The 115,290-nt window shown below is 38.9% G+C and overlaps 4 long non-coding RNA genes across 4 annotated transcripts; 1 reads left to right on the forward strand and 3 right to left on the reverse strand.

Moving 5' to 3' along the window:
- Window positions 1-8,263: 8,263 nt before the first annotated feature.
- On the reverse strand, window positions 8,264-114,359 carry LOC122991856. The gene is made up of 3 exons (XR_006405932.1): window positions 114,326-114,359; window positions 113,224-113,229; window positions 8,264-8,374 (listed from the first exon to the last, which is right to left on the reverse strand). It is a non-coding gene; the product is annotated as an uncharacterized LOC122991856 (long non-coding RNA).
- On the forward strand, window positions 31,413-36,151 carry LOC122991902. The gene is made up of 3 exons (XR_006405935.1): window positions 31,413-31,766; window positions 31,860-31,947; window positions 35,509-36,151. It is a non-coding gene; the product is annotated as an uncharacterized LOC122991902 (long non-coding RNA).
- LOC122991952 lies at window positions 38,064-57,781 on the reverse strand. The gene is made up of 3 exons (XR_006405956.1): window positions 57,772-57,781; window positions 46,220-46,226; window positions 38,064-38,182 (listed from the first exon to the last, which is right to left on the reverse strand). It is a non-coding gene; the product is annotated as an uncharacterized LOC122991952 (long non-coding RNA).
- Window positions 95,890-96,981, reverse strand: LOC122991825. Its single transcript, XR_006405919.1, has 3 exons — window positions 96,893-96,981; window positions 96,265-96,352; window positions 95,890-96,179 (listed from the first exon to the last, which is right to left on the reverse strand). It is a non-coding gene; the product is annotated as an uncharacterized LOC122991825 (long non-coding RNA).
- Window positions 114,360-115,290: the final 931 nt, after the last annotated feature.

Consider the following 115,290-nt stretch of genomic DNA (forward strand, 5'->3'; position numbering starts at 1 on the left):
TCTTTTGGCTCACTTTCATTCCTTTCATCAACGTAAATTTCAGCCACAACTGGAAGCTGTTTTCAGTGGGAAAAAAACTAAAAAACGACTGTACACTACTTGCCCAGCACCAAACAGCAGACCGATGAAGTTAGCGACTTATTAGCTTGAGTTTCTTCTAAATTGGTTAGCTGTGCTTAATGTTTGAAAAGTCTAAAAGAAATGTTATGAGGTTTAAGGCATAATTTTGCTACTAATATTAACAATATTAAAAATTCCTCTAATGAGTAGTTGTGAATTACTCCTTCTAATGTTTACTAGTTATTGCTAAATGTAGCAATCTGTAAAGCAGCGTTTTTAATGAGAAATTGTGAAATTTTGCTTTAATGTTTTTGCTAAGAAAAAAAAATTAAAAGTAGTGTACTCAATTTTGGGAGCAGATGTAGTCCACAGGAAACCACATAATTTTACTTTCACTGAGAGAGGGATTTGTAGTTTGTAGTAATATAATGAGAGACTATGCAACTGTAAGTCTGCTTTTAAATGTAAAACAAGATCCAGTTTGAGGATCCACACCTGGCCTTGTGGTAATCATACACTGTAAATGAGAAAGCTTACAGTATATGAGAGGATTTAAGAATTTTAAAAATGTGAATTCACATTTTAATGTATTACATTCCAGTCTAACTGGAAGTTCAGCCATCACAGGACATCCTTTACAGTTCCTGCTCTGAGCTCTGAATATGTATTTTGTGACCTGAAAACAGGATATGCACACACACACAGACATGCCTTATCAACCTGTAAATAGCTCCAGACAGTACAAACAAGACCTTGATTTGTCTCTTTGTTTGAAACAGAGTGCTGTGCAATATTGATCATCCAGGTTTGCCAAAAAGGAGAGTCAAGACACCTTATACATATTTATCACCAAAACACCCCTTTTCAGCACCATTCTCGCCTGTCTCAAAGTGTTTTTCTTTCAGCCACACAGCCATAGATTGTTATGCATAGAGTGACACGACCTGCAGGCGTTGCTCAGATTCTTATCACCATGCTCTCATCTGATGGGAACGCATGCTCTGACAAAGGCTGGTCCTCCTAGATTCTGCTCATATCTGCTTTTTAACAATTCCATCAGTGCCGGATAAGCCAGCCGGCAATAAAGACGAAATGGCAAAACATAGAGGGATCTGGGCAGCATCTGCTCACAAGAATGACCGATAGCGCAGTGTTGTTTGAATCATCAAAAAGTGGTTGAAAAATGATGAGGCAGAGATAATACAAGCCATCCTAATATGGGCTCAGGTAAAGAAATGTCAGTGCAATAGCTCCATCAGGTCAAAAAACATGAATTGCTTTTTGATGTTTATTCCTTATGATTTTTTTTCATTCATTGATATTATCTATACAGTAGGTAACCATGATACTCTATAAATTAAAGATTAAGGTAGTTTAGGTTGTTATTGTATATGTACTCAATATGTATATGTACTGTTTTATGTTTTTAAACATCTTAGCCCTCTTCAATCTAAGGGCATATTAAAGTTGTAGCTCCACAATCAATCTTTGGAACAGATAAAGATTTAATCTGATTGGTTGGGTTAAAACTCAGTGGGAAAGGACAGAGGCTAAAGACCAGAGAAGTAAGCAAAGAGGTAAAAGAAGAAACAGGATATATAATAAGGCCTGTTTTAGCTTTGTGTAAAACTAAATTTACTATAATGCAAATGTACTTTATTAGGATAAAAAGGTTAGATGGTATCTTTACCACTCAAGATAAACTCAGAAATTGATATGGTGAACATGTTGTTTACACATTCAGATGATACAAAGCAACATCAGCATTCATTTTAAGTTGTGTTTCTGGCCACCTGATGAATTTGAGTCTTGTAATTCCTCTCCTTTTAGCTGTGGTCTGGAGATAGTGGGGAATTATCTGCCTCTTTAGCTGCCAAATGTTGCACTATGCTACCAGCTTGTCAGTCTGCTGTTTGGTGCTGAACAGTGAGTGTTCAGTGGGTTCATCAGATCTTTTTGATCAAAAATGGCTTCCTGCTGCAGCTTCAAAAGTGGTTGATGAGGGAAGCGAGAGTGAACCAAAAAATAAAGTTGCAGGCTGTGTTTGTCACTGTGTGTGACCTCTTTCACATTACATGTCACCATTTGATCCATTGTTAATATGAAAATATTGATCACAGCAGCTTTATTCACTGTTTGACAAGTCCCGGATTACCATTATGATTGCTTTACTTCAAATCAGCATATAATGTGATTTGTAGTAAACGGCAGCCAGTTTAGTGTTAAAAACCTAGTGATTATTTATGCTTAACTCCACATTTTACAACATGGAGACAATGATGCATAATACAGAATCATTAAAAAACCACTTATGTTAATATACAACCCAAACGCACAAAACACAATGCTTTTTATCAATATTAAAAGGAAACTGTTACATGAAACATATCTGCAAATGCAAAAGGTTCATACTGAACATGTGCGGAAAATGTTCACTGACAAGGTATTTCATTTGATTCCCTATGAGTATGAATAAAAACTCACTGGTGACTTAAGTAGGTACACCTATACAATCTAATGTAATCCAATACAACAGCTGTGCCATTTACTTTTACAAATCTTATATATTTTCAGTTTTTCTTGACACATTGAAAGGTGTTTCTATTATTTTGTCCACCCCATTTACATACATGAGGGGAGGCAAAATATTAGGAACACATTTCAATACAATGCACTTCAACTTCAATAATAAACATGAAGTAGAATTATCACCTTTCTGACAATGTCAACAACAACTCAATATGTATAAAAGTAGAATTGGCAGGGCTTTTGTGTTGGATTACATGAGAGTGTACAGGGATACCTAATAAAGTGGCCAGTGAGTGTACCTTCTCTTACTTGTGTTTGTCCAAATCCACTATTTTGTTACAGTCAACCATAAAAAAATCAGTTTTTGGTTTCTCTAGTTTTATTGATTGTTATGTCGCCACTGTAGCCAAACTTTGAGCCAAAAGCTTCTGTAATGACCTGCTGATGTAGCCAGCCCATGTTGGACAGTACATATGTGTAAGTGTGTTCTCCATGTGCATGTGCAGGCCTTAGAGTGTGCAGGTAGTGCATTATGGGTTATCCCGCTGCTGTCCAGCACTGAACAGTACTGCATTGTAGCTTTTGACTCCTCCGCCGGCAAACTCTTACTGTCGGGCTCCTCGATGCCCGACACACACGAGCCGCATCCTGAGTGACAGGCCGCTCCCTGCAGAGCCGGGGAGGGTAATTGTCATTCAGGATCATCTGGATAATAGGGAGGGTGGCAAATTCCGTGAGATGCCGCTCCCCGCCTTTTATCCCGCGCCACAAAGTTCCCCAAGACCCGTACCACATTTGCACAGAGAGAGATCGACACACAGTGAGAGAGAGAGACTACTTTGCATGCAGTGAGTTGGCAGTAGCATCCCTGAGGGAGACATTGTCGGTGAGGGGGAAACAGCTTTCTATGCATGAGGAGAAATCTCCTTCAGGTTTGTGTTGCAGCTACCGACCCCCCTTCATCCTCATCACCCTCCCTTCCCAGCTCCCACCACCACCTCCCTCCGAAACCCCCACACCCATGTCTGTAGGGATTTATGACCTGTCACCTCGGCAGCTCGTGGGGATGGGAGGGAGGAGAGGAGGAAGGAGGGTAAGGTAATGGCGGTGACGGTATAAGAAGGGCGGGGGGCTCTTCACGTCACTCTGGCGAGCACGATGTATCAATCTGTCGGGGGATTTTGTCCGTTCAACCGTACCGCAGCGAGAGGAATTAACAACAAAGAGAGAGAGTCGGGGAGAGGGGGGGGAAGGTTATTGTGATAGTTACCACACCTAAGCTGTCTCCCAAAACTCATCTTTTTTTTTTTTCACACAAGGAACTGACAGAAACACTCAGCCCCCATCAACATATCATTTGCTTTGCTGTCAAGTGGTATGTGGTATTTAAAGAAAGGCAAAAAAAAAGATAACACAAGTGGCAATCAAACAAAATACCTCGAGACAAGATTGTTTAAGAGCAGAGCGCAAAATGACGTCTGCATACAGCGCGCCGTATTCTATATTTCTCTGTGATCATTTGATAGAGGGCATTAACCTGTAGATTTCTGCCAGCTCCCATAAATTACTCAGCTGTACCTGTGCCCCTGAGGTAGATCATTAGTGTGCTTGATAGGTATAATAACGTAGCCCAGTGCATTGCCATTCCAGGGCCATATAGTCATGACTAAAGAGCTCTCTATGCAAAGAGAATTGAATTATGCCCTCTGTCATACAGTTACCGTGAATTTAATTGAGTTGAGAATCAATCATTTGTCAAAAGCTGCTGATGCATTATTGTCAACTCTTGCCAGGATGAAATTACACAGAGTTGTTGAACATAGGAGACACAACAGATTCATCTGAAGATTGAAAACCTGCCTTTCAAGAAATATCATTAAATCTCACCAAATATATATCAGGATTTAATCCTTATACATTCCTTAGGATTTACTCCAGGGAGCCTCTTTTATGCATATTCTGCAGCCCAGCTGTGCAGAAGAGTGTAATAACATAGTGCTGATTCTAGCTGGTGCAGGTAACACTTTAGCTATATGATTATTTTTGATCAGAACAATAAAAAAAAAATACAACAATATATTCAACACTGAATTAAATAATAAAGTACTGGGGCAAGACTTTATTTCAGCACCACATTTAATATGTATAAACACTGGTTTATAATACATCTTAATGTAGTTATAACAAAATATAATGACATTTTTAAGTGTGAAGTAATGTATTTATGAACAAAATTGTAATTATGTTATGAAGCATCCAACTGGTGTATAAACATGTCAAATGTTAAAAAGGATTTGGATTTAAAAGCACAGTATAACTGTAATAATAATTAACTATATATGAACAAATCCTAACTTTATGTTATAGAACATTTATTAACTGTTTATATACATGTACAAAAAAAGGTCCATTCTAGACCTTGGAAATACAGAGTTCTTAGACAAAAAAACATTAAAAAATAAATAGATGAATAAATTCTCAAGGTCCACTTACTAGATTTTATTTCTGAACTTTCAGCCACATCTTGTGGTCTTCATCAGTGGATGCAGTTAGCTTATTTGACGTGAAGATGTTTAGGGACAGGAGGAGGAAATCTGCTATTTCAGGACTTTATCCAACTTTATCCCTGTTTTATTTGTCCTATCATATAGTAACTTATTTTCTGTTGTAGCTACTCAACATTGGCTTAATGATTTCTTTTTTTTCATATGATATCAGCATAATATTATAGGGACAGTCAGTGTGTGCGTCCTTTCCAAGCTCTCCAGACAACGATGAAGAGATTTGTCTGCCACATCTCTGTCACAGGTGCTATTGCAGCCATCAAAGCTGAACTGTGTATATTCACATTAACATAAGGTCTAGTGAGAGGTTTTGACAGGGAAAAAACCTGTGAGTCACTCATTTGTAAGAGTAATTCTATTATATTTCCCAAAATTTAGGAAGTCTTTAATTGAGTGCAACAGTAATTATTTGAAGTTTTTTTTGCATCTCAGCATTAGCAAATAACAAGAAAACCAAAGTGTCTCAACTATTTCTTCAACCGGTAAATGTAAGATAGTGTAAATGCTGTAAGAAAAGATAAGATCGATAACAGATGAGGAGGTAGAAAGAGATATTTTTAAGGCAATAGAAGAGGAAGACATACTGTATGAGGGGAGATATGATACAGTCAGGGTGGAAGAGAACGTGAAGAATTTCTCGAAGAGATGGATTTTCAGCTCTATTCCAGGAGAGCAGGCGTTACCTCTGCTGTCCTGACTGGAGTGGGAAGGTCATGCCAGTGTTAAGAGAGCCAGGAGGGAGAGGAGTTGAAAGTAGAGCAATGACCAAGTAGCCGCAGGGAAGGGGGAGCTAAGCATGCAGTTGTAGCTGCAGAGAGTGCAGAGCTGTTGTGGAGGGCTGTGGCCTGGAGGTAGAGAGGGGAGTGGCTCCTTCAGCAGCCCTGTGCACCGGCAGCAGGGCTTCACGTTCGACACAAGCAGAGAAAGAAAGAGAGAGAGAGAGAGAGAGAGAGAGAGAGAGAGAGCAGAAGGAGGCTGACACAAGACAATTTTGTGAGGTTGAAGAAAACGTGGGCTGAACTATTTCGAACAAGCTAAAGGGGTGAGAGGACCTCAGCCAAAACCAATTTCTCATTCAGAGCAGCTTACAATGGGTTTTCTTACAGCTCAGGCTCATGCAATTTTGTGAAACACAGCTTTATAAGACTGGGTTGCTTTATAGCTGTGGAACTCTAAAACGCCATGCTTTGGACAAGAATGAAAGATTATGTTCCTACACTATGAATCATATCATGAGCCAGTTATGTTACGCTTAAGATTAGACAACTAAAGCAACTTGTCAAACAAACAAACAAACAAACAGAAAACAATGGCATCTGCTGTTTGTTCAAATTACCTTTTTCCAGCATGAAAAACAGTATACAGTTTGCTAATAGGACACCCTGTATATACATATACATACACACACACACACACACACACACGCACACACACACACACATATGTATGTATATATAGTACCAGTCAAAAGAAAGCTTGGACACACTTTCCCATTCCGGTTGTCCAAGCTTTTGAGTGGTACTGTATAAATCTGTCTTTTTTTCTGTTTTTTGCTTCTTGGTTAGGACATGCTGGATAGTGAGTAACCTCTTCAAGTCTCTAAAAACTACTCAAATAATACAACCTGAGAAAGAAATATCACTTTTTTGTGGAACTGCTTACATTATTATGCAACCTTTGACCAGGGATGTGAGTGCTTTGCTTTAAAGGGTAACAAACCAAAAATAACGTGAACCACTGGCTTAATAGAAAGTAAGAAACCTTTAACCCTTTATTAATTACTTTGTTAACATTTGTAATTGCAGATGACTTATGAAATTTTGCTCATGGCTTAATACAATGGTTCCCAATCTGTGGGTGGAGTCCCCACAAGGGGTTGCAAGATAAATGAGAAACTAGGTAGGAAATAAGACAACAAAATTCGGTCGTACTAATTATATTTTTCCTTTACTTGTGCTATCTCTTCAGGTCTTTAAAAAGTAATTAAAGTTTTGATGTGGATGTTAATTAATTATTGTTACATGTTTTATGGAACCATGTTGGACATAATTCTCACTTTAACATGTTATTCCTTGGATTGGTGTGTTTTATGTAGATCCATAAATAAGTCAGACCAAATAAAACAATCTGACATGGGTTCATCACTATTTGGTTGAACTGCTCACAGCTCATTGACAACCTGTAACGAGAGGTAATGAGTAGACACAAGCCAGAAATGGTGGGAGCCACTGGCTTAATACAAAGTAAGAAGCTGTGATCCTTTATTAATGACTTTATGATTATTTTAAATTGGTGACTTACTAACTTTCACTGACGGCTTAATACAATGATTTCTAACCTTGGGGTTAGGACTCTCCAAGGTGGAGCAAGACGAATGAACGGGGTCATGAGATAGAAGAAGTTTTTTACTCAAATGATGTTTATTTGTTCAGACTTTTCATATGATTTTTGATGTTGGCTAACTTTACCATCAGGCCTGTAAAAGCTATTCAAATGAAACAATCTGAGAGCGGAACATCACTATTTTGTTGAACCGCTCTCATCTCATATGCAACCTATGATGATATACACATATTGTATTCTGCTTTAAATGAGCACAAGCCAAACATGGAGACTGCTGTCATAAAAGGAAGTGGGAAATGTGTGACCCTTGATTAGTTACTTACTAACAAATATAACTGCTGACTGAAAGTGAGAAACCACAGGATATTACAACCTGTTCTTATTCCCAAGGCATTAAATAGAGCCGCTTTGTCACGCCCCTCAATGTCTGATACTGACACATAAGGCATCCTTTGTGGTGCAGACACACAGACTCTGGTTAGGATACATCTGGACGCATCGGACCACTAAACACGCAGGCTGGTGATGACGTGATGGGTGACGTACTGCGAAAGGGGCAGTGCTTGGTTTTGCCTTGTCCATTTTCCACATGGCGGGCAGGTCACAAACTTTCTCATATTACAGCTAAACAGTACACTAAAATATGTTTCTGAGAACTTTTGAGGCAAGAAACAGGCAATGCAGTAACAGAATCTTGATTCATATTTGATCAGCACTGCCTAGTTTGACAGTTTGATCTGTGATTCGTGAGCTGGGTGCATTGCGCTGGACGGACTCATTTGCATAAAGTTGAGGTTGAGGCATAATTATGCAAATTCGGATATGGCGATTGGTCCATCAACTCGCCGTGCCATACCCATCATGCACCATGCAGCCGGCTCTCCTGCTCTCCATAGAAAATGATAAGGATCCGACAACTTGACATCCATCAACAGATCCAGTGTGTCTGCACCTTAAGGGGTACCCAGTATGTTAAAATGCTGAGGGGCATAACAAAGCGGCACTATTTGACGCTCTGGGAATGTGAGCAGGCTGGTTATTAAGGGTACCTCTCTCTTTAACTTTAACCAATACAATAAGTTTTACATATTTTGACCAACCCTTTGGCTAAATCTGGGACATTTACATCACAGTGATGCACCATAATATATACTCTATCCCTGATAACTAAAAGAAAGAAAATCTAAAGAGTCATTTTTTTAAAAATTCACATGGGCTGTTTTGAATGGCACTGACAAATTACCAGTTTAGGTAATCTGGAATCTTGGATGTGTTGTAATACACAACGTGATTGTAGTCACTAACTTTCTAAAAGAACTAAAGGAATGGAATATGAATATGTAGACTATAGGTGCAGTATAACAAATGAGATAAATGTTAGTAGTCATGATGATATAATATTAATTTAATACCTGCTCTGTTCATCGGTCTTGTCTCTTTGTCACCCCCGCTCCCTCTCCCCCAGCTCTCATGCTGATACAGAAGCTATATCTGTAACCAGAGATACCCATAACTAAGAGCAAACTATTGATAGTTGACTTTGCTAGACTGGCTTAATGTCTCTCACTGCCTGACCTCTTCCACCCTGCAAAGCAATCTCCGTGTTTGTCTGAGGAGAGGCCATGAATATCTCCCACCTGCTTTAAGTCGAGCGCCATCGACACAGGGCTGAGCGAGGAGACATCTTATGCTCCAATGGCCAGTGTGGACAGAATGATGGAAGCCACTAAGAGAAGCGATCCTCTTTTCTCTGGCCTCAGTGTCTGGCTGGCAGCCGGTCATTCATCTGTGACTTTGTAATATACAATTGGATTCCCCTTGCCTGCCATAACATCCTTTTGCAGATTAGACTCTGGATGACCCGCCAAGGAGGCAGGTTCGAACATATTGACTCCTATGCATATGCAACAGCCCCCTCTCAGCGGGCTTGCCAGAGCAGAGAAAGAGTGCAGTCGGGGTGGTGCTGGTGGTGCTGGTGGTGTGGGGTGTTGCTGCAGGGACCATTGACGCAGAAGGACATGCAGCATGCTCTTCTTTTCAACAGTGACTCACTTGAGAAAACCTCATCCATTCCCTTCAGAGATAATGCATGCATCTTTGTAGACTGGGCCTGTGAGCACACAGATACAAGAGGTCCAGCAGTGCAGCAGAGATGGATTTTTCCCGCTTTATGAAACAATGCTCTACATACATGACAGTAAAAGGAGCGATCCTTCAAGTCACAGAGTCTTTGTAGCCAAAAGGCCTCCCACTGACTGATATGACTGCCCATGTTTCATGTATGAAAATACTCCAGCCACTGATGGCTGATGGCTCTCCTCGCATATTCCCACACTGAACTGCTGTGCAGTGTCAGTAGCGTTTTTCAGTAGATCCATCAAATCACATCTGAATATTCTGATTTACTTCAATGTGGTTATTGTTGTACAAAGGCACACAATATCTTATTATCAGCTCCTGTGCTTTCTCCAGTGTCTCACCTCCCTCATTTTAACACAAGCACCCCACTCTGTCAACATTAAGGAGAGCTTCATAAAGGTAGTGATGTTTAACACAAAGTTTTTATGTTTGTTTTAATTTCTTAATTATAGTTCGGAAGCAGTTTATTTTAAAAAAAGAAAAAAAAAAAAAGAAGAGAAAAAGAGCTAATTTCAGAGGCTGGATGTCCCCGCCTTCTTTTACTGTGCCTCTGACTTATTGTTGAAACTGCCTTCGACTCTGTTTAGCTATTTTTATTCTTTCTTTTTCTTATTCTTTCATCCAATTTCCTCTCAGACACAAAGCGCATCTTTGTAAAAGAATAGGAAGAAGAATGACAAGTCCTGGATTGCTTGAAAAGTGTGTCAGCGTGTGTCATTTGGAAACATCATCTGAATATTGAGCAGGCGGACTGCTTTTGATGAGCAACCCCTCCCCCCCAAAAAAGCTGTCACATCCTACATTTTATTATAGTCAATCAGGAGTGGTTTTACTAGGGATGCACTGATCTGACTTTTTCAGTCCAATACCAATACTGCTACCTGGGCTTTGGGTTTACTGAGAACTGACAACAAAGCAAACAAAATGTAAATACATAGATATAAATTTACTGAATTATTTTCATTAAAATTGTCCCCAATACCCAATCCAGCTATTTGAGTCAATATCGGACCGATATCTGTGTTCCAATGACTCTGCCATCCAAAGAATTTATCTCATCATTAGATGGTTCAACATCTGAACTGTATATCACTGTGAAAAAGACCTAAAAGTTGAAGACTGAGAGCCAAAAAAGCTTGATCAGGGTGACTGTGTGAGGCAAAGAGAGGTCCAGTGTTGACACAGAGCCCTTGTGGGACTGACCTCAGTGGAAGAAGTGACACAGAGCTGGAGCAGAAAAAGAATGGTCCAGGTGTGACCTCTGACATCCAGGGAAGTTATAACTAGAACACTGAGCTCAGCCGTGACACTTTATCTTAATTTAAACCCATGTTGTCTTAGCTTCTATGGCCCGGACACTGAATCTCTGTATGAAGGTGGAAGAGCTTTTTTCAGAACTTAACTTTGCTGCTTTATAGAAACAATAGAAACAAGGTTACTGGACTCAGGAGCAGGATTTTAAGTGATCTTGAAACAGAAAGCTGAGCTAAAATCTGGGAGCACAGTCTTTTATTATGGATGAAATGCTTGATATTGATTGACAGAATTAAATATTTATCACTGCTGTTGTCATGGGAAGACTTGGTAGCTCTAGTTTTTTTCTCTTTGCTTTTCTTTTTACATAAATAGAGTTATTACATATTTGTGTTTTGGTTGAAAAACAAATCTCTAACTTCATTGTCTGTGGTGCATTATGGTGCCTGGACTGAATGTACAGGGTGGACACAAAAACACAGCTCTTTTTTAACATTGACTAAAATTGAATGGTTCACACTAAATATTTTCAAGTTGAAACATAATTCATTCATCAAACTAAATTAGCGCAAACTATTTTTTCATTTTTTTGTGTGTTTTTTTCAAGCTTTGGCCTGCACATCAAGAACAGTTTGAAGTTCCGTGTTCTGACTGAAGGCATTTTCACATTACTATACCACGACAGCCTACAACAGTCCACTACAAGACCTCACAGTGAGAATCACCAATCATGCACACAACCTCATTTGCAGTCTAATGACATTTACTCTTACTAATTAATTGTATAACAACAATGGAATGGTGGGAGCAGTTGAAACATAGTAGAACACAATGTAAAACTCAATAACAGCACTGAGAAAGCAGGGACATATACCGTAGCATTAGACTGGCATTCATGATTATTACCCCAGTGCATGCTGGGAGGCTTACCTGCACCTAAACTAGTCATTTTAAGAAATTTTCATTTTTGTCCTCAGCCACCAGCTTAATCTAATTCAAATTAGAAATAACACTTTTATCAAAACAATTTAAGTCTTAGACTACAATAATATACAAGATAAATCATTTTAGACAGTTGGAAATACAAAATGTACAGTGAATGAATAGCAGCATTTTTACACTTTTTTCAGTGTACAATCTAATCTGATCCCATCACACATACACGGCAGTGGGGCTGCAGTTAATTACAGAGTTGTTTGTATGATCCCCTGTGTGTCTTCAAGCAAGACACTGAACCCCTGGCCTGCACCTTGAATGGCAGCTCTGCCGTGTTTGTGCGGGAAAGGGTGAACGAGGCATTGTGAAGCTCAGGTGCACACAGTGTATGCTATTTAACTACCGTCTACTTACATAATAAAATGAACATGTTCCAGTATTATGCAACCCAGTATGACACCACTAAGACAGTACACAGGTAGCATTGAGTGCTGAGTTTATTATAGCTCACATACTGTACAACTCCCTTTTAAACTCATTTGTAGCAATAACAGTGATCCAACAGGGCTGATATTATCTACAGGACCTCACACTCATAAAGAACTCCAACCCCATGTCTGCGCTTCATTATTTTGCTAAATTTCACTCTTCTCAAAGACTCACTATCCATGAGTTGGTCTCCATGCTCTATGGTTCATGTCAGGAGAGAGTTGGAAATAACATAATACAGAAATAAAATCCAAATAAAGGTCCTTGCATATAAAACTGATTATACCGTCACATTCCTTCACTCGCTACAGGCCTTGCATGTGCTCCAGCAGTGCTATGACCCTGAACAGGGTTAAGCAGCTATATAAAATGGATGAATGGAATGAGTTACTAAGAATGTGATTCATGCAAGAGAAACATTTTCAAATGACTGATATCTTTGCTGAAAAACAAAGTATGTCATTTTTTAACTTTAAAAACTAGAGGCAGATTTGCACCACATCACTGTCACTGATGACCTCCACAATTATGATTAATTACTGTATTACTAAACAGCTAAAACTAGTCAAAAATGGGATGACATCAAGATGACATTATGGTGAGAAAAAAAGATAACAGCAGTATTGCTTTCTTTAATTGTGTCCTTCCTGCAGGGACTTGTTTTGCTCTGCTTCTCTTAGTTTTTAATTTTATTTTTTTATTTCTTTTTTACAGAATGGAAAATTGTTAACAATAAATGTAAATGTAATAAACTCTTAATGCTTTTGTGACAATAGCATGCAGCTATTTAGTGCTTTGATTTTTACGAAAGCAGTGAATTAATTCCTCCCTCTGTGATCCTTCACAGTGTCAGAGGATTTCTCTGGTGTTTTTCATCAGACAAATGCTTAAGCTATATCCTTGGAGAAATAACTTCATTCACTTCAATTTCCTTTAATTAGTCACAAACATACAGTAATTCTGCTGTTTTCTAACATCTTGGACGAGTGGGGGAAAAAAATCCTTTCATGTTTGCAAATGATAGAAACTGCCAAAGATTAAGTGAAAATTCTATGCAGTTTTAGAGCCAAACTCAGCAGAGTAAAGGCCTCATATTTGGTTGTGTCGTTGTTCTGTATCACAGTTGCTGCATGTAAACTATCAAGAGATTTATGTGCATACAAGATACAAGTTGATGACATATTTATCAGTGGATGCTTCCAGGTATAGCCTACTTTTGATCTAAATAAATATGCGAAAACCCACTTGCAATGCAAAGACCAGAACATTTAACTCTGTTGTTCCCTGCCAACATTCAAACAGAGTGAAATCCCAGGCTGATTAAAATCAAATGAAAACAGGGAAGACATTGCCCAAAGCTTACTAGATGTTAAATCACAATATTCTCTCTGATTCTTACCGCGAGTCTACTCAGCTGGAAAATAAAAATAAAATGTTGAACTGTACCTCATAACGCATTCAAATGAGATGCAATCAAAGCCCTACAGTGAGTTAGAGATGTTTGCTTGTAGCTGCTGCTTTAGCTTTTCTTTAAATTTGATATATGCACTTCTGCCTAACAAACAAATGCCAATGCAGTGTTGTGATCACAATATTTATTGTACTACATTGCTTATTAACTGTCAGAAATTGCTAAAAAAAAAAAAAAAAAAAAAAAAAAAAAAAAAAAACATTTAAAAATCCAATAAATGACAATGAGCCTAACTGGATGTCAGCAAACAACTATTTGCTATGTAAAGATATAGTGGAGTAATGGCGACCTGAGCAGAGAATGAAATCACACTCCCTCTGTGTTGTTATCTGAGCTTCTCTGTTCTTTGTTTTGGTAGCCGCACCAGCTGAGCACGCATGTTAGTGCATGTAAGTCCCTCCATGTCCGCCATGTCCATTTCTAAGATGGTAGCCACATCACAAACTTTCTCAAAACAAAGCTAAAAAGTACACTAAAATATTCTTCTGTAAATATTTGAGGCAAGAAATAGGCAATGCACTAACAGAGTCTTGAACCATATTTAATCAGCCCTACCTAGTCTGATAGTTTGATCTGAGTTTCATGAGTTCTCGGCTTTCTTTCTTTTTTTTTCAACTTAATTGAGTAAACAACACACGTTTGCTTTGGTCTGACATGTTGGTGCTATAGTGCGGCATCTACTGGCTGAATGTTGTGTATTGCAACTTTAAATCTATGGAATTATATTTTTGGATATAAATTTTATTTTTTAAGAAATTACCAGGCAAAGAATAATCAAATTTTAGCAAATAAAATTCTAATTTTTTTCCTCATTAAATTTACTTGCATGTCTTCTATTATCTGCATTAGCTCACACTGATAACCTCTTTTAGTCAAGTTTACTCATTTGAGATTCCAGTGTGTCACAATTCCAACCAATTGGGAAAAAATAAGGTTGGTAATTTCTGGTTGGACATTTTTATCTCCAATCGGATTGCTAGTAGAATTTTCAGTTACTAGGTGAGAAGGTAAGAAGGCACACAACAGCCACACATAAGTACTCTATACTTTACTCTTTTGCCAGATAAACAGAGGCCAACTAAGTTGGCTAACTTGTTGACTTGTTGATAGCTGAATTGCATCATTAATGTACATAGTTCCTTTTCAAACAACAAAGTCTCACGTCAAAATGTGTAATAGCTACGTTGGTCTACAGCGCAAAACACAATAGTTTCACAATAAAGGCTCTAAAATTGTAAAATTGTATTGCCTACGTCTTTTTGGCCTATTCTATTCTATTGGCCTGCATCCACGTCATGTGGTCTGCTCAAACAAACAAAATGGCTGCCATTCCCTTTATTCACAGTGGAAAATGTAATATTTTAAGATACTTTCAGTATTAAAATGCGTTTTGATAACATTTCTAGCAAGAAATGTGCATTTTATTTTCATTATCTTTGTTCAGTGAATGTTTGTTACTTATTATGGAGATTTTTTCAGGCTTTCTGTCATTGCTATAGTGATCGCTATGGACACTGCCATTGCTGAAACCATGTAGTTGCATGTTCTGTAGTTATCTTAGCTGTTATGTTATTTGTGTTATTTTGTGTAACTGTTTGATAATGTTCCTTCAATAAAAAATGTAGATTTCAGAACGCCCGAGGGATGAATTGAACTTTAATATCCAGCATTTGAAGCTTTGTGATTGGCTTAGCGGAGGACCCACCAGGAAGTATTTTCTTCCCTGTCACCGTGTTAGGGTTTTTAATGATATCTTTAACATTTCTCAATACAAAAACACAAAAGTGTCCTTGATAACTCAACACTAGGATAGGATAAGATAGGTTAATGTTAAGGCTGTTTGTTTTAATTATTTTTCCTTTATTCTGAGAAATAATGTTTTTTTGTCAGTTTTTGATAGTAGAAAGCTATGGAGGAGCATTGAATTGTGGGTAACTTGGCATGTTTGATTATTGTTTTGGGATGTCTGCCATCAGTGGGCTTCATTTCATTTCAAATTGCTGCTGGTTCTCTGCAATCCAAATTTACGCCACTTTCTCTGTTAAGAAAAGGCATTTTATAGCCTGTGATTGTAAAATGTGACTTTGCTCATTTAATTTCATCTTTTCAAGAATATGTGGCAGAGGATATTTAATATGAAATCATCTTTCTTAAAACACAGAGTCTTCCTCAATTAATATTGAGCCATGTCATCCAATAAAGCACTCGACGATTTGTGTGATTGTGTGTGTGTGTGTGTGTGTGTGTGTGTTGAGTGTGTGTGCATGTGCATCAATGCCACATTGAAGACGAGTTTATCAAACTGGACTTTACATTTTATATCCCCCATTTAATCCCTGCACTTGTCACTTTCATATATTTAATCAAACTGGACTTTAGATTGTGCATTGCTTTCAACCTCCACTGTTACATAACTTTATTATTCATGCATATGTCACATTTAATTGTTGCTCTTGTCACCTTCATATATTTCATACACTTCATTTCTTTGTCCATAGCACAGTCCATATTTCTTCGTACAGTCAATATTTCATTTCAAGTTTTATGTCCCATTTCAAAACTATTAATGTTCCATTCTGTAAATAGATTTTAAAATTTCAGTTTAATTTTAATATTACTTTGTTTATTTCATACCATTATTATTAATACCTTACTTTTTTCTACTTTTATTCTTCTGTGTTATGTTTTTGGGGGGAGTTAATGCCAAGACACATTCTTTGTATGCTTGCATTGGCTAATAAAACAGATTCTGATTGAATATGCTACTGTATGTCATGTGACATAAAATCCAAAAACCAAGAATCATAAAGACACAAAAAATCTCCAGGGTTGTGTAAATAGTGGCCTATGCATGCGTCAGTATTTGACGACCTGGGAATGAGAACAAGTTGGTCTTTTTAGCCCTAATCCTAACCTTAACCCTAATCCCAACCCAAGCGCTTCAGGTCCTCCTCCAAGCCTGTAGTAATGCCCTAGCTTGTCAGCAGTATTATAATGTCTGCAGGTGACTCATTGTGGTCACTATTTCTTCTAAAAAAGAAATAAACAAACAAACGAAACCCTTAATTTTATATTCAACATGCTCTTTTAAAATCTAGGCCTGGGATGGCTTTCACCTTCAAGGTCTCAACATGGAGAGTAACATATATCAGTATGAAGATTCTACATGGCTTCTGCTTTGAAATACTGACCTTTGAATCTTGACCTTGGTGCATGTTTGAAGGCTTATAATTCAGCAACAAAAGGGGCTACAAACATGGGACCAACTGTTATAGAGAGCTCTTGACCTCAGCTATCGTGTGAGTATAGTCAACAACTGAGGGTGCTGTCAAATATGGGTAAAATATGGTTAAAATTACTTTTCACCATTTACAATTAGATATTTAAAACCTGATTACACAAATGTGTAATCCCCCTAAACCAATTCTAGGAAAAACACTATTTTTTTTTTTTTTTTTTTAAAACTACAGTTCCCTAGAGCCATGCCATGCAGCTTAATACAAATCAGTACCACAGTTGTAGTTCTTCCGGTTTGCAGAGTAGGGTTGTAAATAGGATTATAAGATGAAGTAGTAATTAAACTGCATCTAGATGACCTATGTTAAGAAAAAGTAAAGATGTTGGTTTATTACAGATATTTTAGCTAGTATTCTAGAGCCACATCACGCATGTATTAAACTGCCTCCTGAATCCTCCTGCAATTAGAACTGGTCTCAGAGTTCAAACATACTCTGAAAAGTCTATGTTAACTGTGGGGGAAACTGATGTGGTGGCAGGAACAGCACTGTATCTAGCAATTAATCTATCTATGTATCTAGTAACATTAAACTATTGTATTGTTGAGTTATCACTTTCATGTTTTTGTGTTGAGAAATGTTAAAGATATCATTAATTGAAAACTTGACACACTGACAGTGAGGAAAATACTTCCAGGTAAGTCCTCCGATCAGCCAATCACAAAGCTTCAGATTCTGGATTTTAAATTCAATTCATCCCTGGGGCAACACTCTAAAATCTACATTTTTTATTGAAAGAACATCATCAAACAGTTACATAAAATAACACAAATAACATAACAGCTCAGATAACTACAGAACACAAAGACAATGTTCCAAACAGCATGCAACTATGTGGTTTCAGTCATAGCAGCTTCCATAGCAACCACTATAGCCACAATAGAAAGCCTGAAAAAATCTTCGTAATAAATTTATAAAAAACTAAACATCATATACATTCACTGAACGAAGATTATGAAAATGAAATGCACATTTCTTGCTAGAAATATTATCAAAACACATTTTAATGCTGGAACTATCTTATAATATCGCTTTTTCCACTGAGAATAAAAGGAATGGCAGCCATTTTGGGTTTTTTTTCGCAGACAGAAACTTGACAGTCACATGATGTGGACGCATGCCAATAGAAAAGAATAGGCCAAAAAAAATAGGCATCTCACAATTTTAGAGCCGTTATTGTGAAACTAATATGTTTTGCACTGTGGACCAACATAGCTATTATACATTTTGATGTGAGACCAGGTTGTTTAACATGAGCTTTAACTGTGCCTGTAAATTTAAACAAATACAAATCTAAGATCTAATTTTGTTGGACAGAGTGTGCTACATCTTAATTCAAAAGCATGCTATGGTTGCTAAGGTGGTTAATAGTGATTAGTAAGTTAGCTAGCTATTAAATTCAGGTCTTTTTCTGTGCCAACAGCATGAATTCCCAGTAAATGTTAAATTAACTGTGTAAAGGTATGATGAACAAAACATTGACTTTTTTGAAGCTTGCAGTTTTGTCCATGTGATGCTTTGTGTGCCTCTGACAAGTACAAACACACTCCGTAAAAAGAGAAAAAAAGAACATGATACACCCCTGATGCCGTACTTAAAATGAAATACACTCCCTTGTTCATGGGTGCATAAAATTTTATTGTCCAACTGATCTTCGAGACACAGTGAGAGCTCTGCTTGACTTGCTGCATCTTGTCCGGGCCAGTGGGTAGTGACTGATATCCACCCACCCCCTCCCATCTGACTTGACCACAGCCAAGCCGCTGCCTGGGCCCCTCACGCTGCAAACAGCCCACTGTCAGCCCAGGCCAAATGGGTCTAATTCTAGGTGACACATTTAGCGCATGATTTAGCTCGCAGACCTACAGCTGTGTCCCCGACACTCAAGACAAGACCGTTGGGGCGTCTCATGAGCATAATTAACCCCTTCATTATGGAAATAAGCAAAAACATTATGAATAATTGTGGTGTGCTGGATTGGCGAGCTGGATAAAAGCAGATGTGGCAGCGTGCTTGGCTGACTTTGGGCTGTCCATTTCAGCAGAGCCAGAAATGACATCATTCAGTGGTCAGGGACCTTGAAACAGTCAGCAAAATGAGATGTAATGGTTCAAGGGGAAGGAAACACATTCACACACTTAGGAAACTGCTCACACCAACATTCCTCTATTTGGCTCGTCTCATCAGTCTCTATTCACCATTGAGTTGTAAGTTTGAAAAAGAAATAAAATGATACTTACAATCCGGGGCGGGAGCTTTCACCCCTTTAGCACAAAAGGTTTATATTATTATATTTAAGATATATTCTGAAAGCCACACACCCTAAAGAAATAGAAACCTAGTTAACATATAGATTCATTTGAAAAGAGACATTATATACACCTTCATGTTCACTTGAAAAGCTGACTGCTGTTGGCACCTTGGATTTTATGCAGCAGAAAATTCCAGTCTCTAGTGCATCAAAGTGTAATGTTCAAAAGGCACTTACATAGATGTCTGATTTAGATGTAAGCTGTAGTCCAAAGACCACTCATTGGTTAATTCACTCACAGTTTGTGATATGGGTCTTTCTTGCTGAATTGGCATTAAGTTTACTATTTACTATTTTAGAACTATTGTAACTTCTTGCCCTCAAGCAGCTTCTACAACAATCAAGCCTCTTAAGATGATAAATAATCATGCAATTATAATTTTGGAGAGGGGGCCAATAAGATTCACCACTGCCATATTCTTAAAAAACTAAATTTGTAAATAAATACATTTGCTAACATTAAGCTCTCCCATAAATACCACAATAACCAGGCTCCTAAGGTGCTCAGTGACCTGGTGCCTCTCAGGGTTTTCAAGCTGAGAAAGGTTTAATGTGCCTTATTTTAAATCCTCCTTCTGACAGACGTCTTTCTTTATCGTCGACGTCTTTACCCCCCACAGGGATCAGTCATGTAATCGTGAATGATCCGGTGATTGTCATTAGGTTTTAAGGTAATTTAATTGTATCATTGTGTTTTGTACTGTTTGCAATATACTTGTCCCAGTAAAAATGAACATGAAAATTAATTAACAAAATGCTTTGCACATATTACTGTAAACACCAAAGGCACCCTGTGTGTTGCTCTGTAATAACAGTGAATATCATAGGGAGGAAATCAATGGATGATGTATAACATGCTTAGCAAATTCAACCAACAATCAATAGCCACACACACAAAAATCTGACCATGTGCAACATGCCTCTCAGCTTCAATTGTGTTGTTGCCATGAGAGAGAGGGAAGGCCTGCATCTGAGGCCAGGCAGTACTCATCCATAATGTACTGAGTGTGATGCATTTTGAGAGTGTAGTGTGTTTCCTTACTGACCCAACAATGTCGAGTCAGTCTGCAGTGAAATCATTTCTCACATAAAAGTCTTTAAATGAAATACTTCAACAAATATTTTAACTTACAGTTTGGTCACTGTATCTTCCTCTTCTTCTTTCTAAAGGAAAAAAAGTCACTTTTGTTTACCTCTGATCCTGCCTGTACTTCATTCATTATGCAAATGATGAACAAATTTGATATTCATCATACTGAGCACAGTGTCAATGACATTTATGAATGGGAAGACACAGCTGGGAAGTAGCCCTTCAGCATATGTGTGTATATGTGTGCGTGTGTGTGAGCGTGTGCATTGTGTATGACATGAGTGTACTTAATCGGGAGCATGGGTGTGTGTGTGTGTGTGTAGGGGCGGTTTGAATTCAATAAGGCAGATGGGCCTTTTTAGAGTATTATCTTTATTGCCAAAGAAAGGGCCAATCTGTTTCTCCCTTTTGCCAACAATACACATCAATATGTACAGCACATATCCTTTTTACTTCACTGTCTTATTTTATTTTTCCTTTTGCTTCCATTGGTTACAGCCGTTGATGAAAACAGAATGCACCTGAACCCTTTTCACAGCCAGAAAATGAACTGGAGAAACACAACAGGGGTATATTGCAGGTTTCAAGACAGAGGGGAAAGCGTGAACCTTTAGTACGAGGCTTTTACTGCAGGGATTACTCTGTTCGGCTTGACAGCAAGAGCAAGTCACGGAGCAGACAGCCGGGGCCTCGGTGGAGATAGGAGAGAACAGAGATGATCCACCTGTACCGTGGCTCTCCTCTGAGGGCTGGCTAAGTCAGAGCTGTGTGGTTTCTAAATGACACCAGCACCTCGGCTTTAAATACCACTAAGCATATTCCTCCTGTTCAGCCTGGCAGTTGAGCTCATAGGACTCGGTTTTACAATCCTATATTATAATCGGCAATCATTCCTTGAGTGGGGCTAGGGGTAAACGCTTCACTGGGGTCATCAGGTGGGCAGAGAGGATTCACACCTGTAAAACTGAGAGCATGAAATATTACATTGAGAGCAGGGATGACATTTAAGTAGAATTTCTTCTCTGTAGATAGGGATAATGTGGGAATGAAATCAAGTTTAGTACCAGATGTAGATGTCATGTAATAAAGGTTCCTGTAGCATCAATAGATGGATGTGATTTAGACAGAAATAAGTAAATAACACTAGAGAAGTGCAGGAAAATATACCAGTAAAGCAACATTTGCTGACATCTAGACAGACTGCCGTTTTATTTTTCCTGGTGTGGTTCAATCCAGAATAATGTACCCAAGGGGAAACGTACCCAAAACATGTGGATGTATAATTAAATTAAGGATTGGTCTAAATATCTATATCCATTTTCTATACCTGTTAATCCTATGAAGGCCGTAGGGACAAATATATCATAAATCATAAATGTAAGTTTTTTGTTGTCAGTCCTTCACAATCAAAGACAGGGTTTGTCTTTATAGTTTCCCCATTTGGGACTCTCGTTCTGCTATTATACAATCTATTATCTATTGTTCTATTGTAAAAGAGGCAGAGATGTCAATTTTTTCAGTGATTCTAATAGGTCTGGTGTTGTGCTCATTTGACGGTTACTTCCCCAGTTAGAAACAATACAGTCTTGTCAATCAGAGCTTTGTTGAAGAGATTAAGAATGATGATGTCAACTGCACCAGAGCCAGAATCCATACCAAACAAGCATAGATGAGATCAAAAGAGCTACAATGCTGCCCTACAGTAAGTCGATTTATTGAAATAACAACTCTTAATACACATATTTCTTGAATCTGCATGACAGTGTTGACATTTTGGGAAATACTTGTATTTGCTTTTTTGCCAAGAGTTTGATGAGAATATTGATACCACTCTCATACCAAGCTATAGCAGGAAGCAGTTTAGCTTGGCATAAAGACTGGAAATGAGGGGGGAAACAGCTAGCCTGGCTCTGTCCAAAGGTAACAAAATCAGCCTAAACCAGCACTGCACACATCTGCATAAAAACCAAAGTGCAAAAATGAAAAGTTGTCAATTTATGGAGGGTTAGGCCCCAAATAGATGCCGCTTTATAGGAACCTAGGGCGGTTATTTGTAATTGTTTTTAAAGACAGTGAAGCTTTTTGCTCTCTGCTCTTGTGTTACTTAGTGCCTCTCGTTTTTTCCACTCTATGTGACTCATGTTAAAAAAACCTCAGAGCAGAAAAGCTCCAAACGTCATTTCCTTTTTTTCCCATTTCTCCCATTTCCAATTGAGACCTTCTGTGGTGATGACAACAACAAGTGGACACAAAAATCATGGAGGATAAACTCGTGGCGGTCGCTGGATACCCAGAGCAAGCTGCTCTTTTTTAAAATTCTAGGCTTCAACAAACGTGTTTTGCAACCTGTAAAAAGTGCTCTGTCTGATCGGGGTCTTACTGTACATGCCAGATTATTTCTTGGCCCAGTGCAGTGACTTCCTAAAGTCTTGTTGTCACCGTGAGGTTGCCAGCTCAACACTCCTTCCTCCTTTGCTTCCAATGGACAAGAGTCTTAGTTCCTACCGTCCCTAGAGATCTTTGTCACTCTAATGTAGAAATATGTTTTTTAGGGGCATTTGCTAAAACAACTAATGCTATCATTCTTGGGAAGACTAGCTGTTTCCCCTCATTTACGGTCTTTGTGCTAAGCCAAGCTAACTGGTTGCTTGCGGTAGCCTGATATGTAGTTGATAGACATGACAGTGGAATCAGTTTTCTTATAAGTGTCATCAAGAAAGCAAATAAGCACATTTCTATTGCTGTAGTTTAACTGCTACTGCTTCTATCTCGCATGAAAATGATGGGGGGATGGACACATCAATTGCAACTGATATAATAACCACTACCAAACAGAAATTGAAATACGAAATGTATGCAATCACACACAAAAAATGAAGTGAAAACAAAATGAGAATTCAGTCTGATTATCAGGCTGTAATTGAAATGTTCAGAAGCCACAACCACCAATCACTTACAAGAGAAGGCTCAGGTGGAGGGAATGTGTGCACCAAGAAATTAAATTAAGTAAAATACAACATTTTTTACGAAATAACTCCTGCACTGAACATGAGGAGATTTGATTGAGGTTCCTTTAAACACAGGTCACATTTGTCTCGTTGAAATGGAAGTGATTTTACACCCTGTAATCAAAACTGGAGCTAAAAACACAAGATGTGACCATGTCATTTGTTGCATGATGGCACATAGAATTAACATGTGGTGCATATGTGCATGTTTGTAAGTAAACACAAGCATGCATGTGAGTGCATGTGTGATAATGTCAGTGTACATGAGTATGTGGGTGTGTATAATGTTTGTGTGTGTGAGTGCATGGTGTGAACATGTGTATGTGTTAGTATGCGTATGTGCGAGCATGTGTGCATATTTGTGGGTTTGTCTGTGTGTGTTTGTTGCACAGCTGAAATGTTCCCAAGCAGAAAATGAGCAAGTTATGAATATTCATTAACACATTTTACTGCATATCATCATCAGGACTCGCTGCCAGTGACTCAGGCCAAATAAAACCTGTGACTGACCCTGAGACAAGCTGGAGCTAAGGTCAAGTCAAATCACATTTATTTTTAGAGCGCTACGTTGGTCTCAGAGCTGTTTGCAGAACAACAAAGGAAACAGAAGATACAACTGGTGACATTCTGCACAACAAATGTGTGAGTCTGCTCTGCTTTAGGAAGTAGGTTAGTGTTCTCTTGAAGTGCTGATGTTTTGGGTATTAATAAGGTAGGTAGGTATTCAAGCTATATGAGCACGGTTAATCCAACCTATTAGATTTAGAATTGGCACAATTAAATATACAGCTCCACATATGTGTATAAATCAAGTAATATATATATATATATCAAAAACAGTTTGAGCAAAAATTGTATATGACATAGTGGGAAATAATTGTTTGCCAGTCCATGCAGAGGTTTGTGGATTTTGACATTTTATGGAAGAATCAAGGTCATATCTGCAAAATGTTTATCTCACACTTCAATCACAAAGAAAAATGAAGAGGTTATGGCTTCTTGAATACTGCGGTAATAAAACAAAGTTTAAATCAGAGCGTTCCAACAGACTCGCAGCAGCCTCGCATTTATACAATACAGAAGCAAGAAAAAAAAAAAAAAAGGTAAGCCTCGTAAATGCCTCACAGTCACTTAGAGCTGGATATTTCATACAGCTATGAAATGTCAGTTATGTTAGTAGTAGATGATAATGGATGATGACAAAATGGTAGTTGTGCAGGAGCAGCCATTATTACCAAAGCAATAAAATTATGTTTCTTAAACTGCTACTTAACCATTAGTGCTTACAACATGCAACATCATTCAACAATTCTTTCATTGGTCTTTCTGCAAAACCTAAAGAGTTTATTTTCCATATTCTTAGATAGCTCAGCTCTACTACGGCACATGCTATCAGAACTTTGTGAGCATACAAAAAACTGTAGCTCCCATATCAATTTACTAGCAGCACAGGTACTTATGTCAGTGAAACTTAGTTATTCATCAAGACCATCTCCTGATGTCTTTTTTTCCAACTTTTCGGCTTTATTTAGCTTTATTTTTAGCTTTATTATTTATTGACTTACGTTATTGGACTTCTTTTTTTTTTCTGAATTACCGTCCAACATGCTGTTGAGAAAAGCGATGTTCCAAGGCTGGATTTTTATTTATTTATGTTACTACAAATGTCAGTGGGATTTTGAATCAGGTTTTTTTTTACTTCCCAATTTCACTTTGGCTCACTATATTTGCTTACAACTGCATTATTATGTGTTATCAACTGTTATAAACAATTTATTAATTGATTACAGGTGGCTTGTAAATGCTAAATAAGGGCATTGCCTGTGAGGGCAAAATGAACTGATCAAAGAACCACAAATAAGCAAGATCCAGGATGGCATTGGATTTTTAAAATGGATTTTCATAACTGAACAGTCCTTTAGATAGTAGTACGTTTATGCCTGGCCTTGGAATGCAGAGACAGTAGGAAATAATCTCACTACATGGTTGATTTATTAGCTGCTCTGGACCTCTTAGTTAGATTGACTCCACAAACAGAAAAAAACATACAGGAAGTATCATAACAGAGGATCAGATAATAACTGTTAAGGTTAATTTATGTTAAATTATTATTTTGATTAATTTTTACACACACACACACACACACACACACACACACACACAAACCTTCATAACCATATTTTCCCTTTTCCCTGATAGAGGAGGAGCTGTAGGAAAATCAATTCAAGCTATTTTCTCAAGAAAGAAGGAAAGAGACAGACAAATAAGTAAACAAAAGAGAAAAGAAGAGCAGCATTTACTTGTATGGTGTTGACAGCAGGGGTAGGGGTGTAAATACAAGAGGGCACTGCTACCTGCTACTGCCTCTAATAAATACCATTGTTTGTCTCCCTTTTACACAATTAACAGATGTTTTGATCTGGGTGTTTTTACTTTCATCCGCCGTCAGTAATGAGACGCGAACTCCTGATACACTCTCCATCTCTGAACTCCAGAGACCACTTCTGACAGAGAAAAAGAGAAACATCACACCAACCACACACGGGGAAAGAGAGAGAGAGAGAGAGACAGAGAGAGAGTTGAAAAGTGACAGAGAGAGAAAGGAAAAATAAATAGATAACATAGAGATGATAGGGCACCTCAACAGGGGGTAAAACCTTGGTTCTATATAAAACAAGACAGCTCTGTCATCTCTCCTCTGTAGTGCGCTGCTGTAGATGATGTTATTATTAATACACGAAAACATGGCAACCTATTGGTATCAGTGCTATAATGTGTTTAATATGTTTTGGAGTGTGGCGTGTGAGTGCAGGGGATGTACAGATTGTGGTTAGTTTCACTGTCAGGCTGAATGTTGGAGGGCTGAAAACAGGATGTTTTCTAAATGGAAAAACATTTTCATACGTCTGTGTGGAAAACAGAACTTAAAATACTGTAAGCCTTTATTTGTTTGTTTCCTTACAAAAAAGCACATCTGAATTGATCACATGTGAAATGGGTTCCAAAATTTTTACATGTGATTAATTCGCACACAGTAAAGACACATGGTTTTCAGACATAAAATATATTGTATATGATATGTGAAATATATAAAACGCATTTGTCAGACATGTGAAACATAACATATTTCATGTGTGAATTTATATTCATGAATTTATATATTTATTGTGTTTACTTATATTACATACATTAACATGTATTTTATATAATAGCACAATGAAAGACTGTCAATTTAGACATTATGACTTTGCATAGATTTATTTTATTCATATACTGTATATTACATCTGTTGACATTTATATTACATATAGGCACATGTTAGGCTTACAGTGAAATATCTATATGTGAAATATCTAAAAATCACATAATTGAATGTATAGGCATCTGTGATTTATATGTAAAATAGCATTTTAGATATAAAATAGATTATAAATTTATTACATATATTTGAATAATATCCTCATAAAAAAATTACAGTATTTGTCTTAAATTCAGGCCGGCAAAAATGACCTATAGTTAAGTTTATGCCATATAGCTGCCATAATAATGCACTCCAGCTTTTCAAAACCGTTACAAATCACTGTTACAAAAACAATGATGTGTTATGGTGTGACAACGCTATGGTTAAGGTCTGGTTAGGGTTAGGAAAAGATTATGATTGGGGTTCAAATGATCACTTGAAACATGGTTTATACTTCCTTAAAGTTACGGAACCTTTGTTGTCATAGCAACAGTAAACACCACAATGTTACATTTTTTAAAAAGATGTCCCGGCTCACAGTTGGCAACATGACACTCATGGTGGGAAATGGGAAGAGAACAGTGTTCTCCTGCAGCACTGGCCACATGGTCCACCCACCCAGCCTCCATCCTCCTAACAAGGCAAAATCATGTTATCAGGTCGCCTTATATTGAGCACATCTGAACTACGTCACTTCCCCAGATCATAATTACTACAGCTGTTAGATGGCATAAACATAACTAGCTAATCAAATGGCTTATTTAGCTTTAGGAGTACAATAATTGTCTCAACCTATCAAGTAAAGGTACACTTAAATCACTCAAAAATTCAAAGTGAACAAACTTGGATATCCATGTTTTCATGTTTAATATTTGTAATGTTAAGCACATTTCACATGTGGTAAATTTACACATAAAATGTTAATAATGTGGGATATATACTTATGAAATACATGAAAATCACATGTAAAAATGTAAGGCATCACATGTGAATCACATATCACATGATTAATTCTCATATAGGTGCACATCGTGTTTGGATTGTTCAAATGTTAAAAACTTCACATTATACAAGTACGTGCTTTTCAGACATTTAACATGAGATATCATGTGACATTATAAATGTAACATATAAATGTTACATTTTTTTGTTCACTAAGTTGAGGGAAAGTAGACTCTGAAAGAAATACAAACCTTTGCATACAAATTTGTATTTTGAAAAGGTACATATGCCTGTTTGGATAACCACCATTGTAAACCTTTAGGAAATTAATATACATTGTAAAATCTGAAAAGAAAATGCTGTGATGTTTAGTAATACTATTCCATTTATATCCAAATTACAGCAGCAATTTGACAATACAACAACAAATGAACGATCCTAATGTGGCATAATACGTAAAATTAAGCTCCACATCAACAAAAATTGTTTTTAAACAACCTTCCCTCTCATGAAAATCACTAGCAATGATATAATTACTTACCTAATATGTGAGAGGAAATGTTTGCATTATCTAAAATGTTCTGTTGCCAATGAGGGAAAACGAGTCATTTCAAATGTATGGAGTCATTAAATGACATATTAGATGTGCCTTGATTTGTTACACACGTGCCATGCCTATGTCTAATGACAATAAAATTGAATTGAATTAAACTGAATAGATACTTTCCTTTTCAAATATCCTGTTTACACAAATGCAAAGGCTTCATCCATCACACACTAACAAGCAGAAAATAACACAAAGGAGAGAATGATAAATCAGCACTGTGTTAATATGTGTGGTGCTTATTCATCAGTGGGAGAACCCCAATTATCCGAAGCTTACACAAGACCTTACTCATTTTTGCCCATTACAATGGTCAGAGCATGGCAGTATCTGTGCAAGAGTTTGTAAGTGGGTTTTTTATTGGTTATTTTTACTTGTTTTAGAGGTGAAAATGTGTGTGTCCAGGTTGGGGGCACGAGTTAGATGACTGGCACTGACTGGAGGGTCCAGCTCTTAGGGCTGCTGGTGTCCCATCTCCAATGGCACTATTCTACACTGACAAAGTGCAGCCCTGCACTCTGACCTCACACACACACTCACGCACACCATGCTAACACCTCTCAACTACTAAATCTCCATTAGCTTGTGAAGGTTTTTCAATATCCCTTTACTTTCAAATTTTGATCACATTGCAGCTGCTTTACAAATTTTGCACAAACAGAACAGAACAGAACTTTACTCATTTTGAAACACACATCTTACGTTTCAAACAAACCTTAATAGATTTCCTGGAATGAATATGTATAATTGTTAATTGTTAAAGGCATAGGTGATAGGGAAACTATTTGTACATACCATTAGGTTTTTAAAGACCTGTTACTTAAGTATCTCAGATTGAGCTACAAATGAAATCATATTGCCTGTAAAAAAAAAATTAGAACATAGCATTGAAAATGAACTACTTCTTGATGCTAAGAAATGTCTTTGTCAAAACTTTTGTCTTTCAATGTGGCCAATTATAATATGATGTATGTGTATATAAGGATTTTTTGCTAAATAGACAATTGACTGTGAGCTGCACTACGTGTGTGATTAACGTGGCCCTCCTGCATTTTGTTCAAGCTTTTTATGTTTTTCTGTTTTCTGTGTGTGTTTTGATCGCTCCCTGAGTTGGAATACATTCTATCGAACTGGTGGATTTTGGATTAACTAAAGTAAAGTAATGCTTATCTTCTCTACTTGGATTTACAGATTTTTGATTATTCACCATAAAGTGATTCCTACCTTCTCTACTGGGATTTGTGGATTTTTGGATTATCCAACATACAGTGTTTCCTACCTGCTGTACTGGGATCTTGAGGGGCAGGTGTGGCTCAGGAGGTGGGGCGGGTCATCCACTAATTGGAAGATCGGTGGTTCAATCCCCCGCTCCCCGAGTCCACATGTCGAAGTGTCCAAGACACTGAACCCCAACCCTGTGCCATCGCTGTGTGAGCGTGAATGATTAGAATCCTCCTGATGAGCAGGCACCTTTCATGACCGCCAGTGTGTGTGAATGTGGCATGTAGTGTAAAAGCGCTTTGAGTGGTCAGGATACTATAAAGACGCTATATAAATGTAGTCCATCTACCATTTACCACTCCTCCAGCCTGCCAACTCAGGTGTGCCACAAAGCCCTATCCGGCTTCCCTGCGCTCTCTATCAGCGCTGAACCCACAGCTGTGCTGTCACTGATGGACTTTAGTGACTGGGGTTTTTCTTCAACTGGAGCGCCCCTTATGTTTGCTGTAACTATAACTGTGGCTGTTACCAATGCTGCCTCAGCCCAACTGCTTTACTTATGATGTCCTACACTGCCACACAGCTATGGAGTTTCCGCAGCTTCTTAATTACGCCTGACAAGGGGTTGTTAACCTGCTGCCAAGAGTTCTGGATTTTAAGAAACAGACCTCGTTACATCAATAGAGGCTTGCGCTGTGGTTTCAGTGTGGAATATATAAGCAAAACAAACTTGGGCATCATCGATGGAAACAACGCAAGACTACCCTATACCTGGTAAGATGCAAAATATGGAGTGGATCATAGTGTAATGAGGAGTTTGCAGAGACTTCCATCCTCAGCTCTGTCTGCTGCCACCATGGAACTATTTAATACGCAGTCTCTCACCAATAAATTCCTCCTCATACATGACCACATCTTAGACATGGGACTTGACTTTGACTTTTCATGTGCCTCACTGACACGTGGCATAAACCAGGGGTCTACTCTATGCTTAATGAGGCCTGCCCTCCTGGTTACAGTTACATGGAGAACGCCCACAGCTCTGGCTGTGGTGGTGGTTTAGCAGTCATACACCAGGCTGAACTGAAACTGTCTCCCTGCCAATGCCTGATCTTTCTTCTATTGAATGCCTTGCAGCCCTAAGTTGCAGGCTGTAGTGTGTGTGTTTATGGTATCCCAAATGGTTCTGATAATCCATGGTTTCTGGATGTGGAATGATTTAACTGTATTGACTGTACTGATGTCATCGGCGATGTTGATGGTGGTGTTTTGGAATGTGCTCTAGACTGCGTCACATAGTGCAGACTGTATAGTAGGGCAGCCTCTTATTGGCCTGACCATTTCCTGGGGGCATAGTCGTAATTTGTTTACATAGTTTGAGCTCTGTAATATGGCTGCATGGCCACTCTTCCCAAATGCAGATAGTGATTCCGCTCTGTAACCATTTTTGAATGGCATGTAGATCACTCAAGATCGAGAGCGTTTATTCCCCTTGTGGCACAGTCAGTCGGTTGATGGAAGTCAGGCATAACCTTCTTAAGGTTAGCCTGATTGAAGTCTCCAGGATTACCGGTCTATGAGCAGTTGAAGTCTTTGCAAAGATCCAACAGGGAACCCTCTGTACTCACTAGTGGTGGGACATAGACCACGGTGATAATGGCCAATGTAAATTCCCTTGGTAGAAAGTGTGGTCTGCATCTGATTGACAGTAACTCCAGATCAGGTGAGCAGGAACGGGATAGCATTTTAATATTCCTACTGTCACACCACTACTTATTCACCACAAAGCACACGCCTCTTCCTTTTTTCTTGCCAGAGTTCTCTGTTTTGTCAGATCGTTATACAGAAAAAGAGTCACCTGGTTGGATGGTGCTGTCTGGTATTCCAGGATTTAGCTAAATTATGGGGAAACAAAGGACATTACAGTTCCTGATATCCTGCTGGAAGCTGATGCAGGGACAGAGGTCATCCAGTTTATTATCAAATGCCTGTACATTGGCTAGCACGATCTTTGGCAGAGAAGATCCACGTGGCCAAGATCACAGCTGATGTTTAATCCCTCCACATTCATCTGGGTGTTTCCTCCAATGTTGAGATGGATATAGAGGTAGACGCAGAGATGGTCTTGCTTGTCTATGTGGTTGGGATCATAGCTGATGTTTATCCCTTCCACCTTTTCCTGTTTTCCTGATGTTTACTGCAATGTTTACATTTGAAAACCTCAACCGGTCATGTAGCACAGTCAGCAGAAGGAGAGTCTACAAAGTGGTGAGTAGGCTTGCAGGTGGTGTTACCGGTGTTGCAAAGTGTTCGAGCATACGCCGATTACACTTTTTGCACACTGCCCCCGTTTTTTTATAGAATAGTCTGTCCTCTGCTTTGATTCATGTGCAATGGCACCTTCTGTTGGATTTCTCTATGTAGGTGTGTTGCACACAGGAAACAGGAAGTAGGTAGTAGTCTCCCAACCTTTTGTTTTTTTGTTTGTCAGCCATGCACCAACACCAGAAGCACTTGTTTTCAATCCTGGCTTGTTACGCTAAAGAAAGCTAGTGCTACTGCACTAGTTGGGTCCAAGTATACTGTTTGTTTATTTTGCCCTATATGCTTCACTGTATCAAAAGATTTGTTTATTTCTACCTAAATTTATTTGTTTATAGCACCGCTTGTAAGCATAGTAGGTTAGGTCTGTATATGGTGGTTCTGTAAAAAACAGTAATTTGTGTATTTTCTTTTTCTTTATAGTTTCACTCTTTTTCAATGACAAGAATGCGATGGCGACATGAAAGTCATTAAACTCAAGAGCTAAGATGCTAACTTCCTGACTTGCATGTCGTAATTGAATGGAGTTTGGCTGGCTGTCAATTAGGAATGTGCAGAGAGCCCAGTACTTGTATTTGTATCTATATTTGTTGAGGCAGCCAAATAATTTATATTTGTATTTGTATTCGAATAAAAGTGGAAATAGGCATAAAAATGCAAGTCTCCCAGATCATAGACGAATGCGCCAACTACTGAGCTATCATGCAGACAGACCTCTACTTATTTATACACTTGTAACACGGAGACAGCACAGCGTGTAGAGAAGAACTTCAAAGGCGATTATTGCTTTGCACTTTTCATTTATTGCCTATTTTTTACAACTTAACTTTGTGGAAAGGAGAAGAGGAACAACAGGTTATGGAGAGTCCCTTGGGAGTACTTTGCATGTGTCAGTAGCTCAGCTTTATCTCTGGGGAACACCCCCAACTTGGGACTGATGTCCAAATAAGGAAATGTGCATCATGCAGCAGGTGGATGTGACTTCCCTTGTTGAGACCTCTTGATAGACTTAACAGCAGAGCACAGGAGAGAGACTGAAATAGCGATGTAACTGACCTGTGTGCTGGTACTTCACATGTTTTTTTTCCCTTCCAAAAAAACAAAAACAAGTAGGCCAACTACAAAGTTATTACCATATACCAATAGCAACAGACAAAGGCCCAACAGAAGTGAACTGCCACTACCACAACACAAAATGGATACCATGTGGTTGATGTGATTGTGATTGATGTTAGGAGCCAGCAACACACAAAGTGACTTGATGAACTGGGAGGCCACTGCCACTACACTAAGATATCCTGATCTGTGGAGTGACTGTATCCCACAAACAAAAAGGTTACAACTACTAAGCAGCTACAATTAAATACACAAAAGCAGTAACACCCAAAAAGACCAAACTAAAGTGGACTGTAACAACCACAATACAAAGTGGTCATGTAGTCAACATGTAGTCAACAACTACACACAAGTGTTGCCAACTTACCCCTAAGCAGCAACCAACGAATGATCCAACAAATGTGGAGTGAAGTTACAGCACAAAGGTCACAAACCACACTTGACCACCAGTACGAGGTAGCACAGCAGACATATTTCTCCACAACAACCATCCCACATGCCTACACCTGTGTCCAGAATGAGTTACAATGGGACATCACAGCAGTTGAGCACTTTTCCCTCACAGACATGTGGTCCAGCATGAAAATGACACTATCACTGACGTTACATTTCATTTACACTGAATGGACCCTGGTACCCAAATGCCCGCAAATAAGCTTTTTGCCAGAGGACCACACTGCCGCTAACTTGGCCAATGCCTTGCAGGAGGCTCTGCAAGAATGGGGATTAGAAGAGGGTAAAGTGTCCTGTCTCATGACTGACAGTAGAAGTGTCACACAATAGTGTGAGGTTCTGTTTTTTACCAGTAATAAAAACTGTTTCTACTGTTAAGAAATACACCACCACAGGTACACTTTAAATAATTTAATAAAAACTAATAAAATACCATGGTAAAATACTAGGTAAAACGATACAAAAGTAAAAAAGAACACAGTTAATATCTGTCCTTTAAAATGAGATGCAGGAGTCCACTACCACTAATGGAAATATAGTTCAGAAAGGGGAGATGTGAACTTAAGTTCCTGGGGCAGCATAGGAGAAGAGGGTTCCTATGGTAGTTGTCATAATGGCCACTCTGTTTCTGGTCCCGCTGTCCTTCCTCCTCGTCGGCGTTGCTGCGGTCACTGCGGAGAAGAAGCAAGCACCTTCAGTTGTGGGTTCACACCAACAACAGCTCACACACACACACACAGGATTAGCTTGCTTGGTTCACGTTCCTTTACTTACCGTATAGTGATCGTTGAACCAAGTCTCTCCCCATCCCGTCTGGCTCGTCCACGGCCGTCGATGCGGTACTTTGTCTCAGGCTCTAGCTCTGTCGTCCCGTATTCCGTCCACAGAATTTTCCAGTCACACACCTCAACTCTACCATCCAAACTCCGTCTCCTGGTTCAAACTCCCTGCTGCTCTAGGTCCACTCGTGCCGCACTCCTCCTCCCTGTCCTTGATGCACTTAAAAGCACACAGTCCTGTGTCCACCAATCCGGCGCTGTGTGGGGGATGTGGTCCAGTTAGACAGAGCTGTTTCTTATCACTCTCTGATTCTCAGTCCCAAACATGCAATATATATAAAAAAACAGGAAATCCATAAAACCATGCAAAATATAAAAGTCAAACCATGCAATACAGAAATCCAAATATAGTAAATAATAAATATAAAAATATGTATAAATATGTTGATAAAACCCAAACTAAAAGTAAAAACATGAAATTACTGAGATCAAGTGAAAAAGAAAGCTTAAAAGAAAAGGACCCACTCTGACAGAAGCAACATAAAAGAGGCTGTTTGTAACTTGGTCTGGCCCTGTTTGAGCTACTTTGGGCATAACCTGAATCTTGCTGTGTTCAACACTGTCAACAAGACAGAGAGAGTGTGCACACAGACGGCAGCGGCATGTTCTGTCACAGCTGGAGAAGGAGATGGGAGCTGCAGAAAGCCCAGTCGAGCTTGGCCTCCCAGAGCACTTGCTGGTGGCAGTAAGTTTATTATTAGGTAATAGCCAGTAGTTTGGGGACAAAACGGGGAAATGTTAATAAAATAAAATAAAATAAAATAGAATAAAATTAAATAAATAATAATTATAAACAGTAAATGTTAATAAAACCAAATGGAATAAAATTGTGATGATAACAGATAAAAGAATTAGCCTACATAAAACCCATAAAATTATAAAACACAACATAAAAGCCAGACTAAATAAATGGGTTTTTGGTTTATGTTTAAAAATATCAACGTATTCAGCAGCTCCTCTGGAAGGCTGTTCCAGCTGCTTGGAGAATAATGGCTGAAAAAGCAGCATTACCAAATGTATTGGTTCTGCTTTGTGGAACAGCTAAAGAGAAGAACTTTAGATGACTTTGGTATGTTTTTGTTGTTGTTGTTGTTGTTGTTGTTGTTTGACACATTTAAGTGATATAAAATAATTGACAAAATCAATCCTAAAAAAGGAAATGCGGGTCTGATGCCTTTAGCGTTGACGTATGAATATGGTATTTACAATTGTACCACCACACCATAAGTATTTTTTTTAAATTAAGGTTGCTAAAATTGTGTATTTACTTCACCCAACAGGACTGTAGAACTTGCTGAGGCTCCAAGCAGAAAATGATCAAGAGGATGCTAGAGCAGAGGCAGGCCATCAATCGAGTTCAGATGACTGCACACTGGGGGCAGAGGGCACATTGGCACATTGGCAGAGGGAACATTGGCCCCATCGGATGAATACAGGCAACTCACAGTCGACCTGAATCATATCGACTTTGGATGAGAAGGCAAGGCAACATTCATGGTCCCGCATTACCAGGGTGACTACGACCTGAATGTTGAGGAAACCAAGAGGATGTTAAAGAAAGAATCCTCAGGCAGGCAGCACACCCAGTGAGAGATGAGGAAGATGAAGAGGAGGAGGGAGCCGCCACTGAGCCACAGCCAAAAAGAACTAACTAACTATAGTATGTTTATTAAAAAGAAAAGCAAACACTGCCACAGACACACCAAGGTAGTCATGGAGATTGACACCTATGCTCAAGAGTCCACCATCAATGTGGAGGAGGATCCTATCATCTGGTGGAAAGCGAATCAAATGAGGCTTTCCCTGCTGGCAAAGGTGTCCTAAAAATACTTTTGCGTGTGTGCAACAAGCTGTACATCTGAAAGGGTGTACATTATGGCGAGAAAGTGAAAATGTTGGTTTTCCTGGTAAAGAACATGTAAAGCACTGTCACCAATTTTAATTTAAATTTTTTATTTTTTATTTTGAAAAGACTGTTGACTTTTGCCATTTATCGTAAGCATTACACCACAGTGTGGAAGGCTTTGTTGTTGTTTTTTTTATTTGTTTCTTATTTATTTGGTTCCACAGTCTTTACTAATTTCACTTTTTTACTATGTATATTATTTAAAACTGTAATTTATTTGTGTTATTTTATATTACAGCAGTATGGGATGGGTATATGCAGGCAAAGCTATCATCTGTCTTATTCGTTTTGTTAATAAAAGTTCTATTTCTATGTTTAATATAAGAAAGTTTGTAACTGCACTGTTTTATTGTTGTGTTTTTCATTAAAATATAATAATGAACCAACCTTCTAAGCATTCATGTTCAAAAAGTAGGGGGAAGATCTAAATGTCTAACATTAAAGATCAAAGTAAGTGCTCTACACGTATCAGTGTTTTATTGCAACCGCAAAATGTTCAGTATATTTACTTGTGGGCGGCTGTGGCTCAAGAGGTAGAGCGGGTTGTCCACTAATGGTGGTTTGATCTCTGGCTCCTCCAGTCCACATGTCGAAGTGTCCTCGGGCAAGATACTGAACCCCAAATTGCTCCCGAAGGCTGTGCCATCGGTGTGTGTGTATGTGTGTGTGTGTGTGTGTGTGTGTGTGAATGATTAGAACTCCTCCTGATGAGCTGGTTGGCACCTTGCATGGCAGCCTCTGCCATCAGTGTATGAGTATGTGTGTGAATGGGTGAATGTGGCATATAATGTAAAGCACTTTGAGTAGTAGACTACAAAAGCACTATCTAAATGCAGTCCATTTGCATTTACCCTTTAAATGTCCATGTTGACACAAACAGAAGGGAAACTTCAATTCTTGTAAAATGTCGTGGGTAACCAATAACACCAATGTTGTCACAAGTTTATTAACTGGTGGGAAAATTTCCTCACTGTGGCATCCCTAGTGGTGAGTTGACCATTTCTCTATCCTGATGAATGACTTATAGTCATACATTGTCCAATATTATTCACGAAAAGTACAACTAATACAACTAATATTAAACATTAATATTAAAAATAAATGTAAATAGCATAACTTTAGCAAAGCTAGCAGACAATTGACTGGACAGGTCAATGTTTTCATATAATACCAGGGAAGTCACATGTCCCCTGCACTTTTTCAGAAAGCAGTATTGGAGCCCTCCACTTTTTACAGTCTGACAACTATTATATATTATATATTAAAAAAAAAAAAATAGGAGAAATTGCACACACTTAAAAAAAAAAAGTTGGGGGAAAAAGCGATTTGACAAGCTAAATATTTAAGATGGTTGTAAAACAGCATGACTTTTCTATTAACTTATGCAAGTTGAAAGCGAGTCAACCTTAAACCGCAGTATCCATCAACAATGTATGAAAGGCAGAGTCTCTCTCACTACTAGTATACTTTAACGTTTGACTCACACACCACAGGCTCAATAGGATAACTTGACTCTGCTTTCATATCAGAGATCAGATGAGGTGGAGGTTTCTATGGAAGACAGGGAGGGTGAGGCAGGGAGAAGCAGCACTCAGTTGCAGGTAGGTTATATGTTACAGTAGTCCCATATATATATGTAGAAATGCAGGAGATGGGATCCAAATCACAATTTTTTTCCTTCTCATGCCAAAGTTACACCCTTGTATCATACAACAAACCTCCACTTGCCCCCTCAGCTGTGCCAGCAGCTTGCTCCTCCAGGCCCGCAGTAGCAAGCTCCGCACCATGAGGGACCGAGCCTTCTGCTCTGCAGCACCAGGCTTGTGGAACAGCCTTCCTAACCATCTGAGGGCAGCATAGATCTTAGACTCTTTTAAAAAAAAGTCTTAAAAACATTTCTATTCAGGAAAGCTTTTTCATCTTAACTCCTATTACTATTTTCTTTATGTTGTGTGTTCTATGTCATTAATACTGTAGCACTTTGAGTTTCACTATGAACAAAAAGTGTGGTACAAACTAAATGTATTATCATTATTATAAATATTATACTGTGTTAGACATAGGCTCCTGTAACTGCCTAATGACTGGTAATTACCTAACACAAATTAGTCAGCACAGTAATAACACATCACAGTGACTCTGTGTGGTCATTGCAACTTGTGTGGCCACTGTGATACAAATATATAATCTTCACCATCAGCTGCTTTAGACACATATTCACGTTCAAAGTTATTGTCATCAAAACCATTCAATAAAGAAAGTGCTGCTCTGCAGTGAACATGACATACCGACGCCGCGCTATCATCTTACTGTGACAGTAAGCTAACGTAAAGAAACGTAAGCCTGAAGTCAGCAGTAATTTATAATATCAGTGACACAACAGGGACTTACATTACCTGTTATCACCTGCTACCTGCATACAAGGACAAAAAAGAGAACTCTTATATACCTTGGATCTCTAGACCATAAAACTTTTTGGAGAAAACTTTAGAAAAACAATCATTTTTGACAAGTTTGACATTTTGACACCAAAAGAGGAATAGCATGGAATTGAGAGCTAAACTGAAGAAACTGAATGAATTTCACAGGAGACCCCTTTAAGATTAGTTTTTTTTATACCACTGAGAGTTAACTTGGATGTGATACATGAATAATCAATGTACGATAAAAACATAATACACTAGACTATTTAAAGCACAATTTGGATGCCTACAGAGGAACCTTCTTGAGTAAATATGATAAATAGCTATTTTAAAATACATCTATGTAGTATTAGTACTTTGATTTGCCTTACATCTTTTTTTTTTTTTGGCCTTTGTCATGTTTTTCTCTGCATCACGGCTCAATGAGATGAATTTGTCTTGCAAATGTTTGTTTATGAAAAATAGTAGCAGCTATAATGAGTAGTTATCTGATGTATATGAACAACAAAAGAGCATTCATGTGACTTTTCCATTCATTCCCCCGTTGTACCGTAAACTTTGTATTGTGTTGTTTACTGATACTGTTCTTCCCACATAATGAAATTCAAGAATAATGGATGATCGATCCCAACCAGTCGTATTCAAAGGGAAGGAAGAAAACCATTGAGAGACTGATGAGTTCACACATTTTCAAGAGATCTTAACATCTTATATTTCAGTGCAAGTTTTGCCAGCAGACTGGATCCTGTATCAGTGTGCTCTATTTGGAACCCAGTTAAAAGCTGCTTGAGATCTCGTTTTGTAAAAAGAGCCAATTGATTGAAATGGGATGACACTTGGATGTTGGATGTAAATCTGTCTTCACACAAGGTTAAAAGTCTCTGCTGATCCAAGGGACAAAGTAAGAGGATGTGCTGCTGTAACAGCAAAGTATAGACAAACCACGTAATCATATGAATGTTTTCAGTATGAACCTTATATCATCTCATACAACAAAATCAGAACTGTTTAAAATGCTCAAGGTATGGTTTTTCTCTGAGCCTCAGCCAGTATGGCACTGTGATTGATGATGCATCATGCTTTGACATCCCTCATAGAAACAGCTAATAAAACTGCCTAAACCCTTTTGCAGCATGTATGCTATGCATTTGAATTGGCAGCAACTGTAAGCTCCACTGATGACATGTCTTAACTACTTACAGCTTTTCCTTCAGTTTCTTTAATTGAGTAAATAATGTGAGTAGAGCACACAGGTTCATGCCAGAGTATCTTTCATGTATGGTTTCTTTGACAGTTTCAATCATAAATACACGTTCACCTCCTGCTTTTTTACATGAATGTTTGCAAGGCACTGCGAGCTGCTGGTATTGCATACTGTAGCAGCAGTTGCCCAGTGTGTTAACGGCTGAAGCAAAATGAAGGTGACTGGTAATGGTTATTGTTTTTTCCCTCTCTGCCCTTTAATCTCCTTTTAGAGAGCTTCATTAGGCGCCAAGAGCAAACGGCTTGTAGATAAAACTTGATCTGTGAGCCTGGGACACTCAGGACAAACCAATCTTCATTCACCTGCTGGCCCAAATGGCATGAGTGCCATTCCAATATTCTGTCACATGAGTATGCTGCCACAGATCTTAAGGTTTCTATTCTGTTTTATCTTGATGCATGTTTTCTTTAACATGTTGTAACAAGGCAGGATTAGACATTCACCACGATATATTAATTATTACAGAATGTAATGTTAAAAATACATAATTGAAACAGAAAACAAGAATAGGAGTCTACAACCACACTAGTAGCTCTGCTACGCTGTACCAGTGGTGCTGTCAACATCAGCTTGCTAACATGCTATCAATTATACTAAAAATCACATGCTAACAATGCTAACATGCTGATGTTTAGCAGGTATAATGTTAACAATATTCTCCATCTTAGTTTAGCATGTTAGCATGCTAAAATTTGCTAATTACCTCTAAACACAGGGTACAGGTGAGGATGGTGGGAATGTCATTAGTTTTACAGGAATCTGGTCATAAACCAGACTACTGTTTTGGACACACTGAAATTATGACCTGCTCCTGGAAATGGACCAAAAGTTAAGAGATCACCAAAGTTATTACAACTCCTGCAGGGGACATGAATGTTTGTATCAAATTTCATGGCAATCCATCCATAATTTGCTGAGGTATTTGACTCAAATCCACAAATGTGAACCTCATAGTGGCACAAACTCAGAGGATCACCAAATTCATCATCTGGGAATAATGAATGTCTGTGCAAAAGTCTGTGCCAATCCATCAAGTAAATGTTGAGATATGTCTGTACACAAGTTCATGGAAATCAGTTGTTGAGACATTTCAGTCTCGACCAAAGTGGTGAACCAACTGACAGACAGACACCGCAATCCACACAGCCATGCTGCTAGCATGGCTAAAAACAAGCTATAAATTAATACGCCATTGCATTGCCAACGAGACCCAAACCAAAAGCTGGGCGGGAAGTCGAGCTGGCTACTTTAAATCCAATCTCCTCTTGTATCAAAGCCAGCAATGGCACACTGAATGTAAATGAAACATGCCAATCTCCCCATCCCTACTTTAAATCCACCATCCGCAGCACTGGAAGGAAGGTAGAAAGCACTTTGGCTGTGATTTGTTTTATGTGAGGCACCAGGGAAGTGTGGAAATGTTCAGTTGTTATTAGGAAGGACACGGAGGAGGAGGAGGAGGAAGAGGAGGCGGTTCTGGCTATGGGAATGGCGTGAGCATATCAGGTTGAGCAGATTGTGTGGTCTGAGTGGCTATTAAAAGTGACAGGATGGAGGCCTTGGAGTTGGTGAGCCGCCTGATTACACCTCTCCTCCCCAGTCCCCCTATTGACTGTGGTTAGGATGTAGCTTTCCATTTCCTGCCGAAATAAATTAAAAGTCAGAAGTAATTTGCCTGATGGGGGAGATGCAGGTGTTTTCTCTATCATTTCTTTCTTTCTTTTTTTTTTTTTGTGCTTCAAAGTTTCTGAATAAAAAATCTCCTAGCCTGGAAATCAATTGAACCCTTGGCTCTTTGATAAGGAAAGGGCTTATTTTCAGCCTGTGACAGTTTTGTGGCAGGGAAGCAAAAAAGGTAGGGATTTGATTAAAGGGGAGATAGTGAGAGATTGAGGTCTTGTTCTTGCCATAGGAAAGATCAAGGCGCGTAATCACGTCTGCTACAATGCTGGCTCTACCGCCATGCTCCTGCTCCCTCATTGTCTCTCTCTCACATACACACACACGCACATGCACACGCGCACACACACGCACAACCACACGCACATGCTGACATTCCCTCATGTGCGCTTTGTAGTGACATCTGATAAGTAAGGAATGAAGGAGGGGGAAATGCTTTATTTTCCTGCTCAGTTCTGTTCTGTCCAAGATCCCAGCTGAACACGCTCAGATCTTGGTTTGTTAGGCTTTAACCGACATTCTCTTGAGCTGTCAGACAAGCAGCGGACATACAGCACCTACACAACCTTTCCAGCAATATCCTGTTGCTGTTCACAAAACTTGCTTTTACAACCCTCTAAAGCATGCAGCGCCACCCACGCAGCGAGAATTTGGGTAGTTTTGGATAGATGCCTTGAGAGCGCCAAAGTAAGGGCAGGGTGTGAATACTCCCAAAGCTGTTAAACTGGTGAACTGCAAAGCTTTCAACAGCTAGCTGGATGACAGTGACGGGTGTATGTGGGTAGACTACTGCCATCGGGATAAATATTGCATGATGCTACGCAGGGGTAAACAATGACAAACAATATTGCAGGATGAGTGCTGGGAAAATGTATCAAAAGGAAATTTCAAGAGTTGCAGCACATTTGGACTGAAATGAGTGTAATTACCTGACAATCACAATCCTAAAACAGGTCATCCCTTTGAAAGCGTCCTTGTGCCACTTTGACCACACAAGCCCATCCACAAAGGCTCAAAAGCATTGCTTTGGCACTTGTTACTCATGCTCATGCTGTCGAGAGCAAGGTGAACCCCTTGAACATCAAACAGGCTTTCATGTTTCTTTTATTTTAAATGGCAGTGTTTGTACAACACCAGGAATCCGAAACCTTCCCCTCTTCTGGGGGAGCCTCCGTATCACCTGACCTCCCCCCCCCCCGCCCACCCTTGACACGCTGCTCTGGGACACCAAACCCCTCTTCCCGTGAGCCAGAGATGGGGCGCACGGAGGCGTCTGGTGTGGGCGGAGGAGAGAGAAGGAGAGACGCACAGAGATAGAGAGGGTCGAGGCATGCAGGTTCCCTCTCACTCTTTGAGTGGCACAAATGAAATTCACATCAGGTGCAGTGCGATCAAAACGCAGATGACTCAGTGTCGGGCCGTGTTTAGACGCTTGGCTTTACGACTTCAAATGGCACACAGCCGCAGATCACACCAACCTCCCTTGCACTCCCACATCCCCCCTTCAGAAATACACACACACACACTCATGCACAAACACAGATAAAGACACGCACAAACACACACACACACAGATCTCTCTGGTGAGCCCATCTGGGAGTGAAAAGAGGCCTCGCTTGAAGTGCTTCCCAGTCGAGGTGACTACATAAATAGATGGAGGAGGAGGAGGAGGGGGTCTTCAGAAGATGGAGGAGAGAATGCGTTTGGGCACTTTCACCTTCGTTAATTTTAGATGTTGTTTATTTCCCTCCTTTAAGCTTTCCCAGAAGAGAGCTTATTGCCTCAGTACATATTTCCATTTTTCACCAGTGGCTGAGCTGCTGCTGGATAATTTCATTTGACTATGATTCTGGATGCCATGATCTGAGTTTGCTCACTTGGAAAACAGCAAAAAAGGTTCTCTGTGTTTAGACACTCACATACAAACATGCCCACGTTCACCAACACAGAGATATCCAGATACTTTTTTTTGACAAAAAAATAAGAAAAGATGACCATGCAATAACATTTTGAGATATAACCACAAACTTTGCAAATGTGCTGTAGACACCATGACTTAGATCATGTGACATGAGGGCAAATTTGACATGTCCCTTTTTTTAACAAGAAATTAAGACAAATAATATTTAGAATAGTTATATTAATGATAATGACGATTTTTATTTTTATAGTAGTGTGTACACTGCACATAAGAATCTGTTAAACATCCTTCATGTGAAATCAAAAAATTGGAAAGACATTTAATAATTGGTATACCAAATGAAAAAAAAAAAAGTTAAATGTAATGATTCAGAAAGGTTTATTTCTTAACAGATTATTTGGTTTAGTTTGTTCAAAACACATCAAAGAGCCACAATATTGGTTAACATGTTAGGACTGTATTTTACTTTGAGTCAATCCTACCATCCTGCTGTCATAGAAGCACACTGGAGCACTAAATGTGTATTAATCCGCAGCTGACAATAGTCTCTATACACCATTTTCTCCTGTTTGAGTAATGTTTGCTGAGAACGTGAAAATATATATTTGTGACCTGTACTGTTTGTTTATGAGGACCACAGGTCTAAGCATAGAGAGGGTTGTTGCCTGTACAGATTGAGATTTTAGCCTAAAGAAATAAAATTGAGTAGATATACCTGTCAACTAAAAATGAGCAAATCCATAGTTTTGATCCATAAAAACAAAAAGCTGCCTCTTTTTTTTTTGCTGCGCAAGAAAGACAGTTAGGAAACTGTGGCATTTTGGATGGGATAAGATTTTTGTCATGGTGAAATAAGAAATACTTTCTGAAAAGTAAGACTTACCTCACAGTGAGAAAACTTGTTATTTCCTTGACTTGGGAATTGAACCAAGTTTGTTGGAGTTGAAGGAAAATCTTGTTTCTGCTTGTGTCTCATTCACCTAATGCTGTCCAGATGGGTGAAGCTGATTTCTCTGACGTTTTTGTGCAGGGATTGAAAATTAGCATTTTAAATCATGCTCATTTCACCAAATTTCACGACACCAGAGCCAGAGAGAAGAAGAGGAGAGACAGAGGAATGAGGGGAGAGAGAGAGAGACAGACAGGAAGGTGAGACAGACAGGGAGGAGATAGAGAGAGAGTGAAGGAGCAGTGTGCCAGAGGGAGTCTATCTCCTCTTCAGCAGGAGCTGTCAGCCAGTGCCGTCAGAGTGGCTATAAACAAAAAGTGTTTTCTCCCTTAACAAGCTCAACAGGACCTTCAGTGGGGAGACGACACAGAAATGCTTACTCTCCAGGGGTGACAGCCACTGTCTGCCATCAATCAGTCAGACTCACTGCGCTACCCGCAGACAATGCCTCAACAAGGGCACAGCTCAGATTCATCACAGAGGGGAAAAAAACTAAACAACAGGCATGATGAAATATACACATTAGCACTGCAAGTCATTTAATTTTAATGTGCGACGTGATAGGGTAGATTATGCAGAGAAAAATGCGATGACAACGTCTGAAAATAAGTGTCATGTATCGTAAAGAGTATTTTTCTCATGTATGGCTTTGGAATTACAAATGTCGATGGAAGCAAGCCACAGTCAGTGGGCACACGCCCGGGCTCACTTGCAATACTGTATGCAGGCACCTACACACAGACTCACTTAGACATTATATCCTTTGAAGCGCTGTCAGTGTTTCGAAACTATGCTCTCTGTCACAGAAATCATTTGAAACACTTCTTTCAGAATGTCACAGCCCTGTTTGGGCTTTGATCAAAGCCAACAATGTCAATTTTGGGAGGAACTGCTGTGTAGTAATGCATGATGAAACTGTCAGAAAGTTGTTTCAGCTCGCTCCCCTGTGCATCTTAAAATAATCATTTGGTTGCTGCCTCCACATATGTCGCTGTTTTTTATTTTATTTTGCAAGGATTTCCTTGATGGTTTACAGGCATTAGCTGACAGAAAACAAAATGGGTTACATTTGTATGATAAAATATCCTATATTACTGCAGGTAATTTACACGTGTAACTGCTGTTTGCTTCCTCTGATAAATGCTTGATCTGATGATTGTCAAAATGCTTTCCACTCTCACAGAAAACTCAGCATCCTGGTGAGATGTCAGGTGATCGTGTACTATATGGTAAACTTTACAAGCAATGAACAAACTGCCACGAGCCTGTATGAGCATGAACAAGGCCCAATGAAACTCAATCGTGTGGTTTGTATATTATACTAGAAAAAAATTTATTTGAATCTGTCGTTGTGATACATTTATTTCTAATGTGGGTGAAATAGTTTTCAGTCAGTAAGTAAATGTAGGTATGTACACTTAAAAAAAAATTAAATTGCAATTTTGCTTCCTGTCTTGCCTGATTTTCTTTGCATAATTGCCAGATTATTAGTATCAATGGTATCATTATGTTCTTGAACCCTGTCTCCTTCAAATTATGTTTAAATGCAGTTATTATTGCTTAAACTCAGCACCAATTAAGAAGACTGAAAATTGGTTGTACAACTTCTTCTCATTTTAAAATGCTGCTGTTTATTGGAGATTTCAGCAAAGTTTAATTTCAGGGTTCCAGGGTTCATTTATACGTATACAAGAAAACCTGTCTCTTAGTAGTTAGGCTTACTGTATATACTACATGTTTTGAGAGAAACATAATACCACCTGAATTAAGTTTCTTCACAGTACCAGTCAAAAGTTTGGAAACACCTTCACATTCATTTGAATGAGAAAGTGTGTCCAAACTTTTGACTGGTAGGCTACTGTATATATACGGTATATATTTTTAAAATATTAATTCTAATAATTTATTCTTTAAACATAAATAGACAGAAAAATAAGGAATCATAAAAATGAAAGATAAACATCCAACCCACAAAGTACACTCCAACCCACATACATGCATCATCCCCTTAACTTCACCCACACCAACCCACCCATCCAACTCCTCCTCCAAAGACCAGTGGTACACTAAAACTAAATATGAACGATTAATACAGAGAACTCATACCAGAAAGAGATCAACTAACACAGATACACAAAATGAGAGAAAAAGAAAGGGAAAAAAGAACATTGAAACAAAGTGATTTTACGCAAAACCACCCACCTACTCCTCATGACTTGCATGCTGTACAAAAATGTAGAAGTTAATCATAGTCCTGGCAGAAATTACAGCTCCCTCAAAACCCAATTGACAAAACAAATTAGTCGTGAATAAATGTAATTTCTAGGAGATGAGGTTGATGTAAGATACTGTATGTTCTTGAGCTTTAAATGAACTGCAGTGCCAGCTGATCACGCTGCCTTTATTTCAAGATAAGACTCCACTATTATCCGATATAACTTAATCCAAGGTTAACAAATCAGCTATGAAGAAACATGTTGTATGAAAATAAACAGAATCATTTTAGCCAGTAAACATCATCTCAACATGTATTAGTTAACCAGAGTACAAGGCAATGAACATTTATAATACCAAACACTGAATCAAAACTTTAGTGCTTTCTTTCTTTGTTCAACCTTTTAACCTACACTATCTTGTCCTTATCTGTTTCTTGTCATTTCAAATCAGGGCAGCAGTTTTGCAAGGTAGCAGTTTTGCTCTCAGTTCTGCTTGTGTCACCTTTCTGTCTCACTATATGAAGACTATGTAGGTGACGATGTGCCACCAAAGACAGAGCACAGGGAGGAAGAAATGTTCTAGCTGCTTTTTACAATAAAAGAGAAGGGAGAGGAGACAGAGCTAAGGCTAAGGGTTAAATCATATTATGGAGCTACTCACTCCGATTCATCTGTGAATGGCCTTGGTGACTTGGAAAAAAATGATGCAGAAGGATTGCACCTTATATTTGGCATCACACCAGTCGAATCCCATCACAATCAAAACATCTCTTTCTTGGGGAAAACACACACCTGCAAACCTCACTGCAGAGAGGAACAAGGATAACTGGGAATGAACAGGGCTTCTAATTTGCATTGGCAAACTAATAGTTTGTGCTTAATGTCAGGCCAGTATACACACTGAAGCAGATCCAAAGACTAAAGCTAGATTGTTCTAGATTGATCTAGATTCTTGTCGTTTTAAAGAGGAGCAACCTTTCATGGATATCTCGTGACTAAATCTTCTCAAATGGATTGTCTTCTACTTGTACAATGTATGCCATCAGTATCTCTTAGGGAGCCTGTACTCCCAAGCAAAATAACGCAATAGGTCATAATGTCAGTTGCCAAGAACAACCTATAGTTACGTTGTAGTGACAGACACCATATAGCAGCTGTAGTAATTATGAGCCAGAGAAGTGGCGCAGTTCAGATGACGTCTATATAAGGTTCCATGTTCAGAGGTGGGGGGTGGGTGGCTGGTTAGATCATGACTTGCAAAAAGTGGATTTAGTAGACTTCACTGCAGGATACCTCTGTTCGCTTCTTATTTCCAATCGCAAGCCGGGTAAGTTTGCCATGATGGTCAAGGTTGCTTAATTTAAGGAAGTAGTAACTTTAACCCACACCATGTTTCAAGTGATCATTTTAACCCAAACTATAATCTTTTCTTAACCCTAACCAAGTAGTTTTTGTTCCAAAACCTAACCAGACTTTAATCACAGCGTTGTCACACCATAAACCATAATTATTTTTTAACAGTGATAACGGTTTTGGAAAGTACAAATGATATTATCCTGCTGATTAGTGCTGATAGAGGCGCCTATTTAGAAAATGCTCTTATGGGTCGTTCTGGAGTGCATGGTCAAATGACCTATTTGGTAATTTAATTTGGAGGACTTGTGAAATCTAGAGGATTACAACACAGCGTTTGGATGACAGAGAGTTTGGCTGCAGTGCATCTCGACTAGTGAGGAAAGCTCCTGAAGGGTCGATCAAAACTCATTTTCCCTTCCCTACCGTAGCTCGACTTTGTGGTAAAAGTTTACTTTTTATTAAAATATGTTGTTTCTTTATGTTTCTTATTGTGTCTGCTACTACTCTATCTTCTACAAGATTTAATATAAAAGATAGAATGTGAGAGTGATCTGTTTGCAGCCTTATCTAGAAAAAATTCTCCTCACATCTTGCTTGGCAGAGGATTGCCCATCCCAGTCCATAGATCTGATTGCTGAATGTGGCCTGCGTTAGATTCCAATGAGTTTCTGTACATGGAAAATAATCCTTGGAGCAGCTGACGAGGCAGTATATCTAAACACAGGACAGCACCATGAGCCAACATAACTTAACAACACATTAATCTCTTCACTAATGCAGTCAATAGCATATAAAGCGAGCTACAAAAGCAAAATTAATGAGAGGTAATCGGCAAAGCGCTCCAGTGAAATCCTGAGCAGTCAGCAGGACCAGTCGTGCCAACTCATTTCTCAGCTGTGTCTCTTGCTCTCATACTCGCACAGGGATATGCCCTTGGGTGAAGAGGTGCTCAGATTCCACAGATGTCATCCACAAATGCCATATTTCAAACGGCCGGGGAAGTGATCTTCAGCCTCACTTAAAATACAATTCCCATTGTGGTACTAACAGTGAGAACACAAATATGAGCCCCAAGTCTCTAAAGAAGGACTAGTCGTGTGGAAGTGTACATTGCAGGTCCAGGAGATTCACTGCAGATTTATAAAATACAACTACCACTGATATTATAATAACTCTTTTACCGTATCTGGACAGATTTGAGATAATAACTGCAACACTTCAGTAAAGCCAGCTGGGTCTTTTTTAAGTGACAGTTCATTTTGTCCTAAATATGTTTCTCCAGTCCTGCAGACCAGCAACAAAGTCCTACAAACATATAACTAGAGCCGCCAACATTCCAATACCCCCTAGAAACGCAGAGGCCGGGTCATTTTTACCCCATTTTTACACCCTGCCGCAACAGTTTCAGCAATCGCAAATATGTCATTTCTTGAAGCAGTTAAGTTGTTCTTTTTCCTCTATTTATTTAAATAATAAGTCTTGAAAAAATAACCATTTAAAATTCAGTTTATGGGGTTTACTAATTGTACAATTGCTTTATCCTATTTCTTTACAGATTGAAAAGGGGAAATACATTTTAAAATTCATCAATAAACTATAAGCTACAACAAACACAACAAAATAATTAACACATTTAAATAATTTCATTATTTTAGAAGAAGAATATTAAGTAAAAGTTAAAATAATTTTGGATAATGTGTTGTTTTAATTATGCTACTGGGAATAAAGAAATGGAGCACTCGCTATTTTTTTATTTTGCAATTGCTCTATTTTATTACAGATCAAAAAGGTCAAATACATTTTAAAATTCATCAATATACTGCAGGCTACAAAAAACAAAAAACAAAATAATTAACACATTTAAATAATTGAATTATTGTAGAAGAAGAAAATGAATTTAGGATAATAATATTTTGTTTTAATACTGGGAATAAAGAAACTGAGTGCTCTCTTTCTCTTTCTGTCAAATGACGGGTCACTGACCTCTCCCCTATCTGATTCTACCTTACTCATGTCCTGGAGCCTTGCCAGAACTTGGGCATTTATCTCTCTTCTGCTCTGGTTTGTTTTTCGAAATCCAAATCCAATTCAATCTATCTATCAATATCTCTATCTATCTATCTATCTATCTATCTATCTATCTAATCTAGCTTGTGATATGGCAGCCTGCTGATCAAAAGACGTCTAAACAATGGGCGTTGCTAAGCAACTGGACATGCCGTAAATGCTGAGCACGGCATCGTACAGTGGTTTCTATGAGGGGTAGAAATGACCCCTCTGCAGCTCAAGGTATTTGATCTTTTTTTTTTTTTTTTCTTTTTACCCCCCCCCCCCCCCCACCCATAATTCACCAGATGATTAATTAATTAGTATAATTATATATAATAATATATAAAATAACCCATTTTAGGAAAAGTCAAGAACTAAGAGATGTAGGGGTTTTATTTGAACAGAGTTACATGCATTTGAAAACAAGGTGGGTATATATGACCCCTCGGCGGTTCTAGTTTAAAGGTGCAGTGTGTAGAATTCAGTGGCATCAAGCGGAACGGACTTGGCAGAAATGGAATATGATATTCATGAATATGTTTTAATTAGTGTAGTAGAGGGTTTGAAATGCTGAGGTTAGGAACTGTTATGCACACTTACTGTCGGTGCAATAAAACATTGCATGATCTCAGTTTATCTTCAGCAGCCAACTTGTGATGACCACCCATAAATGGGGGCTTTGTATGGTAATGGTCTGACTATCTCAGCATAGTCAGTAATATTTACTATGTATAATATTTACTTAAGTTAGATCAAGCTTTTTACAACTGGGTATTAATTGAAAGCATCACTGGATAATATCATGACCACAGCAACATTGAAAGCTTTTTGCTGTTATATGCCGCAAAAGAGTTGGACTTTCAACTTTAATAACATAAAAAATGTGTTTGACACAGCTGCGTGTTTAGTGGCCAGAGACCAACCATTATTCTGAATATGTGGAGCATGAATCAGTAACTCCCTCAATAACTACTTATCATTGTGCCCTTGAGCAAGGCACTTGAAGCATGCCCTCAGATACATTTACAGTACATGCCATTACTCTGTGTTCAGTGTGTATTCAAGGAGTGATTTTAAAATGTTGTACATGAAGTGTTGTAATCGACACGACAACACTGATAAGAGCTGCACCCTTTAAACACACCTGTCTGATGGCTGTGTTCTGCCAGCTGAAAGCTGGAATTCTCATTGAACTTTGGTACTAAATACTGATTCCACAGAAATAAACCCTTAATAAGCAGCTACACAGCTGCAGATGATTTGAAAGACAGGATGTCTGACAACCCAGTCTGGCACCCTCACCTCTTACATGAAGTCTGCTTAAAAAAAAGTATTTTCGATAGTGGTTTTATTCTAATTATATCAGTCTATCATTACAGACACAATGGCACCAAACTATGACAAAACTATTGAGCATCAGCTAAAGTAACATTCTGACATAGTGGGGAGTGTTCCCAGAATGTGAAAGGCAACACCTCGCACTCCTTATTTGGAAGTTCCTGGCTCCGAACAGAAAAGATGGAACAACCATAAGCAGCAAACTGGCTTCAAACTGGCTGCAGTGCAAATCTGTGGGTGACGTCACACAGCACTACATCCAGCTTTATATACGGTCTATGCCTCAAACCACATAGATGTGGAAGGTGTTGCCAACAATTAAGGTGATTTTAATAAATCACATTTCTATGTCTTGTATAGAGCAATACTGATCTGCCTACTGGCTGAATATGTCTGGGTAAGCACAGTACAATCAAGCCATGTAAAACTGGGGTTGTGTTTCCAGTTTTGCATAATTCCAAACTATACCTAGGAGAATCCCCCAGTTTTCAAATTTTGTTATCCAATAATAACAGAAATAAGAAAACTCTTCATCATGTTGTTTCTGGGGCTAGCAGTATAAAGATATGAGAATGAAAAGAAAATAGAAAGCAAATCTGGAAAGCTCATGTCTTTGAGGGTTAAAATAGTATAGATTTTTTTTTTTTTTTTTTTTTTTTGCTGCTGTTATTAATAATCCAGTGCTAATTTGGCAGAAATCTGTGACTTTGTCCTGTTTTGTTTATGTATTATGTGGATAATATCAAGCAAGTGTATGTGTATATATATGTGTGTGTGTGTGTGTGTGTGTGTGTGTGTGCCGCTAGAGAAGGAAGAGGTTTTCTTTTTCTCTTCATCAGAATGAATTTACATCATGTGCCCAACAGCAAACATACGTCAGAGCAAGCCCATAGTGCAAACATTATGTTTACATTGAGGATAGAATAAGCCACTGTAATAATGCATGCTAACTGTGATATATGCCCCAATTAAGCATTCTAGAAATTTACATAACAGAAAAAAACAACAACTTCAATTAGCACATGAGCAATGACTGCTGGCATTTGATTGCAGGAGGGAAATACACGGGACAATAAACATAATTTACAAGATGTTTAATTTTGTGTTTGGAAAATTGAATCCACCGGCAGTGAGAAATATGTCACATGTTTGTGGGAAGACGCTGTGGTTGTGATTGATTGGAGGGAACTAATGTGTGTTTCTTTGTGCTGTACCAGCAATATACATAACCTAACCTTTAACTCTTACGTGGCAAACACCAACAGGAACAAAGTCCATGGCTGTAGGAGGAAGGAAAAGGCACACACGAAGAGTTCCACTGTGTAATTTTGTTGCTGTTCAACCTAATCAATTCTACCTCTGTCGTATGCAGATCCCCATGGAAATATAGAGATTCATCATCTTTTATACTCCACGGTTCACCGTCCCTGAGTACGAGGAAATAATTTCAATTTCTCCTCTTGATGAGCTTCTACTCATGGGCAATTATCTCAACACAATAGATGGTACCTTGGTGAACAATTCGGCTGCTGCTGTCCACAATATGAGAGAGGCAGACAGGGAGAGAAAGAAAAAAAGAAAGAAAGAAAGGAAGAAAGGGAGCTTATGAACCTCCCACCACCATCAGAACCAGACAGTCCGGGGTGAGAGAGCTCCAGCTCTGACTAATTTGTGCTTTGCAAAACATGACAGCATGTGAATTATAATGACAACACATAACTTCTGTTGACTGGGTTAGATCAGTTCTGATGACTAGATCGTAATAATGATACATAGGAGACAGAAGGGGAGACAGTTCAATAAACAGACAGCTTATGTCAACCAAATACAACCGTGCTTTTGTATGTTTGATTTAACTCCAGTTCAGAGACCAATGATCCAGGAGTTACAAAGACATCTTTGTAAAAAAAAAGAAAAGAAAAGAAAAGAATAATAATAATGAAGAAACATGAATTGAAATATACCTTTTCAGTACTAATTATTGTAGATAGTCACTGTACTCTTATGTGGATGTGACTTACTAGATTCAAATTAATAATTTGTAACATATGTATATATTCTGATATCAAGGTTTTTTGATATAAAAGCAACTGGCATTGAATACATTTCCATACTCAACATCCGAGATGCTTCATCAGGGCGGCTGAAAGGTATGGATTCCCTGAGGTCTGGAAAATCCATTTTTTAGAGACATGCTTATGTGAGAGTCATTAGAGTCTTGGAACAAGGTGTGAATTGGTGTCAAGCTACATGGGTTGAAAATGTTCTGACAGTACTGTGGGTAGTAAGGATGTGCCCGAATACAAATACGTTATTCCGCAAAGCACAAATAGTGGGTTGTTTTTTTTACCAATATTTGTTTCATACAAATATTTTAAAAATTATTTGTTTTCAGGAAGAAAAAAAAAAAAAACATGTCAAATACCAGTGCACAGGTCGACTACATTGCTATCTCAGTCTCTGTCCTCTGCTCCGCTGTTACATCTATCAGCAGGTCTCAACGAGGGGAGTCACATCCACCTGGTACATGACACACATTTCCTAATTTGGACATCACTCCTGGAGTTGGGGGTGTTCCCCAGAGATAAAGCTGAGCTACTGACACAAGTGAAGCGCTCCATAACCAGTTGTTCCCCTTCTCCTTTCCACAAAGTTAGGTTGTTAAAAATAGGCAATAAATGAAAAGTGCAAAGCAATAATCGCCTCTGAAGTTCTTCCCTACACGTTACATGGTGTGCTGTCTCTGTGTTATGGGTGTATAAATAGGTAGAGGTCTGTCTGCAGTGAGGTGATGAGTAAAGTTTTTGCTCAATAGCCAGCGCAGTCATCTATGATCTGGGACACTCCAGGTCGAGACCTGAAGTGAGGACCTCCTTCGTAAGGTAGTTTATTCATGAACACTTATTGTAACGCTTTAATTTTCTAAAGTCACATATCTAAGTCAGTGGAGGGACAGTGATGTGTTAGACCTCATAAGTATTTGGGGTGACATCTCTTTACTAGCAAAACTTGAGGGGTCATATCGTAATCGGTCTGTGTGGAGAGGCGCTGACAGATGTAGATAAAAGTAGCTCTTGACATCCTGAAATTTTGGATGGAATCTGTTTCTGTGAAGCCATTCACATCACAATCCCACCACTCCTGGCTGCGACTCCACATCCATACACACCTCCGTGCAGAAGTAGCAGCCATAGCACCACAAAAACCCATAATTAACAATTAGTACAGAACACTGCATTCGGCTAGAGCTGCTGGTCAGTCCTCAGTTCTACTGCTGCTAGATCTGTCTGCTGCTTTTGATACAGTTAACCACCAAATCTTCCTCCCCACACTCACTGAGATTGGCATCTCAGGATCCGCCGTTCGCTGGTTTGTGTCCAGTTAATTATGTGTCGGCACATCCTCATGAATGAACTTCATGTTGCTGTCCACTGAGATGATTTATCAGTCAAGGTTAGAATTTTTAAATGTTGATGTATACTCAGGTGTCATCTACATAGCACAACTAATAGCTTGGAGCTTGGAACACAAGCTAGGTGTTACATAGGGACATTAGAACAAGCAATGATACATTTATATCAAGCTAGAATGTGAGTCAACCTATGAGATGAGTGGAGATTTTCAAATGATCATTCAGAATCTCAATAAGCATTTGTTCACAAGGCTAATAGTTGTCAACATTAGTTAACATTCCATCAAAATTCTAAATGAAATTGAATTTTTTTTTATAAAAATGGAACAATGGAAATGATTACAGTCAGACTCAATGCTGTTTTGGAGTAATTACACTATTTCTGGTACATTGCATCTTAAGTTGCTCCAATTTGCTGCTAGAAATTACAAAATTGAGTAATACACATTCATGCACAGATGCACAGACAGTTTTTCTAAAGCTTAAAAAAAGCTCAAAGCAACACAGACTGCACTGACTTTTACTAGGATTGTTTAATTTCTCTGTGAACATAAACTCCTGCCATCAGATTAATTCAAAGCATTTTATAATCACATAAAAATGATGATTAATGAGGCCTGGGATTGACACTAGCACTGCCTGGGTTCTTATAATGTAAATAACTCTGTTTAAATAAAAGCTACAAGCCTTTCAGCCCAAGACTTTTCCTAAATATGTGTTTTTGGATGTTTTTTGAAGCCTATAAGGTACTAAAATAAAACACACAAGATATTTATACCTCTGACCGGCACTGCCGTCATATAGACAGCAATGGCCATATTATACATTATTACCATATAACGTAATTTTTTACATTTTGCAGGTTTCTTTTTGCAGGTCTATGATTTTTTTTCATTGGTTATTGTTTTTATTTAATATTCAATTTTTTATATGCAAGATCTATCTGGAGAGAGAGAAAAGTCACCACTTTAGGCACAAGATTTACATACTAGTCTAACACTTGTAAAGCAAACGATCAGAAGATGTAGAGAGGAAGAACAAGACAAAGATATACTGTTCAAGAGGCTTTTGCAGTGTTTAAGGAACTAAGCAAGGGGGAGTCTGAAGGTGGAGAAGTTTCAGACTTTAATAATGTGGGCTGGGGTGAGGAGGAGAGGTCAGACTCTGAGCCTAAAAGCCCACACCAAAAGACCAAAGCGTTTGTGCCAACTGACCCATCTGTTGATGTGTCCACTCCAGGTAGGCATGGCTATTTATTTTTTTAATATGCTTTTATTTATTTATTTATTTTTATTAATTTTCATTTAATTTTATTTATCACTTTGTGTGAACAAAGCACCTGTCTGTGCTAATGTTATAGCACAGCCAGGTGGCATCGGCTCCATGCCAAGCTTGACAGACTATATTTTGTGAATGCATAATAATGTAGGCTACAAGTTATATATTAGTGTAGTTGTATTTGAGCATTGTAAAGCAAATTGGTCCATTTGGATGGGAGACATGCAGCAGTAGTAAATAAATCGAACACACAGGAAACACAGGGAAAAAAAACCCAAAACATTTTAAATTGGCATGGGACTTTGAAAAGGTTGCAGATCCTGCTCTGTGCTCTGTGATATTTTGTTTATTTCCCATAATTTCTGGTAACTTCATCAAACAAATGCATTATTGATGTGCTTGTGAACATGAACAATGAAATCACATATGACTGTTGCGGCGCCTGTAGGTGTGCTAGAATGCTGGCGGTGCTAGTGTTAATGCTGATGACACATAATGGCTTTAAATTAGATACATAGGCTACATGTTGTCAAGTGTGTAAAATTCATACAATATGCATCATAAGCATGGTTAGATGAAGGCATTTGAGGTGAATGGAACTGTGCAGAAATAAAATACTAATGCACAGTCAAAGACAGGGTTACAACTTCTCAGCAGTGTGTACATCTTCCTCAGGTCGGGCATGAGTGATTTTCAAAGTATGAAACCCCAGCAACTGGCCAAAGAACAGTTGAACCCCCCCACACACACACACACAGATATATTATGGTAATTTTATGCTATGGGGCATTGAAAATCTTACTAATTGCCTCTTGAGTATGTGTGCTGTATAATAATTAAAGACTATACAGCTGCTGTGTAACATTTTATGTTATTAAGTGTATTTCTGAGTGTGCTACTTCACTACAGTACAGCTGTCATAGATCTGATAGATCAAGCACCATAGTATAAGCTCCAGAAGCACAGACAAAGCATTATTTTATACTCGTCTGATTTTTCATGACTTCCTGACTGACTGTCTCGCATGTCCAGACTCCAGGTGTGATTCTATAAAAGTAGCATTTTTGATTTACAGGGCCATTACTGACCAATCCGGAGACACTGGTTTGGTGTCAAAAGAGCATATCATTATTCTGTTGTATGACAAAGCAGTTTGCCAAAGGGGACTGTAATTACATCGTTGTCTGCTTTTCAGTTGACTCCCGGCAAGGGAATTATTGGTAATCATCCATGTAATGCGGTGCCACTCAGTTTTTGACAGCTGAGTGAAACCACAGCACTGTGGTTTTGTCCTTTTAGATGTAAAATCAGAGCTAAAAACCCATCTGTTCCCTAGGCCCAGCAGGTTGTTCCTTATGTGTGCTTCCTCACTAGAATCCATAGTGCTGGAAAGACAAAAAGACTTCAGTTTATACATACAAATTTTTACCATATCAGCTAGAAGATGTTGGCAAAAATAAAAAATAAAAAGTACTGTTATGAGCTTTTAAAGAATATGACACAGTTACTCCAGGTTTCCTTGGAAGTGTGTCATTATGCCTCATGAAACACACATACCGTAACACACAAGCACAAAACAACAATAACCTCCATCTCCAAAAGGACATCATTATTATTTAAAGCATCCATCTCTGCTCTTAAACCCCTTCACCTTTTTCATGCTGGAGATGCCCTGTCCACATGAGTGGCCTGCTGTCTTTGTGCTGCCATTTAATAAGCATTCTTCAACCTCAAGGGACTGGGCCTTCTACTGACTCTTGCAATGCTAGACAGGAACGCTGTGACACCAAAAACCAGACCTCTTATCTGTCGCCTCCTCTGCCTGCAATTGTCAGCAAAAAAAGGAAAAAAAAAAAAAGACAAACAAACTATACTGAAGCTTCCATCTCCAAACCGGTAGTGCTGTCAGCTCCTATTTAGAATTTGTGTTTATTCCCGCGCTCAGGCTTTTTATTTATTTAACAGAAAAATATGCGTTGGGGTGTTGACTCGCAGGAAGACATGTCAAGACACACAGTGAAACCAGCAGTGTCAGGGCAGTTAACACTTCAGTAGACAGCGCTGTTGGTAAGAGTGCTCACACAGTGATTGTGTTGTGCGTCAATGTCAACACCAAATACACCATGCTTTTTAAAGCCATGAAGTCCATATCTTGCATGTATTTGAAATCTAAACTGATAGAAGCAACTGTGGCATGCCATTAAGGAAGAAGCATCAGTTTCACAGTGTAACCAAAGTCAACTATAACAGCTCCAGTAATCCCTCTGTTTATTTCTCGGAACTAGAGGCTTTCAGATAGCAAACAGTCAAAAAAAGGGCGTTTTAGCAGTGCGAAGTTTGACTTTCAGTGGATCAAGCCTTCAGCAGAGGAGAGAGAGAGTCAGATTAATAAATAAGAATGCATAAAAGGTGAGCAGTGCTAGCGGGTCTCCCTTGGATATTGCTGAGGAGTCTGCACACCTGCACAGACTGTCAAGCACCAGTAGGCTTTAGTGATTTGGTTTAAGGTAAATTTAGCACAGGCCACTGGGGATTTTACATCCAATTCTCTTTTTTCATAATACAATAGATGTTAGAGTGGAGAGGAAAGCCAAATAAATCATCTACAGGTGGCCAGTTGGGTCCTCGGTCACTGACTTTGTCAAATGAAATAGTTAGGATTCAAAAGTTGCTCACCTCCACATAGCATAACTAAAATAAGTCATTTTGATGTATTAAAGGAAACTTCTACAATGTGAGACAGGTGGCCACTACCAATAATATTGGTGGGTCATGATATAGGTCTATGAAAGATGATTGTAAAAGATATTATAGCTCAAACTGGGCATTTTACACACTTTTTTGTGAGGGTTATTTCCTTTGAATTACTGTGATTAAATTCTACAGTACATGGCTGTAGTGCCAGCGAAATATGACATCAGGGGAAAACATAACCCTATGAGCAGCAATATTGGAGCATTCTGCAAATCCTGGAGTATGTTCAATGCCAACGTTCAACTACTTGATAACTAAAGTATAATTAAGGTTAGGGAAAGCATGCAGTTATTATTATTATCTTTTTTTGAACAGTTTGCATTTGTATAGAATTACACATTGAAGAACATTACAAAACACAAACAATACACACGTATTGTAGAATACAACAACACATCATTTTGAATATACAGATATTGTACCATCTAATTAAAGGTATACTATGCAGGGTTTTACTAAAAAACAATGTATACACTCCAAAAGTAATCCCTCTCAATCATCACTTATGAACCACTAGAAGTGTGGAGGTGTATTTATCTACAGAGACGGTGCACTCTGTCTGTATTTTCTTGTTTTCTTATTATTTTACTGTTTTTGGGATGTCTCTGGGTGTCAACCTTTGGGCAGTGGGTGTGTAGCCTCCAGCCAATAACAGCACACAGGGTGTGAGGTCAGGACTTGCTATGTTTTTACTTGATTCGGTGCTTCCCGTGCTTCTCCGTCTTCCTCCTCTGCTGTATGCAGAGTGCTGCTTCTCACCAGCACCACTTGCTCTCTTTATTCACTCTCTAGCTTGCTCAACCACCGCTCTCTCTCTCTCGCTTGCTTGTTGGGCCAGGGAGGAGGGGCCCACTTTGAATGCTGTGTGTTTACAAACGGCAACCAATAATTCCTGCATAGTATATCTTTAAACATAATTTTAAAACTTTTCCTGTGTTAGTGATAATAGGGTCAACCAGACCTGTAGGGAGAACCAAGTTTCAAAATCCCCTCAGGTTTAGACTCAAGAAAGGCAAAAAATACATGGCTAGGGTAAGGACCTCACATTATTGATTGTATTGCCATTAAAGGCAACCTCATAATGTGGGAAGGAAATTCCTTACTTGATTACTACACTTCATTCTGAGACCATAATTAGTCTTGCGTAAAATATCTGCTATTCTTTCCATACAAATAATGTTTAAAAATTATCTAATGAAAAGCAGTTAGGTTTACAAACCTTCCAATTCAACAAAATTAAGAACGCAGTAATAGAAAATAAACTATGGTCTAGTCAGGTATTAGTCAGGGTTAGGCAACTGCAAACCCTGGTTAAGGTTTTGGAAAGACTGTGGTTACGCTTAATAATAATTTTGTAAAATAATCTCAACTCTTGTTGTTTTCAGGTTAATAATACACATTTTACACATTCATCCACCACCCTGACCTCCACTTCCTATCTTTCTGCCATGCTACATGAAAGGCACACTACTTCCTGTAATGGCACTGATGTGCGGGAATGGGAAGTAAATCATGAGGTGCAGAAGTGTATGACTTTGTGTAATTCCTAGAGATACTGGCTGAAAAAACAACAACCAAAAGGTCTGCAAGGTCCTCATTTGTTGATATTTTATTTGTCATACAGTTTTTCATTAATTCGGGCCAGGATTAATAGTAATGTAATATAGTGAAGGAAAATGAGAATCACCTCAAATCATGCCCTCAGTAACAAACACTTTAAAAAAGTAAGTGGTGAATCTATTCAGCACTATTCTATTCAAGTGTAAATACACCCAGCCTGTGCCAACAGGACACAAGGACACTGAGGTCTGTGCTGCTGCAACTCCCTCATTCAGAGCTGATGAGAACATTCACAGTTTGCTGGAAGGGTCTCCAAACTCATCCATTTAGGCAGCTGCCAGTGAAGAGACGATTTAATATCCCAGACGCAGGGACTCAATTCACAGTGCAGGCCTTGACTCGCTGCTTATATCTGATACTTTTGAATGACTCTTCATATCACATTGTGACTTTGGGTTTTGACTGATTTGAAGTGGCTCCACAACTGTCAAGCTGGCTTCTGCTTACTTTATTGTTGTGCTTTATCATCATCAGTGCTTATGTTGATTTAGTCAAACTAAAACAATTATGGCAGCCATCTCCTAGTCATTGTCAGTCTGGGCCATTTTCACATTTTTTTTCCCTTAAAAATTAATTGCTTTAAATCAAAATCTAATCTTGACTGAATGTGATTGTCCAAATGTCAATGTCAGAATGTGACCCACAAACAAGGACGCACGTCCTTTTAATAATTAGCACACAAGACAGAATTAGCTCTATAGTAAAGCAAATAATAGTAAATTGATGTCTTTGAAAAATGTGGTAATACATGGAGTTTCCAGGTCAGTTTCCTGGGTGGAATTATGATTTTGTTTTTGAGTCTGGAATTATCTAATGAAATGGCCACTTTGACTCCCTGGAAAACTGTGAATTTAACTCAATTTACCAATTTCTCCTTTCTGCCTTCTTCCTTTCAAGAAGACTTGCTCTCCATAATTGGCAGATCACTGCTTTACATTCAGTGTGAAAGAACAACACATTGAGGAAGAAATGATACCCCTTCTTGAGATCTTGAAGTTTTCTGTGACAGAAAAAAAAGCAAATTGTGAGCTGTTTTAATGTTTATACTTCTTTCCACACTTATCTTACTTATAATTAGAACAATTTCAACTTAACTGTTGAAGATGGTGTTTATTCAGTTCAAATATGATATATTTATTTGACCAGTGGTAAGACTGATGTGGCCCCCAAGTACTAGAGCGGGAGAGAGAGGGGTGTGGGGAATGTGGGGGGTGTTTCTGGCAGTGGGCAGCTGGAGGCACGTATACTCGTTAGCCCTGCTCGCTCTCCCTTTCAAATGGGGCCTTAATGATTTATAGATGTTTGCTTTAAAAAGTCATTGGCATTAATCCCATGGCTCATTAACCATTTAATTAAAATTAAATTCTGTGTTAGGACTAAAGCAGATTGAGAGTATTTCCTCCTGGTGGGAGGCTGTTGAATCACCTCATTTTCGGAAATGCTTCATGCAAGGGGGATGTGTAGCAACACACAGCTGACATGTAGGAACAACTGCTGGCAAAGTCAAAACCAGGACTGACCGCTGATTGATCACAGCTCAGATTCAGGTTACGACCAGAGTATATTTTCTGAAGCTTTTCATTTCACCACAATATGCCTGACATGATTTTGATATGGCTCCTGAGCTGAAATAAGAGTTACTAAAATTCATAAAACACAGCCACACTAAATAGTTTTTGAAAGGCTGAGGTGAGGAGTCAGATTGGCAAGAAGTGTTGTCTGTTTATCCTCATCAGCGGCAAGTGCAAATAAGCTTCAAGTGGACAGCAGGTGAGTCATGACCTGGATGTAAAGTAGTGTCTTTTTCACCTGGTTGGAATTAGTTGTATAAACATGAGTGTGAACTGTGACACCACACACATGACAATCCTGGCTCATATTTTCATTTTCTAGCTGACTCCCTGTGCAGATTCCCAGTGTTTCTGAAGGCAACTGCAGAGCAGCACTGAGCAAGACTGTTATATAACAATACACCTGTCTCATCAGTCTAAATCACAGTGGGGTTGCATCTTCAGTAGCTGAGATGTTATATCTGCCCAAAATAATTTTGCTGACAGTGTGGTCGCAAGTAGAAATGTTCTCAGTTTATATGAAGTGAGAAATTTAACAGACATAAAGTGCACAGACCTAAAGTATATTTGTGGCCATTTCTTGTACAAGAAGAAGGAAATGGAGTATGAAGTTCACTTACAAACTTATAGCAGTAGGCTCACATACTGAGGAATACTGTCGACAAGAAGATCGACACCACTCTCATGTACACTAAACATGAGTCTACTGCTGGCAGCTGCTTAGCTTGGCTTAGCATAAAGACCAGAAATGGAGACACAAAACAGCTAGTCTGTCTCTGTCCTAAGGTAACCAAATCTGCCTCTAAAGTTCACTTATTATAGCATTATATCTTCTGTACTTCCTGAAGTCTTGTCATCAATTTGAGATTTCCAGGAAACCAGTTGAAACTCCAGGAAGTTACTGTGCCTACCCAACACACAAACCAGCACATAACCCACAAACTGTTGCTGTTACTTTGAGTTTTGTACAGATAAAAAAAAATACACAGGAAAGTGGTATTTGTCTTCTCATCTAACTCCCAGTAAGATAGTGAATACACATATTTCCCAAAATGTCAAACTATTCCTTTAAAATCTTGACAATAATTAAGTATGTATTATGTAATAAATGTTGTCATGAAAAGTACATAGTTGGCTGAGGCTTTAAGGTGATTGCCATCAACAAACTTGTAGCTTTTAAAATCTGTGTAAAACACGGTATCATAATTTTCTGTATAATTTGACCTCTAAGAGAGTATTCGCTTAAAAACATCACCCTTTGACATATCACTGTCTTAGTCATCTCTTTCAGTGTCTCCTGCTACCAACAGTAACACAGCAACAAGTCATATTGGAGAGCTTTACTGCAATGGTGATACAGTATAATTAAGAGGCAACACTCCATCACTGGCCCTAGAATCTGTGTAGTACCTTAAATTGCTTTCTAAATGGGTCTATGTTACCCAATATGTGGTTTTCTCTGCGTGTTTCAACAAAGTGAGATGAACTTGGTGGGAGGATGGAAGTAAAAAAGCGAAGATTGATCGCTGTGCTCATTGGAGTAATTCAACCCCAGTCATTTTCCTCTGCAGGTTTTTATAGCATTTAAAATAGCAACACGGTAATAACCCCCCCCCACCACCACCACACACACACACACACACACACACACACACACGCCTGCACACAGAATTACACACACACAAGCACTTTGCAGGACACGATGTGGTCTAAAAGTGCTGGGAAATGAAAGAGGGTCGAAGGGATTCATTTATGTCTCCAGAAATACTCCTTTGAAAGTGTATTTGTTTGCCACCTATGTAAGCTGAGATACGATGGTCCATTTTGGTTATCTGATCATCTCTTCCACATATCTATTCATTTAGAAGTCAGACATTTTCCAGGCATTTTGAAAACCAATGTGCACTGTATGTTGCATTCAGCTGTGTACGATATACGCTGAGCTTCTTACTGCCTGAGCAGCTAAGCCTATAACTCTTATCACTGGTAACCAATTGAGATATTGTCCAGGGCACAGGGTGATTTACAGGCTTACTCATTCAAACTATAAAATGAGCCAAACACGGTGTAGCAAGCAGTAGCAATAGTACACTGCTTAGATGACTTTTTGACCATTTTGCTCACTTTCTTGTATTATTTTGGTCATTTGTGTAAAGTCTATTGAGTAAAATATGTATTAAAAGTATTTCTCAGTGTTATGTCCTGGTCAACACTGTCATCCAAGGTGTGAGACAGCCATTGCCAGCCACTGAAATGTAAAACTAATTGTTGAGAAACTACAGCACAGAAAAGAAGAGTTTCAATTCCTAACTGTGAACTCTCTGTTGTAAAATGTGAAGACCATCGAGAAATAATCAATCTATTTGAATTTCTAGTACAGAATTGAACATATATAGAACATAGATGAGTGATAAAATTATCGAGAAAGGATCAGCTCATCAAAATTACAAAATACAAGGAAAAACAACAACAAAAAAACATATATTTAGAGGTAAGTGAGAATCCTTTGCATTGCCCTGCACATTTGTACTGGAGCAGATACAAATGTTTATGTATTGTTTGTGCACAATGACATATTTACAGTTTTACATATATTTATAATTAGAATTTATAATTTAGACATCTTTTTGCACAGGAAACAAACAAAAGACTAGAATATTTGGTATCTAGCCATGCAAAAAGTTTTGGTTTAATTTGATCAGGTTTTGATTTGTCTCTGCTTCCACACTGTTTGTGTTGTTCACAGCACTGAAAATTTCAACAGCAACATCTCTTTCCAGGAACAGTGACTGTGTTACTCTGGATAATACACAGAACACCTTGACAACAGTTTTCATAGGAGCTATTTGATCAGTAGAACATAATTCCAATGAACACGATTCAAGACGCCACCTGTAGATTATCCAGAGTGACTGAGACACTGTTTCTGGATAGGACCAAATTTCCATTATCATCCATTATATTTGGATGGAAGCAGAAGGAGACAGACATCTTAAAGCCTGGGTAAATAAACCAAAACTATTTGAATGGCTACAGAAGATACCACGAGAGGTATGTGAGAAAAATTTGGGTGATTTGGGTGAATTAACCCTTGAAGGTAGCAACAGCAACAATATGAAGCACTGCCAGCTAGAGTAAGACATGCATTCTTATTTTCATTCCTCGTTAGACCAATGCTGTGCTATTTGCGAGTTCTAAATATTTGCCTTTGTTTGACATGCAGGTAAAACTCCTGAATAATGTAGATGAGAAACACATTAGCATAAGGAAATGACTAACGTGACCGCAGGTTAGTGCTGTTGGTGCAGGTGTGTGTGTGTGTGTGTGTGATGTAACACTTTGCCTCGATGGATGTTGATGTATGCAAACACAGCTCGGCGTGTAAACCCTTGAAAATGGCCGACTCATCCCGTTGTTTGAGCAGACAATAACAGAGCTGCCGGTGGGTTATGACTTTTCCCACTAATGTCTTTGCTAAAGTCTGGCTAGCGGCCAGCGGGAAGAAGCAAACTGGCAGACGGCACCACATCAATATCCCAACTAGCCACCAGAGCCCGACTCAAACGATCGGGGAGTTTAAAGGTAGCAGCTGGTGAGTTGATATGGGGCTTCCTGCGTTCTGCCGAGGGGCTTTAGATTCATTTAAATGATAGAGATTACTTTAAAGCGCTACACACATTAATTGATGCTGAGAAATAGTCGCATATTATGTCCAGCGTGCACACACACAAAGAAATGTCTCAAGGACATTTTGTTCCACAACTCTATCAAAAGAAAGTAAAGGTATGAAAGCAGATCCTCATATGCTCTGGTAGTTTGTTATTCTTTCAAAGATAGGTATATTCTTTTCTGAATTATACATTTTTGGAGTGTCTGAGGGACCTTTTTTTGACAGTGTGCTTTTGATAAAAAGTATCAATACAGTGCATAACCGCCCTCCCATTTATATTGAGCATGGTAAAACTCCCCTATCCCCCACCTCTCTCTTTTCACTGTCTGTCTCTCACAGGCTTCATTGTAATTCTTCCCCCCGCTTGGTTTCCATCTTCCCTCACTTAGTGGCCCAAGAGGTGCTGCTAGTTCCCTGAGGAGCCTGCTGGCTCGCGGTCAGAGGCCGTTTGAGCTGCCAAGTCAACTGAGGCCGACGGTCCCCCTACTGTGTGTTCCTGCATGGAGGCTGCTGGGATGCTGGCGCAGGCCCATTGATTTACTGCCTTTGGCTAGAATGCTCTCCAAGGAGCTCCTATTCTGGCTGGGATATCATTTATTTGGGACACATTTGGCAATGCCGGCATCTTGGCCCTCTTTGAAATGCACCGTCCAGAGACGAAAAAAAATGAACGGTATCAAAGACATGTCAACCATGATGCTTTTTTCATGAAGGATGGGAGGAAGGGACGGCACACTAAAGCAATTGTGTCCCCACACAGCACAGCACCCTGTTCAGAACAGACAAGGCACAACAAAGCTTGACATCAATAAAACTGTTTCAGTCGAGAATGCATGTTTAACGCGCGTGTCAACGTCATCCAATAGAGTTATGCCTGACATTTCATAATTTCTCGGCCGCTGCTATATGGACAAGTATTTTTATTTTGCCTCTGATCAGACAGATTTCAAAAGCATCACATTGTGTCTGTCAAAAGTAAGTGGTAGGACGTAGCTCTGTGACAGTGCAATGTTTGTTACTTCACACTTTGTCTACTGGGCACTGAGAGACAGCCTAGGCACTCTGAGATGTCTTTCTGTTCCACTGTTTTCTAGGTGAAATTTCTATGTTGATACTTATAGGCAGGGGAAAAGTGAAAGCTGTAGTTGAGTGGCAGCATTTTGTTTTGCATTTGTCTCCAAACAGATGCATAGCTGTCATTCAAGGTCCCATTGAAGATTGCTATCAAATGTAATCGCTTCAAAGCTTATTCCCATGGATGCCCGCTTACAGATACAGCTTTTTCAGGTGTCTGTCAAAAGGATGTTGCAGAGGGGCATGCAGCAAAAGCTTCAAATATATGAATTTAAATATAGAAGGGGCACAGACATTATGATTCACATCAGGCACTCCTAAAGCAACACAATACATTTGGTTTCATTGTGTTTTCAGCAGCACTGCTCTATCATTAAAGACTATTGCAATGGTTTATAAAGACAGAGATGAATGGACACTGTCTATCAATTTTCAGCTAAATCATAATTACTGCTGCTTGTAAAAACATATAAATGTTGATATTTTGGAAATCATGTTAATTATGAGCTTTGCTTGACACAATAAATCAAATAATCTATTCAGATATGATTTGAAGCAAATCAAGGCAACATAAAAGCAACAGTTGTTTGTATACCTTCCTTGATCAAGCAATTGTTCTCTTTTTTTTTCCCCAACTCTCATCAGAGCTGCTTGGCTGTGCGGTTTAAATTTTGTTCAGCAAATTGTCTCTGAAAAATCAATTAGATCTGACCCTGGTGTCCACCTCTGTAATATTTGGAATCAATCAGCTCATGGCTTAGTATGGATTTGCAATAGTACACCCTTCAGTCCTCTTAAGAGCAATCACGGTCTTTCAGTCACACCGTGTCATCACCTCGGGCAACAAACATGCAGGCTTGGAGATGTTGCCATTTAAAAACCATCACATTGTTCTTTCATTGAACTGCTGCAGGAAAGGAAAATTGTTTTAAGAGCATGGGCAGCATATAAAACCATGTTGACACAAATGTGAGATGTGAAATAGCTGATAACTGAGGAAAATTACTTTTTTTTTTACTGTATGACAGAAAAGAAATGACAGTGAAGTGCACTAACTGTAAGTGGAGGCAATCACCTTAGTGCTCTTCAAATTAATTTCCTCTGCTGATATTATGACTGATATATTTCAACCCAGTCTCACATCAAAATGTGTAATAGCTACATTGGTCCACAGCGCAAAACGTATGTCAATAACGGCTCTAAAATTGTGAGGTTTTACTTTTTTTTTTGTTTGTTTTTTTATTTTTTTGGAACATTCTTTTCTATTGGCCTTATTTCATTTTATATTTCCAAGAACAGGTGGTTGAGGACATTTAATATGAAATCATCTTTCTTAAAACATAGAGTCTTCCTCGGTTATTATTGAGCCACGTCATCCAGTAAAGCATTCCTACGATGTGTGTACGTGTGAATCAATGCCACATTGAAGACGGGTTTATCAAACTGGACTTTACATTTTATGTCCCTCATTTAATCCCTGCACTTGTCACTTTCATATATTTCATCAAACTGGATTTAACATTGTGCTTTGCATTCAACCTCCACTGGTACATAATTTAATTATTTATGCACATGTCACATTTAATTGTTGCTCTTGTCACCTTCATATATTTCATTTCTTTGTCCATAGCACAGTCCATATTTCTTCGTACAGTCAATATTCCATTTCAATTTTTATGTCCCATTTCAAAACTATGACTGTTCTATTCTGTTAATAGATTTTAAAATTTCAATTTAATTTTAATATTACTTTGATTATTTCATTACTATTATTATTATTACCCTACTTTTGTCTATTTTTATTTTTCTGTGTTGTCATGTCATGTGACATAAAATCCCAAAACCAAGAATCATAAAGATACAAAAAATCTCTAGGGTTGTGTAAATAGTGGCCTATGCATGCATTGGAATTAGATGACCTGGGAATGAGAACAGGTTGGTCCAAGCACTTCAGGCCTTCCTCCAAGCCTGTAGTAATGACCTAGATTGTCAGCAGTATTGTAATCTCTTGTAATATTATATTGTTTGGATTTATAGTGTAGTGTAATTTGCTCTTTGTGTATACAACACTTATACTGTTATGCCTCTGGTGATTTGGCCAAGTTCCCTGTACAAAGGGTGTGCTTTGATTTGGCTCTCAATAGTTGCACTCATAACTTAATTAGGAACCTAGCCCTATCAACTTATCCTAACCCTAATCATTTGGAGGTATGCCTAACCCTAATATTACTGGTAGGCACATATTCTGGAGATTTAGCCCAGTGGATAATTTTACACAATGGTCTGTCTCTAACCCTAACCTGCTGTCTTACATGCCTAAAGGTTAACTATAGCCAGAATAGATGAAAATCTAATTTACCTCTGAAATAGTGTTTTAACTTTAATCAAGGAATTTTAGTTTCACTTTCCTGTATTATGAGATTTTATGTCTTTAGTTTGTATATATTTTCTTAGATCCTCTCAATATGATAGTGTGCTGACATTGAGAAGATAACTTGAGCCAGAGCCTTCAAGATGCTTATTGGTATTTGTTGTCCCCTAACACTAATATTTTTTGAAAAACTACAATTCCCTAGAGCCGCACCATGCAGCTTGATACAAATCAGCACCACAGTTGTAGTTCTTCTGGTTTGCAAAGTAGGGTTGGAAAGAGGGTCATAAAAACCTACTGTACATATCAAATATCTAGTACAGCCGAACTAGTAATTACACTGCATCTAGATGATCTGTGTTAAGAAAAAGTAAAGATGTTGGTTTATTTCAGATATAAATTTATTTCTCAGAATGGAAGGAGAAATAATTAAGACTGATGGCCTTAACATTAATCTATCATATTGTTGAGTTATCAAGGACACTTTCATGTTTTTGTGTTGTGAAATGTTAAAGATATCATTAAAAGAAACTTAACATGGTGACAAGGACGAAAATACTTCCAGGCAGGTCCTCTGATCAGCCAATCACAAAGCTTCAAATTCTAGATTTCAAATTCAATTCATTCCTAGGGCAACACTCTAAAATCTACATTTTTTATTGAAAATCATCATCAAACAGTTACATAAAATAACACAAATATCATAACAGCTCAGATAACTACAGAGACAACAATATGACAATGATTCAAACAACATGCAACTACATGGTTTCTGCGATAGCAGCATCCATAGCAACCACCATAGCAACGACAGAAAGCCTGAGCAATAACTGACAACCTAAACATCATATACATTTACTGAATGAAGATTCTGCAAATAAAATGCACTGCTGAAACTATCTTAAAATGCTTTTTCCACTGAGAATAAAAGGAATGTCAGCCTTTTTTTTTTTTTTTTTTTTTTTTCTGACAGAAACTTGACAGTCATGTGACATGGACGCAGGCTAATAGAAAAGAATAGGCCAGAAATGAAGACAAGAGCTGAAACTGGCTGTGATTACCCACAATTGCCTAAATGATGATGCACTACACTCAGCTGTATAAACAGATGAGCAGCATATTTTCTATATAGATTGAGCTCACTAATATATGTTCTACTCTGCATCACACACTTAACATCTTTAGCAGAAAAAGCATGATGTATTCGGCTGTGAAATCTAAGCAAATGCAATAAAACCAGGTTTACTATTGATCCTGTGTTTGAAGTGTTTACCTCTCGTTCCTGTTGGCATCAAACACATGTGATGTAAGTAGCACAAAAGAGATTGCCTGAGACACTGTATTTTAATGATATCAAACCTTGAGAAACTATACATTGTTTGAAAGCACAGAGCATTAAGACGTTAAGATCCCAAAATCACGGCAACAACAGCAGCCTATTTTGGGACAGGAGTGCATGCAAAAATTGTTTGTTTTGCCAAACTTTCCTGCTGTATACCTTGAATTCTTAGACTTTTTACTAATGTAAGACAGATTGACCTACAAATTAAAATAACACTGCTTGTAAACTATTCAGAACACAATATAAGCAAATTCATTTGCCCCAAACTCTTTTGATGTTTTGTTTTGTTTTTTTTTATGCCAAAAAAATGTTATTTTCAAAATGTACTGACATCTAGTCTATTCTAATCTATGTGCTATGTTACACATATACTACTATAACTGCAGAATGCTAGCATTGTTAGTGTTTATTCATGCTGTAATTGGGCTTCTAAATGATTTGACTGATCACTTGTTACAAAAATAATAATTCTCATCATCAGCCACTTCAGGCACATCTTCATTCTCAAAGTTACTTTCATCAAAATCCTCCAGTATCAGAAAGTGCTGCTATGCGGTGAACCTGACACACTGATGCTGCACCATCATGTTACTGTGACAGTGCACCAATATAAAGAAACTTCCCCATCTTTGTGTCTACATTCATTCATACTATCAGTGATGTAAAATGATGCCAAACAGTAAAACATAACATAACCTGCAATTACTTTCTTCCTGCACACATTAAAAAACACACACTCTTAAATACATAACAATAAATAAATGACAATGAGTAAATCATATAACTTAAAATACAATAGATCAGTATTTATAATATGCATGTGCGCATCACTGTACTGTAGTGTGTGTGTCTATATGTATGTTGTGTCATATAGATGTAATATAAATGTACTATATGCTCATAATATATGATAGATGTAAAATATCATCAAATAAATGCAATAGAAAATGTATATTTATGCATGTATGTGCAATTTAAAATTTTATATTTTTGGATTCTGTCAAAAGGTTCAATAAACACCTCAATTTAAAAAATATATATATAATTTTCTGACCATTATTTCATGGGTCAGGCTTTATAGAGATGAACTATTTACATCACTTAATTTTTTAAAATTGTGACACCAGATTTTTTTTTTTAAATAGCCAGATAATTATTTAATAGTTCACTACAGAATAAAAATGAATTAGATAGGGTGAAATATAGTCCCAGGTCTCCAAAGGCCTGAGGTACGCATTTAAGGATTAAAATTTCACCAAACAGGTGAAACAAAAAGAAACAACTAAATTTTATTCACAATTAAACTAATTTGGATTTTTTGATGATAAACTCAAGAGAGATACCTTTCAGAAGAGACCAGGATCATGGCTCTAATAAAAATGGGCTCAAGAACAGCAACCAGAGTTTAAACACCTGAATGACACATAGTGGACGTTTTAGTTTTTAAAATAGGGCTTTTTTAGGTTAGAGCCTTGATTTGGGGTCACACTGAACGCTAAGATACAATAGCATGTCCCCTCAAACTGATGAAGGGGACATGCATATGTATAAGTCAATAGGGTAGATCCTAGGGGTTGACTATAGTAAACAAGTCATTCCCAGCTAACGGCTACTCTTCCCCTCCAGAGGACACAGGCAGCTGTGGCAGATACTAAGGCATCCATGCCAAGACGCCTCATGCTCTAGTCAAAGATGACATGTCGATTCTCCACACCACATATCATTGTCACATAATGTGTCCCTGCTGGTGACAGGCTGATGACCACAGTTACCCTGCAACCCTTCAGTTAGCTCAGCTCAGCCAACTGGGCTGCTCTGGAGGCCGCAGTGGAAATAACACTGGACAGTGAGGTGTGTGCGTTTAAAGCGGGCTCACTGCTGCTACTCTGTTTTGACATATGCTGCTGTTGATTTAGGGTGATAACTTACTCTCTCAACTCACAAGCTCAGTTTCATAGGTTACCCACCTGCTCCACTACCTGCTACACGTGAGAAAAAAAAAGTCTGTTGTTTGTGTGCTTTTGCATAAGTCTGCTGCATTACAAAATATGTGCTTTCTATTTATTCAGTTTGCTCGTATAACACAGGGCTCTATGCTATATCTATCCATCAAAGACTGCAAAACAGAAAACCACTCCAAAAGCAGATGACGAGCCAGAGGGGGGTCACACATAAATTAGATTGTGAGATATATTAGATTCCTTCTGATAAACAAACAGCAATCTTGGAAGGCAAAACTGTATCTGCCCACAGAAGTTTGTCAAGTTCTTGGCAACTTGAGCACTGAACTTTGGCTCGATCCCAGGTGTGGAATGGATTATTGCCTGGTTTGAGGTCAGATATGATGCCTTATTAGCTCATGAAAGAGCAGGACAGAGTGCCAGTCCATTGTTCTCCATACTGAGATGAAAGGCTAGCTGGTTAATGAACATCTGCCAGCCGGCATAAGGACCCCAGCAGACACACAAAACCTTGAATTGACCATTGCTGAGAGCAGCTGCTCTGATCAGAAAGATTCTGATGTAAATTCAGACTGAGGGTCCACCACGGAGAAGCTGTAATAGCCAAGGACTAAGATTAGGAAGAAGGCATGCGGCACTCCTCTTATGTGTGTCTGAAATGCCAAAGTTCATCAAGCTAACCTCTATCAGGCTGCAAAGCAGAGTTCACGTGTCCACCGAAATCAGGATAATAAAAAAAGGATGGTGTAGATTTCAAAGATATACATTCACTGTCACCTTTTCAGGAAATGAGAGTTTGTTTGTGACTCCTCTGAATTTGTACAACGTCCAATGCAACATCTGGGGCTTGTTTTCATAGAGTCATATGCTGTTTTTTTTTAAAGAGAACAGAGCCATATGTAAAATTCAGCTAAAATTGGGTGTATGAGGTTTCTTCAGAATGTCACATGTATTGGTCTTTGTCAGACAAAATAAATGTACAGTATATGCAGTATATGAAAATAATGGTTAGATTCAAATATTGTATAATACATGAAGTCAGTCCATGTTGAATTCTTTTTCATATTTATTTTCCCATGACAAAAGCATGAATATTGAATGTTTCTCAAAATTGCCTGTAGATGCTTATTCACAATTTAAAAGTGCCAAACACTTAAAGCGCTCCAACACTTGGGTTCAAATCATATTAATTTCTCTACAGAATTAAATATTCTTGAGGAAATAAGCAACAATTACATTTAAAGTTTGTACAAAACAAACAAACAAAAAAAAAACATCTATAGTTGTTATACATTATGAGTTTAACTAAAGGACCCAGCTAATCTGCATCATCAGGACGGAGTGGGTGTGGTTTCGTCAGATTTGATTGACAGTTGCCTGGTAGCATGAGCAAACAAGCCACCAGTTGCTGTCAGATTTTGATTTGAATATTGATGAGCCCTGATCGCAGCAGGGAATGACTTCCTATCCCACTTCAAGCCAGTGAGAATCACAAATACAAAAATCTTTCATGTGAAATAACCAAAAATGTTCTAACTTTGACAGAAAATGTAGGACCCCAATGGTCAGAGTAAGAGGATGATTGAGAAAAATAGGATTCAGGTTCTTTAAACATGTTTTTTCCTGCTTGCAATGTTTACCCCAAAAATAATATTATTTAACGGCAAAACCTGAAAAACTCTTTTCTGTCATGTTAAGTCCAACTGGTTAGGGACATCATTAAGTTATCCTCCACATGACTCTGAATTCATTTACATAATGCAATAACTCTAAGCCCTAAAGTGCAATTGCATTGCTCATACCACCATGCACTAGGAAATGATTCCTCTAACTACAGTGTCAGAACGCATCACGAAACATATCAGAGTAGGATCTGAATGTGGCAAAGGCTACAGTGCAGTGTTAATTAGGTTACTGATACTTTCCACTGCACAATTACTCTGTCAGAGTGGCTCATCTTTCATTTTCTCTGGTCACCTCCTTCCCTCTTTGAGGTTTACACCGGGAAATTTCTTCTGCTGACCATACTCCTGCTGCAGTAAGGTAACAAGCAAGGTAAAAGACTATTGAAGACCCTCTGATCAACACCCCCCGTATGACCAAAGAGAAAAATGAGAACATAGTAATTGTGCACTGTTTGTCCAAATTTAAAGAGATATTTGAGCACGTTTCGCAGTGGCAGAGGAAAAAGAAGACAGATGGCGGCTTCAGGGGCAGCTCATAGAAGCTGGTTTAAACACTGCAAGAGAGCGTCAGAGTTGTTGCTTCTTGGACATATGTAAATAGAGGTGGGAGATAGAGGAGGACTTTGAGGTAATTGTTTAGAGACCTCTGCTCTCCTTTGATGGGGGGCTGGTGTATTTTGGGAGAAACCTGAGGGATTAAAGAAACCCCAGGCAGAAGCTCTGGGTCACACTGCCTGAAAAACATCCAGGCCTGAAGCGAAAACATTCAAATCAAGGTGGTGCAGTACTTGAGTGTGTGTACTTGTGAACATGTAGGCAGGTGTGTGCATGTGCCTGCATATATGTAAGTGTATCCCTATGAGGCAGTGCATGAGGCAGGGTAATTGGTATTAGCAGTGAGGCAGCTTGCCTCAGACAGTGGGGTTATCACCTGCACTCTGAGCTAATCTCCCTGTGTTTCAGGAAGAGCTCTCTCCAGCCTCGCCAAAGCACTGCGGACCAGAGCACACTACTAGTCCATTAACTAAAGCCAACTCTGCCCAGCCAGAACTCGCCCATGAGAGGGACCCAGCCTGTTACATGAAAGAAGAGAGTAACTGCATAAATATATGGTGTACTTCAGTACTCTAGGGTACTGTATTATTCATGCATGTGTAGGGTTTTACATTTACTTACTATTGTTTTTACATGCAGAGTAACCTTCTTATTGGCCATACACTTTATGGTAAATTAGCCTGCTGGTCAAGAGAGCTCAGTCGCTCTCACTGAAGTTTTAAATCTTTCAAAACTGGTCACAAGTATATAGTTTGACTTAAGGGGCTAAATAATTTCCTAAAACAACTGGGAACTGTAGTTTTTACCATACTTTACTCAAAAAGGAGTAAATAAGTATATTTGTTTGGGACTATTTTCAACCCTGAATTAATAGGCTACACATTTGGCGCACCAGTGAGTATTTACAGTAGCAGGACAGTGTATGTGGGTTTGACACTAAATAAACTACAGTGTGTGTGTTCATAGTAATGAAGGAACATGACACACAGTGCAACGTGGTTCATTGTACTGTTTTTAATCAGTTTTGGACAACAATAGAGCTCTATTGCACAGAGGAATAAGATATACACGGGCAAGATTTTGTTGGTTCATTGTTGGTTTTAGTCTTTTCATGAGATTTGTTGACACTAAGAAAAATATAGAATGCTGTCAGCGTGAGCCTTTAATGTGCTCTAAGATAAACCATGCACAGGACAAACAGTACCACAACCAAGACACAAGAGGATAAAATGTTAAAGGTAATTTGGCTAAAACAGCCAATTTCTGGAATGTCGGTGTTGTCTTATTCAGGTTAAGCTGTTTACATGACTCTTTGATACCTTGTGATTAATGGTCCCTATTGACATGACTAAACCAGCTGACAAAATATTCTTATCCACAGCTAGAACCATCTGCCCGCAAGTATTAAACGTTACACCCACCAGCTTCCCACACTCTCTGAGTGAGCAGGAGAAGGTTATATCTAATACATGGAAAAGAAAGGATGATCCCTGTAGTAATGTGCAGCGTTTTTTTCTTGGCATCAAAATGCACCCAAGACACCATGTAAGTCTGAATTTGTGCAGACAATGAAAATCAGAAGTCAAAGCATTAAGATGCTTCCATGCCAAAGCAGCTAGTCAAAGTCAAAATAAATATAAGTAAAATGGAGTTAAGTGTAAACTTGAAAAGACAATCAGGTTCCTTATAATTGTTCAATGAGTACGGGTGTATCCAGTCCTTACACAGTGCTGGGTATTGTTCACTTCAGTTCATGGCTCAGTGATATAAAATTTGGAATTTCCAACTATGCAATATGAACACATGTCCTTGTAAATAAAACTGCAGATTTGGTCAGTTTGGCTTTGTGTTGTTAGCTGCTAATGCTAATGTTACGTAACTTTAGCAACGCAGTGTCACAACAGCACGTTGTATGATAGTGTCCCACCTTTTACAGACTGCAAACATAATGGACATAGTAGAGTCTCTTTAAGTGTGGATAAGAGGTTTCTGACAGCTGTATCAATTTTACCACAGAATTTGGTTTGCATCTATACTTGTGTATCAACATAGGAAACGACTGGATAAAGCAGTATGAACACCATCAAAATTATACCCCACAAGCTGCCGTCCCCTTTTCCATTTTACAATACCAGGCAGTGGAATAATGGACACAACATTTTACTGCACTCCTCTTGCTAGCTTAGCTAACCCTCCTTTTCATTTCTTCCCCTCTTTTTCAAAGCTGAAAAGTATTGGAGCTAGAACAGCCAGGTTCTGATACAGCACTTATCCAGTGAGTTAATCTAAAATACTAGAGAATGTGTTGTTAGTTTCATCCGTAAGACACTGTAATGGTATGCACACAATGGTACAAATCAGTTTGTTTTTTTTGTTATTGATAGCAACCCTATGAGAACATGGCAATACATACAATTATACATTATGTTACCCCTTTTTTTGTTTGACTTTGTTTGACCAGTTAAAAATATGCACATAAAGGCACCCAAAGCAAGGTTATTTCAGACATGTGAGTGTGTTCAAACTTACCTACAGTACCATGGTTGTAATTCTATGAGTGTATGTGCACAGATGCAGCTATAACACAGGCATGCTGCACCATGACAAGGGCTGGCTATGGGACTGTGGTACAAAGAAAAGCTCAGCTGCTTTTTTTTTTTTTTTTGTTGAAGAGGAATTGTTTTTGAAAATAAGTCAGAGACGGTGGAAGAATGTGGCGGTATGTTTCTTAATAAAAACTAGCTTTATTTTACAATTTTACCATTGTTTTGAAACATTTGAAAAACTGAGGGACAAAAGTGCAGCACTAATGCCTGGTAGAGGCTGGATCAATACGCGATAGAGAACTTTTATGACTGTTACCTCTTTGTGTGTGTTTTTGTGTAGGTGTGTGTGTGTGTGTGTGTGAAGAGTATGTGCAGGTGTACAGGCATGCGTGTACGCCATAAGTAATAAAGGCACCGTGGCTGTGTTGCAGCCAGCCTGAATGTGTGACAGCTACTCTCAGACCACAGGGGAGGAGAGGACGGCTGCTCAGAGCTTGAAATATTGAGCTCTGGTACAGGCGTGTAAGCAGCTCGCCTCCAGTTCTTCTAGTCATGACCCCTCTCTCAGCCCAAGGCAATTACAATGGATGAGAATCAGGAGCTCGGGAGCACAAAAAGCCTCCTGCAGAAACAACACAATAAAGAGTAATTTCCAATTCCACCTCTACCCACATGTATTGAAAACATATGAATGTATTCTCTTTGCACTATCTACTTATTAAACACAACAGTGGAGAGGAGGCAACGGCAGTAATAAGAATGCACAGGGTTTTGCTGCGCTTGAGTGAGCAACGCTACTGTGCCATGGATAAATAACAGAGAAGAGGAAGATGACAGGACTGTGCTGTACCTGGAGCAGCCGAGCCGGAGCCAGAGGGCTACAGGAGCAGCATTGTATTGCAGTGTAACAGTAGAAGGAACCACCTCTCTGTTACCCGGCTTCACTCACCTGCTTTGATCACCAACTGGAGTGTCATTCATCACCTACAGCACTGCTGAGGGCTGATGATGATGATGTGTGTGTGTGTGTGTGCGTGCTATTTCTGAATACCAGTATTCTCTCTATTTCGTTTCAACTTTATTTATTTCTGAAGTCCACAGAGAATGTCAGAGGAGAAAAAAAGCCCAAAGAAAGAGTGAAAGAGGGACACAGACAGACAGATAGACAGACAGACAGAAAAAGGGAGATTTAATTTGAAGAAGGTTTTCATTTGGGGAAGATTGAGAATCTAATTTTGCCACCGAATCAATATTCTGATCCCTTGACCAATTATCATATGACATTGACAAACATGAATTCCTTCCCTTTTATTTGATTTCTGAGAAAATATTAGCATAGAAAATGCATTCAGGAATTATGAATTCCTTTTAGTTGACTTGAGAGCTGTGAGTCACACAATAGAGGGTGTGAATTGTACAATCGAGGAAGTTTACACCTGCCCATTTGCATTTCACCGCTGCTAATAACAGATGACTAAATTCTGCTTAAACACTGCCAGTGACCTGTTAATGATGTTGCCTCCAGCGCCGCTTCTAACTTCTGTAAGATACTTGTTGCTGTGGGTTTGATGTGAGAACGGACATAAACCCAAGCTGCTATTGTTAACTTAATGAAATGCCTGTTGAAGCTCAAATCTCCCCAGTAACCAGAAACCTGAAGACAACAAAGTGAAGTTATTTTTTTCTGGTACATGGAAAGTAACTCCATAAGAGATTAGAAATGCAGCTCATTAGCATGTCTTCATATTCGCTACAGCCTTTTGGCTAGATAAACAAATAAATACATTATCAAATAGCATGATATTTCATTTAATTTCTCCGCAGATGATACTCAGTTGTACTTGTCCTGCAAACCATCTGAATCATCGAAGTTATCTTCCCTGCATAATTACCTAGCTGTGGTTAAGGATTGGATGGCAGTAAATTTACTTCAGCTTAACTCCTCTAAAACAGAAATCCTTATTATAGGCCCTGAGCACACTCATGGTCATGTTCTGCCTGCTCTTGGCTCTCTAGCTCAGCATGCAGTATCCACTGTTAAAAACCTTGGAGTTATTTTAGACCAGAGCCTCACTCTTGAGTCCCATGTTAAAAGGTGAGCTCAGGTGGGGTTTTTCCACTTGAGAAATATCTCTAGAATTAGATCTTTTATTTCTTTTAATGATCTCCAAAGAACTATTCATGCTTTTATCACTTCTTGTCTGGATTATTGTAATGTAGTGTTTACATACCTTAGCCAAAACATGGTTGCACAGCTTCAGGGTGTCCAAAATGCAGCCGCCAGACATTTAACCAAATCATGAAGGCATGATCATATCTCCCCTATTATAGCTTCCCTTCACTGGCTGCCTCTCCATTTTAGAATTGATTTTAAAATTTTACTCTTGACTTTTAAGGCCCTGAACGGTATGGCACCGAGCTACCTGGCTGAGCTTCTAAATCATTACTCAGCAGCCCGTAGCTTGAGATTCTCTGATAAGGCCCTGTTAGCTATTGCCCAGTCAAGGCTGAAGACCAAGGGTGACAGGACTGTTGCTGTCAGGGCTCCAATACCTTGGAACAGCTTACCTGAGAAACTTAGACTAGAAAATTCACTGCCTTCTTTTAAACTGTCTCTCAAAACTTACTACTACTGTATGGCTTTTGCTTGATTATTTTACCTGTTACTTAATTTATCTGTTAATTTTATGTTACTTTTATCCATTATTTTATCATTACTTTTAACTGTTTCATGTTATATGTATTTGATTATTTTCCTGCTTTCTTTTAATTTTCCTTATTTGTGAAGAACTTTGTAACAGTTGTTTTGAAAAGTGCTATATAAATAAAGATATTATTAAAGTTATTATAAATCACTGACATTTTCAAATACACAACATCTATAATAGTAATTTATAATTAGTAATTAGTAGTAGTATAGTAATTAATTGCTATATATGGTTTGTAGGGTAAAAACTGGTGAGTCTGGCATGATACAAGGCTCATTTTGTCTTTGAGTGTGCAAGCTGCAGGATAGTTCAGCAGTGAGACCACCCAGCCCACCCTCAGCTAAGCAGCCACGGGGGAGCTCAAGAGGTAGAAGAAAGCATAATCTCAGAAGCAAGGTGGGAGTCTTCAGCTCAGCGAGGAAGCACTTGTTGGTTGCAGGCAGGATCCTTCACATCCTAGTCTCTATAATTTCAGATGCTTCCTCACTGGGCAGCCCCCAAAAATTGGTCTTTGATATTTCCCTGTGATAAGTGGTTGAGTTTTTCCTTTGAATCGCGGCAAGAAATATGGTTACTCTCTTAATACTACAGTAAGCTTGGGAGCGGCAGCCGCATCCACATTTAATGCTAGATCAAGCCAAATGTATTCATGGCTTATCAGCTGACAAGCTGGGTATATATTTCAAAATGTATGACAACATAATAATATAAAGCCATGTGACATCCTTAAAGCTTATTTGCTTTTTTGCTGAGAGGTAGATGAGAGGATTGATACCACTGTTTGTCAAAATTAATATGAAGTTGAAACCAGGAGATGGTGAGCTTAGCTTAGCATAAAGACAACCTGGCTCAGTGTGAAAGTAAAGAAAAATCTGTCTACCAGCACCTGTAAAGCTCCCTAATTAACACATTACATCTTGTCTGTTTAATCCATACAAACAACACAATGTTAAAATGACAATTAGTGGTTTTACAAGGGATGGTGTGTGGGACTATTTCTTGGCCGGGGCCAGAGAACTCACTGCTCCCAGCCAAGAAAGATAACCACCTCTGGCTCCAGCTTCATACTTAATTAAACAAACAAATATGAAAATGGTATCTGGTAATCTTCTCATATAGCTCTTTGCAAAACAGAAATTAAGCATATACTTCCTAAATTTGAAACTATTCCATCAAATCCACTTTGAAATTTGATACAAAAATAAAAAAACAACCTTCTAATGCCCTTATTTTATTGCCTCATGATCATCAGATATAGACTTTTCTTTGCTGTCTGTACATCCATACAGGCCTACATCATGTCACAGCATTCACTCTGGTGTGGCAGTGTGAAGTAGTGCCACAAAGCCTCTCTTTCCACATCTTAATGAGCTGTAAATATATTTTCAATATACTTGTAAAACATACATTGCAAATTTGAGTAATGAAAAACTCTTCTTAATCAATTCACGCTTGCTTTATTTACTCATATATACTGTATATATTAATACATGTACCTATTTGCTGTGGGTAAAAACAAACAAGAAATGCAAAAAAATGAAACAATGTCAAACTGAGTCAAAGTTTTTCTCCTATAAACTGTTTCAGAACATATATAGCATCACTACCATGCAAAATGACTGCATTTCAGAGTAGTCTACCCATTCTGAAAATAACAGTAAATGTCATATCACTAAATAAAGGCAGTGAAAACTGAGAAAAACAGCCCCAGGTTCAAAGAGTTTACTTGCACAATAGCAACTACTATCTATCATTATACAATTATATTGTTAATCTAATTATAATTTAACAGAGTTCCATATTTGTTGTAAATCCATTGTGCATTAGGTTGACACTTCCTCTGTGACAGTAGCAGCTGAACAAAAATCGTCCCCGGTAATTAAATTAACAGGGGAGCTTTTTGTTTTATTTTGGCCCAGTATCCTGACTCTATAGAGTGCCTTTGAAATGAAGGCAGGCACCACGTCAATAGATTTTAAAATAATCACTCTGACAAAATATGCAAAGACATACAATGTCATATTTCAGCAGCGAGAGGAGAGGATAAGCAACTCTCAGACAACAGTATTAGAGCGTCAGTTGAGACGAAGGGAATAGAGAAAAATGCCATACCCTCAGGTACATTGTTGCTTTGTTGCTCATTAAACTTGCATTGTTTGAAGTGTTTAGCTGCTGAGCTTGTTGACACAGAGGTGCCACGCGATGCATATGAGGCAAACAAGTTCCACTGCCAACCAGGAGCTGAGAGCCTATACTGGCGCAGTAATGAGCCTGGAGAAAATGTAAAGCAGGGGAAGATGAAACAGACTGTGTGATCCATCAGCTGTTCAACCTCGTGGCTTTCTAACAGCTCCTCTGAGCTGCAATGAAAAAGCTGATTGACAAGTGGAGCGGGTTGGACGGGGGCAGAACAGTAGCTGAGAGACAAGATGGGGTATCAGGTGGGGGAGAGCTCTGGGATTTTCACAAAAGCACATGTCTGAAATATTCAATTTAGTACTGATCAACAGTTGCCTTTTTCAAGCTCAGATTGAATTATCCTATATGGCAATGCCATTATGTTGGGGATTATTACATGCTCTCCAGGAGATTTGGTTTATTCATCTCGCCTATTGTTGACGATGACTGGAGCACTCCCCAGAGAGCAGCCCAGAGAATTGATTTCTGACAATCCATGATTCACCTCCTCGAGTCCCCCCTCTTCTCTGATACTTCTGCAAATCAACTTAAAGGCAGAGCCTGACAGCTCCTCACATCGCACTCCATATAAACAGCCATTATTTCTTCAGAAAGCTCTTTTTGTCTTGTACGGGGGCTTCAAAGCCAGCACATCCCTGTTAAGATGAGCCACGGTTTAGAAGGCACACAGTGGGACTTTGAAGCTGGGAAGACGTACACGACATGGAAGAAGGGATGAGGCGGGAGAGGCAGGTAACTTTCTCTAAAGCCAGATTAGTTATAGCTTTCACTGTTCAGCATCCCGGATGACAGTGTTAGAGCAGGAAAACGACCCCTAACTGTCAAGGTCACACAGTCAGGAGTTTGGGTTAATTAAAATGTATACATAATGATGTTTAGTTACCTTTCATTTTACTGACATTAATGTAATTTCCTTACTGGCAAACCCCACCATCTGCTTCTCCAAGCAGGTTATTTGCTTTGTTGCTGAGAGTTAAATGATTACAATGCCATTCTTACGTGTTCATTCATATGAAGCTGAAGCCGTGAGACAGTAAACGTAGCTCTTAAGCTGAAACTATTAGCTTAAAGGTAGAGTCAGTCATTCTGGGAAAAATTGTTTTTGATATTTGAACTAAACACCCAAAGAAATACACCCCTCCCTTCATGCACCTTCAGAAGCTCCGCCCCCCAAATTCATGGATGCGCATCCAGAGCGATGCATCAGCTGGATAGTGACCTCTGTTCTTCTCACATATTATCACAAGCGGAAAATTTTACCTATGTAAAATTCAATAAATATCTTTTAAAAATAAAGGGGGAAAAAAATTGTTTCATGTGAACATAAAAAAGTCCTGCCACACTCTCCACCTCTCTGCAACCTCCCCACTTCTTAATCGACCTGCGTTCAGCGTCTCGTCCACAGAAGCAGCCATCAGTCAGCTGAGAGGACAGTGGCTGGACAGACTGCCTTCACCAGGCTGACTGACAGCAGAAATTTCCTGAACCAAAATATGTGTCGACTCCACTGGAGGAAATCAACAGTGTTTGTATTTATTGATTAACTGGTAGTTTATAAGTTCAAAACACAGATACAGCGGGATATTTGTGTGATTTAAACAGCTGCCTGCTCAGATTGTGCTTCAATTAACACAACAGAAACAGACTTGGAGCATAAAAAAATGTGGGGGGTCTGACTGATACTGTATCGGATTCAGTGTGGATTAATACATTTAATAAAATGGAAGCATATCTACTCCATGAGAAAATACTTTCTGTGTGAATTGACCACAACCTCTCTCTCTCTCCAGTTTGCCAGCCCTCCCTCACCATTGAGTGGATGCTGGATAAGGGAGACTGTCATGTCCTGACACAGACAGCTGCTCTGATGACTTCCTCCTGTCCTGTGCACGAGCATGAACGCCCCTTGCTGATTGGCTGGAATGGTGTTGCGTGGCTCAATCCGAGCCACTTTGTTTGTTTCCCATGTACAAAGCCAGGGCTGTGTATGAACACTCGAGATATTCGCTGAATTTGACAAAAGTGTGGTGAGCAATCTTTCTCCAAAATCACTGACTCTACCTTTAAAGACTGAAAGCAGGGGGAACAGCTAGTCTGGCTCTGTACAAAATATACAGCCATGTTAGCATCTCTGTAATGCTGTATGGCACATTGGTGCTTTGAGCTAAATGCTAACATCAGCATGCTAACATGCTCACAGTGACAATGCTAACATGTTAAAATTAAGTAGATAAAATGTTTCCCATGTTCACCATCTTAGTTTAGTGTGTACATATGCTAATATTTGCTAATTAATACAAAAAGCTGAGGATGATGGGAATGTCATCAGTTTTGCAAGTGTATTTAGTCATAAAGCAAATTGAAATTTTGACTTGATGATGATCATCCTGAGCGAAAATGAATTATAAATAACACATTTCATGGCAATACATTCGACAGTTGAGGCATTTCACTTAAAACCACAGATGTGGATCTCATGGTGGCGCTAGAGGAAAAGTCAGGGGACTTCCAACAGCACCTCTAAAGCTCACTAATTAATATGTAATGTCTCCTTTGTTTAATCTGTACAAAAAAAGTATTGTAAATGAGATATATGTTAATCAGTGAACTTCAGATCTAGCCAGGATAGATGTCCCCACCTACTTTATCAAATCACAGCATTTAAGAACAAGATCCCAATCTAGGTTGGGTTTTTCTCACTGTAAATATGTGTGATAAACAGGCTTGGCCTCCAAGCAGATGCACTTAATCAATCACAAATTGAATTTGCAATGGTACAGATTCTTATTTAACGGTGTGTGGGCGATTCAACTGTGTCACAAGACATTCTGATGGATAAATGGTATAAGAATGGGCCCCCCTCCAGTCAACGCCTCTATGTTTCTGACATGGCCATTCCACGTCACACTGCTTGAAAAATGAGCTCCGTAGAGGCATGCAGTCCTGCTATGAGATTGCACTTCATAAAGGGGAACAGCTCACAGGGGTGAAATTCCACTGTAGGGTTATGGATTTTCCAGTACATCACTGATAGATTGCACTAATATAACCTCAATAAAGAGTTTGAGAACAACTTTATGGATGTTTTCCCTCTTTTGTCATCTCATTTTTCTCCTCTTTGATGTGTGCTCCACTTGATTTGTCTGTTTTTTCTCTTACTTTGTCTGGCTGTCACTCACGGGGTGCAGAGTAACACAGTCTCAACACATTAGTCATGGGATGTGAACCATGGAGTGTTTCATCCAAACTTTCACAACTAGAACCTCAAGCAGCTCATTTTGTTTGTTTTTGCTTCAAGCAGCAGCAGCAGCAAGATGTTTTGGAGACTGTGATGTGTACATTGCACATAAATTCCTGAGCAGCACCACTTGGCACAAAAGACAAGAAGGGTTCTTTAGAGCTTTCTCATTTAATCATCACTCCGAGCCATCTCTTCAATTCAAGATCAGCTACAGTTCACTGTAATTACTACAAATAATCAATGTTTGGGAAGCTACTTTGAAAGCATATTTTGCAAGCTTCACACTATATATAAGAAGTTGAACTACAGCAAATATACCCTAGGGAGAAATCTAGTTAATCTAGTTAACTCTAAATCTACTTAGAAAAAGTAGTTCAAATTACTTTGTAAAAAAAAAAAAGATCAAATTGACAATATACAGGTGATATGAAATTATGACAAAATACAACAAAGTCTCATGCCAGCAAAAAATGCCACACAATTGAGTTTATTGCAAAAAGTGCCCAGTTGTTCACAGGTCAGACACAGACCAAAAATAAAATAAAATACCACAGCCTTCATGGGAAAGTGCAAGGAATGTCAGTTTTTGTTTTTGTATACAATGTCCATCAGTCAGACACCTGCTGTCCAGAAAGTAGTGAGAGTCCAGGTGGGGGCATTTCACCGAGCAGTTAGCCAGGTAACTTCTAAAATAGCATGCAACAACTTCTCTAAACATTTAATAGATAGCAATAATCTATACTTGTGACTAATTGACACCTAATATATTCAAGTTTAGTTTTACAAATTCAGATTCAAAACATTAACAACTACAGCCAAATATTTTTCACAGGTGACCTGACAATCCAGCTTCCTTGAATACCCCTGAAATGTAAACCTGCCCTAAACATTACAATCACATCTGGGCTTGTCACAAGGACAAAATTGCAAGGACTGTTATATTTTAGTTGTAAACAAATCTAGATTTTGTATTATCCGACTACAACTAAAACAGTAAAGAAAAAAAAAAGTAACTTGCACCTTTTTAGACCATTTGATTGGTCTAAAAAATGGGCACTATGTCTTGAACATACATACAAAGTTCTTATGTGTGAGGAACAGGAATAGAGCATAACTCTAATTTTTTTCAGTTCTTTCTCTATGGTAGTTCTTATCACTATGGATGTAATCCCATCTCTGACCACAGTGTGGGTCACATTGGCAGACTGCCGCTGCCCGTATTTCTGCTCATTGAATCCATGTGCAGAAGAAGAAGCACAAGCAACATTGTTTATGAGGTATTTTTATATATTTCTGAACATTAACGTTACACAGTTCAATGGTAGCGCTTAAATCTAAACGTTTCAAGTCATTAACACTATGGATGTAATCCCACCTCTGACCACAGTGTGGGTTGCAATGGAAGAGTGACACTGTCTTTATTTCGACTCCACAGGCAGAAGAAGCAAATCAATATCATCAGTGTTATTTACGAGGTATTTTTATATATTTCTCAAGAACCAATAACCCAAACATCTTCACACATCAACATTGCACTTCGTTTCCTCAGCAAACCACCTGCCAGGTATGAAGTAGATCGGATGAACGGTTCTCAAGATATGTGAAAGACAAATACAGTGCTGCTTGAAAGTTTGTGAACCCTTTAGAATTTTCTGTATTTCTGCATAAATATAACCTAAAACGTGATCAGATATTTACACAAGTCCTAAAACGAGATAAAGTGAACACAATTAATCATAATTAATCTTACATATTTGTGGGAGACAAAAGTATGTGAGCCCTTGCTTTCAATTACTGGTGTGATCCCCGTTTACAGCAACAACTTCAACCAAACGTTTCCTTTAACTGCTTATCAGCTCTTCACATCGGTGGAGGAATTTTAGCCCATTCCTCCTTACAGAACAGTCTCAACTCGGGGATGTTGGTGGGCTTCTTTGCATGAACTACATGCTTCAGGTCCTTCCACAGCATTTCTTAAGGATTAAGGTCAGGACTTTGACTTGGCCATTCCAAAACATTAACTTTCTTCTGCTCTAACCATTCTTTCATAGAAAGACTTGTGCGTTTAGTGTCATTGTTTTACTGCATAACACACTTTCTGTTGAGCTTCAGTTCACAGACAAATACCTTGATATTTTCCTGTAGAATTTGCTGGTACAACTCAGTACTCATAGCTCCATCAATGATTGCAAGCTGTCCTGGTTCAGAGGCAGCAAAGCAGCCCAAACCACCATATTTTACAGATGGGATAAGGTTCTTAGTGACTTTTTTTCTTGCAACTCTGCCATGCACATCATTGGTGTTCAACGTTCTCCTGATGGTGGACTCATTAACATCGACTGTAGCCGCTGCAAGAGAGACCTTTAGTTTCCTAGACGTTACCCTGGGGTCTGTCGTGGCTTCCCAGACTATTACACGCCTGCTTTTGGTGTGAATTTTGTTGTTCGGCCAGGTCTCTGTCACCACCTCTTCCTCCCTCTCATCAATGTCTTGCATTTTGGCAAACACTTGCCTTTACAAAGTTAGACCCATTGTCTGTGGTTGTGAGACTAACCTTGTGCTCCATCTTAAAATTTTTATCTTCCAACATAACAGCTAGAACATCAAATGTATGTCTCCATGTATGTCCATGTGTTCTTGCTGAGCAGACTGAATCTGGAGTGTGTTTTGGTCGATCCAATGAACAGTCACGCCCAAAAAGCTTGTTTTTTGGTTGACCATGCATCAGTTTTTGTTGCTACGTGTTCTTGCTGAGCATACCTGGTTTCAAAATATGGGAGGTTTGTTTGGTGGGGGGAAGACAGGGTTGGTTGAAATGAAAGATAACGTTTTTCTTGACAATAACTATGCTTGTTACTGTAAGTGCCACAAAAACTTTGTCAAAAGCCAATGAGTACTTTATAAAACCACCACCACACACCATGTTCAACAAGCATAAACATGTAGAAAAGCGATATTTTCAACTGCTTTGCCCACAGTGTCCCATCTTCTAACAGTATGTTTTACTCAACCACAGCACGCTGTTTAAGCTAATGACACGAAAGCTGTCTGTATGTAGCCTAACTGTTTATCTGAGTTTGCCACGCATCTTAAAATCTGACAAATTCTTGCTCTTGTAAACTTAGCAGCGGACAAGATGAAACATGTGCTTCGGTTGCATTCAAACAAAATCTGGCAATGCGGCACATTCCCACAGGGTTGCACGGAGGTGTCAGCGTGTTTATTTTCAATCAGAAAATAATGTTTTATTTATCTGATTCACTGCTTTGTTCTCATGCATTGCTCCTTCTCTTCATTCACTCTCTAGCTCGCTTGACCACCGCTGCTCTCTCTCTCTCTCACTCTGGTGTCATTGAGCCAAGGAGGAGGGGCCAACTTTGAATATTGTGTTTATAAAACACCAACCGACAAATCCTGCATAGTATGCCTTTAAACTAATAGTTTAATTACATGTAGTTCATTACTCCCAAAAACTGCAAATAATAGTGAGCAGAACATTAATTCCAAAAAATGGGATTAAATGGATGAATGTTTGCAAAGGTCTCACGGTTGTTTTATTTATTAAACAGGCATAAACAGATGGGATTATGAATGTTAAAATTCATGGCATTTTTGCTTTAATCTACAGTAGCCTACATTATAGTACAGCAAGGCAGAAAGACCAGGAGAGGGGAAAGGGAATGCAAGAACTCTTAAGTTTACATAGTACTGTATGTGTCTAGAAACCCCAGGTTTCACTAGAAAAAATAATATATGAACTATTCATATACACTGTAAACATACTATATAGTGATATGGCAATAATGTTATACTGTAATCAGTGGTAGAAAGTAACTAAACATATTTACCAGAGTACAATTCTGTTGTGCTTACTTGAATATTTCAATGTTATGCTACTTTACACTTAGCTACATTTAAGTGGAATATACTCCACTACATTTATTTGAAAATTATGGTTTTATTTTTGTATATATCACAATTACATCCTTTCTCACCATCACTACCACTGCTCATTCTGTATATGTTGTGTCCTGTTTATATATCTCTATATGCACTTACTGTTTCCACTGTTTGGTTACTCTGTATTAAGTACTGGTACTTACTGTGTGTAATGACCACAAAATTTAATGTAATGTAATGTAATATAATGTAACGTAATCTAATCTAATTTAACCACTGCAAAAAGCCTTGAGCAGGAGATTGGGTGGTTCATGTCTCCTACAACTTTTCCCTATAGAGTTTCAGTTACCTAAACTTAAGCAGACCTGGGGCCTCATTTATAACCGTTGTGTAACAATGTGTAACAACGCACAATGGCTGCTTTGGCATTGTTTAGGATGTGGTGATTGGAAGACTGTGGAGAGAGTGAATTTTCAGAGACCAGCAAGATATGCTGGCCAATGATGATGAGTGGCTTATGAGCCATTTCCGGCTTCCATGAGCTGTCCTCTTGGATCTCTGCGCTGTATTGGGCCGGCGTTAAAGAGACGCACCCGCAGAAACCACGCTGTGGGAGTCCCACTTCAAGTCCTGACAATACTGGGATTTCTGGCAACCAGCACTTTCCAAAGGGAAATGGCTGACAGGTCAGGGATACCTCAGCCAACCTTTAGCCATGTTATGCTAGACGTGTTAGGAGGTATAATTGGTTTGTCCCATCTGCACATAAAGTTTCTTTCCACAGTGGGTGAACAGGCAAATAAAAAAGCAATGTCCAGTTTCCCTAATGTAAATGGAGCTATTTACCGGACTCATGTTGCTATAAGGGTGCTGAGTGAGAATGGATTTGCTTTCATTAATAGAAAGCAGGCAACAGTAGATATGGACTCAAGCAGTGGCTGCTAACCCCTTTCCCCAACTCACAGAGCACAGAGGAGAGGAACTACAATGTGTGCCACAGCCAGGCAGGCGCTGTTGTGGAGCGCACCATTGGGCTTCTTAAGTGCAGATGGCGCTGCCTCGATGCCACAAACTGGCGGCAAACTGTCCTGCAAGCCAGAAAAGGTGTGCCAAATTTTAAGAGCGTGTGCTGTGCTACATAACGTGGCACAGCTACGGAATGTGCCTGTACCCCCTAACATGGATGGTCATGTTGGCCCCAATCCCCATCCGCAGGCATTTGATGTGATGCATCTTTTGTAAGACCATAGGGTATGGAAACAAAAACTTATTTTTTGAGTACTACTTTAAATGTACAGCTTATGAAGGGTGATGCACAGGGTGGAGTGGAGACGCTGGGTGCACACAGCTCCTAAGCTGCAGCAGCACTGGCCCTGCCGGAACACGCAGCAACTAAAAGATACAGAAGTGTCTCGATTATTGTGAATAAAGTCAATTGTTTTTGTGAATAATGTCCCAATTGTTTTTATGCATAGGTAAACAAGACTAATGTCTGTAAACAAGACTTAAATGCATTAGGTCCACTCATTTCAAACAAAAGCATACAAATTACATACCTGGTTCATTTGGTGCGTGCACATCTGTGTCCCCCCTCTGCCTCTATCACTGCTCCACTTGCAGCACCTTTTTCCTTGGTTCAACCTCCCCAATAAGGACCTTGATTTCACACTGAGTGAAACTTCTTTTTTTGGCCTTTCTGTCAGCATTTACCATATCTGTCATAATGTAGTTGGTATGAATGAATATTTATTTTGGGCGTTTCACTGACTATTTATGGGCAACTATGGGCGTTACGAAAGTGGGACAAGACGCTTTCTCACGTGTGCTAAATTTCGAATTGATTGTGATTTATAAAGGCAAACCGGTGTAGGACATGTGTGCACACTGTGCTATAAATCAGAATATTTTTGTGTGTAAGCACTTTCTGTGTTTCATTTCTATGCAACCTTGTGATGTGAATTCTGCACACAGTTTTATAAATGAGGCCCCTGAACTGTAGGGTCATTTTGGAACACACTGACAAATACATCTTATTTTCACATTTAGTTGTGAGGTCTGGTTGAGCTCTCATTATGTTATTTTTTGTGATGCAAGGACTAAAGCAGGTTTCATATTTTGCAAATACATGTAGTTTACTCCAAAGGGGATTTAATGAGTGAATTTGAAAAGTCACTAGCTGCTCTCTTTGACTGACAACACAAGCTCATAATTTAAATGAGGTAAGATTGTGTCAGTTCAAAAGATATTAATTTTAAATATCTATATTTATATATTAAAAAATACAGTCTATCTGTGATGCTTTGATGGTATTTGTATAAATATGGGGTTTAGAAGATATAGGATCTTGTTCTCAACAATTCTGTCTGGACTAAACTAACGAGAATTGAATCCAGTCTCAGATCCTCTTAAAATAAGCCAGCATCTGTGGTCTGCACATCTGAGGTCTTGCTCACTCACCATGCGATACCTGCTGAGCCCATCTCCAAGTTTCCTGACCACTTGCTCCTTCCATTCGCTTCCAGTCCGAGACTCCGCTGTGCCCTTTTTCAACCAGGTCAGCAGGACCTTGCCCCCCACAGCTGTTACTGCACCACACAACCCTCCATCAGTCTCCCTTCTTTCTCTCTATCACTGTCCCTCCCTGCCACCTGGGGGAACGATTCAATCACCTATGACCCAATCCATCTTTTAATGATGTTCGGACACTCCAAGGCCCACCTGCACCCTATAAAAGGCTCTTCTCACAGTTTGTATTCTCTCCTTGGCGCATCTTCACTAAAACTGCAGGATATGTGTGTGTGTGATGGACCAGATGCATGTGTGTGAATAGCCCCTACGGCTTTTCCCCATATTCCTTCTCATCTGAGACCTTGACCAGTTTTTGGTTTGTTTATGAGTGCATGTTGGGAGAGTCCGGAGGAGGTGAGCCATGTGCCAGGAAAACCATATGGCACTGCTGGGATACAGACACCTGCCGTTGGACTGGTGAGAGCGCTCTCAGAATCATTAGGAATTAAAGGAATTTAATGACTTCACAAACAATGCAAATTCATTTCCTAGGTGGTTTCTTTTACCCCCACATAGATAACTTACTCCTTTTGCAATGCAACCTGGTGTGCCCTTGCTATAACTCTGTGTGGGGTGGTGTGTGGGGGGTAAGAAGGTTCTGGGAGGAATTACAACAAGAAACAGAACGACTTAGTGTGAAACATAAATGTAATGTGATTCTGCCATTACAACACCTAATGGACCATTTTCTAAACCCCTCCCCTAAATACTCATTGTCCAATCATAACTGAACAACCATGGTATGGCAGGCCTGTCAAGCTTTCTCTTTATGTGGAAGTGTATGCATAAGAATGTAGTAAGAGCAATATTTAGTTTCCAAACAGTTTGGAGGATGAAGTCTTTTTTTTTAGCCATTCTAAAAGCACAAAACCACAAAGGCAAAAGTGTAAATGACTGGATAAAACAGTTTGTTTATCTGTTTATCTGCTATAAGCAGCAATCATTAGTTTGTCCATCTAACTAGCTTAATACCTATAGTAGGGACAGTATTAGCAAAACAATCAATGCTTTCTTTTCTGTGGAAGAGATTGAAAACGTTTTTTTTCCTTCTTTTTTTTTAAACCTCTCTCAAGATAAACTGACCTATCTCACCCCTCCATAGCATATCACTGAGGCTCAAATAACCTCTGGGACCCCTGCTGTGTCATGAAACGAATTTATGACACCCAACTGCAGCACTCACAGATTCTTTCTATTGATTCATCCGAATCAAAAGAACCTCAGGAGGAACACAGACACAAAGGATTAACAAAACTTTCCCTGGAAAAAAGACTTTAGGTTTTAGATGTGATTAAACGTCCCATCAAGTCTGTAATGAGATTAAAACAATCCTGCTATTGTTTCTCTCTCCCTGCCGCTCCTTCTTCTTACACACACACACACACACGGTTTCATCACTTCAGAGGACATTACACTGACTTACATTAATTTCCTGGGGACTTCCTTAACCTTAACCATAACCACTACTTGCCTATCCCTACCCTCGCATTAACATAACACTAAACTTACCTTAACTTAAACCCAAGTCTTCCCCCTAAAATTAATGATTTACGTTAAGGGGACTTGCTTTTTGTCCTCATAAGGGAGGCGAGTCCCCACAACATGACTGTGTAAACAGATTCATGTTCTCACAATGTGAGGAATACACGGTCCACACACACACACACACACACACACACACACACACACACACACACACACACACACACACACACACCTCTGTCTCTCTCTCCCTCACCTAGACAAGACATACCAGGCCGGTCATAAATTACAGACTCATTCCTGAGTTTGAATTAACCCTGATATTCCCTTTCTAGTCTGAAGTCTGAATTAATGTTCAGTGTCTGTCCAGCTATTCAGAAATCCAGTAAATATTACTCCGCAAATGTTCATGTAAGATGTTTCAATTCTGATGTCTGTGCAATATAAAATGACTGAGTTCGCCATTCATAGACTAACTGCATTAAATTACTTTCAGACTTTCAGACAAAGGACCAGGGGCATTTCACAATTTTTAGTGCGAAGTATTGAACCTCCGCCCCAAAACACACCCCTGCCTGCCAAACAGACAAAAAGCTGGGATCATTGTCTTGCTCGCTTCTTCTTCTTTCCGGTCTCTGGAAACACACGTCACATCTTGGAGTTTTTCCTCCTGTTTATTTTCCATACTTTTTTTGGGCCAAATCCACAAAGAATGGATTGCGCCCGCTTATAGCACCATGAATTGTGCAGCATTTGCACCCGCAATCTGCCCAGTTTTAAGGTCCTATTCAGAAAAGATTATGTGCTAATGATATGCTGAGTGCAAACACTCAGCTATAAAACAAAAAGTTTTGCAGCTGAGTGCAATTTGCCTTTGTTTTGCATCTGTTTGAGTGATCGAAGTGGTTTCCAGTGTTTTAGGCTTTTCTTCACATTTCAGCACACAGACTGGTCCATAATGAAAACTGCAGAGAACATAAAAACCAGGTCATACTGAGTGGTGGCGATGTACTGGGGTGCACTGTATTGAATAGTGTTCCTAATATTTTGTCCACTCCATTAACATACATGATGGGGGCAAAATATTAGGAACACTTTTCAATATAATGCACTCCAGTACACCACCACCACCCACTACGACCTCGATATGAAGTTATTATCATAACTAAGGTTCAGGAACAAGACCACGCCCCTCTCTCTCACTAAATTCAATCACCTGCACCTCAGTAATTAAATCACCTGTGCATACCTATATAGACGTGTCTAACCCCTTTCTCTTCTGTTCGTCTCAGTTCTCACAACCCTCCCCCCCCAAACCCAATTTTTCTCCTCTCTCCCCTCTCAATGGGCGTCATGGTGGCTCAGTGGTTAGCACTTATGCCTCACAGCAAGAAGGTCCTGGGTTCAAACACTGGCTGTCCCAGGTCCTTTCTGTGTGGAGTTTGCATGTTCATGTGGGTTTCCGCCGGTTGCTCCGGTTTCCTCCCACCATCAAAGACCTGCTTGTTAGGGTTAATACTTCCACATAAGTAATTCTTCTTGTCCTATTTTAGGAACCACAGGGGGATGACGGAGCCGAAAGCTCATTGAGACATGCCCGCCACCCTGAGTCTTGACCCCTTGGTTCCTAGACACTCCAGCTTCATTGCGATTCCATTTGGTCCCCGGTCATCCCCATGCCATCAACTCCCTTCATCCCTCTCCTCAACTCCCAATCAGCCCACCATACACTATCCTCATCCAATCCTGAGCCCTCTCGACAATCCAAATAAAACTACTTTTTATACCATTCAAATAGCGTGGTCTTTGTTAGTGAAAATAATCATAAAGTAGAATTATCACCTTTCTGACAATGTCAACAAAAACTGACAATGAATAAACTTTGTAAAAGTAGAAGTTATGGCAGAGCTCTTGTATTAAATTGCATTAGATTGCACAGGTGTACCTAATAAAGTGGTCAGTGAGTGTATATATTCATGTTACTACCTCATTTATTTATTTGTTAACAACATTTAGCTATAAATAAATGTTCCATTTATCCAGCGAGAAGTTGCTGTGAATGTTTCTTTAAATCAGAGAACCAGAGGTCAATGTGTCCAGAGAACTTACAGCTTTGGTTTATGAGAGTGAGTAATTTGATTAATTTATTTTCTCCTGATTAATTTATTATCTATCTTGAGCTATCTTGAGCTATCTTGTTGTCTTGGCATTCATTGTTAGTGGAAAGAAGGAGCCATTTTAGCTGGTAATTGTTGTAGGGATAAGTCTACTCCAAATCGCATCCTTTTCCTTTTCCTTTTAGTATGTACTGCCACTGCCCCTACAAAATACATACTATTGCATGCAGTATGAATACAACTGGGACATACTACTTTCTCATAACATTGCGCCTTGAACTTTGACCCTCTTGCTGATACATCTGTCACAGACCGTAGCACAACATTTGAATATTGTTGAAAAATGGTTGGCACTGCATTTCTTACCTTGGAGATACAACAACAGGTCCTCTTGGTACAGTAGCCCAGAATGGACAAACCAAACACTGGCTCTACAGAGAGCCTTTCGCGTTTTTCACAAGTTTCATGGCCACTTTAAGTTCTCCTACATGCTTGATAGTGAAGGGTGAGGGGAGGGGGTATAAAGTTGGTTGAAATCTGCAACTTCACTGCTAGATGCCATTAAATCTTACACACAGGTCCTTTAATGGTGTACAGTCATCCCGAATGACTGGATCAGCAACAGAGGGAGTTGAGACTACAACAGTCTCCTGGCTTGCCGAAGGGATAAGCACTGGTGGGGTGATGGATGGCTTGCTTCCCAATGCCGCATCCATCACCCCATACCATTTCCAGGAGGCTTCTGTTTCCTCCCCTCCCTCTGTGCTGACCCCCCTCTTTAGGACACTCCAGATCCTGCAAATTAGATAACAAGAAGTTAATGATACTAAAGCATAGTAAATAGCTAATCAAATGCAAACACAACACTCCTGTAACTGACCTTGTATTTCTGCTTCAGGTTGTCCCACATCTTTTTTACCCAGGCTGGTTGCACTTTGCCCTTCTGCCCATTATCCACCACAAACTTCCTAAAGGGACAGGGAACCCAACATGACCAGCAATGATAAATGTTCCTTTTATCACATTTTGGCAGATAGACTTAAGCGTTACTCATTCAAAACATTTAACAGGAGCATTCCTCTTTCCTGTGAAGAGGTCTTACTTCTCAGTCCTCCACCTTATCAAGGTTTCAGTATATTCATCAAACCCTACCATTAAAAATAAAGGCAACACTTTAGATTACAGTGGGTTGTAATTTAAAGCGTTATTGCAGTGGTAGTTCCGCTTTTGTTAATATAATTACAGGGTAACTACAGGGTATGCAAGTTGTAATCTAAAGCATTGATAAGTCCCCCCTTGTTACACTTAGTTACAGCGTAAGTATAGGGCATGCTTGTAATCTGAAGTACTGACAGTTCCCCCCTGTTACATTTAGGTACAGGGTAACTGCAGGGTATGTGGGCTGTAATCTTAAGTGTACATTGTACACCTTGTATCATATTAAAAACGAAATCTTACATCTTTAACTTCAAACATTTATTTACCATACTTCTTATTTCAAACTTAACTTTTTCCATCTTCCTTTCCACTTCTCATGAAGATGACAGAGTTGAGGTTGAGACAAGGATAAAGAATATGGTACACCTAGGCCATATGTTGAACATATAATGACAAACTGCGTCAGTCTCAACAGTAATTTATAGTCTGAGATATCTGGATTTCTGACAGCTATGATGTTTCCCACTTGGTGAGAAGTCATAAGAATCAAAATGTTGGCCACACAGCTGCAAAGCCATCATCACTGGCATTCTAGATTTGAATAAATACAATATTAATGGGGCACGTAAGGCTATGCAAGAAATATAGCTAACTAAAATCAGCCACTTGTCTCTAGTTTGTCAACAAACCATTACAAACATGTGGCACAATGATAATGGAAAAGTTGAGGTTAATTTCCAATTATCTGGTGGAACATGCTTGCAACAAATAAGGCATGAATTCAGAAGCATGGGCGATTTTCCCTTTTATTTGAAAAGTCATCACAAGTTAATGTAAGCTCCGGTGAAGAAGTGTTGAAAGTTTAACCAATGCAGTAGCAGATTAGCTTAGTGTAGGTTGCTATGTGAATAAAATCACCTGAACATGTATCAGCTTCTTAAAGACACAAACCCACAAGCATTATACTGTATTACATTGAATATAATGGCATAGTAAATTCTATTAGAGCAATCATTAATGTTATCTTTTAAAAACTGCAGGGTAATGATTTGCTCTTTGCGTTAGCTAGGATATGAACGTTCAGCGGCTAACAAACTGTTATCAAGCTAACACTTCAACAGCACTTTTCATTTATTCGGTTAACATTACATTTGACACGAGCCACAAACCAGACAGCTCTCTGCCAGTAAATATATTCAGGTACCCACCATATGTTTGCTGTAAAGTAGGTTAGCAGGGAACAGATTGGGTATGTTCCTTCATTTCACCAGCGTATGTCAGAATGGTGAGCAAGCGGAAAACCTTTTCCATTTCTTTATAGAAAGTCAGTCCCCTATTGTGATCTGATATGAATGAAGTGTACCCATTCAAATCGAAATGAACTTTGATGACACTGATGTGAAAAGTTATAGGTCACAACTTTAAAAAAAAAATTATTGTTTGTCCTATCCAAATCTGCCACTTATTTGATTTACACTTTGTAGTTTGCCTGTTTGTTGGGAATATGTTGATACTAAGGTCATTTTGAAATAAAATCACATCAGGTTTATTAAGCACTGCAGAAGTCATTACTCCATCTTCCCTGAAACGTCCAGATTTTTGTTCAGTGTTATGATTATAGTGTAACCTGTAATAATAGAAAAGTTACCCAGTAGTTAAAAAATAACTATAGTATGTTATTTGTAAGTTCCCAAATTGTTACCCCCTTATCTCATAACTTCATATCTTGCTCCACTGCACCTACATATATGTATCAGTACGTACTGTACTGGCACACTGTTAATAAAAAAAGATTACATGGTAACTCCAGAGTAATTAAACTGTACATTGTGGGCTGTAATTGAAAGCATTACTAAAATGAATTATGTTTTCCAGTGAGACAAGGCAGGTGATGACTGACTAGTACTTAACTAATTAGCTAATATTCCTTTATAGGCGCATGCATCATCAACAACCCTAATTTGTTGTGAGGTGAATTGGTATGTCAGACAGGCTAGCTAGCAACATAGCTAGCTTATGTTTTGTTTTTTTGACAAATTTGTCATTACTTAGCTAGTCCAGTTAGGTGACATTGCCATCAAAGTTCTCCAGAAAAGTATAGGTAACTTCAGTTAGATACTGAGGTAAAATTAAGCTGGCTACCTGGAATGTTTTCTAAGCTTTCTAGGCTGAGGTAATTTTCCTTAAAATATAGGGTGACACTTGCACTCATTTATCCACTTAGCTTCTTGCAGCAATAGTATATTAATGTATAAATTATACAAACGAGTTGCAAAAAATATGTAGTACTTACACTTCAGTGCACTGTCATCTGTAATTGTGGCTTCCGTCATTACACTGTCAATGTGCTGTCATCAGTATGTGCTCTCTTGGCGGCTTAGTTGATGTGTCTTCCACTATGCAGAGTATTGTGGGTCAGAATAGCCAGAAAAGCATGCTGGCTTTGTATACTGCAAAATGCGAGCGGATGCAGTAGTACATCCTAGTATTTTTGGCATACTGCATTTGACATACTATGTACTGGGACATACTAATTCTTTTTCTTGCATACTAAACATTATGGGTATTGGAACGCACCCCTAGTATGGGGGTGTGCTGACTCCAAGTGTCTGGCCACAGCGTCTAAAAGGGTCAGACTTGCGTCCTCTACACTGTGTTTTGCCTTGTAGGCAAACTGGAGTGGATACAGTCTCTCTGCCACCATGCTGGAGAGGTGGTCACACACTACTCTCTCCAAACATTTTCACAGCACCAATGTCAGGGCAACTGGACTGTAGTCATTCAGGTCCTTAACATGTGTCATTTTTTAGGGATTGGGATTATGGTGGATTCCTTCCACTGGCATGGAACACAGCCTGAATCCGAAAGGCACTGAAACAGCTTGGTGAAGACCCCACTTAGCTGAGTGGAGCAGTCTTTGAGCACCCTGCCTCTGAGCCTGTCAAGGCCAGAGACTTTGTGTGGATTGACTCTGCTCAAAAGAGGTCACCAACTGTTCATCTATGGTGAGAGCTTGGTGGCATGGGCCGGGGCTTGGGAGGGTCCAATTGGTTGGTGTGTTGCAGCTGTTAAACAAGCTGAAGATGCTGTTAAGCTGCTCTGCAAAGTAGGTGGAGTCGGGGTATTCAATCACTGCAGGTTTGAGGGCTTTACCCATCATGATGTTTAACACCTGCTATGCCTCCTTTGCATTTCCAGATACTAGTTTCTGCTCCATCTTGTCATTGTAGTGGATCTCAGCCAACTTGGTCTTCCTTCTGAACTCTTTCTCCAATTCCTTCACCCTGGGCTTGTCTCCTGTAAAAAAAAAAAAAAAGCCTTTTTCTTTTGAACCAGGCAGATTTTTATGTCCTTGGTGACCCATTGTTTATTGTTTGGATGAAGAGTTAATTGTTTGGCAGGAGTGATAGTGTCCTCACAGTATGAAGAGGTCATTACATCGGTTAGTAAATTAAGATCACTACCACAATCATTAAAAAACAAATCCCAGTTAGTCATTTCAAAATACCCTATTAGTGTTTCAGTGGCCTCTATTCCAAACTTGGATGTTTTTTTGTCATAGGTACACCTCTTTTCAGTTGTGATCTGTACTTTGCTATTAACAAAAATGATGTTGTGGTCAGATTGACCTAGAGGAGGGCAGGGTTTTGAGATAAATGCATTAGGAATGTTGCCATAATTCTATGTTCTGCATTCTGGTGGGAGTTGTTACTGCTCCAGATTGGGTAAATGTGTGGTGATGTTGCATCTGTTAAAATCCCCCAGTAGAAATACAGGTTGTTCGCTAGTCCAATTGACAACTCTGTTATAACTGTCCGCCATGTGTTCAGCAGCTAGTGTGAAATCAGGCCCGGGTACAAACACTAAAATGACAGTTATCTGGGGTGACAGTGAACTGTCAAGGTAGTGCAGTCTAAAGGACACAGTCACCAATTCGCAGTGCTTACACCACTCAGTCTCTCTCATCATGAAGTTTGTTGCCAACTTATTGCTGATATCCATACAGAGTCCTCTCCCAATCGACTTCCATGTTTTCCTTGCGTTTGTGTCAAAGCGTATGATGTTAAACCCATCCAGATGAAAATCTGCTACATCCTAAGAGAGCAATGTCTCTGTAAACAGAAAAGACTGGTTTGCTGGTAGTCTGAGTCGAACCTCATGAGTGAGGAAAGCTGCTCTAATAAGAGGGAGGTAGAGAAAGAAGAAGGAAGAGCATGAATTATCATCCAGTCATACTGAGATAGGTTAGCTCTATCCCAGTTCCACGTCACACATTCTTAGGTATAGTGTCATGTTTACATGATGGTCAGTTAAGTCAGGTACTGCATTAAAGCAGTTTGTTCAAGGACATGTTTCCACGGGAATAAAATAGGGCAGGGTGACTTGGAGCACCAATGCTGCAAGAATCACCAGCATATTAAATTATATAAATCTATATGAGAATTTGCACATATACAGCTTGTATCAGTGAGGTTAGCCTTGCCACCAACCCCATGAAAATGTCGCATATGGAGCAGGGACTAAATTCTTGTCCACCACTGCAAAAAACATGGGTTCTATTTCCTGTCGTGCTGACTCCATCTTTCAACAAAAACCATTGTCAGTGTTCATGTGGGAAGCTGGTGAGGGATCAAACCCATGTTGCTAAGCGACCTGCACTGATTGGTTGAGGAAGCTTTCCTACTGGCGAAACTCCATACTAGAAGGTGAAATTTGGGAGAGGGGTGAAAAAAAATTCTGTCAAAAAATTGTCTTACCTCTAACTAAGCTGCTGCGTTATAATTTCATCCTGTGTATGGAGTAATATCAGGCGATTGTAAGCAGTTTCAATGGTACGACACAGATGGGGAAAGTTTCCAATGATGGACTTTCTCCTCTTCAATGCAGTTGCCTTTACTGTGTAAATGACAAGTGTATTGATTAGCTAGTAAGCCTTGAGAGAACGGTGACTTGCCTACAAATCTGTGGTTTTGAGCAGTGCTACAAAAGGAATATTTATAATGTACTGACAAGATGTTTGTATTGAAATAGCAAATGGAATTTTTAGCTGGGCAAATTCTTAATAATTGTCTTGTAACAACAAAATGATACACGTATTTTTAATTTTAGCCTGGACCTTTATATTTTGTTTTGGCGTGACATCTCAAGGATTTTTTAAAAATCTTTTGATATTTCCTTTGTATAGTGCAATTTATATGATTTTCTACCTTGTTTTCTAGGCTTTAACTTTGATGGACAGAATCTGTCTTATCCTTTGACTGGGGGTGGTTATTTGGCTTCTATTGACATTTAGGTCAAGCAATGAGACTTTTAGAGATGCTCTGATTTCCAGAAATGCTTGAACAGTATTCTGTAGTTCAGATTGATGCCCATACAAAATTAGAGGGGTGCCGGAAAATCATTGATCCGAGTCTGCTTGTAGATTACTGTTGTTTCCCTGGTTGCATGTTGTTTTTCTCCAATGTGGGCATCATGTTTATGCATGTCTCACATATGGCTTCAGCAGCCAGATGTGTCAGATGACTTTACACTTAATAGATGTGGGTGAGGCTTGGTAACATCAGTAAATGTACCAGTAAGGCTTTACCGCTGGCATTGTACTCTTGTTACAGTTGCTCCAGTGGTCCAAACCTGCTTGACAAAGGAAAGAACAGGGTTGTTACTGTACTTGTGCTGGAATATGTGTTACAGAGATTTGCATTTAGTGTACAGTGAGTGTGTGCAGAGGGAGAAACAGAGAGAGAAAGGAGGCAGGTTGTTGAGAGACAGAAGGGGAGTCAGTATTTTGATTAAACATTCATGAAGGCAGAGGAGGAGCCACTTACTGTCAGGTGTTAATTAAATAAAGGTCAGCCACTCAAATTTTGTTTATTGAAACAAGTTGTTTCCTAAACCACTGTACAGGAGTCTGCCCTTGTGTGAGTACACAGGATAACAGCTAAAGAATGTAAGTTGAAAATGATGAAATTGCCTCTAGTGAAGTTAGACAGAATACCTTAAAGAAATAGTTCAGTATTTTGGGAAATACAACAATTTTCTTTCTTACTGAGAGCTACATGAGAAGATCAATACCAGTCTTGTAACTGTCCTGTCTGATGAATAAGGCTACAGGTGGTTCACATAGCTTAGCATAAATGGGGAAACAACTAGCCTAACAAAAGGTCATGGGGGGTAAATGGACTGCATTTTTTTCTAGTGCTTTTCTAGTCTACTGACCGCTCAAAGCACTTTACAACACATGCACCCACATTCACACATTCATGGCAGCTTTTACAATGTTTCTGGACTGGAGGAGCTGGGAATCGAACCACCAACCATCTCGTAAGCAGACGACCTGCTCTACCTCTTGAGCCACTGCCATCCCAACAAAAAAGGTTAAGTTTTTACAGTTACAGTACGGATTAAACAAACAAGATATAACAAGTTAATTAGTGAACTTTTGTTTCCTTTGGGCAGATACAGGCTAGCTTTTTTTCCCTGTTTTAAGTCTTTGTGCTAAGCTAAGTTAGCCAGCTGCTGACCTTGGCTTCATATTTATAGACATTACAGATTAAAGTGGTATCAACCTCCTCATCTAATTCTTGCCAAGAAAGTGAATATATTGCCTAAAATGTCAAACTATTTCTTGAAAGTGCTCTAGCTAAATGGGCTTCATATAGGCTAGATCACTATCTGCTAAATGTATGCATGGAGGATTAAGCTAGCTAGAAGTATTTCAAAGTATTACGTTCTCTTCCCTTATATGCTACTTCTGTTACAGAGCTGAACTTAAAGAATGAATCAATCAAAGTCACTGTTGCACTAATATATAGCAAGCTACACTATTGTGTATGTGTGTGTGATAAAGGATTTCTTCACTGAAACCCATTTGCAAAATAGTTGTACTACTATGCATAATAATTATGTATTATGCAATAATTTAGTCTGGCTGAAGCACATCATTAAATAAATGAATTAAAATGTATTACACTGAGTAAATAATAGTACGTGAATAATATGTTATATATTAGTGAGCTACTAAAGCTCCTAGTTGCAATATTTCACTTCCCATTTATCATAGGACTAGGAGTGGTAAATTTTGTATTTGTTGTCATCTCTGAACACATACATAGTTAACAGAAACTTATTTGGAGTGATCAGCTATTCCCTATTTTGTGAATGAAGGCCAGGAGCTGATGCAGCATTGCCTCTCCTATTATAAGTGCTCTTTTTTTGAGTGTATCGAACTGATTCTTGATTAACAATTGTAATCAATCCCAGGCTTTTACCACCTCAAGTCCACTCAGTAGAAGCCAATCTAGAAGACTGAATATTTTTGAGCACATTCACCACATGCTGCCCGCTATCACAAACCCACGGCACTTAGTACCAATCACATGAAGGGTCATGAATGGCGAATAGTGACAATCAGCAAATGGACCCAGACTGAACCAACTAAAGAATGAACACGCTTTGAATCTTTCACCTCTTATGCTTTTGATTTTCCTCTTAAATTACCCCTTAAGTTTCTTGAACTCAAAAGAAGAAATAAAAAAAAATATATATATATATATTTTTTTTTTCCTCACTTTATGACAATATCACATCCTGTATGTGCTTGTTCCTACCAAACGTTCAAACCTATCACTTTATGTACATTTCTCCGTAATTCAGTCTGACATATTTCATATATTTTAACTTTTAAATCTTCGAGACGGTTGGTGTGTGTCACAACATGACTTTGTTAAAATAGACACACCAGTAGGTCGGGTCGAATTTAACAGAGCAGGGTACCAGTAACTGACTTGATATCTCTTATTTAAATCACAGGCGAGGATTTGCAGCTTCAAAGCATTTCATCCCTCAACTGATGTGACAGGTGGCACTTTTGGGCTCGCAATAAATCAAAAGGCAAACAGCACAGTAAGCTAATTATTCCTGGGTTTTAGGGATTGTATGCTCAGAGCTGCAGACCTACATACAGTCTTCCTGCATGCTCAAATATTTGCTTAGCGATCATGTTTGTTTGGATGTGTGGCCATTGATTTGCTGTGCAAACAAATTCCATGAGCAAGACCAAAATAGCACGTTCCACTTCACTGGCTGATTCACATTAAAGGAGGGGCTGAGGAAGAAGTGTTGACAGAAAATAACACCATATCTCAAAAGCCCAACAATGGTTACGGTGCTGAGGTAATGTTAAGCGCTAGGTCTCACTGGGCATGCAGAGAGGAGGGGCTACTTCACTGTAATAGCACCACTGATTAATATGGTAATGTGCTGTGTTCAGTGGCAGAGAGGTAGCTGTATTCATGGCCAGATTAACCCTTGAGGTGGCCCTGAGGCAAAAATGAGCTGTGGGCCCCTGTTGACCCTCCGTTCTTGCCAATCCGTGCACTGTGTATGCACCCAGACACCTCCAAGTGGTCATCAAGTACAGTACACACATCAGACTACACATAGAAGCTTATTTTTATTTTTGCCTAAAGCCCCAGAACCAACCAGTAATCTTATGCTGGAATTCTACCTGGTCCTAGGTCTGCTGTGTGTCAGTTAGTTTTTGGTAATTTAATTGAATCTATTTAGAAAACTTTGTCATTTGTAATCATTTCTTTGTTTGTTTTAGTTAATATTTAAGCCCCATAGCGACTAAGACTGCGCCTAGAGGTGAGGAAATAATACAGAACCTACCTCAAGGCCCTTATCATTCAAGTTGATATTTTGCTGCACTGGTACATGTTCCTAAACAAAAACATTGCAATTAATTAAATCAAAAACCACAACGAATGGTGTGGTGTTAGATGTCCGCTTTGACCGGTCAGTAATCTATCCTTAGTTGTATTCTAATACTCTCTGGAGTTGTCAGATAAAGTATTCTGTCCCTCTTGCTATTTAATTTGGAGGGGGGTGGGGGTGGGGTGGCTTCTGTCCTTCCTCTTGTAATATATAGATCGTTATTTATTTATGCAAAAAACACTCAACCCTAAACAATTGTCCCTCTACCATCTTCATTGTTTAATCTGAATGCAAATGCAGCCTATTTGACCATAAATGTGGACAAATGTGGGAAAATTTGTAGCTGAGGCCTGCTGACTGCCTCAGCAACCGCTATGCATACCAATTATGTTCTGGAAGAAGTCTCTGTCCCACAATCCCTCTCTCTCTCTCTCTCTCTCTCTCTCTCTCTCTCTCTCTCTCCCTCTCTTTCTCTCCCACTCTTTGTGTCTCTGTCTCTCACTCCACCCTTCTTGTCTTTGGTTTTGCAGTAGCTGTCGCATCGCTCTTAACATTGCACTCACATTTTTCTGAGGCATCACCAAGAGGGAAAGGTTGAAAATCACGTTAATAGTAACTGCAGGGCTGGGACAAAAGGCAAGGGGGGTATATTTATTCATTTATTTTATAGCTTATTAAGATTGGGTCTCAAGGACTTGCCAACATTTTCTTCACCCGCAGGCTCATGCACGCAATGTATGCCCTTGGCAGAAACCATGTCTGTGTTACAGTACAGTGTGTAACAGAACATGATACATTGACAAGCTATTTCATGAGACAATCAATTTCAACCTATGATACTGTGCTTTATACCACATGAGACGTTTGATAATACTAGCATGCATGACTTATTATATACTTCATTATGCACATGCAATCAGTACAAAACATCTATGCAGCTAATAAAATATAACATTTCAAACGGCAGCCTCTTAGAAATTGTACCTTTAGGCATGACAATAATGTTAATGAGCACCTGTTCAGCGTATATCTGTACCTTCTCATTTTGTTGTTAGCAGATTTAAAGGATTAATTGAATTTCTCCACATGTTGAAGCAGTGCACATGAGGCAATAAGAGCAACATTTGGCATCTTAAGAGTTTGAAGGCTGTTGTCTCATTTATAGCCTTTCCAAAATCAAAAACACAAGAGAAAAACGTGCCTGGCTCACTAGCTTAGTAACCTTCCTTAGCATTTACTAACTCATTACTATTTTGTCAGGTTATAGACCTGCTCCAGGATGCTACTCTATATCAGAGTGTAGGTTAATGCTTTTGTCCTGCTCTTTTTTGGATTTGGGGGAGTTTATACTCCAGCAACCAGCCAAACTTGTTATCTGGGATAGCATTAAAAATTGGTTTGTCCTTGAAACATCATGTAATTAAAATGATAAAGCACAAATTGCTCTGTTTTACTCCAAGTATGTAAACTAATCAGCCAAACAGAGAATCAAGTCTGATCTTACATTTTTCCTGATAATACAATCAATACTGACAAGCTCTGTACTGCATGCTATTTCTGTATTTACATGTCATCTGAAGGGCTCTTTAACTCAAAAGGTGAGAGAATGACATGAGAGTGAGTTACTATGGTTACGGGGACGCTCTGTGTCTCTGTCGCTCTGATACTTTCTTGGGCTTCCCAACAGGCAAACAGGTTTTTAGGTAACCTACTACTATTTTAGGCTACATAATGTTTTTATAAATATAATTTAAAATATGAAATAGCACTTCTGATAATCATTTCCTGTCCTGATCCACCCAATTATATACTGTTCTTGACGCATTCTTGGTTTTCATAGCACCTTCAATCTGACTAGACTAGACTCTAGAGTAGTGCAGATGGCTGTTTCTTGACTTAATCCAAGAGGTTAGGTAGTGTGGAAATGCAGGAAATTTCTTTTAAATTACATTTTTTTGGAAAATTGAAGTAAAATATGTGTAATAATCTGCAGTGTATATCAAAAATGCTACACAATAAACACACATTAGCAAAAACAAAAAGTCTTATGAAAAAGGTATTGGTTCATAAGGGCAAAGAGAGGTCGAGTGGGTCAACTGACCACAAATAATGCTCATTTTATTAAGAGCAAAAATAAGTAAAAATAAGTACTACCACCCCCAGGGAACAAATCTCACTCCAAACTGAAGTCAAAACTTGGCAGCCCTGATTATACCACCACTGTAATTCCACATATACATGCCACGTATGCCATGCGAGAACATAATGCTTGACAGGCCTAGCAACAGGTTTTAGGGGGGTTGGATTTAGCCAAAGGTCAGTTGCAGATGAAAGAGTAGCTGTCTTTACTTTTTGCACCCATAAAGCACCAAAATGACATATGCAGTAAGTACTATTTGGAAGTATTTCATAACTGGGCATCGTTCTAAATAAATGAATTTAAGATCCACATCAGTTGGAGCAAATACAGACAATAATCCCCCGATGTTCAACATCAGAGAAAACTGCCTTTACAGCTCACCTTTATGTAGTCCTCAGAGCTAAAAATGTGAAGCTATTTGACTTTCTCTCACTTCAATGAACAAACACTTGTTTGATGGGAGGGATCAAGTGCGCCTTGTGGGTAGAATCATCTCTTCAGCATCCCTATGAGATCTGAATGTTTGGATTATGGAAGAAGCACTAGGAATGCACAGTTGTACTGTTCAAAAGTGCTTTTGACTTTGACTGTTTAGCTTTTGTACATGTCAGGCTCCTTGTTGGCATGTGTGTCTGGATAAGTCCCCAGAGTGAATTATCGCACCTCACTTGTCTTAAGATGTGATGTGTGAAAATAAGTCAAGGCCAGCTAATTGATTTAGTTCATGTCTCTGGGGTTTCTTTATTAGAGAGCTTTTAATAATTTTATTTAGTGTCTGAGATGACAAGTAAATGTTATCCTTTATTTTCTAGTTTAAGAAGCACTGATGATGAAAACATAGACTTTATGGTTACACTGAGGTACAGTGGTATTCTTGTTCACAATAGATAGAGATGAGACCATTACAGGTGTTTCATAAAATCATTACTGTGGCAAGGAAACGGAGCAGATCCTTGCCACATATGTCCAGTAATTTTGAGGGTTTTTTTTCCCAGCAGCACAGTGTCAGAGTCAGGGCTCAGGTGGTACAGAGAGGTGCAATTCAACTAGACAATTACCGCAAAAACCTGACCAATGCTCTGTGGGCCTGTAAATGAATTTCCTCTATTATTTCACTCCTGGCAAGAATTTTTAATAACTGCAACTCAGGCTTTTTTTTTTGTTATCAAGGAATAGATTAGTTAAATGTCATGCAAAACGTAAATTAATTAATAAACAGCAGCTCTGGATATTATGCTCTTTGTATTAATCAGTTTTGCTGTGTTTAATGTGGTGCCCCATACAACTACCAGGCTCTGATTTCTTGTTTGGCCCTCTAAGCAGGGGAGGCATGTGATTGGCACAGTTTATTTTTTTACTGAGAGAAGTACGGTTGCACAAGAATGAATGACACAGTTATAATGGAATTGCGTTCACAAATATTCCAAGGTCTGAGTCAAATCTCTAACAATCACATGGAGTTAACACTGCACCTCGGCTATGTTGTAATATTATGAAGATGACAATTAAAGTTGCCATATGAACTTTAGAGACTGTCCTTTCAAGAAAAACTACACAACATGTCATGATATCAGTCACACAAAAACACCATATAGTTATGTTTGAGTGACAGATGCCATTTAGCGGCCGTAGTAATTATGACCTGGAGCAGTGGTGCAGTTCAGATGACATCTATATAAGTTGACAATTTTCCTCATTCAGAGGAGGTGGTGGGTTGGTTAATCCAACAGTGGACTTTGCCGCAGGAGAATACTGTTTGTTTCCTCTTTCCAACCGTGAGTCAGAACAGTCTTTTTAAAAATTGTAACTATGATCATCCTTTAACCCCCTAACCAACGCATTCTGTTGTTTAATTTGGAGGAGGATTTGTTGGAACATTACTTTTTATCCTCAGTGTGGTTATGTTGAATGACTTAGATCCATACCATAAAATAACAGTATGTAACAGTGTACCTATTCTGATTGATAGTAGGTGATAAGAGACAGAGAGCAGGGCAGGAAACTGGATCCAAATCAACCTACCATGGAGCCCCTTTAAGGTCTCTTTAACTCCCTGGACCCCGCATTCCCTTTGCATCGTTTCATATGCTGAAATAATGAAGGTACTGAAACTGGGTTTTATCAGAGGAACATTCTTCTAAGATAGGGCCTCAAGATCAGATCATAAAGCAGGATCTACCTTAAGGCTCTGATTATGTCAGTTGATATTGTGCTTTAGTGGTGCCGACTCCCAAACAAGTTTTAAATTAAATTAGCACAACCAACAGACACATGGTAAGTGTGGAGTCCAGAGGGTCCTGGGTTAATTTTTACTTTTTACCCAATTGGTAATCCAGCCTTGTGGGGGAGACACATGAGAGCAAGAGGAGAGGTAGACACGTGGCTGACAAGTTGAAGAAAGTTTGAGTAGCTGTAGTAAAACACTGTGGTTCTCTGTCACACATTTTTCTTGCTAATTTGGGTTTATTAGGTTTCATATTACTGCATATGTGGGTGTTTGAAAGTATTAAAGTCCATGATTTACTCAATTTGTAGCCAGGCTAGCGGCAATAGGGATGCTAATTTCCCATAGTGAGGAGTGTGTGTTTGAAGACAATACTGGATTCAAGGTCAGGTAGACCCCACGGTGACCAGGTGGGCTGCGTGGGTCCTCTGATTAAAACTTATGTTGAACCACTCAAAACCACCAATAACAAATTATACTTTTTCTTAAGAATGTTAATTTAATTTTATGTGAAAGACGTATTTGCAAGTGAAAAACGCCTACATTTAGGGTGTGTATTTAAATCGACTACTAACTGGTACCAGGAAGAGAGAGAGCATCACACCTGTACTGGCATCCGTGCATTGGCTACCAGTCAAATATAAGACTGAGTTTAAGGTTCTTTTATTTGTTTTTAAAGCTTTACATGACCTGGCGCCCCAGTACATCGCTGAGCTCCTCTGCCCCCTTTCCAACCCCAGATCTCTCAGATTCTCAGACCAGCTGTTGGCTGGGGTAAGGGAGATCACGCGCTTGCCGTAGCCGCCCCAGAACTTTGGCAAAGTTTACCTTTTGCAATTAAGTATTCCCCCACTGTAGACACTTTTAAGGCTAACCTTAAGGCTCACATGTTTTCTCGTGCCTTTGAGTTTATTTGTGTATGCATATGGGATAGTATTGTTATGACATCTCTACACCTTTTTTGCTGTTACCTTGTTAATGATTTTAATTTACTTTTGTTATTTTATTGGACAGCACTTTGGTCAACTCTGGTTGTTTTTAAATGTGCTTTATAGATAAACTTGATTTGATTTGATTTTTTTTTTTTATTTCTGATAGTATTTTACCTGTTTTAAAGGGCAAATACCCTGACTTCTGAGCCCATCACTCTAGTCTTCAGTTCATGGTGTCCTCAGACACAGAGAAGGAAGCTACACCACATTTTAACTGTATCCAAACACTAAGTGAGCGTGACATCTTAAGCCCGTCAGGAATACAGTATTACATTCAGAAAGCATCAGAATTTCTGCAGCCTCTAAGGTCACTCACTATTCTGTTCAGTATCACTTTCTACACAATCAATAGACCAAAAAGTTCAGAGTGCACAGAGAAACAAAAGAAACCAAAACCAAGAGCTTTACTCAAATCTATACAGCAAACACTCTCACAAGAGGGACTCAGAAAGACACAGACAAATCTGTCCCACTGCAATACATTCCGAGACATGGAAATGTAAAATGCCACGGGGGAAGTTGTCCTTCTCTTCCCCGACACAGACTCATCATTATGAAATAATGGAATTCTTGTGTACTGTTATTGTTTAGGGTTCTTTCAAATGCGACAGCGACTGTACTGTAATTAGAGCGTAAAGCTCGTAGGTCTGAACAATGTGAGTGATGTTTTCATGAGTTCTTTTGTAGCTCTTCATCTCCCTTAACTTTACCCCATCTATCAGAGCTTAAGAATTAATCAATGTATTTATAATGGCCTTCAAGCCCTGTGGCATCTCTCACGGCTATGCAACCAAATAGGATGCAAAGCTGTGATCCTCAAAGAATTTCCATCACAGGAATAATGCGGTCCCAGGGCACTGCTGCAAACGCTTGCCCCAAGCATTAGGCACAGATAATTTAAACACATAAGCAGGTTCTTAGCGCACCTTAATCAATGCCAACGGTGTCTTTTAGTTGGGAGGGAGGGGAAGGCAATAAAGAGATAACACTGGTATAACCTGGGGACTTGCTGCAGAAGAAATATGGAGCGCTGAAGCCCTCTGGGTAATGAGAAACAAAACTCCTGACAAAGACTTCTCCTCCCGGAGTTTCTGCACCACAGCAAAGTCACATAATGAGCAAGATCACACCGCATACATTCGATGAATTCTTATGAGTACAGGAGCAGCTTACCAGAGTGCCGTTTGACACAAAAATAAACAGTGCAATAAAGTTAACATGAGCATTCTCCAAATCAGTGTGCGGCACATGATGTTTGAAAATAGCTATTTCGGAGCAGACATGTCAGTGCAAATATTGGCAATCCTTTCAAAATCCCATTGCACTGAAATGTTTTATGATATTGTCAAAAATAAAAGACATAAAAGGTCAAACAAAGCAGACAAGTGAAATTCCATATTACAGTGTGTAATAAAATAGGCCAACAAGCATAATTCAAAGACCCTATTTTTAAAAAAAAGTGGAATTCTTCAATGTAGCACTTCCTGCTGTAACCAGGCATCCACATCAACAGCCCCTTCCCCCATCTCCCATGAAACTGATATATGAAACCATTTCCCCAAAACCAAACATGCCCGAAAACATTATTAGTGCCATTTCCTCTTCCGTATTAAAGCAGATCGGAGAGAGCCTTTCCCGGTGATGAAGTGCCTTCCTCTTTAGGTCTCTCTCACATCACAGAGGAAATGTGTGAGATTTATCAGTGTTGGCCCTCTCAGGAGCTTTCTCTGTGGCAGAGGAGCTCTTGGAGGATGCTGTTGTGCTGCTCTTTCTCAGGGAGCAGGTGTACTTTTGCCACAAAGGGGCTTTGAATTATATCTTTGATAGCATTGTCAAAAACACAAAATGAGAGATGGATAACTAGAAAACAGCAGAGGTGTGTGTGTGTGTGTGTGTATGTGTGTATAAATAGCATGCAGAAAGCTGCACCTACAGCTAAAAACACAACAAAAGATGTATCGATATTAAACTCATGGCTCCATCCATGCGCAGCTTGTTTTGAAAATTACCTAATTTAAAGGCTTTTTGGTATTATTCATTCATTATACATGTTTTTGCCTCACAGCTCGTTCTCCCTTGACCTTTGTGAGTCTTCTGTTTGTAATGCTGCCCTTGCATGTACTAGACCAATCTGTGCACCTTTTTCTGTGCCTTAATGATGACCATGAGGTCATAGCCTTTACCCACTGCAAGTAATTAGGCTAGCAGGCAATTATATAGGGACCTGTGCACTTATAGGACAACAGACAGAACTTTAGTTTGAGCTACAGAGGCTTTGCAGTTGCAACACAGATGTCCTAGCAACCACTTAATCTAGAGAAGGTGGTGGGTCCATTCAGGAAAGTTAGAGGTAATAGTAAGCAGATAAGGCAGGTGTGTTCCAGAATCGATTACTGTGACACAAGCAACCATCTGTTATCTTTCTGAGCCCCTACTCTACTCCAATTCAATTCAGTTTGAGCAGCAGCAGCAGTCTTTGGATTTTCAAATTCGCTAACTTTACAAACAATCAGCCAATTTATGATGCATCTACCAGCCAATCACCAAATATGATCAGATACCGTAAGTTGGCTAGTAATTAGTTCATCCATCCCACAGTTTCAGGGTCACAAGGGGCTGCAATCTGTCCCAGCATGCAGTGAGCAAGAGGCAGGCCTGGACAGATCTCCAGTCTATTACAGGACTAACACACATACCGACAGAAAAACACATTTACACTCCAGTTCACACCTAAAGGCAATTTAGAGTTTCCAATTCACCTAACTGGCATGTCTTTGGACAATGGAAAGGAACTGGACTGCAACTCACATAAAAAAGAGCTGTGAGGCAACCACTGAACTACCATACAGCCCTATTTGGTACACCTGTTTCGGATGTTATCAGCCCATTAAATGGCAGTTGTTATCAATTGTTTTAACTACCATGATAATGCTTCAGATAGGGCAGACTGCACCTACTGGTAGCTGCATCAACCCAGTGGAATAGGACTGTAATATGCCGCTACGTTACATTACACTATGCACTATGCTATTACAAAATAATTATGTTTTATAGTGTGACAACACTGTGGTCAAGATCTGGTTAGGTTTAGGCACAGAAATCATTTGCATAAGGTTAGGAAACAGATCATGGTTTGGGTTAAAATGATCACTTGAAACGAGTTTAACGTGGAAAACGTTGGTAATGAATGCAGTAAAATGCGATACAAAGTCCCGGCCTTATGATAAAAATGTTGAAATTGAAATGGGAAGCAAGCAGTGGTCTCAAACAGTTGTCTATTGCTGCTTTTGCAACTTTTTTGACATCTAATTCACTATATAGCCATCCACCCAAACCCGCCTCCTCCTCCTAAAGGCATGGATACGGCGCAACACATCTGCTGCATCAGAGCGAGTCCATTCTAATTAACTGAATCTGCTACAGTGACCATTGATGTCGCGCTCACCCGTGTGGGCATCATGCTGCTCATCTCTATTTTTACACGGCTGGTCTATTTTTTTTTTCTCTATGCACGGCTACACAGTCCTCCAACAGGTAAAAACTACATAGAACTGTGTAAAAAAACAACTACAGTCTTTGTGTAGGAAGTGGGAGCTTTAACTTACCCATTTTCCAAAGTATCCTTAGTGAAATCTCCTAAGAAAACCATCATGCACTGCGCGGCCAGATCTCCCGCTCTCCATAGAAAATGAATAGGATCCATCGCCTTGACATCCATCAACGGATCCAGTGTGTCTGCACTTTAAGAAGGTGAGCTTATATTGACGTCATATGAACTACATCACTTCTCTGGGTCATAAATACTACTACTAGATGGTGTCTGTAACTCAAAGGTAACCTCCAGCTTACCAATAGATTATAACAGCCTACTGAGCCAATTAGGAGGAAGAGTAGGGCCATACTACTTTAAATCTATGGGTCCCAATGACAACTAATAATGTCCATTTAATGGACTGATAACATCCGAGGCAGGTGATTTGGTACATAAAGTCTAAATAGGTGAATGTGATGTTATCTTAAATTAATTATACTTTCTTAATCATCATTTATAATCCAATCATCCCTATCTAAATATGTGTTTTAGAGCATTTTTCCACCTTGAGGAACAGAAATCCCTATCAAATGCCATATCTATTCATGTTTCTTAATAATGCCCCAAAAAAGAACTACTGTACAGTAAGCTCACTGAAAAGCTGACAGACATTATTTGAACACGCAAAACTATAGTACCAAACCAGAGAGTTATTAATAAATCTGCAATAATAGAGTTTTTGGCCGCCTGGTATAATATGTCAATGTGTTTTCAAGATGCAAACATTGACAGATTATCAATTGTTAGGGTGAACTTGGCAAATAGTTTACAATTTACACATCCAACAAATATGTAGCCAGGTTAAAAATACCATATATTTTAATAAAGTTTATGTTAAGATAAAGTTAATTAAGGTTGAAAGATACATCATAAATATGGTTAAAAACAGCTAATTCCTAAAAGATCAAAAAGTTCACTGTAATAAATAAGTTTTAAAAATATACAGATGTATAGTTATAAATATTTTGTTTTATTTTGAAGAATTCGTGGTCGTAAAAGGAAGTAGTATTCCAGAGTAAGTTTAATACTGGTCATTCATTAGTTGAAGCGGGTGGGATCACTGAGGTGTATGTAAAGAGCATAGA

This window comes from Thunnus albacares, chromosome 1 (genome assembly GCF_914725855.1).
Source record: "Thunnus albacares chromosome 1, fThuAlb1.1, whole genome shotgun sequence".
Lineage (NCBI taxonomy): Eukaryota > Metazoa > Chordata > Actinopteri > Scombriformes > Scombridae > Thunnus > Thunnus albacares.